Raw genomic sequence first — 144,179 nt, forward strand, 5'->3', positions numbered from 1 at the left:
GTTCTCCGCTTGACGCAGGGCTTTGTATATGGCCCTCAACTCCAGGACGTTGATGTGGAGACAAGTCTCCAGGCTTGACCAGAGATCTTGGAAATTTATTCCCAGTGCCACTGCTCCCCAGCCTCGGAGGCTTGCGTCCGTGGTTACCAGGACCCAGTCCTGAATGCCGAACCTGCAATCCTCTAGAAGGTGAGCACTGTTCAGCCACCACAGGAGAGATACCCTGGTTCTGGGAGACAGGGTGATCCTTTGATGCATTTGTAAATGGGACCCGGACCACTTGTCCAAGAGGTCCCATTAAAAAGTCCTCGCAAGGAATCTGCCGAAAGGGATGGCCTCGTATGAAGCCACCATCTTCCCCAGGACCCGCGTGCACTGATGCACTGAAACCTTCTTTGGTTTCAATAGGTTCCTGACCATGGTCATGAGTTCCTGAACCTTTTCGATCGGAAGAAAACCCTTTTTCTGGTCTGTGTCTAGGATCAGGCCCAGAAAGGTCAGACGCGTTGTAGGAACTAGCTGGGACTTCGGTATATTGAGAATCCAGCCGTGCAGCTGCAACGTCTTCATGGACAGAGACACGCTGTCCAGCAACTTCTCCCGAGATCTCGCCTTTATTAGGAGATCGTCCAAGTATGGGATAATTGTGACCCCCTGCCTGCGCAGGAGCACCATCATTTCCGCCATTACCTTGGTGAAAATCCTTAGGGCCGTGGAAAGCCCAAACGGCAACGTCTGAAATTGGTAGTGACAGTCCTGCACTGCAAATCTCTGGAACGCCTGATGGGGGGGGGGGGGGGGGGGGAATATTGGAACATGAAGGTATGCATCCTTTATGTCCAGGGACACCATCCAATCCCCCCCCTCCAGGCTGGCGATGACCGCCCGGAGTGATTCCATTTTGAACTTGAACCTTTTCAAGTACAAGTTCAGAGATTTCAGGTTTAAAATGGGCCTGACCGAACCGTCCGGTTTCGGGACCACAAACAGGGTTGAATAATATCCCTCTCCCTGCTGGAGATGAGGAACTGTGACAATCACCTGTTGAACATACAATTTTTGGATTGCTGTCAACACTGACTCCCTCTCTGACGGGGAAGTCGGCAGAGCCTATTTGAAAAACCGGCGAGGAGGCAAGTCTTCGAATTCTAGCCTGTATCCCTGAGCAACAATCTCTACTGCCCAGGGATCCACCTGCGATTGAACCCAGACGTGGCTGAATAACCGAAGACGAGCCCCCACCAGATCTGCCTCCCCCCGGGAAGCCCGAGCGTCATGCGGTGGACTTTGCAGACGCAGGGGAGGACTTCTGCTCTTGCGAACTAGCTGTGTGCAGCTTCTTTCCCCTGCCTTTTCCTCTGGTAACAAAGGACGATCCCCGCACCTTCTTGTTTTTATTGGAACGAAAGGACTGCATTTGATAATGAGGTGCCTTCTTAGTATGCTGCGGGGGGACATAAGGTAAGAAATTCGACTTACCAGCCGTAGCCGTAGAGACAAGGTCCGAGAGGCCGTCTCCAAACAACTCCTCCCCCTTGTACGGCAAGGACTCCATGTGCCGCTTAGAATCGGCATCTCCCGTCCACTGCCGGGTCCACAGGAGTCGCCTAGCAGAAATAGACATAGCATTTATTCTGGAGCTTAATAAACAAATGTCTCTCTGAGCATCTCTCATATACAAGGCAGCATCTCTGATATGCTCTATGGTCATTTGAATGGCATCTCTATCTAAGGTGTCAATCTCCACAGATAAGGAATCTGCCCATGCCACAACTGCACTACAAACCCAGGCCAACGCCATAGCCGGTCTAGCAATAGTACCGGAGTGAGTGTAAATGTGCTTCAAGGTAATTTCCTGCCTGCGATCGGCCGGTTCCTTGAGGGAAGCCGTATCCTGAGAAGGCAGTGCCACCTTTTTGGACAAGCGTGTCAGCGCCTTGTCCACTTTTGGTGAAGATTCCCAGCGTATCCTATCAGTTTGTGGAAAAGGATACGCCATAAGAATCCTTTTGGGAACTTGTGGTCTCCTATCTGGAGAGTCCCAAGCCTTTTCGCACAATTCACTTAATTCAAATGATGATGGAAAAGTGACTTCAGGCATTTTCTCTTTATACATGTGTACCCTCGTGTCAGGGAGAGGGGGTTACTCAGTAATATGCAAAACCTCTTTAATGGCCATAATCATGTACCGAATACCTTTTGCCACCTTCGGCTGTAATTTTGCATCTTCATAGTCGACACTAGAGTCAGAAACTGTGTCGGTATCTGTGTCATCGATCTGGGATACGGTGCGCTTCTGAGACCCCGACGGGCCTGGCGCCACAGGGACAGGCATGGACTGGGTACCTGACTGATCCCTAGCTTCTGCCTTGTCTAACCTTTTATGCAATAGATTGACATTTGCATTAAAGACATTCAGCATATCCACCCATTCCGGTGTCGGCGTTGCTGACGGCGACCTGATATTCAAACACTCCCCCTCCACATTAAGCGAGCCTTCCTCGTCAAACATGTCGACACACGCATACCGACACACTTCACACACACAGGGAACCCCTTTTCTGAAGACAGTAGCCCTGTCAAGGCCCTTTGGAGAGACAGAGTGAGAGTATGCCAGCACACACCCCAGCGCAACAACTGACCAACACAAAATGTTTTTCCCCAGCAGCGCTGTGTAATATGTAAACCGCCAATTATGTGCCCCCCCCTCTCTTTTAAGCACCCTTTCACCGTGTGTAAGCAGGGGAGAGTCCGGGGAGCTTCCTCTCAGCAGTGCTGTGGAGAGAAAATGGCGCTGGTGAGTGCTGAGGGAGAAGCTCCGCCCCCTCGGTGGCGGGCTTCTGTCCTGCTCAAACTTAGTAAAATATGGCGGGGGCTCTTTTATATACATGTACAGAGCCCACCTGTACATGGATATAGTCTTTTTGCCATGCAGAGGTTTATATTGCTGCCCAGGGCGCCCCTCCCTGCGCCCTGCACCCTTACAGTAACCGGAGTGTGTGAGATGTATGGGAGCAATGACGCACAGCTGCAGTGCTGTGCGTTACCTCAGTGAAGCTGAAGGCTTCTGCCGCCTGAGACGTCTTCTGACTTCTGTACTTCTGGCTCTGTGAGGAGAACGGCGGCACGGCTCCGGGGGTGGACGCCCAGTAAGAACCTGCGTTCACCCCCTCTGGAGCTAATGGTGTCCAGTAGCCAAGGAAGCAGAGCCTGTCTTTGACAAGAAGGTCTGCTCCTCTCTACTCAGTCCCTCGATGCAGGGAGCCTGTTGCCAGCAGTGCTCCCTGTGAAAAAGTAGTAAAAACTGTAGAGATGAGCGGGTTCGGTTTCTTTGAATCCGAACCCGCACGAACTTCACTTTTTTTTTCACGGGTCCGAGCGACTCGGATCTTCCCGCCTTGCTCGGTTAACCCGAGCGCGCCCGAACGTCATCATGACGCTGTCGGATTCTCGCGAGACTCGGATTCTATATAAGGAGCCGCGCGTCGCCGCCATTTTCACACGTGCATTGAGATTGATAGGGAGAGGACGTGGCTGGCGTCCTCTCCATTAGAATAGATTAGAAGAGAGAGAGAGAGAGAGAGATTGTGCAGACAGAGTTTACCACAGTGACCAGTGCAGTTGTTGTTAAGTTAACTTTTATTTAATATATCCGTTCTCTGCTATATCCGTTCTCTGCCTGAAAAAAACGATACACAGCAGTCACACAGTGTGACTCAGTCTGTGTGCACTCAGCTCAGCCCAGTGTGCTGCACATCAATGTATAAAAGCTTATAATAATTGTGGGGGAGACTGGGGAGCACTGCAGGTTGTTATAGCAGGAGCCAGGAGTACATAATATTATATTAATTTAAAATTAAACAGTGCACACTTTTGCTGCAGGAGTGCCACTGCCAGTGTGACTAGTGGTGACCAGTGCCTGACCACCAGTATAGTAGTATATTGTTGTATACTATCTCTTTATCAACCAGTCTATATTAGCAGCAGACACAGTACAGTGCGGTAGTTCACGGCTGTGGCTACCTCTGTGTCGGCAGTCGGCACTCGGCAGGCAGTCCGTCCATCCATAATTGTATAATTATATACCACCTAACCGTGGTATTTTTTTTTCTTTCTTTATACCGTCGTCATAGTCATACTAGTTGTTACGAGTATACTACTATCTCTTTATCAACCAGTGTACAGTGCGGTAGTTCACGGCTGTGGCTACCTCTGTGTCGGCAGTCGGCAGGCAGTCCGTCCATCCATAATTGTATTATTATAATATATACCACCTAACCGTGGTTTTTTTTTCATTCTTTATACCGTCATAGTGTCATACTAGTTGTTACGAGTATACTACTATCTCTTTATCAACCAGTGTACAGTGCGGTAGTTCACGGCTGTGGCTACCTCTGTGTCGGCAGTCGGCAGGCAGTCCGTCCATCCATAATTGTATTATAATATATACCACCTAACCGTGGTTTTTTTTTCATTCTTTATACCGTCATAGTGTCATACTAGTTGTTACGAGTATACTACTATCTCTTTATCAACCAGTGTACAGTGCGGTAGTTCACGGCTGTGGCTACCTCTGTGTCGGCAGTCGGCAGGCAGTCCGTCCATCCATAATTGTATTATAATATATACCACCTAACCGTGTTTTTTTTTTCATTCTTTATACCGTCATAGTCAGTCATACTAGTTGTTACGAGTATACTACTATCTCTTTATCAACCAGTGTACAGTGCGGTAGTTCACGGCTGTGGCTACCTCTGTGTCGGCAGTCGGCAGGCAGTCCGTCCATCCATAATTGTATTATAATATATACCACCTAACCGTGGTTTTTTTTTCATTCTTTATACCGTCATAGTCAGTCATACTAGTTGTTACGAGTATACTACTATCTCTTTATCAACCAGTGTACAGTGCGGTAGTTCACGGCTGTGGCTACCTCTGTGTCGGAACTCGGCAGGCAGTCCGTCCATCCATAATTGTATTATTATAATATATACCACCTAACCGTGGTTTTTTTTTCATTCTTTATACCGTCATAGTCAGTCATACTAGTTGTTACGAGTATACTACTATCTCTTTATCAACCAGTGTACAGTGCGGTAGTTCACGGCTGTGGCTACCTCTGTGTCGGCAGTCGGCAGGCAGTCCGTCCATCCATAATTGTATTATAATATATACCACCTAACCGTGGTTTTTTTTTCATTCTTTATACCGTCATAGTCAGTCATACTAGTTGTTACGAGTATACTACTATCTCTTTATCAACCAGTGTACAGTGCGGTAGTTCACGGCTGTGGCTACCTCTGTGTCGGAACTCGGCAGGCAGTCCGTCCATCCATAATTGTATTACAATATATACCACCTAACCGTGGTTTTTTTTTTTCATTCTTTATACCGTCATAGTCAGTCATACTAGTTGTTACGAGTATACTACTATCTCTTTATCAACCAGTGTACAGTGCGGTAGTTCACGGCTGTGGCTACCTCTGTGTCGGCAGTCGGCAGGCAGTCCGTCCATCCATAATTGTATTATAATATATACCACCTAACCGTGGTTTTTTTTTCATTCTTTATACCGTCATAGTCAGTCATACTAGTTGTTACGAGTATACTACTATCTCTTTATCAACCAGTGTACAGTGCGGTAGTTCACGGCTGTGGCTACCTCTGTGTCGGAACTCGGCAGGCAGTCCGTCCATCCATAATTGTATTACAATATATACCACCTAACCGTGGATTTTTTTTCATTCTTTATACCGTCATAGTCAGTCATACTAGTTGTTACGAGTATACTACTATCTCTTTATCAACCAGTGTACAGTGCGGTAGTTCACGGCTGTGGCTACCTCTGTGTCGGCACTCGGCAGGCAGTCCGTCCATCCATAATTGTATTACAATATATACCACCTAACCGTGGTTTTTTTATACCACCTAACCGTGGCAGTCCGTCCATAATTGTATACTAGTATCCAATCCATCCATCTCCATTGTTTACCTGAGGTGCCTTTTAGTTCTGCCTATAAAATATGGAGAACAAAAAAGTTGAGGTTCCAAAATTAGGGAAAGATCAAGATCCACTTCCACCTCGTGCTGAAGCTGCTGCCACTAGTCATGGCCGAGACAATGAAATGCCAGCAACGTCGTCTGCCAAGGCCGATGCCCAATGTCATAGTACAGAGCATGTCAAATCCAAAACACCAAATATCAGAAAAAAAAGGACTCCAAAACCTAAAATAAAATTGTCGGAGGAGAAGCGTAAACTTGCCAATATGCCATTTACCACACGGAGTGGCAAGGAACGGCTGAGGCCCTGGCCTATGTTCATTAGAGATGAGCGCCGGAAATTTTTCGGGTTTTGTGTTTTGGTTTTGGGTTCGGTTCCGCGGCCGTGTTTTGGGTTCGACCGCGTTTTGGCAAAACCTCACCGAATTTTTTTTGTCGGATTCGGGTGTGTTTTGGATTCGGGTGTTTTTTTAAAAAAACCCTAAAAAACAGCTTAAATCATAGAATTTGGGGGTAATTTTGATCCCAAAGTATTATTAACCTCAAAAAACATAATTTACACTCATTTTCAGCCTATTCTGAACACATCACACCTCACAATATTATTTTTAGTCCTAAAATTTGCACCGAGGTCGCTGTGTGAGTAAGATAAGCGACCCTAGTGGCCGACACAAACACCGGGCCCATCTAGGAGTGGCACTGCAGTGTCACGCAGGATGGCCCTTCCAAAAAACCCTCCCCAAACAGCACATGACGCAAAGAAAAAAAGAGGCGCAATGAGGTAGCTGACTGTGTGAGTAAGATTAGCGACCCTAGTGGCCGACACAAACACCGGGCACATCTAGGAGTGGCACTGCAGTGTCACGCAGGATGTCCCTTCCAAAAAACCCTCCCCAAACAGCACATGACGCAAAGAAAAAAAGAGGCGCAATGAGGTAGCTGTGTGAGTAAGATTAGCGACCCTAGTGGCCGACACAAACACCGGGCCCATCTAGGAGTGGCACTGCAGTGTCACGCAGGATGTCCCTTCCAAAAAACCCTCCCCAATCAGCACATGATGCAAAGAAAAAGAAAAGAAAAAAGAGGTGCAAGATGGAATTATCCTTGGGCCCTCCCACCCACCCTTATGTTGTATAAACAAAACAGGACATGCACACTTTAACCAACCCATCATTTCAGTGACAGGGTCTGCCACACGACTGTGACTGATATGACGGGTTGGTTTGGACCCCCCCCAAAAAAGAAGCAATTAATCTCTCCTTGCACAAACTGGCTCTACAGAGGCAAGATGTCCACCTCATCTTCACCCTCCGATATATCACCGTGTACATCCCCCTCCTCACAGATTATCAATTCGTCCCCACTGGAATCCACCATCTCAGCTCCCTGTGTACTTTGTGGAGGCAATTGCTGCTGGTCAATGTCTCCGCGGAGGAATTGATTATAATTCATTTTAATGAACATCATCTTCTCCACATTTTCTGGATGTAACCTCGTACGCCGATTGCTGACAAGGTGAGCGGCGGCACTAAACACTCTTTCGGAGTACACACTTGTGGGAGGGCAACTTAGGTAGAATAAAGCCAGTTTGTGCAAGGGCCTCCAAATTGCCTCTTTTTCCTGCCAGTATAAGTACGGACTGTGTGACGTGCCTACTTGGATGCGGTCACTCATATAATCCTCCACCATTCTATCAATGTTGAGAGAATCATATGCAGTGACAGTAGACGACATGTCCGTAATCGTTGTCAGGTCCTTCAGTCCGGACCAGATGTCAGCATCAGCAGTCGCTCCAGACTGCCCTGCATCACCGCCAGCGGGTGGGCTCGGAATTCTGAGCCTTTTCCTCGCACCCCCAGTTGCGGGAGAATGTGAAGGAGGAGATGTTGACAGGTCGCGTTCCGCTTGACTTGACAATTTTGTCACCAGCAGGTCTTTCAACCCCAGCAGACCTGTGTCTGCCGGAAAGAGAGATCCAAGGTAGGCTTTAAATCTAGGATCGAGCACGGTGGCCAAAATGTAGTGCTCTGATTTCAACAGATTGACCACCCGTGAATCCTTGTTAAGCGAATTAAGGGCTGCATCCACAAGTCCCACATGCCTAGCGGAATCGCTCCGTGTTAGCTCCTTCTTCAATGCCTCCAGCTTCTTCTGCAAAAGCCTGATGAGGGGAATGACCTGACTCAGGCTGGCAGTGTCTGAACTGACTTCACGTGTGGCAAGTTCAAAGGGCATCAGAACCTTGCACAACGTTGAAATCATTCTCCACTGCACTTGAGACAGGTGCATTCCATCTCCTATATCGTGCTCAATTGTATAGGCTTGAATGGCCTTTTGCTGCTCCTCCAACCTCTGAAGCATATAGAGGGTTGAATTCCACCTCGTTACCACTTCTTGCTTCAGATGATGGCAGGGCAGGTTCAGTAGTTTTTGGTGGTGCTCCAGTCTTCTGTACGTGGTGCCTGTACGCCGAAAGTGTCCCGCAATTTTTCTGGCCACCGACAGCATCTCTTGCACGCCCCTGTCGTTTTTTAAAAAATTCTGCACCACCAAATTCAAGGTATGTGCAAAACATGGGACGTGCTGGAATTTGCCCATATTTAATGCACACACAATATTGCTGGCGTTGTCCGATGCCACAAATCCACAGGAGAGTCCAATTAGGGTAAGCCATTCCGCGATGATCTTCCTCAGTTGCCGTAAGAGGTTTTCAGCTGTGTGCGTATTCTGGAAAGCGGTGATACAAAGCGTAGCCTGCCTAGGAAAGAGTTGGCGTTTGCGAGATGCTGCTACTGGTGCCGCCGCTGCTGTTCTTGCGGCGGGAGTCCATACATCTACCCAGTGGGCTGTCACAGTCATATAGTCCTGACCCTGCCCTGCTCCACTTGTCCACATGTCCGTGGTTAAGTGGACATTGGGTACAACTGCATTTTTTAGGAGACTGGTGAGTCTTTTTCTGACGTCCGTGTACATTCTCGGTATCGCCTGCCTAGAGAAGTGGAACCTAGATGGTATTTGGTAACGGGGGCACACTGCCTCAATAAATTGTCTAGTTCCCTGTGAACTAACGGCGGATACCGGACGCACGTCTAACACCAACATAGTTGTCAAGGACTCAGTTATCCGCTTTGCAGTAGGATGACTGCTGTGATATTTCATCTTCCTCGCAAAGGACTGTTGAACAGTCAATTGCTTACTGGAAGTAGTACAAGTGGGCTTACGACTTCCCCTCTGGGATGACCATCGACTCCCAGCGGCAACAACAGCAGCGCCAGCAGCAGTAGGCGTTACACGCAAGGATGCATCGGAGGAATCCCAGGCAGGAGAGGACTCGTCAGACTTGCCAGTGACATGGCCTGCAGGACTATTGGCATTCCTGGGGAAGGAGGAAATTGACACTGAGGGAGTTGGTGGGGTGGTTTGCGTGAGCTTGGTTACAAGAGGAAGGGATTTACTGGTCAGTGGACTGCTTCCGCTGTCACCCAAAGTTTTTGAACTTGTCACTGACTTATTATGAATGCGCTGCAGGTGACGTATAAGGGAGGATGTTCCGAGGTGGTTAACGTCCTTACCCCTACTTATTACAGCTTGACAAAGGGAACACACGGCTTGACACCTGTTGTCCGCATTTCTGGTGAAATACCTCCACACCGAAGAGCTGATTTTTTTGGTATTTTCACCTGGCATGTCAACGGCCATATTCCTCCCACGGACAACAGGTGTCTCCCCGGGTGCCTGACTTAAACAAACCACCTCACCATCAGAATCCTCCTGGTCAATTTCCTCCCCAGCGCCAGCAACACCCATATCCTCCTCATCCTGGTGTACTTCAACACTGACATCTTCAATCTGACTATCAGGAACTGGACTGCGGGTGCTCCTTCCAGCACTTGCAGGGGGCATGCAAATAGTGGAAGGCGCATGCTCTTCACGTCCAGTGTTGGGAAGGTCAGGCATCGCAAACGACACAATTGGACTCTCCTTGTGGATTTGGGATTTCAAAGAACGCACAGTTCTTTGCGGTGCTTTTGCCAGCTTGAGTCTTTTCAGTTTTCTAGCGAGAGGCTGAGTGCTTCCATCCTCATGTGAAGCTGAACCACTAGCCATGAACATAGGCCAGGGCCTCAGCCGTTCCTTGCCACTCCGTGTGGTAAATGGCATATTGGCAAGTTTACGCTTCTCCTCCGACAATTTTATTTTAGGTTTTGGAGTCCTTTTTTTTCTGATATTTGGTGTTTTGGATTTGACATGCTCTGTACTATGACATTGGGCATCGGCCTTGGCAGACGACGTTGCTGGCATTTCATCGTCTCGGCCATGACTAGTGGCAGCAGCTTCAGCACGAGGTGGAAGTGGATCTTGTTCTTTCCCTAATTTTGGAACCTCAACTTTTTTGTTCTCCATATTTTATAGGCAGAACTAAAAGGCACCTCAGGTAAACAATGGAGATGGATGGATTGGATACTAGTATACAATTATGGACGGACTGCCACGGTTAGGTGGTATAAAAAAACCACGGTTAGGTGGTATATATTATAATAATAATACAATTATGGATGGACGGACTGCCTGCCGACTGCCGACACAGAGGTAGCCACAGCCGTGAACTACCGCACTGTACACTGGTTGATAAAGAGATAGTAGTATACTCGTAACAACTAGTATGACACTATGACGACGGTATAAAGAATGAAAAAAAAACCACGGTTAGGTGGTATATATTATAATAATAATACAATTATGGATGGACGGACTGCCTGCCGACTGCCGACACAGAGGTAGCCACAGCCGTGAACTACCGCACTGTACACTGGTTGATAAAGAGATAGTAGTATACTCGTAACAACTAGTATGACACTATGACGACGGTATAAAGAATGAAAAAAAAACCACGGTTAGGTGGTATATATTATAATAATAATACAATTATGGATGGACGGACTGCCTGCCGACTGCCGACACAGAGGTAGCCACAGCCGTGAACTACCGCACTGTACACTGGTTGATAAAGAGATAGTAGTATACTCGTAACAACTAGTATGACACTATGACGACGGTATAAAGAATGCAAAAAAAACCACAGTTAGGTGGTATATATTATAATAATAATACAATTATGGATGGACGGACTGCCTGCCGACTGCCGACACAGAGGTAGCCACAGCCGTGAACTACCGCACTGTACACTGGTTGATAAAGAGATAGTAGTATACTCGTAACAACTAGTATGACACTATGACGGTATAAAGAATGAAAAAAAAACCACGGTTAGGTGGTATATATTATAATAATAATACAATTATGGATGGACGGACTGCCTGCCGACTGCCGACACAGAGGTAGCCACAGCCGTGAACTACCGCACTGTACACTGGTTGATAAAGAGATAGTAGTATACTCGTAACAATTAGGATGACACTATGACGGTATAAAGAATGAAAAAAAAACCACGGTTAGGTGGTAGGTATATAATAATAAATAATACAATTCTGGTCGGACGGACTGCCTGCCGTGTGCCGACACAGAGGTAGCCACAGCCGTGAACTACCGCACTGTACACTGGTTGATAAAGAGATAGTAGTATACTCGTAACAATTAGGATGACACTATGACGGTATAAAGAATGAAAAAAAAACCACGGTTAGGTGGTAGGTATATAATAATAAATAATACAATTCTGGTCGGACGGACTGCCTGCCGTGTGCCGACACAGAGGTAGCCACAGCCGTGAACTACCGCACTGTACACTGGTTGATAAAGAGATAGTAGTATACTCGTAACAATTAGGATGACACTATGACGGTATAAAGAATGAAAAAAAAACCACGGTTAGGTGGTAGGTATATAATAATAAATAATACAATTCTGGTCGGACGGACTGCCTGCCGTGTGCCGACACAGAGGTAGCCACAGCCGTGAACTACCGCACTGTACACTGGTTGATAAAGAGATAGTAGTATACTCGTAACAATTAGGATGACACTATGACGGTATAAAGAATGAAAAAAAAACCACGGTTAGGTGGTAGGTATATAATAATAAATAATACAATTCTGGTCGGACGGACTGCCTGCCGTGTGCCGACACAGAGGTAGCCACAGCCGTGAACTACCGCACTGTACACTGGTTGATAAAGAGATAGTAGTATACTCGTAACAATTAGGATGACACTATGACGGTATAAAGAATGAAAAAAAAACCACGGTTAGGTGGTAGGTATATAATAATAAATAATACAATTCTGGTCGGACGGACTGCCTGCCGTGTGCCGACACAGAGGTAGCCACAGCCGTGAACTACCGCACTGTACTGTGTCTGCTGCTAATATAGACTGGTTGATATTTAAAGAGATATTAGTAGTATACAACAATACTATACTGGTGGTCAGGCACTGGTCACCACTCCTGCAGCAAAAGTGTGCACTGTTAATTAATATAATTGTACTCCTGGCTCCTGCTAACAACCTGCAGTGCTCCCCAGTCTCCCCCACAATTAATTATAAGCTTTTAATTTATACATTGATGACTGTGCAGCACACTGGGCTGAGCTGAGTGCACACAGACTGAGTCACACTGTGTGACTGACTGTGCTGTGTATCGTTTTTTTTTTCAGGCAGAGAACGGATATAGCAGAGAGAAGTGAACGGATATATTATATTAAATAAAAGTTAACTAGCAACTGCACTGGTCACTGACTGTGGTAAACTAACTCTGTCTGCGACTCTGCACAATCTCTCTCTATCTAATCTATCTATCTCTATTCTAATGGAGAGGACGCCAGACACGTCCTCTCCCTATCAATCTCAATGCACGAGTGAAAATGGCGGCGACGCGCGGCTCCTTATATAGAATCCGAGTCTCGCGATAGAATCCGAGCCTCGCGAGAATCCGACAGCGTCATGATGACGTTCGGGCGCGCTCGGGTTAACCGAGCAAGGCGGGAAGATCCGAGTCGCTCGGACCCGTGGAAAAAAAAGTGAAGTTCGTGCGGGTTCGGATTCAAAGAAACCGAACCCGCTCATCTCTAATGTTCATGGCTAGTGGTTCAGCTTCACATGAGGATGGAAGCACTCAGCCTCTCGCTAGAAAACTGAAAAGACTCAAGCTGGCAAAAGCACCGCAAAGAACTGTGCGTTCTTTGAAATCCCAAATCCACAAGGAGAGTCCAATTGTGTCGGTTGCGATGCCTGACCTTCCCAACACTGGACGTGAAGAGCATGCGCCTTCCACTATTTGCATGCCCCCTGCAAGTGCTGGAAGGAGCACCCGCAGTCCAGTTCCTGATAGTCAGATTGAAGATGTCAGTGTTGAAGTACACCAGGATGAGGAGGATATGGGTGTTGCTGGCGCTGGGGAGGAAATTGACCAGAAGGATTCTGATGGTGAGGTGGTTTGTTTAAGTCAGGCACCCGGGGAGACACCTGTTGTCCGTGGGAGGAATATGGCCGTTGACATGCCAGGTGAAAATACCAAAAAAATCAGCTCTTCGGTGTGGAGGTATTTCACCAGAAATGCGGACAACAGGTGTCAAGCCGTGTGTTCCCTTTGTCAAGCTGTAATAAGTAGGGGTAAGGACGTTAACCACCTCGGAACATCCTCCCTTATACGTCACCTGCAGCGCATTCATAATAAGTCAGTGACAAGTTCAAAAACTTTGGGTGACAGCGGAAGCAGTCCACTGACCAGTAAATCCCTTCCTCTTGTAACCAAGCTCACGCAAACCACCCCACCAACTCCCTCAGTGTCAATTTCCTCCTTCCCCAGGAATGCCAATAGTCCTGCAGGCCATGTCACTGGCAAGTCTGACGAGTCCTCTCCTGCCTGGGATTCCTCCGATGCATCCTTGCGTGTAACGCCTACTGCTGCTGGCGCTGCTGTTGTTGCCGCTGGGAGTCGATGGTCATCCCAGAGGGGAAGTCGTAAGCCCACTTGTACTACTTCCAGTAAGCAATTGACTGTTCAACAGTCCTTTGCGAGGAAGATGAAATATCACAGCAGTCATCCTACTGCAAAGCGGATAACTGAGTCCTTGACAACTATGTTGGTGTTAGACGTGCGTCCGGTATCCGCCGTTAGTTCACAGGGAACTAGACAATTTATTGAGGCAGTGTGCCCTCGTTACCAAATACCATCTAGGTTCCACTTCTCTAGGCAGGCGATACCGAGAATGTACACGGACGTCAGAAAAAGACTCACCAGTGTCCTAAAAAATGCAGTTGTACCCAATGTCCACTTAACCACGGACATGTGGACAAGTGGAGCAGGGCAGGGTCAGGACTATATGACTGTGACAGCCCACTGGGTAGATGTATGGACTCCCGCCGCAAGAACAGCAGCGGCGGCACCAGTAGCAGCATCTCGCAAACGCCAACTCTTTCCTAGGCAGGCTACGCTTTGTATCACCGCTTTCCAGAATACGCACACAGCTGAAAACCTCTTACGGCAACTGAGGAAGATCATCGCGGAATGGCTTACCCCAATTGGACTCTCCTGTGGATTTGTGGCATCGGACAACGCCAGCAATATTGTGTGTGCATTAAATATGGGCAAATTCCAGCACGTCCCATGTTTTGCACATACCTTGAATTTGGTGGTGCAGAATTTTTTAAAAAACGACAGGGGCGTGCAAGAGATGCTGTCGGTGGCCAGAAAAATTGCGGGACACTTTCGGCGTACAGGCACCACGTACAGAAGACTGGAGCACCACCAAAAACTACTGAACCTGCCCTGCCATCATCTGAAGCAAGAAGTGGTAACGAGGTGGAATTCAACCCTCTATATGCTTCAGAGGTTGGAGGAGCAGCAAAAGGCCATTCAAGCCTATACAATTGAGCACGATATAGGAGATGGAATGCACCTGTCTCAAGTGCAGTGGAGAATGATTTCAACGTTGTGCAAGGTTCTGATGCCCTTTGAACTTGCCACACGTGAAGTCAGTTCAGACACTGCCAGCCTGAGTCAGGTCATTCCCCTCATCAGGCTTTTGCAGAAGAAGCTGGAGGCATTGAAGAAGGAGCTAACACGGAGCGATTCCGCTAGGCATGTGGGACTTGTGGATGCAGCCCTTAATTCGCTTAACAAGGATTCACGGGTGGTCAATCTGTTGAAATCAGAGCACTACATTTTGGCCACCGTGCTCGATCCTAGATTTAAAGCCTACCTTGGATCTCTCTTTCCGGCAGACACAGGTCTGCTGGGGTTGAAAGACCTGCTGGTGACAAAATTGTCAAGTCAAGCGGAACGCGACCTGTCAACATCTCCTCCTTCACATTCTCCCGCAACTGGGGGTGCGAGGAAAAGGCTCAGAATTCCGAGCCCACCCGCTGGCGGTGATGCAGGGCAGTCTGGAGCGACTGCTGATGCTGACATCTGGTCCGGACTGAAGGACCTGACAACGATTACGGACATGTCGTCTACTGTCACTGCATATGATTCTCTCAACATTGATAGAATGGTGGAGGATTATATGAGTGACCGCATCCAAGTAGGCACGTCACACAGTCCGTACTTATACTGGCAGGAAAAAGAGGCAATTTGGAGGCCCTTGCACAAACTGGCTTTATTCTACCAAAGTTGCCCTCCCACAAGTGTGTACTCCGAAAGAGTGTTTAGTGCCGCCGCTCACCTTGTCAGCAATCGGCGTACGAGGTTACATCCAGAAAATGTGGAGAAGATGATGTTCATTAAAATGAATTATAATCAATTCCTCCGCGGAGACATTGACCAGCAGCAATTGCCTCCACAAAGTACACAGGGAGCTGAGATGGTGGATTCCAGTGGGGACGAATTGATAATCTGTGAGGAGGGGGATGTACACGGTGATATATCGGAGGGTGAAGATGAGGTGGACATCTTGCCTCTGTAGAGCCAGTTTGTGCAAGGAGAGATTAATTGCTTCTTTTTTGGGGGGGGTCCAAACCAACCCGTCATATCAGTCACAGTCGTGTGGCAGACCCTGTCACTGAAATGATGGGTTGGTTAAAGTGTGCATGTCCTGTTTTGTTTATACAACATAAGGGTGGGTGGGAGGGCCCAAGGATAATTCCATCTTGCACCTCTTTTTTCTTTTCTTTTTCTTTGCATCATGTGCTGATTGGGGAGGGTTTTTTGGAAGGGACATCCTGCGTGACACTGCAGTGCCACTCCTAGATGGGCCCGGTGTTTGTGTCGGCCACTAGGGTCGCTAATCTTACTCACACAGCTACCTCATTGCGCCTCTTTTTTTCTTTGCGTCATGTGCTGTTTGGGGAGGGTTTTTTGGAAGGGACATCCTGCGTGACACTGCAGTGCCACTCCTAGATGTGCCCGGTGTTTGTGTCGGCCACTAGGGTCGCTAATCTTACTCACACAGTCAGCTACCTCATTGCGCCTCTTTTTTTCTTTGCGTCATGTGCTGTTTGGGGAGGGTTTTTTGGAAGGGCCATCCTGCGTGACACTGCAGTGCCACTCCTAGAGGGGCCCGGTGTTTGTGTCGGCCACTAGGGTCGCTAATCTTACTCACACAGCTACCTCATTGCGCCTCTTTTTTTCTTTGCGTCATGTGCTGTTTGGGGAGGGTTTTTTGGAAGGGACATCCTGCGTGACACTGCAGTGCCACTCCTAGATGGGCCCGGTGTTTGTGTCGGCCACTAGGGTCGCTTATCTTACTCACACAGCGACCTCGGTGCAAATTTTAGGACTAAAAATAATATTGTGAGGTGTGAGGTATTCAGAATAGACTGAAAATGAGTGTAAATTATGGTTTTTGAGGTTAATAATACTTTGGGATCAAAATGACCCCCAAATTCTATGATTTAAGCTGTTTTTTAGTGTTTTTGGAAAAAAACACCCGAATCCAAAACACACCCGAATCCGACAAAAATAATTCGGTGAGGTTTTGCCAAAACGCGTTCGAACCCAAAACACGGCCGCGGAACCGAACCCAAAACCAAAACACAAAACCCGAAAAATTTCAGGCGCTCATCTCTAGAAAAAGTAGAAAGAAAAATCCAAACAAAAATACTTTCAGGCAGAGAACTCTGGAGAGCTCTCTGCAGTGCACCCATCTTGCTCTGGGCACAGTGTAAAACTGAGGTCTGAAGGAGGGGCATAGATGGAGGAGCCAGTGCACACCCAGAATCCAAAGCTTTCTTAAAGTGCCCTATCTCCTGCGGAGCCCGTCTATTCCCCATGGTCCTTACGGAGTCCCAGCATCCTCAAGGACGTTAGAGAAAATTATTTTTATAGTAGACAGATAGGCGGTATGTATCAGGCAGGCACCCAGTATGTATTATGTAACATAGCTCAGCTAATATGATATACGGGGGTTGGGTTTGTGTGACCAGCTATGGCTGGCGGGGAGGGGGGGGGGGGCAGCGCAATGAAGCCCCTTGCAGGCTCACTGCGCTCGCCACAGGTTCTATTCCCACTCTATGGGTGTCGCGGACACCCACAAGTGGGAATAGTCCCTGTTGGTCAACATGCCGACCGGCGTGCTATTTTCAGCTTTCGGAATCCCTGCATCGGTATTGTGAAAGGCGGCCGGTCACATAACCGCATCCCGATATATGCTGCTTCACTTGTTTTAATTTTTAATAACAGCACCAAGAACAGAATATGGGGGATATTCAATTGTTTGAAAAGTCAGTTGGGTCTGAAAAATCAGACACCCAACTGACTTTTCAAACATTTGAATTCCCCCCTATGTGCGTACATATCTGAATCAGACCCTTAAAAACGACATGCATACCATCATCTCATCCCCTTGATAACAACTTGAAATTTAGCCCAAGTGAGTAAGAATAAGAATGGTGTCTGTAACACTTTATTTTCAGCAACCATTTGAGTCAGTCAACTGAAATAACCCAATTATTGCTGGGATGGTGGCTTTATGACCATTGTTAAAAACCCATTTGTCAACAGGTGCTAACAGCACAGGTGTTTATCATTTATACATAGAGATGAGCGGGCTCGGTTCCTCGGAATCCGAACCCCCCCGAACTTCAGCCTTTTTACACGGGTCCGAGGCAGACTCGGATCTTCCCGCCTTGCTCGGCTAACCCGAGCGCGCCCGAACGTCATCATCCCGCTGTCGGATTCTTGCGAGGCTCGTATTCTATCGCGAGACTCGGATTCTATATAAGGAGCCGCGCGTCGCCGCCATTTTCACACGTGCATTGAGATTGATAGGGAGAGAACGTGGCTGGCGTCCTCTCCGTTAGTAGATAGAGACACTTGAGTTGATTACTTAGTAATTTTGGGGAGCATTAGGAGTACTCAGAGTGCAGAGTTTTGCTGATAGTTAGTTACTAGTGACTGACCACTTTATTATTTAATATAATCCGTTCTCTGCCTGAAAAAAAATGATACACAGTCACATACCATATCTGTGCTAGTGTGCTCAGCCTCAGTGTGCTGCATGATAATATCATCTATGTATATCTGACTGTGCTGAGTGCTCACTGCTCACACAGCTGAATTGTGGGGGAGACTGGGGTGCAGTTATAGCAGGAGTACAGTGCACACTTTTGCTGCCAGTGTGACTGACCAGTGACCACCAGTATATTGTCTGCCTGAAAAAGTTAAACACTCCTGTGGTGTTTTTTTTTTAATTCTATAAACGCATTCTGCTGACAGTGTCCAGCAGGTCCGTCATTCATTATATTATATAAATATTTACCCGCAGTAGTGTTATATTTTTTTTGTTCATCTCTATCATCTTTATCATCTCTATATTAGCAGACGCAGTACGGTAGTCCACGGCTGTGGCTACCTCTGTGTCGTCAGTGCTCGTCCATAATTGTATACCTACCTGTGGTGGGGTTTTTTTTTCTATCTTCTTCATACTAGTAGTTTAGGAGTCTGCTGACAGTGTCCAGCAGGTCCGTCATTATATTATATATACCTGCAGTAGTGATATATATATATTTTTTATATCATTATCATCTCTATACTAGCAGACGCAGTACGGTAGTCCACGGCTGTGGCTACCTCTGTGTCGTCAGTGCTCGTCCATAATTGTATACCTACCTAAGGTGGGGTTTTTTTTTCTATCTTCTTCATACTAGTAGTTTAGGAGTCTGCTGACAGTGTCCAGCAGGTCCGTCATTATATTATATATACCTGCAGTAGTGATATATATATATTTTTTATATCATTATCATCTCTATACTAGCAGACGCAGTACGGTAGTCCACGGCTGTGGCTACCTCTGTGTCGTCAGTGCTCGTCTATAATTGTATACCTACCTGTGGTGGGGTTTTTTTTTCTATCTTCTTCATACTAGTAGTTTAGGAGTCTGCTGACAGTGTCCAGCAGGTCCGTCATTATATTATATATACCTGCAGTAGTGATATATATATTTCTCTAACGTCCTAGTGGATGCTGGGGACTCCGAAAGGACCATGGGGAATAGCGGCTCCGCAGGAGACTGGGCACAAAAGTAAAAAGCTTTAGGACTACCTGGTGTGCACTGGCTCCTCCCCCTATGACCCTCCTCCAAGCCTCAGTTAAGATTTTGTGCCCGAACGAGAAGGGTGCAATCTAGGTGGCTCTCCTGAGCTGCTTAGAGTAAAAGTTTAAATAGGTTTTTTTATTTTCAGTGAGACCTGCTGGCAACAGGCTCACTGCATCGAGGGACTAAGGGGAGAAGAAGCGAACTCACCTGCGTGCAGAGTGGATTGGGCTTCTTAGGCTACTGGACATTAGCTCCAGAGGGACGATCACAGGCCCAGCCATGGATGGGTCCCGGAGCCGCGCCGCCGTCCCCCTTACAGAGCCAGAAGACTGAAGAGGTCCGGAAAATCGGCGGCAGAAGACGTCCTGTCTTCACTAAGGTAGCGCACAGCACCGCAGCTGTGCGCCATTGCTCTCAGCACACTTCACACTCCGGTCACTGAGGGTGCAGGGCGCTGGGGGGGGGCGCCCTGAGACGCAATAAAAACACCTTTTTGGCAAAAAATACATCACATATAGCTCCTGGGCTATATGGATGTATTTAACCCCTGCCTATTTTTACATAAAAAAGCGGGAGAAAGGCCGCCGAAAAAGGGGCAGAGCCTATCTCCTCAGCACACTGGCGCCATTTTTTCCTCACAGCTCCGTTGGAGGAAGGCTCCCTGACTCTCCCCTGCAGTCCTGCACTACAGAAACAGGGTAAAACAAGAGAGGGGGGGGCACTAAATTGGCATATAAATATATACAGCAGCTATATTAGGGAAAAACACTTATATAAGGTTATCCCTGTATATATATAGCGCTCTGGTGTGTGCTGGCAAACTCTCCCTCTGTCTCCCCAAAGGGCTAGTGGGGTCCTGTCCTCTATCAGAGCATTCCCTGTGTGTGTGCTGTGTGTCGGTACGTTGTGTCGACATGTATGAGGAGGAAAATGGTGTGGAGGCGGAGCAATTGCCTGTGTTAGTGATGTCACCCCCTAGGGAGTCGACACCTGACTGGATGGTCTTATGGAAAGAATTACGTGATAGTGTCAGCACTTTACAAAAGACTGTTGACGACATGAGACAGCCGGCAAATCAGTTAATACCTGTACAGGCGTCTCAAACACCGTCAGGGGCTCTAAAGCGCCCGTTACCTCAGGTCGATACAGACACAGACACGGACACTGACTCCAGTGTCGACGGTGAGAAAACAAACGTATTTTCCAGTAGGGCCACACGTTACATGATCACGGCAATGAAGGAGGTTTTGAACATTTCTGATACTACAAGTACCACAAAAAAGGGTATTATGTGGGGTGTAAAAAAACTACCCGTAGTTTTTCCCGAATCAGATGAATTAAATGAGATGTGTGATGAAGCGTGGGTTTCCCCCGATAAAAAACTGCTAATTTCTAAAAAGTTATTGGCATTATACCCTTTCCCGCCAGAGGTTAGGGCGCGTTGGGAAACACCCCCTAGCGTAGATAAGGCGCTCACACGCTTATCAAAACAAGTGGCGTTACCATCCCCTGATACGGCCGCCCTCAAGGAACCAGCTGATAGAAAGCTGGAAAATATCCTTAAAAGTATATACACACATACTGGTATTATACTGCGACCAGCAATCGCCTCAGCCTGGATGTGCAGTGCTGGGGTGGCTTGGTCGGATTCCCTGACTGAAAATATTGATACCCTGGACAGGGACAATATATTATTGACTATAGAGCATTTAAAGGATGCATTTCTATATATGCGAGATGCACAGAGGGATATTTGCACTCTGGCATCAAGAGTAAGTGCGATGTCCATTTCTGCCAGAAGAGGATTATGGACGCGACAGTGGTCAGGGGATGCGGATTCCAAACGGCATATGGAAGTATTGCCGTATAAAGGGGAGGAGTTATTTGGGGTCGGTCTATCGGACCTGGTGGCCACTGCAACGGCTGGAAAATCCACCTTTTTACCCCAAGTCACCTCGCAGCAGAAAAAGATACCGTCTTTTCAGGCTCAGTCCTTTCGTCCCCATAAGGGCAAGCGGGCAAAAGGCCACTCATATCTGCCCCGGTGCAGAGGAAGGGGAAAAAGACTGCAGCAAACAGCCTCTTCCCACGAACAGAAGCCCTCCCCCGCTTCTGCCAAGTCCTCAGCATGACGCTGGGGCCTTACAAGCGGACTCAGGCACGGTGGGGGCCTGTCTCAAGAATTTCAGCGCGCAGTGGGCTCACTCGCAAGTGGACCCCTGGATCCTGCAGGTAGTATCTCAGGGGTACAAATTGGAATTCGAGACGTCTCCCCCTCGCCGGTTCCTGAAGTCTGCTTTACCAACGTCTCCCCCCGACAGGGAGGCGGTATTGGAAGCCATTCACAAGCTGTATTCCCAGCAGGTGATAATCAAGGTACCCCTCCTACAACAGGGAAAGGGGTATTATTCCACGCTGTTTGTGGTACCGAAGCCGGACGGCTCGGTGAGACCCATTTTAAATCTGAAATCCTTGAACACTTACATAAAAAGGTTCAAGTTCAAGATGGAGTCACTCAGAGCAGTGATAGCGAACCTGGAAGAAGGGGACTATATGGTGTCTCTGGACATCAAGGATGCTTACCTCCATGTCCCAATTTGCCCTTCTCACCAAGGGTACCTCAGGTTTGTGGTACAGAACTGTCACTATCAGTTTCAGACGCTGCCGTTTGGATTGTCCACGGCACCCCGGGTCTTTACCAAGGTAATGGCCGAAATGATGATTCTTCTTCGAAGAAAAGGCGTCTTAATTATCCCTTACTTGGACGATCTCCTGATAAGGGCAAGGTCCAGAGAACAGTTAGAGGTCGGAGTAGCACTATCTCAAGTAGTACTACGACAGCACGGATGGATTCTAAATATTCCAAAATCGCAGCTGATTCCGACGACACGTCTGCTGTTCCTAGGGATGATTCTGGACACAGTACAGAAAAAGGTGTTTCTCCCGGAGGAGAAGGCCAAGGAGTTATCCGACCTAGTCAGGAACCTTCTGAGACCAGGCCAAGTGTCAGTACATCAATGCACAAGGGTGCTGGGAAAGATGGTGGCTTCTTACGAAGCGATTCCATTCGGCAGATTCCACGCAAGAACTTTTCAGTGGGATCTGCTGGACAAATGGTCCGGATCGCATCTTCAAATGCATCAGCGGATAACCCTGTCTCCAAGGACAAGGGTGTCTCTCCTGTGGTGGTTACAGAGTGCTCATCTCCTAGAGGGCCGCAGATTCGGCATTCAGGATTGGGTCCTGGTGACCACGGATGCCAGCCTGAGAGGCTGGGGAGCAGTCACACAGGGAAGAAATTTCCAGGGCTTGTGGTCAAGCATGGAAACGTCACTTCACATAAATATCCTGGAACTAAGGGCCATTTACAATGCCCTAAGTCAGGCAAGACCTCTGCTTCAGGGTCAGCCGGTGTTGATCCAGTCGGACAACATCATGGCAGTCGCCCACGTAAACAGACAGGGCGGCACAAGAAGCAGGAGGGCAATGATGGAAGTGGCAAGGATTCTTCGCTGGGCGGAGAATCATGTGATAGCACTGTCAGCAGTGTTCATTCCGGGAGTGGACAACTGGGAAGCAGACTTCCTCAGCAGACACGATCTTCACCCGGGGGAGTGGGGACTTCACCCAGAAGTCTTCCACATGATTGTGAACCGTTGGGAAAAACCAAAGGTGGACATGATGGCGTCCCGCCTCAACAAAAAACTGGACAGATATTGCGCCAGGTCAAGGGACCCTCAGGCAATAGCTGTGGACGCTCTGGTAACACCGTGGGTGTACCAGTCAGTGTATGTGTTCCCTCCTCTTCCTCTCATACCAAAAGTACTGAGAATCATAAGAAGGAGAGGAGTAAAGAAGCAGGGACCATGTCTGTTCCAAGACTTACCGCGGCTGCGTTTGACGGCATGGCGGTTAAACGCCGGATCCTGAAGGAAAAAGGCATTCCGGATGAAGTCATCCCTACCCTGATCAAAGCCAGGAAGGATGTAACCGTACAACATTATCACCGTATTTGGCGTAAATATGTTGCGTGGTGCGAGGCCAGGAAGGCCCCTACAGAGTAATTTCAACTGGGTCGTTTCCTGCATTTCCTGCAAACAGGACTGTCTATGGGCCTCAAATTGGGGTCCATTAAGGTTCAAATTTCGGCCCTGTCTATATTCTTCCAAAAAGAACTGGCTTCTGTTCCTGAAGTTCAGACGTTTGTCAAGGGAGTACTGCATATACAGCCTCCTTTTGTGCCTCCAGTGGCACCTTGGGATCTCAATGTAGTTTTGGGATTCCTAAAATCACATTGGTTTGAACCACTCACCACTGTGGACTTAAAATATCTCACATGGAAAGTGGTAATGCTGTTAGCCCTGGCTTCAGCCAGGCGTGTCTCAGAATTGGCGGCTTTATCCTATAAAAGCCCTTACCTAATTTTTCATACGGACAGGGCAGAATTGAGGACTCGTCCTCAATTTCTCCCTAAGGTGGTTTCAGCTTTTCACTTAAACCAGCCTATTGTGGTGCCTGCGGCTACTAGGGACTTGGAGGATTCCAAGTTGCTGGACGTAGTCAGGGCCCTGAAAATATATGTTTCCAGGACGGCTGGAGTCAGAAAATCTGATTCGCTGTTTATCCTGTATGCACCCAACAAGCTGGGTGCTCCTGCTTCTAAGCAGACGATTGCTCGTTGGATTTGTAGTACAATTCAGCTTGCACATTCTGTGGCAGGCCTGCCACAGCCAAAATCTGTAAAAGCCCATTCCACACGGAAAGTGGGCTCATCTTGGGCGGCTGCCCGAGGGGTCTCGGCTTTACAACTTTGCCGAGCAGCTACTTGGTCAGGGGCAAACACGTTTGCTAAATTCTACAAATTTGATACCCTGGCTGAGGAGGACCTGGAGTTCTCTCATTCGGTGCTGCAGAGTCATCCGCACTCTCCCGCCCGTTTGGGAGCTTTGGTATAATCTCCATGGTCCTTTCGGAGTCCCCAGCATCCACTAGGACGTTAGAGAAAATAAGAATTTACTTACCGATAATTCTATTTCTCATAGTCCGTAGTGGATGCTGGGCGCCCATCCCAAGTGCGGATTGTCTGCATTACTTGTACATAGTTATTGTTACAAAAATCGGGTTATTGTTGTTGTGAGCCATCTTTTCAGAGGCTCCTTCTGTTATCATGCTGTTAACTGGGTTCAGATCACAAGTTGTACGGTGTGATTGGTGTGGCTGGTATGAGTCTTACCCGGGATTCAAAATCCTTCCTTATTGTGTACGCTCGTCCGGGCACAGTATCCTAACTGAGGCTTGGAGGAGGGTCATAGGGGGAGGAGCCAGTGCACACCAGGTAGTCCTAAAGCTTTTTACTTTTTTGCCCAGTCTCCTGCGGAGCCGCTTTTCCCCATGGTCCTTTCGGAGTCCCCAGCATCCACTACGGACTATGAGAAATAGAATTATCGGTAAGTAAATTCTTATTATTTTTTATATCATTATCATCTCTATACTAGCAGACGCAGTACGGTAGTCCACGGCTGTAGCTACCTCTGTGTCGTCAGTCACTCGTCATCCATAAGTATACTAGTATCCATCCATCTCCGTTGTTTACCCGAGGTGCCTTTTAGTTGTGCCTATTAAAATATGGAGAACAAAAATGTTGAGGTTCCAAAAATAGGGAAAGATCAAGATCCACTTCCACCTCGTGCTGAAGCTGCTGCCACTAGTCATGGCCGAGACGATGAAATTCCATCAACGTCGTCTGCCAAGGCCGATGCCCAATGTCATAGTACAGAGCATGTAAAATCCAAAACACAAAATATCAGTAAAAAAAGGACTCAAAAATCTAAAATAAAATCGTCGGAGGAGAAGTGTAAACTTGCCAATATGCCATTTACCACACGGAGTGGCAAGGAACGGCTGAGGCCCTGGCCTATGTTCATGGCTAGTGGTTCAGCTTCACATGAGGATGGAAGCACTCAGCCTCTCGCTAGAAAAATGAAAAGACTTAAGCTGGCAAAAGCACAGCAAAGAACTGTGCGTTCTTCGAAATCACAAATCCACAAGGAGAGTCCAATTGTGTCGGTTGCGATGCCTGACCTTCCCAACACTGGACGTGAAGAGCATGCGCCTTCCACCATTTGCACGTCCCCTGCAAGTGCTGGAAGGAGCACCCGCAGTCCAGTTCCTGATAGTCAGATTGAAGATGTCAGTGTTGAAGTACACCAGGATGAGGAGGATATGGGTGTTGCTGGCGCTGGGGAGGAAATTGACAAGGAGGATTCTGATGGTGAGGTGGTTTGTTTAAGTCAGGCACCCGGGGAGACACCTGTTGTCCGTGGGAGGAATATGGCCATTGACATGCCTGGTGAAAATACCAAAAAAATCAGCTCTTCGGTGTGGAAGTATTTCAACAGAAATGCGGACAACAGGTGTCAAGCCGTGTGTTGCCTTTGTCAAGCTGTAATAAGTAGGGGTAAGGACGTTAACCACCTCGGAACATCCTCCCTTATACGTCACCTGCAGCGCATTCATCATAAGTCAGTGACAAGTTCAAAAACTTTGGGCGACAGCGGAAGCAGTCCACTGACCAGTAAATCCCTTCCTCTTGTAACCAAGCTCACGCAAACCACCCCACCAACTCCCTCAGTGTCAATTTCCTCCTTCCCCAGGAATGCCAATAGTCCTGCAGGCCATGTCACTGGCAATTCTGACGAGTCCTCTCCTGCCTGGGATTCCTCTGATGCATCCTTGCGTGTAACGCCTACTGCTGCTGGCGCTGCTGTTGTTGCTGCTGGGAGTCGATGGTCATCCCAGAGGGGAAGTCGTAAGACCACTTTTACTACTTCCACCAAGCAATTGACTGTCCAACAGTCCTTTGCGAGGAAGATGAAATATCACAGCAGTCATCCTGCTGCAAAGCGTATAACTGAGGCCTTGGCATCCTGGGCGGTGAGAAACGTGGTTCCGGTATCCATCATTACTGCAGAGCCAACTATAGACTTGATTGAGGTACTGTGTCCCCGGTACCAAATACCATCTAGGTTCCATTTCTCTAGGCAGGCGATACCGAAAATGTACACAGACCTCAGAAAAAGACTCACCAGTGTCCTAAAAAATGCAGTTGTACCCAATGTCCACTTAACCACGGACATGTGGACAAGTGGAGCAGGGCAGACTCAGGACTATATGACTGTGACAGCCCACTGGGTAGATGTATTGACTCCCGCCGCAAGAACAGCAGCGGCGGCACCAGTAGCAGCATCTCGCAAACGCCAACTCTTTCCTAGGCAGGCTACACTTTGTATCACCACTTTCCAGAATACGCACACAGCTAAAAACCTCTTAAGGCAACTGAGGAAGATCATCGCAGAATGGCTTACCCCAATTGGACTCTCCTGTGGATTTGTGGCATCGGACAATGCCAGCAATATTGTGTGTGCATTAAATATGGGCAAATTCCAGCACGTCCCATGTTTTGCACATACATTGAATTTGGTGGTGCAGAATTATTTAAAAAACGAGAGGGGCGTGCAAGAGATGCTGTCGGTGGCCAGAAGAATTGCGGGACACTTTCGGCGTACAGGCACCACGTACAGAAGACTGGAGCAACACCAAAAATGCCTGAACCTGCCCTGCCATCATCTGAAGCAAGAAGTGGTAATGAGGTGGAATTCAACCCTCTATATGCTTCAGAGGTTGGAGGAGCAGCAAAAGGCCATTCAAGCCTATACAACTGACCACGATATAGGAGGTGGAATGCACCTGTCTCAAGCGCAGTGGAGAATGATTTCAACATTGTGCAAGGTTCTGCAACCTTTTGAACTTGCCACACGTGAAGTCAGTTCAGACACTGCTAGCCTGAGTCAGGTCATTCCCCTCATCAGGCTTTTGCAGAAGAAGCTGGAGACATTGAAGGAGGAGCTAACACTGAGCGATTCCGCTAGGCATGTGGGACTTGTGGATGGAGCCCTTAATTCGCTTAACAAGGATTCACGGGTGGTCAATCTGTTGAAATCAGAGCACTACATTTTGGCCACCGTGCTCGATCCTAGATTTAAAACCTACGTTGTATCTCTCTTTCCGGCAGACACAAGTCTGCAGGGGTTCAAAGAACTGCTGGTGAGAAAATTGTCAAGTCAAGCGGAACGCGACCTGTCAACATCTCCTCCTTCACATTCTCCCGCAACTGGGGGTGCGAGGAAAAGGCTCAGAATTCCGAGCCCACCCGCTGGCGGTGATGCAGGGCAGTCTGGAGCGACTGCTGATGCTGACATCTGGTCCGGACTGAAGGACCTGACAACGATTACGGACATGTCGTCTACTGGCACTGCATATGATTCTCTCTCCATTGAAAGAATGGTGGAGGATTATATGAGTGACCGCATCCAAGTAGGCACGTCAGACAGTCCGTACGTATACTGGCAGGAAAAAGAGGCAATTTGGAGGCCCTTGCACAAACTGGCTTTATTCTACCTAAGTTGCCCTCCTTCAAGTGTGTACTCCGAAAGAGTGTTTAGTGCCACCGCTCACCTTGTCAGCAATCGGCGTACGAGGTTACTTCCAGAAAATGTGGAGAAGATGATGTTCATTAAAATGAATTATAATCAATTCCTCCATGGAGACATTCACCAGCAGCAATTGCCTCCACAAAGTACACAGGGAGCTGTGATGGTGGATTCCAGTGGGGACGAATTGATAATCTGTGAGGAGGGGGATGTACACAGTGATGAATCGGAGGATGATGATGAGGTGGACATCTTGCCTCTGTAGAGCCAGTTTGTGCAAGGAGAGATTAATTGCTTCTTATTTTGGTGGGGGTCCAAACCAACCCGTCATTTCAGTCACAGTCGTGTGGCAGACCCTGTCACTGAAATGATGGGTTGGTTAAAGTGTGCATGTCCTGTTTATACAACATAAGGGTGGGTGGGAAGGCCCAAGGACAATTCCATCTTGCACCTCTTTTTTCTTTCATTTTTCTTTGCGTCATGTGCTGTTTGGGGAGTGTTTTTTGTAAGGGCCATCCTGCGTGACACTGCAGTGCCACTCCTAGATGGGCCAGGTGTTTGTGTCGGCCACTAGGGTCGCTGAGCTTAGTCACACAGCTACCTCATTGCGCTTCTTTTTTTCTTTGCGTCATGTGCTGTTTGGGGAGTGTTTTTTGGAAGGGCCATCCTGCGTGACACTGCAGTGCCACTCCTAGATGGGCCAGGTGTTTGTGTCGGCCACTTGGGTCGCTGAGCTTAGTCATCCAGCGACCTCGGTGCAAATTTTAGGACTAAAAATAATATTGTGAGGTGTAAGGTGTTCAGAATAGACTGAAAATGAGTGGAAATTATGGTTATTGAGGTTAATAATACTTTGGGATCAAAATGACCCCCAAATTCTATGATTTAAGCTGTTTTTTAGGGTTTTTTGAAAAAAACACCCGAATCCAAAACACACCCGAATCCGACAAAAAAAATTCGGTGAGGTTTCGCCAAAACGCGTTCGAACCCAAAACACGGCCACTGAACCGAACCCAAAACCAAAACACAAAACCCGAAAAATTTCCGGTGCACATCTCTATTTATACATAGTAATCCCATCTGCTTCAACATGGACTATTCCATTTCCCATTAGTACAAATGCGTCTTTTTGTGTCCTGAAACTTTAATCACTGATGGCCTTGGACCTAAAGCTGTATTTGGAGGAGAAGTGATGAACTTTGCATGATGACTTCTTGCTACTGTAACTATATTGCTGGTTTACACTTTGCTGTGACTGACCTATGGGAAGAAATTACACATAAAATACTATATGAGTGTTAAGTTAATTCAAGTTTCCATAGAGTTGAGGCTTCCAACACAGATCATTCTGTTTTATGGGAGTTTTACAACCGCTCAAAAATATAAAATGATTTGTTGACCTTTGTGCTTTAATGCCCGTTTGTTCCGGATTGCATTATGGTTTTTGGGAGTGCCAGAAATCTTCTTCTCTGAATGTATGTTGGAACTCCGTAACTGAGGACCCAGAGGTATTCAGGAGAAAGAATTTTTGTTGGCTTGTGATAAAGAAAATACTTGTTCAAATAGCTTTCATCGTGCCAGATGGCTTCAATGTGGTTTTCCTTGTCCGTCATCATAGCGTTATGGCAGAAGTTGGTCAGCTTATAGACTTCTTCCACCGTACCACCAAAATATCCTCCTGCATAGTAAAAGTCTCCCTCATCTCTAGTAGAGATGAGCGGGTTCGGTTTCTCTGAATCCGAATCCGCCCGAACTTCATGTTTTTTTTCACGGGTCCGAGCGACTCGGGTCTTCCCGCCTTGCTCGGTTAACCCGAGCGCGCCCGAACGTCATCATGACGCTGTCGGATTCTCGCGAGGCTCGGATTCTATCGCGAGACTCGGATTCTATATAAGGAGCCGCGCGTCGCCGCCATTTTCACACGTGCATTGAGATTGATAGGGAGAGGACGTGGCTGGCGTCCTCTCCATTTAGATTATAAAAGAGAGAGATTTACTGGAGCTTAGGACTAGGAGGAGTACTGTAGAAGTGTAGAGAGTGCAGAGAGTTTACTAGTGAGTGACCACCAGACAGTGCAGTTTATTTAATATATCCGTTCTCTGCCTGAAAAAAGCGATACACACAGTGACTCAGTCACATACCATATCTGTGTGCACTGCTCAGGCTCAGCCCAGTGTGCTGCATCATCTATATATATTATATATCTGTCTGACTGCTCAGCTCACACAGCTTATAATTGTGGGGGAGACTGGGGAGCACTGCAGTGCCAGTTATAGGTTGTAGCAGGAGCCAGGAGTACATAATATTATATAGTGAGTGACCACCAGACAGTGCAGTTTATTTAATATATCCGTTCTCTGCCTGAAAAAAGCGATACACACAGTGACTCAGTCACATACCATATCTGTGTGCACTGCTCAGGCTCAGCCCAGTGTGCTGCATCATCTATATATATTATATATCTGTCTGACTGCTCAGCTCACACAGCTTATAATTGTGGGGGAGACTGGGGAGCACTGCAGTGCCAGTTATAGGTTATAGCAGGAGCCAGGAGTACATAATATTATATAGTGAGTGACCACCAGACAGTGCAGTTTATTTAATATATCCGTTCTCTGCCTGAAAAAAGCGATACACACAGTGACTCAGTCACATACCATATCTGTGTGCACTGCTCAGGCTCAGCCCAGTGTGCTTCATCATCTATATATATTATATATCTGTCTGACTGCTCAGCTCACACAGCTTATAATTGTGGGGGAGACTGGGGAGCACTGCAGTGCCAGTTATAGGTTATAGCAGGAGCCAGGAGTACATAATATTATATTAAAATTAAACAGTGCACACTTTTGCTGCAGGAGTGCCACTGCCAGTGTGACTGACCAGTGACCTGACCACACTGACCACCAGTATAGTTAGTAGTATACTTATATTGTGATTGCCTGAAAAAGTTAAACACTCGTCGTGTGACTTCACTTGTGTGTTGTTGTTTTTTTTATTCTATAAAAATAAAACTCATTCTGCTGACAGACAGTGTCCAGCAGGTCCGTCATTATATAATATATAATATATACCTGTCCGGCTGCAGTAGTGATATATATATATTTTTTATATCATTTATCATCCAGTCGCAGCAGACACAGTACGGTAGTTCACGGCTGTGGCTACCTCTGTGTCTGCACTCGGCAGGCAGTCCGTCCATAATTGTATACCACCTAACCGTGGTTTTTTTTTCTTTCTTCCTTATACATACATAGTTACATAGACATCTCTTTATCAACCAGTCTATATTAGCAGCAGACACAGTACAGTACGGTAGTTCACGGCTGTGGCTACCTCTGTGTCTGCACTCGGCAGGCAGTCCGTCCATAATTGTATACCACCTAACCGTGGTTTTTTTTTCTTTCTTCTTTATACATACATAGTTACATAGACATCTCTTTATCAACCAGTCTATATTAGCAGCAGACACAGTACAGTACGGTAGTTCACGGCTGTGGCTACCTCTGTGTCTGCACTCGGCAGGCAGTCCATAATTGTATACTAGTATCCATCTCCATTGTTTACCTGAGGTGCCTTTTAGTTGTGCCTATTAAAATATGGAGAACAAAAATGTTGAGGTTCCAAAATTAGGGAAAGATCAAGATCCACTTCCACCTCGTGCTGAAGCTGCTGCCACTAGTCATGGCCGAGACGATGAAATGCCAGCAACGTCGTCTGCCAAGGCCGATGCCCAATGTCATAGTACAGAGCATGTCAAATCCAAAACACCAAATATCAGTAAAAAAAGGACTCCAAAACCTAAAATAAAATTGTCGGAGGAGAAGCGTAAACTTGCCAATATGCCATTTACCACACGGAGTGGCAAGGAACGGCTGAGGCCCTGGCCTATGTTCATGGCTAGTGGTTCAGCTTCACATGAGGATGGAAGCACTCAGCCTCTCGCTAGAAAACTGAAAAGACTCAAGCTGGCAAAAGCACCGCAAAGAACTGTGCGTTCTTCGAAATCCCAAATCCACAAGGAGAGTCCAATTGTGTCGGTTGCGATGCCTGACCTTCCCAACACTGGACGTGAAGAGCATGCGCCTTCCACCATTTGCACACCCCCTGCAAGTGCTGGAAGGAGCACCCGCAGTCCAGTTCCTGATAGTCAGATTGAAGATGAAGATGTTGAAGTACACCAGGATGAGGAGGATATGGGTGTTGCTGGCGCTGGGGAGGAAATTGACCAGGAGGATTCTGATGGTGAGGTGGTTTGTTTAAGTCAGGCACCCGGGGAGACACCTGTTGTCCGTGGGAGGAATATGGCCGTTGACATGCCTGGTGAAAATACCAAAAAAATCAGCTCTTCAGTGTGGAGGTATTTCAACAGAAAAGCGGACAACAGGTGTCAAGCCGTGTGTTGCCTTTGTCAAGCTGTAATAAGTAGGGGTAAGGACGTTAACCACCTCGGAACATCCTCCCTTATACGTCACCTGCAGCGCATTCATAATAAGTCAGTGACAAGTTCAAAAACTTTGGGCGACAGCGGAAGCAGTCCACTGACCAGTAAATCCCTTCCTCTTGTAACCAAGCTCACGCAAACCACCCCACCAACTCCCTCAGTGTCAATTTCCTCCTTCCCCAGGAATGCCAATAGTCCTGCAGGCCATGTCACTGGCAATTCTGCCGAGTCCTCTCCTGCCTGGGATTCCTCCAATGCATCCTTGCGTGTAACGCCTACTGCTGCTGGCGCTGCTGTTGTTGCTGCTGGGAGTCGATGGTCATCCCAGAGGGGAAGTCGTAAGCCCACTTGTACTACTTCCAGTAAGCAATTGACTGTCCAACAGTCCTTTGCGAGGAAGATGAAATATCACAGCAGTCATCCTGCTGCAAAGCGGATAACTGAGGCCTTGACAACTATGTTGGTGTTAGACGTGCGTCCGGTATCCGCCGTTAGTTCACAGGGAACTAGACAATTTATTGAGGCAGTGTGCCCCCGTTACCAAATACCATCTAGGTTACACTTCTGTAGGCAGGCGATACCGAGAATGTACACGGACGTCAGAAAAAGACTCACCAGTGTCCTAAAAAATGCAGTTGTACCCAATGTCCACTTAACCACGGACATGTGGACAAGTGGAGCAGGGCAGACTCAGGACTATATGACTGTGACAGCCCACTGGGTAGATGTATGGACTCCCGCCGCAAGAACAGCAGCGGCGGCACCAGTAGCAGCATCTCGCAAACGCCAACTCTTTCCTAGGCAGGCTACGCTTTGTATCACCGCTTTCCAGAATACGCACACAGCTGAAAACCTCTTACGGCAACTGAGGAAGATCATCGCGGAATGGCTTACCCCAATTGGACTCTCCTGTGGATTTGTGGCATCGGACAACGCCAGCAATATTGTGTGTGCATTAAATATGGGCAAATTCCAGCACGTCCCATGTTTTGCACATACCTTGAATTTGGTGGTGCAGAATTTTTTAAAAAACGACAGGGGCGTGCAAGAGATGCTGTCGGTGGCCAGAAGAATTGCGGGACACTTTCGGCGTACAGGCACCACGTACAGAAGACTGGAGCACCACCAAAAACTACTGAACCTGCCCTGCCATCATCTGAAGCAAGAAGTGGTAACGAGGTGGAATTCAACCCTCTATATGCTTCAGAGGTTGGAGGAGCAGCAAAAGGCCATTCAAGCCTATACAATTGAGCACGATATAGTAGGTGGAATGCACCTGTCTCAAGCGCAGTGGAGAATGATTTCAACGTTGTGCAAGGTTCTGATGCCCTTTGAACTTGCCACACGTGAAGTCAGTTCAGACACTGCCAGCCTGAGTCAGGTCATTCCCCTCATCAGGCTTTTGCAGAAGAAGCTGGAGACATTGAAGGAGGAGCTAACACGGAGCGATTCCGCTAGGCATGTGGGACTTGTGGATGGAGCCCTTAATTCGCTTAACAAGGATTCACGGGTGGTCAATCTGTTGAAATCAGAGCACTACATTTTGGCCACCGTGCTCGATCCTAGATTTAAAGCCTACCTTGGATCTCTCTTTCCGGCAGACACAAGTCTGCTGGGGTTGAAAGACCTGCTGGTGACAAAATTGTCAAGTCAAGCGGAACGCGACCTGTCAACATCTCCTCCTTCACATTCTCCCGCAACTGGGGGTGCGAGGAAAAGGCTCAGAATTCCGAGCCCACCCGCTGGCGGTGATGCAGGGCAGTCTGGAGCGACTGCTGATGCTGACATCTGGTCCGGACTGAAGGACCTGACAACGATTACGGACATGTCGTCTACTGTCACTGCATATGATTCTCTCAACATTGATAGAATGGTGGAGGATTATATGAGTGACCGCATCCAAGTAGGCACGTCACACAGTCCGTACTTATACTGGCAGGAAAAAGAGGCAATTTGGAGGCCCTTGCACAAACTGGCTTTATTCTACCTAAGTTGCCCTCCCACAAGTGTGTACTCCGAAAGAGTGTTTAGTGCCGCCGCTCACCTTGTCAGCAATCGGCGTACGAGGTTACATCCAGAAAATGTGGAGAAGATGATGTTCATTAAAATGAATTATAATCAATTCCTCCGCGGAGACATTGACCAGCAGCAATTGCCTCCACAAAGTACACAGGGAGCTGAGATGGTGGATTCCAGTGGGGACGAATTGATAATCTGTGAGGAGGGGGATGTACACGGTGATATATCGGAGGGTGATGATGAGGTGGACATCTTGCCTCTGTAGAGCCAGTTTGTGCAAGGAGAGATTAATTGCTTCTTTTTTGGGGGGGGTCCAAACCAACCCGTCATATCAGTCACAGTCGTGTGGCAGACCCTGTCACTGAAATGATGGGTTGGTTAAAGTGTGCATGTCCTGTTTTGTTTATACAACATAAGGGTGGGTGGGAGGGCCCAAGGACAATTCCATCTTGCACCTCTTTTTTCTTTTCTTTTTCTTTGCATCATGTGCTGATTGGGGAGGGTTTTTTGGAAGGGACATCCTGCGTGACACTGCAGTGCCACTCCTAAATGGGCCCGGTGTTTGTGTCTGCCACTAGGGTCGCTAATCTTACTCACACAGTCAGCTACCTCATTGCGCCTCTTTTTTTCTTTGCGTCATGTGCTGTTTGGGGAGGGTTTTTTGGAAGGGACATCCTGCGTGACACTGCAGTGCCACTCCTAGATGGGCCCGGTGTTTGTGTCGGCCACTAGGGTCGCTAATCTTACTCACACAGCTACCTCATTGCGCCTCTTTTTTTCTTTGCGTCATGTGCTGTTTGGGGAGGGTTTTTTGGAAGGGCCATCCTGCGTGACACTGCAGTGCCACTCCTAGATGGGCCCGGTGTTTGTGTCGGCCACTAGGGTCGCTAATCTTACTCACACAGCTACCTCATTGCGCCTCTTTTTTTCTTTGCGTCATGTGCTGTTTGGGGAGGGTTTTTTGGAAGGGACATCCTGCGTGACACTGCAGTGCCACTCCTAGATGGGCCCGGTGTTTGTGTCGGCCACTAGGGTCGCTTATCTTACTCACACAGCGACCTCGGTGCAAATTTTAGGACTAAAAATAATATTGTGAGGTGTGAGGTATTCAGAATAGACTGAAAATGAGTGGAAATTATGGTTATTGAGGTTAATAATACTATGGGATCAAAATGACCCCCAAATTCTATGATTTAAGCTGTTTTTTAGGGTTTTTTGAAAAAAACACCCGAATCCAAAACACACCCGAATCCGACAAAAAAAATTCGGTGAGGTTTTGCCAAAACGCGTTCGAACCCAAAACACGGCCGCGGAACCGAACCCAAAACCAAAACACAAAACCCGAAAAATTTCAGGCGCTCATCTCTAATCTCTAGGAATGTAAGCTGTAGACTCTCGCCTGCGCTCATAGGTGAAGTGGTCACGAGATGCTCTGTAAAAGCCAGGATGTAATGTGCCAAACACATCACTTAAAATCTCCACCCCAACATGGTCGCTGAACTCCATGTTTACATCCACACACACCAAGTAGTCCACCTCGTTGATGAATCGTTGGCGGGCATAGTCTCATATCATCTCCATGCGCCTCATTGACACTTCCTGCCATCTCTTGCAGCTGGGCACTTCCAGGATGACCATGTCTCTGTCCTCACTGAGAGTGATAGCTGCAACGTCTTCATGGACAGAGACACGCTGTCCAGCAACTTCTCCCGAGATCTCGCCTTTATTAGGAGATCGTCCAAGTATGGGATAATTGTGACCCCCTGCCTGCGCAGGAGCACCATAATTTCCGCCATTACCTTGGTGAAAATCCTTGGGGCCGTGGAAAGCCCAAACGGCAACGTCTGAAATTGGTAGTGACAGTCCTGCACTGCAAATCTCAGGAACGCCTGATGGGGGGGGTGAATATTGGAACATGAAGGTATGCATCCTTTATGTCCAGGGACACCATCCAATCCCCCCCCTCCAGGCTGGCGATGACCGCCCGGAGTGATTCCATTTTGAACTTGAACCTTTTCAAGTACAAGTTCAGAGATTTCAGGTTTAAAATGGGCCTGACCGAACCGTCCAGTTTCGGGACCACAAACAGGGTTGAATAATATCCCTCTCCCTGCTGGAGATGAGGAACTGTGACAATCACCTGTTGAACATACAATTTTTGGATTGCTGTCAACACTGACTCCCTCTCTGATGGGGAAGTCGGCAGAGCCGATTTGAAAAACCGGCGAGGAGGCAAGTCTTCGAATTCTAGCCTGTATCCCTGAGCAACAATCTCTACTGCCCAGGGATCCACCTGCGATTGAACCCAGACGTGGCTGAATAACCGAAGACGAGCCCCCACCAGATCTGCCTCCCCCCGGGAAGCCCCAGCGTCATGCGGTGGACTTTGCAGATGCAGGGGAGGACTTCTGCTCTTGGGAACTAGCAGTGTGCAGCTTCTTTCCCCTGCCTTTTCCTCTGGTAACAAAGGACGATCCCCGCACCTTCTTGTTTTTATTGGAACGAAAGGACTGCATTTGATAATGAGGTGCCTTCTTAGTATACTGCGGGGGGACATAAGGTAAGAAATTCGACTTACCAGCTGTAGCCGTAGAGACAAGGTCCGAGAGGCCGTCTCCAAACAACTCCTCCCCCTTGTACGGCAAGGACTCCATGTGCCGCTTTGAATCGGCATCTCCCGTCCACTGCCGGGTCCACAGGAGTCGCCTAGCAGAAATAGACATAGCATTTATTCTGGAGCTTAATAAACAAATGTCTCCCTGAGCATCTCTCATATACAAGGCAGCATCTCTGATATGCTCTAAAGTCATTTGAATGGCATCCCTATCTAAGGTGTCAATCTCCGCAGATAAGGAAACTGCCCATGCCACAATGCACTACAAACCCAGGCCAACGCCATAGCCGGTCTAGCAATAGTACCGGAGTGAGTGTAAATGTGCTTCAAGGTAATTTCCTGCCTGCGGTCAGCAGGTTCCTTGAGGGAAGCTGTATCCTGAGAAGGCAGTGCCACCTTTTTGGACAAGCGTGTCAGCGCCTTGTCCACTTTTGGTGAAGATTCCCAGCGAATCCTATCAGTTTGTGGAAAAGGATACGCCATAGGAATCCTTTTGGGAACTTGTGGTCTCCTATCTGGAGATTCCCAAGCCTTTTCGCACAATTCACTTAATTCAAATGATGATGGAAAAGTGACTTCAGGCTTTTTCTCGTTATACATGTGTACCCTCGTGTCAGGGACAGTAATATGCAAAACCTCTTTAATGGCCATAATCATGTACCGAATATCTTTTGCCACCTTCGGTTGTAATTTTGCATCTTCATAGTCGACACTAGAGTCAGAATCTGTGTCGGTATCTGTGTCATCAATCTGGGATATGGTGCGCTTCTGAGACCCCGACGGGCCTGGCGCCACAGGGACAGGCATGGACTGGGTACCTGCCTGATCCATAGCTTCTGCCTTGTCTAACCTTTTATGCAATAGATTGACATTTGCATTAAAGACATTCAGCATATCCACCCATTCCGGTGTCGGCGTTGCCGACCTGATATTCAAACACTCCCCCTCCACATTAAGCGAGCCTTCCTCGTCAAACATGTCGACACACGCATACCGACACACTTCACACACACAGGGAACCCCTTTTCTGAAGACAGTAGCCCTGTCAAGGCCCTTTGGAGAGACAGAGTGAGAGTATGCCAGCACACACCCCAGCGCAACAACCCTGGAGACCAACACAAAATGTTTTTCCCCAGCAGCGCTGTGTAATATGTAAACCGCCAATTATGTGCCCCCCCCCCCCTCTCTTTTAAGCACCCTTTCACCGTGTGTAAGCAGGGGAGAGTCCGGGGAGCTTCCTCTCAGCAGTGCTGTGGAGAGAAAATGGCGCTGGTGAGTGCTGAGGGAGAAGCTCCGCCCCCTCGGTGGCGGGCTTCTGTCCTGCTCAAACTTAGTAAAATATGGCGGGGGCTCTTCTATATACATGTACAGAGCCCACCTGTACATGGATATAGTCTTTTTGCCATGCAGAGGTTTATATTGCTGCCCAGGGCGCCCCTCCCTGCGCCCTGCACCCTTACAGTAACCGGAGTGTGTGAGGTGTATGGGAGCAATGACGCACAGCTGCAGTGCTGTGCGTTACCTCAGTGAAGCTGAAGGCTTCTGCCGCCTGAGACGTCTTCTGACTTCTGTACTTCTGGCTCTGTGAGGAGAACGGCGGCGCGGCTCCGGGGGTGGACGCCCAGTAAGAACCTGCGTTCACCCCCTCTGGAGCTAATGGTGTCCAGTAGCCGAGGAAGCAGAGCCTATCTTAGACAAGAAGGTCTGCTCCTCTCTGCTCAGTCCCTCGATGCAGGGAGCCTGTTGCCAGCAGTGCTCCCTGTGAAAAAGTAGTAAAAAGTAGAAAGAAAAATCCAAACAAAAATGCTTTCAGGCAGAGAACTCTGGAGAGCTCTCTGCAGTGCACCCATCTTGCTCTGGGCACAGTGTAAAACTGAGGTCTGGAGGAGGGGCATAGAGGGAGGAGCCAGTGCACACCCAGAATCCAAAGCTTTCTTAAAGTGCCCTATCTCCTGCGGAGCCCGTCTATTCCCCATGGTCCTTACGGAGTCCCAGCATCCTCAAGGACGTTAGAGAAAATTATTTTTATAGTAGACATGATAGGCGGTATGTATCAGGCAGGCACCCAGTATGTATTATGTAACATAGCTCAGCTAATATGATATACGGGGGTTGGGTTTGTGTGACCAGCTATGGCTGGTGGGGGGGGCAGCGCAATGAAGCCCCTTGCAGGCTCACTGCGCTCGCCACAGGTTCTATTCCCACTCTATGGGTGTCGCGGACACCCACAAGTGGGAATAGTCCCTGTTGGTCAACATGCCGACCGGCGTGCTATTTTCAGCTTTCGGAATCCCTGCATCGGTATTGTGAAAGGCGGCCGGTCACATAACCGCATCCCGATATACGCTGCTTCACTTGTTTTAATTTTTAATAACAGCACCAAGAACAGAATATGGGGGATATTCAATTGTTTGAAAAGTCAGTTGGGTCTGAAAAATCAGACACCCAACTGACTTTTCAAACATTTGAATTCCCCCCTATGTGCGTACATATCTGAATCAGACCCTTAAAAACGACATGCATACCATCATGTCATCCCCTTGATAACAACTTGAAATTTAGCCCAAGTGAGTAAGAATAAGAATGGTGTCTGTAACACTTTATTTTCAGCAACCATTTGAGTCAGTTAACTGAAATAACCCATTTATTGCTGGGATGGTGGCTTTATGACCATTGTTAAAAACCCATTTGTCAACAGGTGCTAACAGCACAGGTGTTTATCATTTATACATAGTAATCCCATCTGCTTCAACATGGACTATTCCATTTCCCATTAGTACAAATGCGTCTTTATGTGTCCTGAAACTTTAATCACTGATGGCCTTGGACCTAAAGCTGTATTTGGAGGAGAAGTGATGAACTTTGCATGATGACTTCTTGCTACTGTAACTATATTGTTGGTTTACACTTTGCTGTGACTGACCTATGGGAAGAAATTACACATAAAATACTATATGAGTGTTAAGTTAATTCAAGTTTCCATAGAGTTGAGGCTTCCAACACAGATCATTCTGTTTTATGGGAGTTTTACAACCGCTCAAAAATATAAAATGATTTGTTGACTTTTGTGCTTTAATGCCCGTTTGTTCCGGATTGCATTATGGTTTTTGGGAAGAGCCAGAAATCTTCTTCTCTGAATGTATGTTGGAACTCCGTAACTGAGGACCCAGAGGTATTCAGGAGAGAGAATTTTTGTTGGCTTGTGATAAAGAAAATACTTGTTCAAATAGCTCTCATCGTGCCAGATGGCTTCAATGTGGTTTTCCTTGTCCGTCATCATAGCGTTATGGCAGAAGTTGGTCAGCTTATAGACCTCTTCCACCGTACCACCAAAATATCCCCCTGCATAGTAAAAGTCTCCCTCGTCTCTAGGAATGTAAGCTGTAGACTCTCGCCTGCGTTCATAGGTGAAGTGGTCACGAGATGCTCCATAGAAGCCAGGATGTAATGTGCCAAACACATCACTTAAAATCTCCACCCCAACATGGTCGCTGAACTCCATGTCTACATCCACACACACCAAGTAGTCCACCTCGTTGATGAATCGTTGGCGGGCATAGTCTCGTATCATCTCCATGCGCCTCATTGACACTTCCTGCCATCTCTTGTAGCTGGGCACTTCCAGGATGACCATGTCTCTGCCCTCACTTAGAGTGATATTGGAAATGTCACCGACACGGTCGGTAAACACGTAATAGCTGACATTATGTCCAACCATGAAGAACTTTTCAGCGGTTTCAACAAAAGTCTGAACAAAGACCGTATACCTGAAAGAAAAAATACTTTTTAATACTCAATAGTTTTTTCAATAATGTGGATAAACATGATGGCTGTAGAAACTGGTTCTATTAAATAAATAAAGCTACAGTAACACATACAGATGTAGTGCCAGACTTTACTGTTAAGCGAGAGAGTTGCGGGCCCATCCCGAGCGCTGTTTAGCTGAAAACATAGGAACTGTTACTATGGCAGTATTCAATCTCAGGTAATCAGCGGTTTTCCATTCATTTCTATGGAGTGACTGGGATTGACCCAGTCACATACGTCCTGGGTCTGTTGCACACTGGGGGTAATTCAGAGCTGATCACTAGGCTGCATTTTCGCACAGCGGACGATCAGGTCTAAACTGCGCATTCCCCGCCATGTGCAGGTGTGTCACACGGGTACAAAGCAGATCGCCGCTCAGCAATGGGTTTGTGCAAAGAATCCATTCACACGGGCGAACGCAAGGAGAGTGACAGGAAGAGGGCGTTTGTGGGCAGCAACTGACCATTTTCTGGGAGTGGTTGGAAAAACGCAGGCGTGTCCATGCATTTGCAGGGAGGGTTCCTGACGTCAATTCCGGTCCTGGACAAGCTGATTTGATCGCAGCGGCTGAGTAAGTCCTGGGCTGTGCAGAGACTTCACAAGATCTCTTTGTACAGCTCTGCTACACATGCGTTCGCACACTTGCACAGCTAAAATACACTCCCCCTGTAAGCGGCGACTATCTGATCGCAGCAGTGCACAAATCACCTGCTAGCGATCAGGTCTAAATTAGCACAAACAAAAATAAGACAGCGTTGATAGGAAATTTAGATGTAAATGATTTTTACTCTTAATAAGACATATTTATAAAAACAATCACACAATACACAAATAAACACTGGTCGGCATTATAGGACACTTAACATGTACAATTAAAATTACCAAAATCTGTGCATAAATGAATGAACAGTAAGCACTATTTTAGGAGGAGCATAATTTCTCTTCACCTCTCCCTCAATAGCTGCTTTCCCTTGTGGGTTCCCGTTTTTTGGGGACACCTGGAGAGACAGCCGTTCAGGAATAATGTCCTCCTCACAGTGAGTGAAACCATGCCGACTGGTGCAACGTATAATGGGGGCCTCTGACGCGTTTCTCTGCCTCCTCTAGGGGTCAGCGGCTTCCTCAGAGGTCATGGGACAGCAGTTTCACTGTTTGGTTTTGATATAATCACAGACAGCTCATTGAGGCTCAGCCTATCGCTGAATGAATGCACACTGAGCCTCAATGACTTGTCTGTGATTATGTATGTTACACATGCGCTGCAAGGATGAAGTATGAGGAGATGTCTACCTATGTGAGCCACACATGCGCTGTAAGAGATCCGAAAATGAGGCTTGGATAATAGTGGAAGTGAAAGCAGCAGATACCATTTTCAAGGATCTCCAGCACGGCAAAATACAGCTATATAAACCAAACAGGGAAACTGCTGTTCCATGACCTCTGAGGAAGCCACTGACGCCTAGAGGAGGTGGAGAAAAGCATCAGAGCCCCCATTACACGTTGCACCAGCTGGCATTGTTTCACTCACTGTGAGGAGGACATTATCCCTGAACGGCTGTTTCTCCAGCTGTACGAAATCGCACAGCAGTGATCAGGTCTGAATTAGGCCCATTTTTCCTATGTTTGGTCATTAATAATTTGGAGAAAGAGGGATGTGTGATTTTTTTATGTAATAAGAATTGCACCATGTGATATCAGTATCCTGTGGTTATTTTAATATTTTCTTTACAGATGGACTACAGGCAGTGCTGCAAGTATGGCGGTATGGGGTGGTACTGCGTACTGGTAAGAAATTTCCAGTCGGTATGCAGTACCGCTGGGCCGGCCGCCATGCTTGCAACCTGCTGCTGTGTCAGGGAAGGAGAGGAGAGCGCAGACAGTTCATTAGCAAATCAGAGCTCGTGGACCGGCAGCTAATCAGGAGCCGCGGCTGCCGGTGCGTGAGCTCTGATTTACTAATGAACCGGTGCATCAGTGAGAAGATACACACCGCCGCCGGAGACCAGAGTCTGACTGAGCAGCACTGAGGGACTGTGCTCGCGCTCTCCTCTCCTTAGCTGACACAGCAGCAGCGGAGGGAGGGAGGGAAGGGGGGTTCGCTATATTGACTGTGATTCTGGCACTTTAGGGCATATCTAGCATTGTGGGGCATATGTATAACTGGCACTGTGGGGCATATCTGGCACTGTGGGGCATATGTATATCTGGCACTGTGGGGCATATCTGGGACTGTGGGGCATATGTATATCTGGCACTGTGGGGAATATCTGGCACTGTGGGGCATATGTATATCTGGCACTGTGGGGCATATGTGTATCTGGCACTGGCGGAATATGTATAACTGCCACTGTGGGACATATGTATAACTGGCACTGTGAGGTATATCTGGCACTGTGGGGCATATCTGGCACTGTGGGGCATATGTATATCTGGCACTGGGGGCATATGTGTATCTGGCACTGAGGGCATATGTGTATTTGGCACTGTGAGGCATATGTATATCTGGCACTGTGAGGCATATGTGTTTCAAGCACATGGGGCATATGTGAACTGGCACTGTGGGGCATATTTATATCTGGCACTGTGGGGCATATGTGTATATGGCACTGTGGGGGCATATCTGGCACTGTAGGAGCATATCTGGCACTGTGGGGGCATATCTAGCACTGTAGGAGAATACAGTATCTGGCACTGTAGGATCATATCTGACACTGTGGGGGCATATGTGTAGCCTTATCTATCTGGCACTTATCTGGCACTTTAGGGCATATCTAGCATTGTGGGGCATATGTATAACTGGCACTGTGGGGCATATCTGGCACTGTGGGGCATATGTATATCAGGCACTGTGGGGCATATCTGGGACTGTGGGGCATATGTATATCTGGCACTGTGGGGCATATCTGGCACTGTGGGGCATATGTATATCTGGCACTGTGGGGCATATGTGTATCTGGCACTGGCGGAATATGTATAACTGCCACTGTGGGACATATGTATAACTGGCACTGTGAGGTATATCTGGCACTGTGGGGCATATCTGGCACTGTGGGGCATATGTATATCTGGCACTGGGGGCATATGTGTATCTGGCACTGAGGGCATATGTGTATTTGGCACTGTGAGGCATATGTATATCTGGCACTGTGAGGCATATGTGTTTCAAGCACATGGGGCATATGTGAACTGGCACTGTGGGGCATATTTATATCTGGCACTGTGGGGCATATGTGTATATGGCACTGTGGGGGCATATCTGGCACTGTAGGAGCATATCTGGCACTGTGGGGGCATATCTAGCACTGTAGGAGAATACAGTATCTGGCACTGTAGGATCATATCTGACACTGTGGGGGCATATGTGTAGCCTTATAGGCCCTACATACTTGGCGATGTGCAGCCGAGCTGCCCGACCGCCGATACGGGCGACGGGCGACCCGGCGGCGGGGGGGCTGTGACGGGGGAGTGAAGTTTCTTCACCCCCCGTCACCCGGCTCCATAGACTTGCAGGAAAATATGGACGATCTCGTCCATATTGGCCTGCATGCACAGCCGACATAGCACCAGCGATGAACGAGCGCGGGGCCGCGCATCATTCATCGCTGGTGCCTCCACACTGCACGATATGAACGTTATCTCGTTCATTAATGAACGAGATCGTTCATATCGTGCAGTGATATCGGCATGTGTGTAGGGCCCATTAGTCACGCGCACACAGTACCACTAAGAATTTTTTTCTACTTGCACCACTGACTACAGGTGGCTCTTAATGTCTTGGCATGCTGGGAATAATTGTTCCACAAGTGCCATCATGTCGGGGTCAGCTTGCAGGAACTTGTAGGCTGCTTGTAAAGACCGGCCCCGGCGTGAAAACCAAATGATGGGGATGCACTGCAGCCTGCACCACTGACGAGTGGACCTGCTGTTACCGAAGGTACAGTGCCTCCTGCAGGGTGGGAGAGAGGAAGGAGGTGCTCAGTGCCACTTTTACAGCGAAGCCTGTACTGGGTCGAGGGGGGGGGGTAGAATATGCCTGTCTCAATCCTTTCTTAACCCTCTCGCTCACACACTCACATGGGTGGGGGTGGGGGGTACTGTGTTGCCTGTTCTGGGTGGGGGGGGGGGTGAGTGCCTTTCTCAACCCTCTCTCTCACACACTTCTCCCATCTCCCCCTTCTCTCTCTGTCTCTCTCTCTTTCACTTCTCTCACTATGTCTCCCTCCTCTCTCTGTCTCCACCATATCTTACTGCCTTCCCCTTCATTTCTCTCTCTCTCTCTGTTTCTTCCCCTTCTCTCTCTCTCTGTCTCTCTCTCTCTCTCTCTGTCCCCCCTTCTTCTCTGTGTGTGTCTTCCACCCTTCTCTCTCTATTTCTCTCTGTCTCCCCCCTTCTCTCTGTGTATCTCCCACCCTTTTCTCTCTCTCTCTGTCTACCTTTCTCTCTCTGTCTCCCAAATTGGAAGGCCAATCCCGGGCCATTTTTTCAATCCCGGGTATCGGGATTGAAAAAGGTCAATCCTGGGATTCCCGGGATACCCGGGATTGGCTTTTTTACTGTATGGCCGTCCGTCTCCCACGCCCCACCCTGCCTCTCCCCACCCGCCCCACCCGCTCCGCACACAAACTGCAGGGGCGGTGGGTGGGAATCTTTATTCAGACTCTGTGGCATGTGACGGCCGGCTTTCCATTGGGCTCAGCGGCGGGTGACGGGCTGGTGACTGCGCAGCAAGACCTCAGAGTCAAAGGTCATGCTGCGCAGGGGAAGCCAGGAGGAGTGAGCTGGGCAGCGCTTAGAGTCCTGAGGATGCTCAACGCTGCCCGGCATTAAAGGGCCACCTGATCCCGCAATCCCCGGGAATGAATCCCAGTTGATTTCTGGCCTACTGTAAATCCCGGGATTACCGCCAATCCCGATCCCGGGATTGCCCACCCTACTCCCAACCTTCTATCTCTCTTTCTCTCTCTGTCTCCCCCCTTCTCTGTCTGTGTGTGTCTCCCACCCTTCTCTCTCTCTCTCTCACTCTCTTTCTCTCTGTCTCCCCCTCTTCTCTTTTTTTTCTCTGTCTCCTACCTTCTCTCTCCTGTGTCTCCCACCCTTTTCTCCTCTCTCTTTCTGTCTCCCTCTCTCTCCCTGTCCCCCTTCTCTCTGTGTGTGTCTCCCACCCTTCTCTTTCTTTCTTTCTTTCTTTTTCTCTCTCTCTCTCTCTCTCTCTCTCTCTCTCCGTGTCTCCCTTCTCTCTGTGTCTCCCCCATTCCTGCTCTCTCTGTCCCCCTTCTCTCTCTCTCTGTGTCCTCCTTCTCACTCTCTCTGCATCTCCCCCCTTCTCTCTCTCTCTCTCTCTCTCTCTCTGTCTCCTCCCTTCTCTGTCTCCCCCTCTCTCGCTCTCTCCCACTTCCCTTTCTGACTCCCCTTTCTCTCTCCTCTCTCTCTCCTCTCCCACCTGCACTTTCTCTCTGTCCCCCATCTCTCTCCGCTCCCTCTACCCCTGTCTCCCCCTTCTCTCTTTCTCTGTCGGCTTCTCTATCTCTATGTCTGTTTCCCCCTCCTCTCTTCTTTCTCACTCTGTCTCCCCCTTTCTTTCTCTCTACCTCTCTCTCTGTCTCCCCTTCTCTCTCTCTCTCTCCTTGTCACCACTCCTCTCTCTCTGTCTCCTCCCTTATCTTTCTGTCTGTCTCCATCTTTCCCTCTCCTCACTCTCCTCTCCCTCTCTCCCCCATCTCCCTCTCCCTCCCCCTCTCTCTCCCCTTCTCTCTCTCTCTCTCTCTCTTTGTCTCTCTCTCTGTCTCCCCCTTCCTTTCCCTAATGCAACATAGGGTTAGGCTGCTGAAGGGGAAGTTAGGGTTAGGCACTAGGGTGAAGGTTAGTGTTAGGCTGTGGGGAAAGGTTAGGGTTAGGCTGCATGAGTGGAGTGTTAGGGTTAGGCTGCGGGAGATTGAGGGAGAAGTTAAGGAGCAGGGTTAGTTTACTTACCAAGAAGTGTCAGGATTGTGACTGCCGGCATTCTCACTGTCAGGATCCTGCACCCAACCCATAGAGAGGCACATATATGCATAGGCACATACAGACATATAAGAACATACAGACATAGACACATATGGACATAGAGGAGCACATACAGACACAGACATACGCACATAAAGACATAGAGAAGCACTAGTCACACTCCTGTGTTTGCACACAATAGGCCCTTCAGCAATTTCAGCTCCAGGCCCATGTGGACCTTAATCTGACTGTGTTTCCCCCTGGTTAATGCCCCCTGGCTTGTTCAACCTGGTGCTGGATATTGGAAAATACCCAGGCTAAGAGGTCCAGGGCTGATCATTGAGGGTGGACCCCACATGTTTTTACGACAAAGCCTTCATAGATCAGAATGACAGCAGATTCATACTTCTAGTTGTCACAAAAAAAAACTATGGCTAGTAAATCCTGCAAAACACTGGCGATGTTCAAAGATTTGGTAAAACAATTCTTAGTAAATTTAGCACTACTGTATAACTTACTTTTTAATAGCAAACACAGTGAGGCCAATGCGGACATTTCTCTGATGGAACTGCGCATTCAGTATATCAATGTTATAGGTTCCATTCCATACAATCGGGGAAAACCAAGGTGTCATTGTCAAGACATCAGATCTCCTTAAAGTAACAACAACAGATATTATATTAGTTTATATGTGAATAGTTTAAAGTAGAAGTTGGCAGCCCTTTACTATCAGTGTGCATGCTAAGCTCAGTGTACAGTACCAGATCTTTCCAGGGCCGTAACTAGCTGTGGGCGAGCAGTGCGCCGTACACAGTGCAAATGCGCTGAGGGCACAGCCGCCTGCACCCGCTGAGATGGATGTTACCAGCAGTGCGTCCAGCTTCAGTAATGGCCTGCAAGGCGCAAGCATCAGGTGGCCGGGGATAGTGCTGTGTGGGTATACGGCTGTGTGTTTCCGGGGATAGTTATGACTTTTCCTGTGCTGGCCTGCAGGTCCTGGAGTCCCCTCTGACTGGTGCCCGGAGTGAGGTGATTTTTGTCCTGCTGGGCTCATTGTCGGGCTGATGTGCTCGGGGCTCCGGGGGAAGAGGCAGGGAGGAGAGAGTGGTCATGTGTGTATGGTGCCTGCAGCTCTGTGGTGCTATGTATGTATTTATGTATGTATGTATGTATGTATGTACAGAGTACTGTATATATGTGTATGTAAGTGCATTGTCTATGTATGTATGTATGTATAGTGTACTGTATATGTATGTGTGTATGTATGTACAGTGTATATGTACAGTGTATATGTGTATGTACAGTGTATATGTATGTGTGTACAGTGTATGTACAGTGTATATGTATGTGTGTTTAGTGTATATGTATGTGTGTTTAGTGTATATGTATGTATAGTGTATTTGTATGTATGTACAGTGTATTTGTATGTATGTACAGTGTATATGTATAGTGTATACGTATGTATAGTGTATATGTATATGTAGTGTATATGTATGTATGTATAGTGTATATGTATGTGTGTATAGTGTAAATGTGTATGTACAGTGTATATGTATGTGTGTACAGTATGTATATACAGTATGTACAGAGTATACGTATGTGTACAGTATATACGTACGTACGTACGTACGTACGTACGTACGTACGTACGTACGTACGTACGTACGTACGTACGTACGTACGTACGGTGTATACGTATGTGGGTACAGTATATATGTATGTATGTATGTACCTCTCCTCCCATTCTGTGACACCATTGAATTAAAGGGGTAATTCAGAGGTTATCGCAGCAGCAAATTTGTTAGCAGTTGGGCAAAACCATGCGCACTGCAGGGGGGGGGGGGGGTGTAACATGTGCAGAGAGAGTTAGATTTGGGTGGAGTGTGTTCAGACTGAAATCTAAATTGCAGTGTAAAAATAAAGCAGACAGTATTTACCCTGCACAGAAACAAAATAACCCACCCAAATCTAACTCTCTCTGCACATGTTATATCTGCCCCACCTGCAGTGCACATGGTTTTGCCCAACTGCTTACAAATTTGCTGCTGCGATAACCTCTGAATTACCCCTTTAATTCAATGGTGTCACAGAATGGGAGGAGAGGTGCCCCGCTTCAGAACAGGAGCCTGGCGGCAGATGACTCCGCTGCCTCCCAGAGTTATGCCTCTGTATGTATGTATAGTGTTTAGAGAAAGGGTTTTTGTGGGAACCACACCAATATTAAATCAACAAATGATATCCTCTGAAAAACTGGATTTGTATCACAGGATTACTTCTAAATATAGCAACCATGCACATAGGAATAAACTATCCTATTGCATGTACGTGTTGCTTTCAGTGGTGCTCCCTAGAGTCAGAAAATATCAGAAAAAAGGGCAAAAAAAGAAGAATTGGAAAGTAGACTCTTGTGTGGGAGCACTCTAATTCAGAGGTTTTAATATATTATGTTCATTACTGATAAAATCCTAATTTTATTAAGTTTCATTTAAAACTGAATTATCAGAGTCACTTATATATAAATCAATAACTTCGCAAAAATATATTAACAAATTATATATAATTAGTGGTATGAATACCACAATGGATAAGAAGCCGGAAATTAGTATCTATGGCCAGTTTAATTTATTACACAATTATATAATGTTCCTTAAAGAGTATATGACCATCATTTATTCTGCAGGTATCCAAATAGGAAATTTTTATTGCAGAGAATTAAATCATTGGTCATATGAATCCGAGTGCCTAATGGTATTATTACGAGTGATACCCAGTTAGGCGGCAACATTTCTTGCAGTACCTGGGTGTTCCAAGGTGGTCTCCCATCCAAGTACTAGCCCGGCCCTCCACTGCTTAGCTTCCAAGATCAGAAGAGATTGGGCATCTCCAGTGGGGTATGTCCGCAAATATTAAGCTTGCCTGTTTAATCACTCAGATTGTGTATACAGCAACCACTGAGTATCCACAATGACGCTAATTGAAAGCACATGTAACATCAATACCATGAACATAAGAAACTATATATTGAGTATGCTATAAATTGCAGGACCATATGTGCTGAGTAAATTATTCCTGGCACATAGAGGCAAGACATTTAAAGACATATAGAGACCACACTGGTGACTTAATTGTTTTTCTCTGGGTACAAGGAATATCTTGTTTTGATGGCATGTGGTATCTATGAGCTTTTTCCACATAATAGACCTCCATTTTACCCGCATTTCTTGTCTATGGTCTACGTGTTATATGCATACTCAATATATAGTTTCTTATGTTCATGGTATTGATGTTACATGTGCATTCAATTAACATCATTGTGGATACTCAGTGGTTGCTGTATACACAATCTGGGTGATTAAACAGGCAAGCTTAATATTTGTGGACATACCTCACTGGAGATGCCCAATCTCTTCTGATCTTGGAAGCTAAGCTGTGGAGGTCCAGGCTAGTACTTGGATGGGAGACCACCTTGGAACACCCAGGAACTGCAAGAAATTTTGCCGCCTAACTGGGTATCACTCGCAATAATACCATTAGGCACTCGGATTCATATGACCAATGATTTAATTCTCTGCGATACAAATTTCCTATTTGAATACCTGCAGAATAAATGATGGTCATATACTCTATAAGGAACATTTTATAATTGTGTGATAACAAATTAAACTGGCTATAGATACTAATTTCCGGCTTCTTATCCATTGTGGTATTCATACCACTAATTATATATAATTTGTTAATATATTTTCGCGAAGTTATTGATTTATATATAAGTGACTCCGATAATTCAGTTTTAAATGAAACTTAATAAAATTAGGATTTTATCAGTAATGAACATAATATATTAAAACCTCTGAATTAGAGTGCTCTCACACAAGAGTCTACTTTCCAATTCTTCTTTTTTTGCCCTTTTTTCTGTATGTATAGTGTGTATGTACAATGTATGTGTGTACAGTGTATATGTATGTATGTGCAATGTATATGTATGTGTGTATAGTGTGTATGTGTGTACAGTGTATATGTATGTGCGTATACAACTGTATAGTGTATATGTGTGTGTACAGTGTATATGTATGTGTGTGTATAGTATGTATGTGTGTATACGTACGTACGTACGTACGTACGTACGTACGTACGTACGTACAGTGTCTATGTATGTACAGTGTATATGTATGTATGTATGTATGTATGTATGTATGTATGTATGTACAGTGTGTATATATGTGTGTACAGCTGGGCCATAGTTGCCTACCCTCCCACCTTCTGCAGGAGACTCCCAGTTCACGGTGGAGTGTCCCGCTGCCCCAGGTTTTAATTAAAATCCCCTGAATTAAATTGCACCATCCTGAATCAGGATTGCACAAGTGTGAGCCGTATATGACAGAGTGGGTCCTGGATGAGAGGACTGGACCATAAGCTTTGACAGCAGAAGCAAACCCCCTCCACGAGTCTACTTGTTCCCCCACCCTCCTCCTGATCAGAAAACATCTGACAAGAGCCACCAAGGTAGGACCCACCTGCCCCCTTCTAGAACACTGCTGCCTGCCGTAATGTGTAAAATTGGGGCTCTACCTGGCATAATGAGTGGCAAGGGATCTACCTGGTGTAATTTGTGTCAGGGGCTCTACCTGGTATAATGTGTGTATGTGGTGCTACGGAGACCACTGTGCAGCGTAATATGAAGTGGTATTATTTTGTGCCCATGCCCCTTCGCCATGAAGCCATGCCCCTATATTTTTGTGGCACTGGCCCTATTTCAAATATAATGGGGGTGGGGGGGTGGACCAATGCTCTTCCTTCCACACATCACTAAAAAGTCTAGTTACGGCACTGGATCTATCTATCTATCTATCTATCTATCTATCTATCTATCTATATCGGTGGCAAATGAAGTATTTCTAGTGGGGGATTTCCAAATGCAACCTACAATCTCCCATGCCGCAGAACATTGGAGCAAGTGCGGGAGTCTGAGAGAGCAGTAGAAGAACCTAGTAATGACCCTGGACATTAATGTACACATTGGTTTATGTATGGAATACAGTATTAATAATTAACACTATAGATAGTCTATAGCAGTGGTTCTAAACCTCGGTCCTCAAGTACCCCCAATAGTTCATGTTTTCCAGATCACCTAGCTGGTGCACAGGTGTATTCATTACTCACTGACACATTATAAAAGACCCACAGGTGGAGCAAATTATTTCACTTGCAATCCTGTGAGGAGACCTGGAAAACATAAACTGTTGGGGGTAATTGAGGGCCGAGGTTGAGAACCACTGGTCTATAGTATAGGCTGTATCAAACATATTTAACTAAATGACTAACATAAAACTAAGTAAATAAAATAAGTGGTCAGAAAAAGGTTTAACATAGTATAATAAATAAATAAATAAAAACACAGAATAGAACTAGTACTGCAATTTCTAAGCACACATTCTCCCACTTCATGGTAAGGCTCCTGTCTCTTCTTCCTAGTAGCTACTCTCTGGTCCAGTTCACTGATTGAGGACTCAGATCCACACACATAGCAAACTTGCTAGGAATGGGTAGCAGCTCTGCACTGTCCCTTAAACTGTGGCAGCAGCTCTAGTAATCACATTATATACAGTACTATTGCTATTGTTGTCATAATTTGAGCCACTTGCCAAGAGGAGGGGGGTTTCCACGCAAGTAGAACTGCCGCCCAATCCCATACCTGCAGGTGGGTACACAGGGGACAACTGTATTGGGCCCCAAGGATCAGAGGGGCCCCAAGCACATGCTGATAAGTACTCGGCAGGGATGTGAGCCGTCTTGTCCAAATAGTGCAGTGAGCTGTAGGCGGTGTGGCCGCACCCTTAGAGTGACAGAAGCCTCTCACACAAATGACTGTGTGGAGCGAGTGTGTATCCGCTCTTCCGGGTTCTGCTCTGTTGCAGGCCGTTACGGGACATGCCAGCAGCTCCGTTGGCCTGGATTCCAGTGCCCTACATTAGCCTCTCCTGGCAGTGGCGTCATGAGGAGGGTGCGGGGGGTGCAGCCCGCACCCGGGTGTCACCCCTCAAAGGGGTGACACCGAATAGAGCCGTGCACCCACATCCCATTCCCATCCACACATGTTGGAGATGTGTAACTTTATCAGCAGGGGTGCGATCGTAACTTCAGTGCTTGGATCCAGTCCCCGAGAGGCTCAGAGCTGGAGACAACCCGGGAAGCTCCGCCTCCTGTCCGCACAGCTCAGTCTCATTGATGTTGGATTCCTGACGCTGGGGCTGGGCACTACACTGTCTATTCTCCTCCCACCGGGCCGCGCTGCACCGCCAGCGTGAGGCAGTGATCCCTGGCATCCACCTCACAAACACCAGGCAGCCAGATCCAAGCAGCAGCCAGAGTGGAGGGATTGCTCAGAAGGCTGCTGTGTATTAGTGCAGTGCTGCAGCCAGTGTGCGGGGCCAAGCTTTGACAGGAGCAGCAACCCTAGGTCAGTGCTCCCTGCCCAGTGTACCCCACCATTACAGCCCCTCATCCCAGTGTCTCCCAACCTGCCCAGTGTCCCCCACTATTACTGCCCCCATCCCAGTGTCTCCTACCCTGCCCAGTGTCCTCTACGAGTACTGCCCCCAATCCCAGTGTCTCCTACCCTGCCCAGTGTCCCCCCCCCTATTACTGACCCCCCATCCCAGTGTCTCCTACCCTGCCCAGTGTCCTCTACCAGTACTGCCCCCAATCCCAGTGTCTCCTACCCTGCCCAGTGTCCCCCCCCCTATTACTGACCCCCCATCCCAGTGTCTCCCACCCTGCCCAGTGTCCCCCACCAGTACTGCCCCCAATCCCAGTGTCTCCCACCCTGCCGGGTCAGTGTCTCATCCTTTCCCTCCCCAACCAGCCCACTGCACTCCTCTCATTGCTCCTGCACCTAGAAAGTCCCCTGCCAGTATAGTCACAGTGTCCCCTTCTCATGCACATTAGTGTCCCCCCTCCCACCCCATCTCACTTCCCCTCCTTCCCATAGAGCCTAGTTTCCCCCCTTACCCTTCCCAACCTGCCGACTGCCCGTCTTAACTGCTTACCTGCTAGAACCCCCAGCCAGTCCAATCACAGTGCCTCCCTCATTCAGCATAGTGTACCCCTGCCATCACCATTTCACTGCCCACCTTCCCATCCAGCCCAGTGTCCCCACATCGAACTGTCCACCCATCCAGCCCAGTGTCCCCACATCACACTGTTCACCCATCCAGCCCAGTGTCCCCACATCGCACTGTCCACCCATCCAGCCCAGTGTCCCCACATCACACTGTCCACCCATCCAGCCCAGTGTCCCCACATCACACTGTCCACCCATTCAGCTCAGTGTCTCCACATCACAATGTCCACCCATCCAGCCCAGTGTCCCCACATCGCACTGTCCAACCATCCAGCCCAGTGTCCCCACATTGCACTGCCTCTCCCCATCCAGCCCAGTGTCCCCACATCACACTGTTCACCCATCCAGCCCAGTGTCCCCACATCACACTGTCCACCCGTCCAGCCCAGTGTCCCGACATTGCACTGTCCACCCATCCAGCCCAGTGTCCCCACATCGCACTGCCTCTCCCCATCCAGCCCAGTGTCCCCACATCACACTGTCCACCCATCCAGCCCATTGTCCCCACATCACACTGTCCACCCATCCAGCCCAGTGTCCCCACATTGCACTGTCCAGCCATCCAGCCCAGTGTCCCCACATCACACTGTCCAGCCATCCAGCCCAGTGTCCCCACATCACACTGTCCACCCATCCAGCCCAGTGTCCCCACATCGCACTGCCTCTCCCCATCCAGCCCAGTGTCCCCACATCGCACTGTCCACCCATCCAGCCCAGTGTCCCCACATCGCACTGCCTCTCCCCATCCAGCCCAGTGTCCCCACATCACACTGTCCACCCATCCAGCCCAGTGTCCCCACACCGCACTGTCCACCCATCCAGCCCAGTGTCCCCACATCACACTGTCCACCCATTCAGCTCAGTGTCTCCACATCACAATGTCCACCCATCCAGCCCAGTGTCCCCACATTGCACTGCCTCTCCCCATCCAGCCCAGTGTCCCCACATCACACTGTTCACCCATCCAGCCCAGTGTCCCCACATCACACTGTCCACCCGTCCAGCCCAGTGTCCCGACATTGCACTGTCCACCCATCCAGCCCAGTGTCCCTACATCGCACTGCCTCTCCCCATCCAGCCCAGTGTCCCCACATCACACTGTCCACCCATCCAGCCCATTGTCCCCACATCACACTGTCCACCCATCCAGCCCAGTGTCCCCACATTGCACTGTCCAGCCATCCAGCCCAGTGTCCCCACATCACACTGTCCAGCCATCCAGCCCAGTGTCCCCACATCACACTGTCCACCCATCCAGCCCAGTGTCCCCACATCGCACTGCCTCTCCCCATCCAGCCCAGTGTCCCCACATCGCACTGTCCACCCATCCAGCCCAGTGTCCCCACATCGCACTGCCTCTCCCCATCCAGCCCAGTGTCCCCACATCACACTGTCCACCCATCCAGCCCAGTGTCCCCACATCGCACTGTCCACCCATCCAGCCCATTATCCACCTATATTGTATTGTATTGTATTCTCCCTGTCATATACAGTATATCAGTGTATGTATTGGGATTGGAGCTGATATGCCGGCGGTCAGGATCCCAGAAGTCATCATATCAACCCGAGATCCCGGCCACCAGAATGCCGGCAGGGGAGGGGGGACGAGTGCACTCACGGGCTTGGGGGCTCTCTGCGCTCGCCACAGGTTCTATTCCGCTCTATTCCCACTCTATGGGTGTCGTGGACACCCACAAGTAGGAATAGGCCCTATTATCCAGCATTCTGGCTGGTGGCATTGTCAGCGGTCGGGATTCCAGCATCGGTATCCTGACCGCCGGGATCCTGACCACTGGCATATCAACTGCATCCTTATGTATTGCTGTGTTGTGTGGGCCTTCTCCTCACTGCAGCCGCCCTCCTCTGCACCACCACTGCCCAGGGCCTTCTCTTCACCACCGCCGACTACAGCACCCTCCGCTGCTCAGTAGGTACTGTTACCCTGCTTCCCTATGTCGCTGCTGTCACTCTCCCTGTCCCTGCTGTCACTTTCCCTGTCCATATGTCCCTGCTGTCACTCTCATGGTCTCTATGTCACTGCTGTCACTCTCCCTGTCCCTGCTGTCACTTTCTCTGTCACTGTCCCTGAATTTTGGCTCATACTGTGTGGAATAATGTGAATTTTGGCTCATACTGTGTGGAATAATGTGAATTTTGGCTCATACTGTGTGGAATAAGGTGAATTTTGGCTCAAACTGTGTGGGGTAATGTGTATTTTGGCTCATACTGTGTGGGGTAATGTGAATTTTGGCTCATACTGTGTGGGGTAATGTGAATTTTGGCTCATACTGTGTGGGGTAATGTGAATTTTGGCTCAAACTGTGTGGGGTAATGTGATTTTGGCTCATACTGTGTGGAATAAGGTGAATTTTGGCTCAAACTGTGTGGGGTAATGTGAATTTTGGCTCATACTGTGTGGAATAATGTGAATTTTGGCTCATGCTGTGTGGGGTAATGTGAATTTTGGCTCATACTGTGTGGGGTAATGTGAATTTTGGCTCATACTGTGTGGAATAATGTGTATTTTGGCTCATACTGTGTGGCGTAATGTGTATTTTGGCTCATACTGTGTGGCGTAATGTGTATTTTGGCTCATACTGTGTGGCGTAATGTGTATTTTGGCTCATACTGTGTGGAATAATGTGAATTTTGGCTCATACTGTGTGGGGTAATGTGAATTTTGAATCATACTGTGTGGCATAATGTGTATTTTGGCTCATACTGTGTGGCATAATGTGTATTTTGGCTCATACTGTGTGGCGTAATGTGTATTTTGGCTCATACTGTGTGGCGTAATGTGTATTTTGGCTCATACTGTGTGGCGTAATGTGAATTTTGGCTCATACTGTGTGGAATAATGTGAATTTTGGCTCATACTGTGTGGGGTAATGTGAATTTTGAATCATACCGTGTGACATAATGTGAATTTTGGCTCATACTGTGTGGCATAATATGAATTGTGGATCATACTGTGTGGCATAATGTGAATTTTGGCTCATACTGTGTGGCATAATATGAATTTTGGCTCATACTGTGTGGAATAATGTGAATTTTGGCTCATACTGTGTGGCGTAATGTGTATTTTGGCTCATACTGTGTGGCGTAATGGGAATTTTGACTCATACTGTGTGGAGTAATGTGAATTTTGGCTCATACTGTGTGGCGTAATGTGTATTTTGGCTCATACTGTGTGGCGTAATGGGAATTTTGACTCATACTGTGTGGAGTAATGTGAATTTTGGCTCATACTGTGTGGCATAATGTGAATTTTGAATCATACTGTGTGGCATAATATGAATTGTGGATCATACTGTGTGGCATAATGTGAATTTTGGATCATACTGTGGGAATTTTGGCTCATTCAGTGTGGCATAATGTGTAAGGGGCACCAGTACCAGATAGTATAAGGGGTCCTACTATTGTGGTGCATAATATTTATAAGGGCTATATGATTTGGTACACTATACTTAAGGACATGCCACCTTTTGAGTGGCCACACCCTCTTTTCTGCATCGCGCAAGCCTTCGGCGCATGCATAATTACAACTTCTCCAAACCCCCACTTCAAAATTTCCACTTCGACCACTGTGTATATATATATATATATATATATATGGCAGTTAGAAGGGTGATAGTTGGCGCAAAAGACCTTCCTCTAAAAGTTCATACAGTTTATATTAGCTCTTAATTTGTCCAGAGCACTTCCCCTATGTTTTCCGGGGTGGCAGCCTATTCTCCAGACGACCCGCTGTTCAGACAGATCTTTAATAAATTATAAAAAACAAAATGAGAGAGGCGCCTCCTAGTGCAGTACAGACAGTATAATCAACCTCCACCAAGAACACCCTAAAGTAGGAGGTGTACCATATTAAGTGGTCTCATAACCACCTTCAAGCAGCATTTTTAGAAATCCAGATGTTCCCCGCTTCTGACAGTAGGCTCCTGGATGTAATGGTCACACAGGTGTCTATGGTTGTTACAGATGATAGTTCAGCATTGGAGCGGAGTCTATAGCGGAGCTGGGATGCAGACAGCTAACCATCCGGTGACTTTTCTTTCTCAAGGAGATCTCAGACTCTTCTCAAACTGTGAGGAGCTCTGCTACACATGATAAATTACAGTTCTATTATCTGTAGAAGTTTGGGGTTGGAAAGTGCATTTTTGCCTCTTATGCACGGAAGAGTCTGAGATCTCGGGTGTTTATGGCCATCATGTGCTGACTGCATCCTGCAAAACAGAACAAATTGTAGTGTACAACAGGAAGGACCTTACAAGAAACCTGCACCACGACCTTGAGAAAGGAAAGTCACCGGATGGTTAGCTGTCTGCATCCCAGCTCCGCTATAGACTCCGCTCCAATGCTGAACTATCATCTGTAACAACCATAGACACCTGTGTGACCATTACATCCAGGAGCCTACTGTCAGAAGCGGGGAACATCTGGATTTCTAAAAACGCTGCTTGAAGGTGGTTATGAGACCACTTAATACGGTACACCTCCTACTTTAGGGTGTTCTTGGTGGAGGTTGATTATACTGTCTGTACTGCACTAGGAGGCACCTCTCTCATTTTGTTTTTTAGAATATATATACATATATATATATATATATATATATATATATATAGATAGATATAGATATTAGTCCATAGAATAGGCGGCACTCGGAGACTGAGAATTAATGAATGCCAAAACCCCGCAGGGTGTGTTTATTGAAATAGTGATGTTTCGGGGAGAGTTTCCCCTTCTTCAGACTCTCCCCGAAATGTCACCATTTGAATAAACACACTCTGCTGTGTTTTGGCTTTCATTAATTTTCAGTCTCCGGGTACCGCCTATTCTATGGACTCTGCATATGTGGGATATCTCACCCGCTAGGAAGGCACTGGAGGCAGTAACAAATAGGTCCGGAGTGCCGGGGATTATTGTCTTTACACATAGATATATATATATATATATATACATACACACATATACGTACACACACACTATATATATATATATATATATATATACACACACACACACACACACACGTGCGTGGGGGGAGGGGAGTTTGTGGGGGCATGTCCAATGGTGTGTGGGCCCCACTGTGGATGTGGACTGGTGATGGTCTATGGTTATCTCATACTGTTACCCAGTAGCGGATCTTAGCATGGGCAAGCAGGACTTTTGCGCGGGGCGCCGCCTTCCGGAGGGCGCCGGCTCCATACGTAAGGCTCCGCACCAGGGCAAGATCCGCTGCTGCTGTGCTGCCCGCTGCCCCCCGCTGCCGCTGGCCGCTGTGAAGGGAAACTAGAGTTTCCCTTCGTGGAGAGGTCCTTTACTGTGCGGTGCGCGATGACGTCATCGCGCACCGCACATTAAAGGACCCCTCCACGAAGGGCTTCACAGCGGCCAGCGGCCAGCGGCAGCGGGGGGCACATTTCAGAGCGCTATAGTAGTCTGTACAGGGGCCGTAAATGACTACGCCCCCTGTACGAAGCCACGCCCTCCATTGCTGCCCGGGGCGTGCAAAGCCCCAGAATCGGCCCTGCTGTTACCCTGAGATGTGGGGACAGGTCTGGAAGGGGACAGGGTGAGCGGCCAGGTCTGGAAGGGGACAGGGTGAGCGGACAGGTCTGGTAGGGGATATGGTGAGGGTGCGGGGACAGGTCTGGTCAGGGACAGGGAGAGGGTGCGGGGAAAGGTCTGGTAGGGGACAGGGTGAGTGGACAGGTCTGGTAGGGGATAGGGTGAGAGGACAGGTCTTGTAGGGGATAGGGTGAGAGGATAGGTCTGGTAGGGGATATGGTGAGGGTGCGGGGACAGGTCTGGTCAGGGACAGGGAGAGGGTGCGGGGAAAGGTCTGGTAGGGGACAGGATGAACGGACAGGTCTGGTAGGGGATATGGTGAGAGGACAGGTCTGGTAGGGGATAGGGTGAGAGGACAGGTCTGGTAGGGGACAGGGTGAGCGGACAGGTCTGGTACGTGACAGGGTGAGAGGACAGGTCTGGTAGGGGATAGGGTGTGGGTGCGGGGACAGGTCTGGTAGGGGATAGGTTGAGGGTGCTGAGACAGATCTGGTCAGGGACAGGGTGCGCGGACAGGTCTGGTAGGGGATAGGGTCAGAGGACAGTTCTGGTAGAGGATATGGTGAGGGTGCGGGGACAGGTCTGGTCAGGGACAGGGATAGGGTGCGGGGAAAGGTCTGGTAGGGGACAGGGTGAGGGGACAGGTCTGGTAGGGGATAGGGTGAGAGTACGGGGACAGGTCTGGTAGGGGACAGGGAGAGGGTGCTGGGACAGGTCTGGTCAGGGACAGGGTGCGGGGACAGGTCTGGTAGGGGACAGGGTAAGAGGACAGGTCTGGTAGGGGATAGAGTGAGGGTGCTGGGACTGGTCTGGCAGGTGACAGGGTGAGAGGACTGGTCTGGTAGGGGATAGGGTGTGGGTGCGGGGACAGTTCTGGTAGGGGACATGGTGAGGGTGCTGGGACAGGTCTGGTCAGGGACAGGGTGAGGGTGCGGGGACAGGTCTGGTAGGTGACAGGGTGAGAGGACAGGTCTGGTAGGGGATAGGATGTGGGTGCGGGGACAGGTCTGGTAGGGGATAGGGTGTGGGTGCGGGGACAGGTCTGGTAGGGGACAGGGTGAGAGGACAGGTCTGGTAGGGGATAGGGTGTGGGTGCGGGGACAGGTCTGGTAGGTGACAGGGTGAGGGTGCTGGGACAGGTCTGGTCAGGGACAGGGTGCAGGGACAGGTCTGGTCAGGGACAGGGTGAGAGGACAGGTCTGTGCAGGGACAAAGTGACGGTGCTGGGACAGGTCTGGCAGGTGACAGGGTGAGAGGACTGGTCTGGTAGGGGATAGGGTGTGGGTGCGGGGACAGTTCTGGTAGGGGACATGGTGAGGGTGCTGGGACAGGTCTGGTCAGGGACAGGGTGAGGGTGCGGGGACAGGTCTGGTAGGTGACAGGGTGAGAGGACAGGTCTGGTAGGGGATAGGATGTGGGTGCGGGGACAGGTCTGGTAGGGGATAGGGTGTGGGTGCGGGGACAGGTCTGGTAGGGGACAGGGTGAGAGGACAGGTCTGGTAGGGGATAGGGTGTGGGTGCGGGGACAGGTCTGGTAGGTGACAGGGTGAGGGTGCTGGGACAGGTCTGGTCAGGGACAGGGTGCAGGGACAGGTCTGGTCAGGGACAGGGTGAGAGGACAGGTCTGTGCAGGGACAGGGTGACGGTGCTGGGACAGGTCTGGTCAGGGACAGGGTGAGGGTGCGGGGACAGGTCTGGTCAGGGCAGGGTGCGGGGATAGGTCTGGTAGGGGACAGGGTGAGGGTGCGGGGACAGGTCTGGACAGGGTGAGGGTGCTGGGACGGTTGATTCTATATCGGAGTGGGAGAAGGGACCTTCCGGCGTATCTAGGGGAGGAGACACGTCACCAGGGGGAGGAGCTATGGCCGAACAAGGTACCCGAAAAAAAGCACCCTCGCGGGCTCGCTTCGCTCGCCACGCTTCGGGCTCGGTGGCTCGCTCCGCTCGCCACCTGATTACTAAAGCTAATAGTTGGTGGCGTGGATAGTAGAGCAACTGTCCCGCTGGCCTAGCTCCTCCCCTTTGAGTCATGGCTCCTCCCCCTGACGGAAAAGGTCCCTTACGCCACTTCGATCTAGCATCAACCGTGCTGGGACAGGTCTGGTCAGGGACAGGGTGTGGGGACAGGTCTGGTAGGGTACAGGGTGAGGGTGCTGGGACAGGTCTGGCCGGGGACAGGGTGAGGATGCTGGAAGTGGGACAAGTCTGGTCAGGGACAGGGTGCGGGGACAGGTGTGGTAGGGGACAGGGTGAGGGTGCTGGGACAGGTCTGGCCGGGGACTGGGTGAGGGTGCTGGGACAGGTCTGGCCGGGGACAGGGTGAGGGTGCTGGGACAGGTCTGGCCGGGGACAGGGTGAGGATGCTGGAAGTGGGACAAGTCTGGGCAGGGACAGGGTGCGGGGACAGGTGTGGTAGGGGACAGGGTGAGGATGCTGGAAGTAGGACAAGTCTGGTCAGGGACAGGGTGTGGGGACAGGTCTGGTAGGGGACAGGGTGAGGGTGCTGGGACAGGTCTGGCCGGGGACAGGGTGAGGATGCTGGAAGTGGGACAAGTCTGGGCAGGGACAAGGTGCGGGGACAGGTGTGGTAGGGGACAGGGTGAGGATGCTGGAAGTAGGACAAGTCTGGTCAGGGACAGGGTGCGGGGACAGGTGTGGTAGGGGACAGGGTGAGGATGCTGGAAGTAGGACAAGTCTGGTCAGGGACAGGGTGCGGGGACAGGTGTGGTAGGGGACAGGGTGAGGATGCTGGAAGTAGGATAAAGTCTGGTCAGGGACAGGGTGCGGGGACAGGTGTGGTAGGGGACAGGGTGAGGATGCTGGAAGTAGGACAAGTCTGGTCAGGGACAGGGTGCGGGGACAGGTGTGGTAGGGGATAGGGTGAGGGTGCTGGGACAGGTCTGGTCAGGTCGAGGACAGGGAGAGGGTGCGGGTACAGATATGGTAGGGGCTCAAAGTGAGAGATCTGTGCAGGCAGGTCTGGGCACAGCCTCCCCCCCCTCTTCCATGTTGTCTTCTTATAGCAACCCTCACCCCCGAATATTCACCTCCCATTGCTAACCCCCCCTTCAGTATTCTCCACCACATCACAGTGGTACTTCACTGCACACTTCACACAGTGTTCTCCCCACAGGAAACAATAACATTACCTTCTAAAAGCCCCTAAGGCAGCGCCTGCAGTAGGTTCCCCCGGCAGCCTGGCCTGACATAACGCTGCAGAGGAAGAGGGGAGAAAAGGGAGGCGGAGCTGCTCGGCCACAATACAAAGCGGCCGGGTACGAGTGCCGTCCGCAGCCATGCACATGTGGCCACGGATGGCCATCTGTGACATATTTGCAGCCTGACCTCCTGCCCCCCCGCCCCTCGTCCATCCAAACACTATGATGCCTAGCCCGGCTCCAGCCCGGAGCAGAAAGCTGGAGGCGGGACTTGGACACCCTCAACCCTGGATGCACGGGGAGGAGCCTACTGCCGGTGCGGGGGAGGAGCCTACTGCTGCAAATTTAAAATCACGGGGGGGGGGGGGGAGGAGAGTGGGCGGACAAACGATGACGCGTGCATGGGTGTCCCTGAGTCCGCCGGGGGTCGCTGGCAGCTTGTGACAGGAAAACTTTGTTTCCTGTCACCACTGTCAGTCTCCTTGGGCCTATTTTCAATGGGGGGCCTGAAGCTGCAGCTCCATCCGCCCCATTGTTAATCCGGCTCTGTACGGAAGGAGGTCCATGGGGGTGACACCATGAGTTACCATACCGGGTGACATCAACCCTAGTGACGCCTCTGTCCTCTGGTAGGCTCTGCTGTGCAGTGTTCTGGTCTTGGGAGTGCAGCACAGGTGAGTCTCTCCCCGGGATGGGGTGGGGGAGCTGGGAAAGCAGCATGGGGGTAATTTTACTAAGATGGGAGATCTATTTAAGATGGGATGTTGCCCATAGCAACCAATCAGATTCTACTTCTCATTTATCTAGACCCTTCTAGAAGATAATACCTGGAATCTGATTGGTTTCTATGGGCAACTTCCCATCTTAAATAGAACTCCCATCTTAGTAAATTTACCCCATGGAGTCATCGGGGAGAGACAGACTGTGGGGTGTATGGGAGGAAGGAGAGAGGGAGACGCAGACTGTGCTGTGTAGGGTGGAGTAAGGACGCCGCCAGCTGCAGCAGTCACATCTACGAGTAGCGGGAGTATAGCTATCCATGCTAATGATCTCCGCTAACCTCCCATCCATATGTACTGTGCTCGGAGTGTCCTGTGCTCATAATAGCGATTGTATGTATGCACAGCACACCCGCTACTAAACGCTATGCCGCGACTTGTAGCTTGCAATGTGAATACATCACGGGCCAAGTTATAAAAGGACATATCTGTATTTCATTATATCTTATTCTGTCCTGCCAATGACAGGTTAATTAATAACGCTGGTTTCGACAAATAAACCTAAGGCATATTTTATCTTGTAATAAACCTAAGGCATATTTTATCTTGTAATAAACCTAAGGCATATTTTATCTTGTAATAAACCTAAGGCATATTTTATCTTGTAATAAACCTAAGGCATATTTTATCTTGTAATACATTTCAGTCAACACTGTACAGTTTGTAAAACATAGCAAACTTAAATAAGTCATTGGAAATACAAATATACAAAGCAAATATACCAACCAGCTCACAGTATTAAGAACCACTGCGACACAGGATACACAAGAAGATAAGGAGAGTGCCTGACTGGGCACGATATCTGTATAAGAGTCTGGCAATTTTGTGATGGGTTACAGAAGGTCAAATTGTTGCTAGGCAGATCAGAGTTTTGGGTGAGTGATAATTGGGTAGGGCCAGCCTATCGGTGAGTGTAGGGGAGGTGCTTAGTACATGTAAGGTAGAAACTTCCAGAGTGCTTCCTCTTGTCGTCTGGAAGCCCACCCACCCGCCCTATTGGCTCACTAATTTGGCCCTTTTCAATTTGGCTTACTATTATCTTTCTTTCAGACTTAGTGGGCGGGAAGGCGCTACTGGCCAGCGGTCACTTGTAGCATAAGTGGTGTTGTGGGGCACTTACCCCTTTTGAAGGACGGCGAGTGTGTCCTGCCCTTGTGGGGGGGCGAAGGGCGCCTCCTTGGGGAGCGTCCTCACTCTGCTATAGGAAGGGGTGGTGAGACCTTCGCAACACAGGTTATGCTGATATATATAGATGGGGCGTTTCAGTCGCACCCATGACAGTTGGGGCGTTTAGTCGCCGCCATTTTGTAAGATCGTGACTAGAGCTGGTTAGTGGTAGCGTTTTCCTGGCCACCCACTACGAGTGAGGTCATTCCAATTAATAAATTCAATGACCATTTAATCCAACGCAGTTGTGTCCGTGTCGTTATTTTTAGTTGATAAGCTAGCTTAAAGTGTATAGTTAATGTTAAGCACAATAATTGAATAGACGCCTTAGAATGTTATCACTAATACTGTTATTTAGAACTCTCAGTGAGATCCTTGACCCCGGCTAAGTGTGACGTGGATATGAGAGAGATTTAAATAGTCATTAGATCAACAAATCTGCAACTATATTATAATTGCTATAGATATGAATGGCCCCTCCTTTAATTGTATTTTCTAGATTACATAACACACAAATACTAGGTCTAGGGAATAGTACTGCACACAGACATAGTATACATGCCAGGTCTTACTAAAACCCCTTTCACACCAAACAAATAAGTCGGTATTGACCCGGTATATTGCTGGGTCAACGCGGATTGCTGTGTGGTGTGAAAGGGGTCAGTCCCGTATTCCTGGTTTGCCTGACCCGGTGTTTCAACCCGGGAATAAAGAAGGGCTATTCCTGGTTTATTACCGGGTCAGGTGCAGTGTGAACGGGTTGCTGGGTCGATGACCTGTTCACAGTATAGGCAGAGGTGGCGTGCAGATGATCTCATCTCCCAGCACTGACTCTGCACCCACCCCCAATGCCGCCACTGTCCCCACTGGCAACCTGACTCGGCATATTGCCGGGTCGTGAAGCCAGTCTGAAAGGGTCCAATGTCGGGTCGCACCAGAGAAGGACCCGTTTCCAATTTCCGGGTGTGACTCGGCATTGCGATGTGAAAGCGGTATGAGTGATTCTAAATACACTAAATACAATAAATCTCTTGGTGTTTTTATTTTTCTCCTATCCCCAGGACTGCCTCTCCTTTTCCCTCTGCAGCCTCTCCTGTCCACTGTGCCACCTCTTTTATCCACTGTGCATCTTCACCTATCCCCAGGACTGCTTCTCCTTTTCCCTCTGCAGCCTCTCCTGTCCACTGTGCCACCTCTTTTATCCACTGTGCATCTTCACCTATCCCCAGGACTGCCTCTCCTTTTCCCTCTGCAGCCTCTCCTATCCACTGTGCCACCTCTTTTATCCCCTGTGCATCTTCACCTATCCCCAGGACTGCCTCTCCTTTTCCCTCTGCAGCCTCTCCTGTCCACTGTGCCACCTCTTTTATCCCCTGTGCATCTTCACCTATCCCCGGGACTGCCTCTCCTTTTCCCTCTGCAGCCTCTCCTGTCCACTGTGCCACCTCTTTTATCCCCTGTGCATCTTCACCTATCCCCAGGACTGCTTCTCCTTTTCCCTCTGCAGCCTCTCCTGTCCACTGTGCCACCTCTTTTATCCACTGTGCATCTTCTCCTATCCCCAGGACTGCCTCTCCTTTTCCCTCTGCAGCCTCTCCTGTCCACTGTGCCACCTCTTTTATCCACTGTGCATCTTCACCTATCCCCAGGACTGCCTCTCCTTTTCCCTCTGCATCCTCTCCTGTCCACTGTGCCACCTCTTTTATCCCCTGTGCATCTTTACCTATCCCCAGGACTGCCTCTCCTTTTCCCTCTGCAGCCTCTCCTGTCCACTGTGCCACCTCTTTTATCCACTGTGCATCTTCACCTATCCCCAGGACTGCCTCTCCTTTTCCCTCTGCAGCCTCTCCTGTCCACTGTGCTACCTCTTTTATCCCCGTGCATCTTCACTTATCCCCAGGACTGCCTCTCCTTTTCCCTCTGCAGCCTCTCCTGTCCACTGTGCCACCTCTTTTATCCCCTGTGCATCTTCACCTATCCCCAGGACTGCCTCTCCTTTTCCCTCTGCAGCCTCTCCTGTCCACTGTGCCACCTCTTTTATCCACTGTGCATCTTCACCTATCCCCAGGACTGCCTCTCCTTTTCCCTCTGCAGCCTCTCCTGTCCACTGTGCCACCTCTTTTATCCCCTGTGCATCTTCACCTATCCCCAGGACTGCCTCTCCTTTTCCCTCTGCAGCCTCTCCTGTCCACTGTGCCACCTCTTTTATCCACTGTGCATCTTCACCTATCCCCAGGACTGCCTCTCCTTTTCCCTCTGCAGCCTCTCCTGTCCACTGTGCCACCTCTTTTATCCCCTGTGCATCTTCACCTTTCCCCAGGACTGCCTCTCCTTTTCCCTCTGCAGCCTCTCCTGTCCACTGTGCCACCTCTTTTATCCCCTGTGCATCTTCACCTATCCCCAGGGCTGCCTCTCCTTTTCCTTGGGCAGCCTCTCCTTTCCACCGTCTCACCTCTTCCGTGCACCCTCTCCTATCTCATGAGCTTCCTCTCCTTTCCCCTCTGCAGTCTTTCCTTTTCACAGTGCCACCAATCCTATCCCCTGGGCAGCCTCTCTTATCCCCTGGGCAGCCTCTCCTTCCCATGGGCAGCCTCTCCTTCCCATGGGCAGACTCTCCTTCCCATGGGCAGCCTCTCCTTTCCCTTGTGCATCCTTTCCTTTTTCCTGGGCTGCCTCTCATTTCCCCTCTACAGTCTCTCCCTTCCACCATGCCACCTCTTCTTTGCCCTGTGCATCCTCTCCTATCCCCTGAGCTGCCTCTGCTTTCCCCACTACAGCCTCTCCTTTCCACTGTGCCACCTCTTCTTTCCCCTGTGCCTCCTCTCCTTTCCCCTGGGCTGCCTCTGCTTTCCCCTCTGCTGCCTCTCCTTTACACCGTGTCATATCTTCTATCCCCTGTGCATCCTCTCCTTTCCCCTGGGCCGCCTCTGCTTTCCCCTCTACTGCCTCTCCTTTCCACCGCGCCACCTCTTCTTTCCCCTGTGCATCCTCTCCTTTCCCCTGGGCCGCCTCTGCTTTCCCCTCTACTGCCTCTCCTTTCCACCGCGCCACCTCTTCTTTCCCCTGTGCATCCTCTCCTTTCCCCTGGGCTGCCTCTGCTTTCCCCTCTGCTGCCTCTCCTTTCCACCGTGTCACCTCTTCTATCCCCTCTGCATCCTCTCCTTTCCCCTGGGCCGCCTCTGCTTTCCCCTCTACTGCCTCTCCTTTCCACCGTGCCACCTCTTCTTTCCCCTGTGCATCCTCTACTTTCCACTGGGCTGCCTCTGCCTTCCCCTCTACTGCCTCTCCTTTCCACCTTTCCACCATGCCACCTCTTCTTTTCCCTGTGTATCCTCTTCTTTCCCCTGAGCATCCTCTCCTTAACCCTGGGCAGTTTCTCCTATCCAGATGCCACCTCTTCTATCCCCTGTGCTCATCCTTTATAGTCATTTATGAGCGGTAGCTTGGCAGCAACCATGCAGATGCACAGAACTCTTCCTTCTAGTGGGATTGCCATGACTGTGTAAGCAGACTTCAGTAGTGTGTGATTAGAGGGGCGGTGCCTGTTTCAGATGGATCTTTTGCACCCAGCACCAATTTGCATCCAATGCTAATAATGGCATACCACATGCAGACTCAGGGATGTTCCGTATACATGGGGTGGATTCTAGTATTAAATAAACCAGATCGTGCTACGCTCAATCTCTTGTGTGGTTTGTGGGGTAATATGTGGCCCAGAAGTAGGCCCCTGGCAGGCTGATATACGTTGGAGCACAGTTTCACATTACCACTATTTTATCACTGAACATTGCCCAGTGATCTAAGGCCCTCATTCCGAGTTGTTCGCAGCAGTTCATCGCATTGCAATCGGCGAAAAGTTGCAGACTGCGCATGCGCAAAAGCTTCAATGCGCATGCGCAGAGCCAGTGTTACGACGCTTGTGCAAAAATACATATGGATTTTCAGAACGCACTACTCTAACGAAAACAGGGTGTGACGGAGGAGGGGCAGAGGCTTGGCTTCGCTATCTAACGAAATGGGCGTGAAAGTGGGCGGCTAGTGTGGGAGTATGCAAACGGCAGTAGGCGTGTTTTGTGCAGAAATGCGTAGCTGATGGTTATAAGTACACAAGAAATGTTCGCTAGCTGAACGCAGCCGAGGAGTAAGTCTGCAGCTACTCAGACTTTGCTAACTTCTGCAACAAGTGTGTTAAGGCATATTTAGCTGTTAATTGGCAATCTAATGCTGCTTTCACATCGCAAAACCTGCTTTTGAAACGGTTCTTTAAACGGTTCTTAAAACGGGTCTGAGCAGTTAAACCCCCTTCACATCGCATGTTGTAACCAGTATATTACCATTTCATTACCGTTTTGGTACCTTTCACACTGAACCCGTTTCACCCATAGAAAACAGTGGTTGTCATTATAAATGGACTTTTCTGGCCCACACATTATTAATAATTTGGAGAGTCGTACGATGGAACCCAGCAGCTTGAAGCATTTTAACCATGTTTTTATATATGAGTGCATCCTTCACTGTCCCAGTTATTTGTCTGCAGATTTCCTCATCCCCTCTGATTCTTAGCAGCTCCCTCACCTCTTCATCACTCCAAGTTGCCATTGTATAAAATATTTGCAGTAAGAAAACGCTTCTAAACCCACTCTCATGTGTCTGATGTGTTTTTCCTCCAGCTTCCTGCTTCTGCTTGGTGACATCACACATGGAGACAGCCTATCACCTTCTGTGGCTTGGAAATACCGTTTCTGAGCCTTTCACACTGCACAATGAAACGGTTCTGAACCGGGTAGGACCCTGCTTTTTAACCGTTTCAAAATACCAGTATTTTGAAAACGGTAAATTCAAGGTGGCCCTTTCACACCGCAGCCAGAACCATTTAGGAAGGCTGAAAAATCGGCAATTTACCGGGTTAAAGCTGCGGTGTGAAAGGGGTATAAGTCACCTGCTTAGCAAATAATTGGCAAACACTGCAGTTACAAATTACTCTTACCAGTAAATGTTTTTACACATACCAATTTACCATTAACCATGTCAAAATCTGACACACTGACAAATATTTTTCTGTTTTTTTTTTTTTTTTTAGTTTGCTGTTAAAAGTTTTTTTTTATAAAAAAAAATATAGATAATCTCTTTGAGCAAGTGTGAATAAAGCAACTTGCAAAGTACATCTGCTTAATACAAACATGCCATGTTTTCTAGATTGTAATTTTCATTTGGACATACTGAACAACATGAGACACATAATGCAGCCTACACTTAATGATACTTACTAACACACTCTTATGACTGTTTTGTAACATGTGACCATTTCAAATACTATGGCATGTTGCCCCTAGTAACCCAATTTGCTTTTTTAACTTAGTTAATTTTCTAGGCACAGTTACCTGTTGTGAAAACAAACAAAGTTGCAAATAAGAATATTAAATGTTTGTGCCCTTGGTCCACAAATGAAAATTTGCAATATAAAAGTGTACTGTACACATTTTTATAAAAAGCATAACCTTCAAATAAACACACACACATTTTTTTAATTATTTTTTTACTGAAGAAATTAAATTGAAACAATGGCCCTCATTCCGAGTTGTTCGCTCGTTAGCTGCTTTTAGCAGCATTGCACACGCTAAGCCGCCGCCCTCTGGGAGTGTATCTTAGCATAGCAGAATTGCGAACGAAAGATTAGCAGAATTGCGAATAGAAATTTCTTAGCAGTTTCTGAGTAGCTCGAGACTTACTCCTACACTGCGATCAGTTCAGTCCTTTTCGTTCCTGGTTTGACATCACAAATACACCCAGCGTTCGCCAGCCACTCCCCCGTTTCTCCAGACACTCCCGCGTTTTTCCCTGAAACGCCTGCGTTTTTCCGCACACTCCCATAAAACGGCCAGTTTCTGCCCAGAAACACCCACTTCCTGTCAATCACACTACGATCAGCAGAACGATGAAAAAACCTTGTTAGGCCGTGAGTAAAATACCAAACTTTTGTGCAAATTTACTTGGCGCAGGCGCACTGCGAACATTGCGCATGCACTGCTTGCGACTAATCGCTCCGTAGCGAAAAAAAATAATGAGCGAACAACTCGGAATGACCCCCAATAAGCCAACATGGCTAGAAAACAATAGCATGACAAATATGATTTTACAAATCTGCAGATTTCAAACATGTTAAAATATTTGCTTACATAGCAACAAACAGCTGCCAGTGGTGATTTTCACATCACAGAAGCCAGTACTGTGGTTCCCCCATCTACTGGCCAAAGAAAATAAATAAATATATATATATATATATATATATATATATATATATATATATATAAAATATGTTGTGAATCCCCAGCCACAGGATACTGTTGGTCAAACTGAGGTAGATTCTTGGCACAATACACAAACCCAAACAGACACAGCACGCTAGGAAGAGGAAGATGGATCAAGTGTACAGGAAAAAAGCTCACAGGCTATAAACCAAAAGAGAACACAACAACCCCCTTTCAGCATGATGGAGTTGTCCATTCTGGCCACACAAGCCAGAACAAATACATAAAGGCAACATGGAAAACATGGGTGCTAGGCAATGTTGACGCATCTGGAGAGACATTACTTTCTCTTCTTTCACCCCGCCTGACGTGGTTGGTCACTGCTAGGTCTGCGAAGTGACCTTCGAGGGCCCTGCCCAGTGGGATCTTCTTCCTGGGCAGGGGTAGGGGAGGGAGCAGGTGTACCAGGCTCCCTGCCACTGTGGGCAAGAAGGCCAGCGATGTCCTGTAGAGCTTGGACAACAGAGCTGGAGAGTTGTACCGAGGAGGTGAGTTCGGCTTGGCCCTGCCTGATCTCTGCCAGACCTTGGCAGAGTTGAGCCACACCTTGCCCAACACAGGTTGTGTGCTCAGTGAGCCGGACAGATATCTGGCTTACCTCCCGGATCATCTTGTCCTGAAATTGAGTCAGCCTCTCACCATGACTGGCAATTTCAGTCAGAACCACCGGGATAGCAGAGGGTTGGGTTGGGGGGGGGGGGGGGGGCAGTGTGTGTCTGGCCAGGTGGAATCTGCCGACCCACACTGGAGGACTCACTAGGTCCCCCCACCTCAGCCTCAGCCAGATACCCCTCCACTGACTCACTATGCTCACCCTCCTGTGCTGTGTTATGTAAAAAGAAAATATAAGAAGGAGAGACAAAAGGACAGAAAAAAAGTCACAAGTTTGAAAAAACACTAAAAAAAGTTAATTCTATATGTGTGTAAACTTACCTGGCAAGTCATGTAGGTTGACAATTTCAGGCAGGTCCGTGTCCATCCTTGACACCCCACTCGCCTCCTCGTAGCTCACACAGTCCATTGCCAGCTCCTCCAGGTCTGTATACTCCACATTGGCAGCGGGACCTCCCTCTGTTGCCCTCGAGGCATTCCACTCTGCAGACCTCTTGCCCTTCAGGCGGGACTTGAAGTCGGCCCAACTACATATGTGATTAGAATTAGGGGGAAGAGACATAAAAGTTATAAATACCTGTTTTGCTTACTTGCTGTACACATGTTATGTATTTGGTTGCTATAGGCAACATCACATATAGACAAGTTTAAAAAAAAATTGTGTGTCAATATTCACTTACCGTCTTCTAACTTCCTGTGGGGTGCGGACAATTGAGCCAACTTAATTTACGGAATCCGTAATGTCCCTCCAGATGCGATCTTTTGTCGCAGCACCCATGTTTTTGCTGCCTCTATGTTTTTTGTCCATGGCTTGTGTGACCAGAACTCGCAGCTCCCTCTTTGAAAATGCGAGCTGTCGCCTTCTCTTTGTGGTCGCAGCCTGTGAGGCTTCGTCCTGTACCTGCTCACCATCTTCCTCTTCACTTGCTGGTTGGCTTGTTTGGGTTTGTGTTATTAGTCCAGAATCTACCTCAGTTTCCCCAGTATCTGTGTCTGGCAGGGGACACACAGCATACCCCTGTGTGTGTTGGCCAGAAGATGGTGTTCCCCCAGTACTGGGTCCTGCTATTTCTCCATCACCACTGGCAGCTTTTAGCAACTGCTGCCGCAGCACCATCCTTCTGGCTGTTAAAGTGGACATCTGCTGCTGCACCAAACTTAACTCTGCAGCCATGTTCTGGAGTAGCCATGTTGCTGATGGCATGTGCACAGCTGTCTGGTGATTTATAGATGCGTGTGTTTGTAGTGCGGGATATCGCACAGGTGCTAATTACACAAATTTTTCCAGTATTTGCAGTACTGGCTATTTAAACGGCCTGCATGCTGCCTCTGTTTGTGGGTGTATGGCAGGGTGAGGATGTGTAGGCAAATTACTATTGTTTTGTGTAAGTTTTTTCGCTGTACATTGCAAACTACTGTGCGTTTGCTATATTGCTATTTTTTTTAATGTTATGTAGCGGACGCCGTACTTTTTTAAACCTTAAAAATGGGCAAAACATTTTTTGGGGAAAAAAACAAGAGTGTGTAGGGGGTGAACAATGCTGCTTTTTTTTGTAGAGCAGTTTATGTAATATAATCTTTGTTGTAGTTTTTTCTGTAGATATAATTATTATCTAATAGTTGCTTAACATGTATTTTGCAGTGTTAGCGTTGTAGGGGTTACAGTGTGTTTGTCCCAATTTTCAGAGTGTTTTTCTTTATGTTGTAGGTAGCTTATTCGTTTTTTAACATTTGTGGAGTGCCAAAGTAGGCCAGTTTTTCTGTTTCCCTGAAGTGAGTTCGCTCCTTTTTCTGAGCAGGTAAGTAGCCTGTCCAATGGTGGTGTGGTGTTGGAGGGGTTACAGTGTGTTTGGGCCTATTCTCAGAGTCTTTTTCTGTGTCCTGTAGGTTGCTCTTTATTTTTATTTGTATTTGGGGAGTGCCAAAGTAGGCCAGTGTTTCTTTCACCTGAAGTGATTTCTTTCATGTTTTTCTGAGCAGGTAAGTAGCCTGTCCAATGGTGGTGGGGTGTTGGAGGGATTACAGTGTGTTTGGGCATATTCTCAGAGTGATATTCTTTAACCTTTTTGGGGGGAAATTATTTTGTGTGCCAAAGTAGGCAGTTTGTTTTGTTCTTCCTTTGCTGAACTATTCTATTAGTTTGTAAGTTGCATGTTCTTGCCATTGCTTGCTTAATTTGATTGTTTTATTTTGTAGTAGTCCATACTTTGTAGGTTAATCATATAATGTTGAGTTTGTCAAACTAGTAGTTATTGAATATTTGTGCCTGTGTTTTTTTTTTTTTTTGGATACATGGAAAACAATGTTGTAGCTACATAGGTTAATGTTCTTTTATTTTAATTTATATTGTGTTTGTTCCTGTTTTTCACCATGAAGATATGGACTACGCTCCTGAAGTAAGTGTTTGAACTGCCATACCCAGAATTTTTTTTGCAGCAATGTGTGTTGTTAAATGATTGTGTGTTTTAATGTTTCATACCTTCATTTGAAGATGCAGATGGCCATATATGTGGCTGTGGAAGCCCTCCCACCCCAACCGGCTCCTCATCCTCCAAGGCAACGGAGGCGTGCAAGGCCACCAATTTACCGTACCCGTGTCACCCTTTTTGGGATGCCTGATGATGTGGTTTTGCGCAGATACAGGCTGCCACCTCATCTCATCCTAGACACTCTCTCCATAATAGAGAGTGATCTAGAACAAATAATTAGGTATCCTACAGCAATACCAGCATTGACACAATTCCTTGTTGTGTTACATTTTTTGCCCACAGGATCGTTCCAGCATGTTGTTGGTGATCTGGTTGGCATGTCGCAGGGCCAGTTCAGTAAGGTCCTGCGACGTGTCATCAATGCTTTCCTCACCAGAGTCATGCAGTTCATATCAATGCCTTTGGATGTTGGTGCCCTGGATGTGGTGAAGCGGCAATTTCAGGAAGGTGGTAGTCGCTTCCCACACGTTATTGGGGTTGTGCATGGGACACATGCTGCCATTGTTGCACCAAAACATAATGAAGAAATATATAGAAACAGGAAACTGTTTCATTCTCTGAATGTCATGGTTGTTTGTGGCCCATCCCTCCAGATCCTGTCCCTGAATGCTATGTTCCCCGGGAATTCCCATGACTCACATGTGATTCGGCAATCAGGGATCTGGCAAAGATTAAGAATGATGGAAGGCCAAGACATGTGGCTATTGGGTGAGGGTTTTTTTTTGGTGTTTTAAAACACTCATATTGTACAAATGTCCTAATTTTTTTTTTTTTTCCTCATAATCTAAAACAGGAGATCGTGGATATCCTTGCACCCCCTGGCTCATGACTCCTTACAGCAGACCCAGGCCAGGGCCACAGTCGGCATTTATTTCCATGCTTACTGCCATTAGACAGCTGGTGGAGCGCACGATTGGGGTTCTTAAAGGGCGGTTTAGTGTGCTCCAACGCACTGGTGGCGACATCATGTATTCGCCGGAGATGGCAAGTAAAATTGTGGTCCTGTGCGCTATACTACATAACATTGCTGTAAGGAGTTGCCGGAATTGCCGGATGAGGAGCCATAGTTTGGATGGGCCTTCCGTGGCGGGAGCGTAAGCCAGCGGGGTAATGCCGTAAGGGCTTGAATTGTACAGGAGTATTTCAGATAAGCTTATGTTATGATAGTAATACACTTTAAATGCTGCATATTTTTTTGAATCTGTGTTTACATTTAGGTTTTTTTTTATATATTTTTTGTTGGTTGCTTTGTTAAGTTGAAAGTGTGTTGCTATTGTTTTCTGAGTAGTTGTAAAGTGCCTGTGTACAGATTTGTTCTGTACTGTTTTCCTTATCATCTGTATTTAGATGTGCTATTTTTCAACAATAGGATTACTGTTCCATTCTGTTTGATTATATGCAGTTGTGGCCAAGCAAATTTTGTTTGTTTAAATTTGTTACATTTATAATGTGTAATTTTGTAAAAAAAAAAACTATTTCACACCACCCTTAACAATTATTTTGTTTTTTTTCTAACTAAATTTGTTTGGCTGTGTTTACCAACTAAATGCCACAACATCTGCCCAACAAAACTCTACTTTGCGAATTTGTGTAGCTGATTGGTCCAGCAAAATGTGGTGAGTTCAGTGTATCAAACTATCTCTGTCTGTAGCATTTTATCTTTTTCTATGTGTGTGTGTGTGTGTGTGTGTGTGTGTGTGTGTGTGTGTGTGTATTGTATATTGTAAAAAATGATTAGTGACCCCGTAAATATATATATATGTGTGTATATGTTCCCCACGGACCGGCACTCCCTCCTCCACTTGCTGGAATGGCTCCGGTGCCCTCCAAGAAGATCCACATAAACAGTAAAGAAGAGGCGGCACTCGGAGACTTTAAGGTGCAAACAATATATTCAGCAAATAAACCAACGTTTCGGGGTCAGATGCACCCCTTTGTCAAGGTGAATAAAAGTGTACAGTGGATGTACAGTCTACCATCCCTGTCCCCAAACATGCTAGAGGAGGAGACAGGGATGGTAGACTGTTGCAGTTGGAAACTCGGTGGATCTTTAAGTTGGGGACCACTAATCCAAATGGCCTCAACGAGAAATTGAGCTTTAACATCTTTTAATAACATTGCTGTTAGTACCTCTTTCTTTCGCTACTACAAGTTGTTTTTTACATTATTTTATCCTTAGTCTAGAGTCATCTCCACAAGTTGCTGTAGGCAATTTATAAACCTTATTGGAGGAGTAGTCACTGTGCGATCGAAGGTTCTCCTTCTGTGATTATTCATAGGTAGTCCCCTTGGGATATTAGTAGGGACGTAGTGGTCCAGACCCGCTACCCTTTCTGATCCCCCATGCTGATCTGTGACATCCCAGCCCCTTTAGTTTAGCAGCAGGGCCAGCAATGCAACTGTTGAGTATAGCTGGTCACAATTAGAATTTGTGGAGATCTCTCTTATGACTTGCTCCGTTAGTGGTGATAGGGTACTGTTTTATTTGTTCACTTATCACCCTTTTCTGCTTCTCTATTATCACATAGCGCCGCAGCCCGGCCGCTCTGTATGCCTGGTTACCATAACAACCAGACGCGACCACGTAAGATCCAACAACCGGAAGCCAGCAGAGAGGACGGACTGTATCCCTGGTTGCTACGGCGACCATATGCGACAGCGCTGACGTCAGACACAGGCAGCCGGAAATGGTGCGGGAGACAGCGTAGCCGGGCGGGCGTGATTCACGGAGGGATTTCTCTCTATTTAAGGTATGTTAACCACACTGTACACTTTTATTCACCTTGACAAAGGGGTGCTTCTGACCCCGAAACGTTGGTTTATTTGCTGAATATATTGTTTGCACCTTAAAGTCTCCGAGTGCCGCCTCTTCTTTACTGTTTATATATGTGTGTATATATATATTTTTTTTTCCATATATATATATATATATATATATATATATATATATATAAGTCCAAGGAGGAAACAGTTAACGGCACTCGTCGGGGCAAGAAATACAACACTCAGAGAGGAAGTTGGTTGCTGTGACGACCGGGTGCAGCAGCGGCCAGGAAGTGTGTCATGTAGGAGGTCTTCGGGCCGGGAGCCGTGCGGCGGGACGGTGAGACGGGGACCCTTTGCTACTTAAGGCGGGTGAGTTTAATGTTACCGCTGTGTATGATATGTCTTGATAAAGGGGCGCCAGCCCCGAAACATCGATTCAACTTCCTCTCTGAGTGTTGTATTTCTTGCCCCGACGAGTGCCGTTAACTGTTTCCTCCTTGGACTTCTATTGTGATTGTGGACTAGGGCACCGGGGCCCGTTGGTATATACCGTCTGAGTGCCGTCTGACAAGAGACTGTATATATATATATATATATATATATATATATATAAGAAATATGTATATATATTTCTAGGAAAAAACAAATATATATATATATATATATATATATATATATGGGATAGTGGTAGTACGGCGCCACAGGTGTTTGTGAATAGAGTAAATATTTAAGGTTAAAAAGTACCAGACTATAGACACTCCTTTAAAAATGTAAGGTGTCAGCTGACCCCTAAAAATTTTGCAGGGATAAGCTGCCTTGTATTTAGAGATAGGAAAAGGGGATAGGGGTGCTAGCGACCTACAGTGTCTGTTAAAACAATAAATATGAAGAATTTGGCAGGATACATTCTTATAAAAAGTAAAAAAATGTGTTTATTTATACAAAATATTGCTTAAAAAGGTGGGCTAAAACAATACAGGCATAGAGTGTTACTAAAACTGCATTAAATTATAACTAGAAAAGATACACAATAAAAAGCTAAAAGCAACAATCTAATAGGATAAGAATATGATGCTTATCTTAAAAATGGAGGATCAATTGAGGTACACCCAACGTGTTTCGTCCGTCAGACTTCATCAAGGGGTAGGAAGCTAGTGAGCAGAAACCCTATTTATAGCTGGTACAATTAATGATAAGTGATTGTGACATCACTTCCTGTTGGGGTTGCAGAATACTGAAATTACATTGAGTTTGGGTATAGACATATGTCAGGAGTAGAGAATATGGTCACAGATCTAAGGAGCTTAATATAATTCAAAAACGAGTGTTAAAACTAATGTTATTCTTAGAAACAGTCCATGGGCGCAGCCCCAACCCCTAATTCATTCCTCCCCTTCATCTGCATCCTCCCCCTCTCAAACCCCCTCCCCCTCTCTTTACCAAACTCCCTCTGAGCCCACCTCACCCTCCCTTTCCCAATCTCCATCTCAGCCCCCATCCCCCTCTCTGGCTCAACCCACCTCTCAGCCCCCCTCCCCCTCTCTGGCCCAAGCCCCCTCTCAGCCCCCCTCCCCCTCTCTGGACCAACCCACCTCTCAGCCCCCCACCCCCTCTCTGGGCCAAGCCCCCTCTCAGCCCCCCTCCCCCTCTCTGGACCAACCCACCTCTCAGCCCCCCACCCCCTCTCTGGGTCAAGCCCCCTCTCAGCCCCCCTCCCCTTCTCTGGACCAACCCACCTCTCAGCCCCCCACCCCCTCTCTGGACCAAGCCCCCTCCCAGCCCCCCTCTCCCTCTCTCGGCCAACCCACCTCTCAGCCCCCCGCCCCCTCTCTGGCCCAAGCCCCCTCTCAGCCCCCTCCCCCTCTCTGGACCAACCCACCTGTCAGCCCCACTCCCCCTCTCAGGACCAACCCACCTCTCAGCCCCCCTCCCCCTCTCTGGCCCAAACCACCTCTCAGCCCCCCTCCCCCTCTCTGGACCAACCCACCTCTCAGCCCCCCTCCCCCTCTCAATCAGACCCACCCTCTCTAAACACCTCACCCATCCATCCTCCTTCCCCAATCCAGCTTCCTTCCCCAATCCATCCTCCTTCCCCACCCACTGAATAAGCAGCAGAGGCCCCCGATGAGCTGGAGGGTGCTGGACATGTGGAAGAAGATAGTAAGTTTTTTAAATTACAAATGTATTTGTTAGCTAGTTTAACTTCAATTACAATTACATGCAGTGTTGTACTGGGGCCAATCTTGGGCCACGGAAAATTGCTTGTCTTCTTCATCATGGTATGGATGTTGCATTTACATTTGTGTGTGGATCATTAGATCGTCAGTGTCTAGGTCTACAATGTTTAGTATGTCCACTCTAGGTCAACAGTCATTAGGTTGACAGGGTTGCCGGACAACAGGGTTTATATGTGCTAGGTTGTCAGGTAAAAAGTTAAACCTGAGGGTATTTTGGTATGTTGTTGTCTTTTTTTACTTAGAGTTCCTGGACACCCCAATTTTTGCGCAGTCCCCTCGCATGCTTCATTTTGTGTGCCAGGCTTAGGACAAGGTGACTCGCTACACTACCGCTTACATCGTAAGCAATTTCCATTGCAATTGGAGTACACGTGGCGCGTGAAGTGTCAAAAAAACAACAACATTTGTCATGTATCCATAAATAACATGTTGAGCTTGTGACATGTAGAACTTGCACATGTCGACCTGGGATCCGGTCTGAAGATCGACAGTGTCTAGGTCGACAATGTTTAGGTCGACCACTATAGGTCGACAGTCACTAGGTCGACATGGATGGAAGGTCGACAGGGTTTTAGGTCGACATGTGCTAGGTCGACAGGTCTAAAGGTCGACATGAGTTTTTCAATTTTTTTTTCTTTTTTTGATTTTTTTCATACTTAACGATCCACGTGGACTACGATTGGAACGGTAAAGTGTGCCAAGCACTAATTTGGGATCCCGGTCACTCTACGAAGAAAACAACACAAAAAATAATAATCCTCATGTCGACCTTTAGACCTGTCGACCTAGCACATGTCGACCTAGAAACCCTGTCGACATCCCATCCATGTCGACCTAGTGACTGTCGACCTATAGTGGTCGACCTAAACATTGTCGACCTAGACACTGTCGATTTGATGAACCACACCCGTCGACCTACAGAGCCTGTCGACCATCCAAAGTGCACAAAAAATGACTGCCTAACAATAGTGTGTTCCAAAAACAAACTTAAAATATACAGTTTAACATGTAAGGGGTGTGGATCATTAGATCGACAGTGTGTGGGTCGACAATGTTTTGGACCACCAAAATGCAACAGTCAAGAGCACAGTCTGGAACCTGATACTTAGGCTGTTCACGCATGACATTAGGGCCACTGGTGCTTTTCCCTGTATCCCTGTGTGTCAGTCCAAGTCTGGGGACATGTGTTGTTAAAGTGTGACTTCAAAAATGTTGTTTGACAAAACATAACAACAAGACCTGTCTCACCTTATGTAGTAAGGCAGGCTTTCAGGGAGTGTGGGCATGCTAGTATATGTAGTCCTTCTGAAGATGTCGAGATGCAGTGTGCTGAGGCAGGGCCAACCCCAAAAAAGGCATGTTTGGGTCACTCCAGATGTGAATGAAACCCAGCATGGTGTGCTACACTTTGAACATGTTTTTTTATTTTTATACATTGCTGAGCATGCTTGTATGTGTTGCCCTGCTACTGTTTCATTAAAAAAACAACCATGATGTAGTTACTTTGCAATTAAAGTGTGCTTTGTGCCTTGCTTGTATAATATTTAATGTGAGTAAGTTCATACTTGCCTACCATCCCGGAATGGCCGGGAGGCTCCCGAAAAACGGGTGACCCTCCCGGCCCCCCGGAAGACCAGGCAAGTCTCTCGATTTCCGGGGGTCACCCCCTGCCTGCCGCCCACTTAGCGAGTAAAGTGGGCGGTCCGGGCAGGCGATGATGTGATTCTTGATGAATCGCGTCATCATAACCACGCCCCCTGCTGTATAATGCCGGTAATAGATTATTACACAGCGGGGGGGGGGGGGGGGTACCTTAAATGACGCGATCCAGAAGCCAAGCCCACTCCGCCTCTGGCCCACCCCGTTCCGCCTCTGGTCCGCCACCATTCCGCCCCTGGCCCGCCCCCCTGTCAAGTCACCTCACTGCCCGCCCCCCCCCCCCCCCCCCCTGCTGAGCCGACTGGCTGCTCTCTCCCGGAGAGAGCAGCCCAGAAGTCGGCAACTATGAGTAAGTTATTCATTTTTCTTTTTGCCATTCATTTCAGATGGTGCAGTTGGAGATCCCACAGCAATTACTGCTATTCTGGCCCACCTAAATGGCAATCTCAGGGCCTTGCTCTGTGATGTGGAGGAGCTCCAGAAGTTTTTTGGTTAGAAAATTGTTATTTTGTTTGAAAAACAATAAAAAAATAAAAAAAAATATTTTTTGTGAAAAAAAAAAAAAACTGTCTCAATTTAAGCTGGTGTTGTGTTTGTTAATGCAATAAAGGTACAGCAGATTGGCGGCCTGAAATTGGTAACCTTCACCATTTCACACATCTTACTTATAAGAATACTAATTTACATCAGTAAAAAAAGCACAGACTGATGTATGACAGTTAGGAGCTGATTGTTTTGGAAAACATCTAAACACATATATACACACACTACACCTCTGCACAAAAAGCAGTAATTTAACATTAGGCCAGGCATGGATAATGCTCAGTTTCAACATCTATAACAATTGTTTTTAAAACAAAATGTTAATGGCCAATTATTCCTACAAAGTGATCTTCAGGAAATCTTTGAACACTTAATTGGTCAAGACCATTATAAACATTACACTAATTAATTGAGGAAGGGTTGAAGAGTTAGAACTCAAAGGTGTTAAAAAAACACAAAAAAAAACACATTGCTGTGTGTTTTTTTTAGCAAAAGAACAGAGCATGTGCAATATTGCAAAGGTTGTGCACATGTACGATGAGGTGTGATGTTAACAATGCAGTTTGTAGAAATGCGTTAGGAGCGCATTTTTGCGATGTCATTTGGCATACGCCTACTTTTTGTATTGCTGCGCACGTGATTGCAAAATTACGTTGTGGGCGTATGTTCACAATTTTGCAGCGTGTTTGCAGTTTTGCGTTTGCCTTGTGCGAACGTAAAAATTAGTGAACAACTCGGAATGACCACCTAAGTTCCACGAACGGACCCCTCCGCACCAGCGGCCACAGGACGGTCAAACCCAGAGGTGAAGCACTAGTGCTGAGATACAGGAGACGACAAAGAATCAATCCAGTAATGGGGCAGAGCACACGGCAGCAGGAAGTTAGCAAGGTGAGTCTTTGTAAGTGGAGGGGGGGGGTGTATTTAGGCATGTATCAAAGGGCAAAGTGTGTATAGGCATGTAAGGTGGCAGGAGAAGGTTCTGCTAGTAATGTAAGCAACCAACCTGTTATTATTTTTCAATTACTTATTTCATAATTTATGTTTTTTTTCCATCCATAACCATGAAAACAAGCAGTGTTCCCGAAAGATCTATAGGCAACTGTACCTCTTGCCAATCCTGCCATCAATGCAGTCATTTGTTCATTACAGTAGTTGTCCAACCTGTAAGCAGGTATCTGCTCGATCTTGCCAATTTTATTATACTGCTCATTCTCTTTCTTTGCGCGTCAAGCTGCAGTCTGCTCCATGCAAAGCTCCCTAAGTAAAAAGCTCCGCCTCCCTCCCATGTATGTGCCAATTTCCAGTCACCTACATTCCAAGCTCCACCCCGTTGTGTGCCATGCTTCAGTCCCCTAAGTATTAAGAAGATCCACCTCAACCCATGTGTGTGCCAATTTCCAGTCCCCTACAGTCCAAGCTCCATGACGCTATGTGCCAAGCTTCAGTCCCTTAAGTGGAAAGCACTGCCCCCTATCCAGTGGCGTAGCTAGGGGTGCAGGGTGCAGTAGCTTGGAGGTGCGCAGGGCTGCGGGGGCACCCCGCTCCGCCACTGATTGAGGCTGTTTTGGGTAGAAGGACACGGAGGGCACAGTGCGCGCCTCTCCTGTGTGTCCCTCCTAGGTCTCCAGCGGCAGCAGCATGTCTGTTAAATGAAGTGCCCGTTCATGAGCTCTGATTGTCTCATGAACCGGTACTTCATTTGACAGACACGCCGCTGCTGCCGGAGACCCAGGAGGGACGCACAGTAGAGGCGTGCACTGTGCCCTCCATGTCCTCCTTCCCAAAACACACAGCCGCGGGGGAGCCCGGGGGGGGGGCAAGGTGGGTGTACCTGGCACTGGGGGAGCATATTTGGCACTGGGGGTGTGTATGTGTACCTGCCACTGGGGGGGGCATATTTGGCACTGGGGGTATATGTGTACCTGGCACTGGGGGGGCATATGGGGCACTGGTGGCATATGTGTACCTGGCACTGTGGGGGAATATATGGCACTAGGGGCGTATGTGGCACTGGGAGCACAGCCCTAGCAACAAGCATTACCCCCTAGTTACAAGCACAACACCCAGCTCATGAAATCCCTGGCAACAAGCATTACCCCCTAGCAACGAGCATGACACCCAGTGCATGAAAACCCTGGCAATAAATATTACCACCTGGCAACAAGCTTGAAACCCAGCACATGATACCTCTGGCAACAAGCATTACACCTATCGCATGAAACCCCTGGCAACGAGCATGACACCCAGAGCATGAAAACCCCTGGCACCGTGAATGGAACCAAGAGCATGAAACCCCTGGCAACGAGCAGGTAATTTAAAAGTGATTAGAAGCCTTACTGTAGGACTTAATGTGTAATGGGCATTGTGGTGTGTGGCATAATGTGTCACGGACATTGCGGTGTGTGTCATAATGTGTCACTGGCATTACGGTGTGTGGCATACTATATCACAGGCATTGTGGTATGTGGTGTAATGTCTCAGGGTCATTGCAGTGTGTAGCATAATGTATCACAGACATTGCAGTGTGTGGCATAATGTATCACGGACATTGCGGTGTGTGGCATAATGTATCACGGACATTGCAGTGTGTGGCATAATGTATCACGGACATTGCAGTGTGTGGCATAATGTGTCACAGGCATTGTATGTGCTATAATGTATCAGGGGCATTGCAATGTGTAGCATAATGTATAACGGGCATTGGGATGCGTGGCATAATGTGTCACAGGCATTATGGTGTGTGGCATAATGTGTCGGGGGCATTATGGTGCGTGCATATTGTGTCATGGGCATTATTGTATGTGGCATAATGTCTAAGGGCCATTGCAGTATGTGGCATAATGTATACTGGGCATTACTATAAGGAGGAAAAATGACAAATAATGTAAGGGGCATGAATCAGGATTATTATTTTTCCTGCGGTAGCCGTGCAGGGTGCAAAACTGGGGTATAAGGTAGTCTTTTCCTCCAATGCCACACCCCTTCATGCAAAGCCACGCCCGTTTCAGCAAGGCCGCGTCCCTTTTTTGTGGCGCGCGCAAATTCGTCACTGTACGAATGCCAATTATGGGGGGGGGGGGCGCCAGAGAATGTTTTGGCTTGGGGGAGAAAAATTTCTAGTCACGCACCTGCCCCTCATGTGTGTGCCTCCAGTCCCCTACATGCCAAGCTCAACTGGGCTCTGTGCCACGCTTCAGTCCCCTAAGCGAAAAGCTCCGCCACTCTCATGTGTGTGCCTAGCTCCATGCCCCTACATGCCAAGCTCCACCCTGGTGTGCAGAGCCAGCCTTAGGCATAGGCAAACTAGGCAAATGCCTAGGGCATTTGGTATGCTTAGGGGCACCAGCAGCTTCTGCTGATTAAAATGATATGCGGCATGCCTATATTGTATGTGTGACTGCGGCTGTATCTGCATATGAAATACTATATTGCAGTGTATTGCTGGTAATCACTGTAATGTAGCATTTCGTATGCAGATACAGCCACAGTTGCACACTGAATATAGGCATGCTGCATATCAATTTAATCAGCAGAAGCTGCTTGTGCATCCTAGCCACATAGTAATGCAAATAAGATGCATTTTCATAAACAAAAGGCATCCGACGTTAGCAGAGCTGCCAGCTGACTCATGCCAGGCATCTCCTGCAGAACTAGCGGCGATGCTAGGGGGCACCAGCCAAAATCTTGCCTAGGGCATCATATTGGATAAGGCCGGCTCTGCTGGTGTGTGCCAGCTTCAAGTGGCATTACCTCCTCCCTTTCTAACAGGAGGATCTATCTGAGGATGGAAGATTCATCATGTGGTGCAGAGGCTGTGCAACAAACTCCAGTCCCCTTTGTATCAAGTTCCATTTCACTCTGACAATGCAAAGTGCACATCAAGCTCCTGTCCCAGCCACGCCAAGCTAAGTGTACCAAGCTCCTGTGCCATCTCAATTCAACACTACATTAGCTGGCACCCCATCTATGCAGGCAGGATGTCACTGACAGTGCAACCAAACTCCAAGCATCCAAGGCTGCAGTCCGATCAGTCTATTGGTTGATACAGCGCTGCGTCTCGGATTTAGACTAAATAAGGCCAATTTATTTTACAGGTTGAGTATCCCTTATCCAAAATGCTTGGGACCAGAGGTATTTTGGATACGGGATTTTTCCGTATTTTTGAATAATTGCATACCATAATGAGATATCATGGCGATAGGACCCAAATCTAAGCACAGAATGCATTTATGTTACATATACACCTTATACACACATCCTGAACGTAATTTCTCTGACGTCCTAGTGGATGCTGGGAACTCCGTAAGGACCATGGGGAATAGCGGCTCCGCAGGAGACTGGGCACAAATAGAAAGCTTTAGTACTACCTGGTGTGCACTGGCTCCTCCCCCTATGACCCTCCTCCAAGCCTCAGTTAGATTTTTGTGCCCGAACGAGAAGGGTGCACACTAGGGGCTCTCCTGAGCTTCTTAGTGAAAGTTTTAGTTTAGGTTTTTTATTTTCAGTGAGACCTGCTGGCAACAGGCTCACTGCATCGAGGGACTAAGGGGAGAAGAAGCGAACTCACCTGCGTGCAGAGTGGATTGGGCTTCTTGGCTACTGGACACCATTAGCTCCAGAGGGACCGCTCACAGGCCCAGCCTTGGAGCTCGGTCCCAGAGCCGCGCCGCCGGCCCCCTTACAGAGCCAGAAGCAAGAAGAGTCCGGCAAATCGGCGGCAGAAGTAGTGGCGTAACTACTGCCCCCGCAGTCCTCGCGGTGGCTTGGGGGCGAGGGGCTGCGGGGGCGCCACTGATTACAGCAGACTGACATGCGGACGAGCGCCCGCATGTCAGTCTGCTTTCTCCTTCCCGCCGCCGCTTGTTGGAGGGACACGGACGGCACAGCGTGTGCCTCTACTGTGTCCCTCCTGCATCTACTCCGGCGGCCGCGGGTCTAATAGGGGGAAGTGCCGTCCGTGAGCTCTAATTGGCTCACGGACGGCACTCCCCCCTATTTGACCCGCGGCCGCCGGAGATGATGCAGCAGGAGGGACACAGGAGAGGCTGTACCCTCCGTGTCCCTCCAAAAAGCGGCGGCACTGGGGGGAATATCTGGCACTGGGGGGGGGGATGTCTGGCACTGGGGCATATATGGCACTGGGGGGGAGATGTCTGGCACTAGGGGGGATATCTGGCACTGGGGCATATATGGCACTGGGGGGGGGGGATATCTGGCACTGGGGGGGGGATGTCTGGCACTGGGGCATATATGGCACTGGGGGGGAGATGTCTGGCACTAGGGGGGATATCTGGCACTGGGGCATATATGGCACTGGGGGGGGGATATCTGGCACTGGGGGGGGATGTCTGGCACTGGGGGGGATATCTGGCACTGGGGGGGGTGTCTGGCACTGGGGCATATATGGCACTGGGGGGGGATGTCTGGCACTGGGGCATATATGGCACTGGGGGGGGGATGTCTGGCACTGGGGGGGATATCTGGCACTGGGGGGGGATGTCTGGCACTGGGGCATATATGGCACTGGGGGGGAGATGTCTGGCACTAGGGGGGATATCTGGCACTGGGGCATATATGGCACTGGGGGGGATATCTGGCACTGGGGGGGGGATGTCTGGCACTGGGGGGGATATCTGGCACTGGGGGGGGGATGTCTGGCACTGGGGCATATATGGCACTGGGGGGGAGATGTCTGGCACTAGGGGGGATATCTGGCACTGGGGCATATATGGCACTGGGGGGGGGATATCTGGCACTGGGGGGGGGTGTCTGGCACTAGGGGGGATATCTGGCACTGGGGCATATATGGCACTGGGGGGGGATATCTGGCACTGGGGGGGGGATGTCTGGCACTGGGGGGGATATCTGGCACTGGGGGGGGATGTCTGGCACTGGGGCATATATGGCACTGGGGGGGAGATGTCTGGCACTAGGGGGGATATCTGGCACTGGGGCATATATGGCACTGGGGGGGGGATATCTGGCACTGGGGGGGGGGTGTCTGGCACTAGGGGGGATATCTGGCACTGGGGCATATATGGCACTGGGGGGGGATATCTGGCACTGGGGGGGGGGATGTCTGGCACTGGGGGGGATATCTGGCACTGGGGGGGGGATGTCTGGCACTGGGGCATATATGGCACTGGGGGGGAGATGTCTGGCACTAGGGGGGATATCTGGCACTGGGGCATATATGGCACTGGGGGGGGGATATCTGGCACTGGGGGGGGGGTGTCTGGCACTGGGGGGGATATCTGGCACTGGGGGGGGATGTCTGGCACTGGGGCATATATGGCACTGGGGGGGGATGTCTGGCACTGGGGCATATATGGCACTGGGGGGGGGGATGTCTGGCACTGGGGGGGATATCTGGCACTGGGGGGGGGATGTCTGGCACTGGGGCATATATGGCACTGGGGGGGAGATGTCTGGCACTAGGGGGGATATCTGGCACTGGGGCATATATGGCACTGGGGGGGGATATCTGGCACTGGGGGGGGGGATGTCTGGCACTGGGGGGGATATCTGGCACTGGGGGGGGGATGTCTGGCACTGGGGCATATATGGCACTGGGGGGGGATGTCTGGCACTGGGGGGGATATCTGGCACTGGGGGGGGATGTCTGGCACTGGGGCATATATGGCACTGGGGGGGGGGATGTCTGGCACTGGGGGGGGATGTCTGGCACTAGGGGGGATATCTGGCACTGGGGGAATATCTGGCACTGGGGGGGAATATATGGCACTGGCGGCATATCTGGCACGGGGGGAATATCTGGCACTGGGGGCATATGTGGCACTGGGGGGGAATATCTGGCACTGGGGGCATATGTGGCACTGGGGGGGGGTATATGTGTACCTGGCACATGGGGGGGGCTATATTTGGCACCGGGGGCATGTGAGTACCTGGCACCGTGGGGGAATATCTGGCACTGGGGTCATATGTGGCACTGGGAGCACAGCCCTAGCAACAAGGACTACCTCCTAGCAACGAGCATGACACCCAGTGCATGAAACACCTGACAACGAGCATGACACCCAGTGCATGAAACACCTGGCAACGAGCATGACACCCAGTGCATGAAACCCCTGACAACGAGAAGGTAATTGAAAAGTAATTAGAAGCCTTACTGTAGGACTTAATGTGTAATGGGCATTACGGTGTGTGGCATAATGTATCACGGACATTGCGGTGTGTGTCATAATGTGTCACAGGCATTACGGTGTATGGTATACTATATCGCGGGCATTGTGATATGTGGTATAATGTCTCAGGGTCATTGCAGTGTGTGGCATAATGTATCACGGACATTGCGGTGTGTGTCATAATGTGTCAGGCATTACGGTGTGTGGTATACTATATCACGGGCATTGTGGTATGTGGTATAATGTCTCAGGGTCATTGCAGTGTGGCATAATACATAACGGGCATTGCGGTGTGTGGCATAGGGTATAACGGGCAGGGCATTGCGGTATGTGTCACAGGCATTACGGTGTATGGTATACTATATCACGGGCATTGTGGTATAATGTCTCAAGGTCATTGCGGTGTGTGTCATAATGTGTCACAGGCATTGTATGTGCTATAATGTATCAGGGGCATTGCAGTGTGTAGCATAATGTATAACGGGCATTGCGATTCCTGTCATAATGTGTCGGGGGCATTACGGTGTGTGGCATAATGTGTCACAGGCATTACGGTGTGTGGCATAATGTGTCTGGGGCATTACGGTGTGTGGCATAATGTGTCGGGGGCATTACAGTGTGTGCATATTGTGTCGTGCATTATTGTGTGCGGCATAATGTCTAAGGGCCATTGCAGTATGTGGCATAATGTATACTGGGCATTACTATAAGGAGGAAAAATGACAAATAATGTAAGGGGCATGAATCAGGATTATTTTTCTTTCCTGTGGTGGCTAACGTCTGGGCGTGCAGGTTGCAAAACTGGGGTATAAGGTAGTCTTTTCCTGCAATACCACGCCCCTTTATGAGAAACCACGCCCATTCCAACAAAACCACGCCCCTTTTTTGCAGCACGCGCCTTCGGCGCGCGCATATTTATCCCTTTCTTGCTCCCAATTATGCGGCGGGTGGGGGTGGGGGGGGGGGGGGGGGCGCCAAAGAATTTTTGGCTTGGGGGAGAAAAATTTCTAGTTACGCCACTGGGCAGAAGACATCCTGTCTTCCACAAGGTAGCGCACAGCACTGCAGCTGTGCGCCATTGCTTCTCAGCACACTTCACACTCCGGTCACTGAGGGTGCAGGGCGCTAGGGGGGGGCGCCCTGAGCAGCAATAGAAACACCTTGGCTGGCTAAAAATACATCACATATAGCTCCTGGGCTATATGGATGAATTTTAACCCCTGCCAGATTTTCACAAAAAGCGGGAGAAAGGCCGCCGAGAAGGGGGCGGAGCCTATCTCCTCAGCACACAGGCGCCATTTTCTCTCACAGCTCCGTTGGAGGGAAGCTCCCTGGCTCTCCCCTGCAGTTACTACACTACAGAAAGGGGTTAAAAAAGAGAGGGGGGCACTAATTAGGCGCAGTATAACAATACAGCAGCTATAAAGGGAAAAACACTTATATAAGGTTATCCCTGTATATATATATAGCGCTCTGGTGTGTGCTGGCATACTCTCCCTCTGTCTCCCCAAAGGGCTAGTGGGGTCCTGTCCTCTATCAGAGCATTCCCTGTGTGTGTGCTGTGTGTCGGTAGTGTCGACATGTTGGATACGTGGAGGCGGAGCGGAGGCCGATAAATGGGATGTCGCCCCCTGTGGGGCCGACACCAGAGTGGATGGATAGGTGGAAGATATTAACCGACAGTGTCAACTCCTTACATAAAAGGCTGGATGACGTAACAGCTGTGGGACAGCCGGCTGCTCAGTCCGCGCCTGCCCAGGCGTCTCAAAGGCCATCAGGGGCTCAAACAACGCACGTTACCTCAGATGGCAGACACAGATGTCGACACGGAGTCTGACTCCAGTGTCGACGAGGTTGAGACATATACACAATCCACTAGGAACATCCGTTACATGATTTCGGCAATTAAAAATGTGTTACGCATTTTCTGACATGAACCCAAGTACCACATAAAAAGGGTTTTATTTTTGGGGAGAAAAAGCAGCCAGTGTTTTGTTCCCCCATCAGATGAATGAATGAATGAAGTGTGTAAAGAAGCGTGGTTTCCCCCGATAAGAAACTGGTGATTTCTAAAAAGTTACTGATGGCGTACCCTTTCCCGCCAGAGGATAGGTCACGTTGGGAGATATCCCTTGGGGTGAATAAGGCGCTCACACGTTTTGTCAAAAGGTGGCACTGCCGTCTTAGGATACGGCCACCTTGAAGGAGCCTGCTGATAAAAAGCAGGAGGCGATCATGAAGTCTGTAATTACACACTCAGGTCATACACTGAAGCCTGCTATTACCTCAGCATAAATAGTGCTGCTGCAGCGTGGTCTGATACCCTGTCAGATAATATTAATACTCTAAGACAGGGATAATGTTTTGCTAACATTGAGCATATTTAAGACGTTGTCATATATATAAAGGATGCACAGAGGGATATTTGCCGGCTGGCATCCAGAATTAATGCAATGTCCATTCTGCCAGGAGGGTATTAGAAACCTGGCAGTGGACAGGTGATGCTGCATTTAAAAGGCACATGGAGATTCTGCCTTATAAGGGTGAGGAATTGTTTGGGGATGGTCTCTGGGACCTCGTATCCACAGCAACAGCTGGGAAGAAATTTTTTTACCTCAGGTTTCCTCACAAAAGCCTAAAGAAAGCACCGTATTTTCAGGTACAGTCCATTCGGCTTCAGAAAAGCAAGCGGGTCAAAGGCGCTTCCTTTCTACACAGAGACAAGGGAAGAAGGAAAAAGCTGCACCAGTCAGCCAGTTCCCAGGATCAAATCTCTTCCCTCGCATCCTCTGAGTCCACCGCATGACGCTGGAGCTCCACAGGTGGAGACAGGTGCGGTGGGGGCGCGTCTCGGGAACTGCAGGGACCAGTGGGCTTGCCACAGGTGGATCCCTAGGTTCTGCAAGTAGTATCACAGGGATACAGGCTGGAGTTTGAGACGACTCCCCCTCGCCGTTGCCTTCACATCAGCCTTGCCTGCTGCCCTCGGAAAGGTAGTACTGGCGGAAATTCACAAGCTGTACTTCCAGCAGGTGAAATCAAGATACCCCTCCTTCAACAAGGCCGGGGTTACTATTCCAAAATGTTGTGGTACCGAAACCAGACGGTTCGGTGAGACCCATTCTAAAATTGAAATCCTTGAACACTTATATACGAAGGTTCAAGTTCAAAATGGAATCGCTCAGGGCGATTATTGCAAGCCTGGAAAATTTCAGGGTATCACTGGACATCAAGGATACTTACCTGCATGTCCCTATTTACCCTCTTCACCAGGTGTACCTCAAAATTGTGGTACAGGATTGTCATTACCAATTCCAGACGTTGCCGTTGGTCTGTCCCCGGCACTGAGGGTATTTACCAAGGTAATGGCCGAAGTACTTATCCCGTACTTGGACGATCTCCTTATAAAGGCGAGGTCCAGGGAGCAGTTGTTCGTCGGAGTAGCACTATCTCGGGAAGTGCTACAACAGCACGGCTGGATTCTGAATATTCCAAAGTCGCAGCTGGTTCCTACGACGCGTCTACTGTTCCTGGATATGGTTCTGCACACAGAACAGGTTAAAATGGGTTTCTCCCGGAGGAGAAGTCCAAGGAGTTGGCGTCTCTAGACGGAGACCTCCTAATACAAATACAGGTATCGGTGCATCAATGCACGCGAGCCTTGGAAAAGATGGTAGCTTCTTACGAAGAATTTCCATTCGTCAATTCCCATGCAAGGGATCTGTTGGACAAGTGGTCCGGGTCGCATCCTCAGATGCATCGGCGGATAACCCTGTCTCCAAGGGCCAGGGTATCGCTGTGGTGGTGACTGCAGAGTGCTCATAGGCTGGGGGGCAGTCACACAGGGAAGAAAATTCCAAGGCCTATGGAAAAGTCAGGAGACTTCCCTACACATAAATGTTCTGGAACTATGGGCCATTTACAATGCCCTAAGTCAGGCTACACCCCTGCTTCAACACCGGCCGGTGCTGATCCAGTCAGACAACATCACGGCGGTCGCTCATGTAAACCGACAGGGCGGCACAAGAAGCAGGATGGCGATGACAGAAGCCACAAGGATTCGCCGATGGGCGGAAAATCATGTGTTAGCACTGTCAGCAGTGTTCATTCCTGGAGTGGACAACTGAGAAGCAGACTTTCTCAGCAGATATAACCTCCACCCGGGAGAGTGGGGACTTCATCCAGAAGTTTTCCAAATGATTGTACACCGTGGGGAAAGGCCACAGGTGGACAGGAGGGCGTCCCGCCTCAACAAAAAGCTACAAAGATATTGCGCCAGGTCAAGGGACCCTCAGGCGATAGCTGTGGACGCTCTGGTAACACCGTGGGTGTACCAGTCGGTGTATGTGTTCCCTTCTCTGCCTCTCATACCCAGGGTAATGAGAATAATAAGAAGGAGAGGAATAAGAACTATACTCATTGTTCCGGGGGGCCAAGAAGAGCTTGGTACCCAGAACTCCAAGAAATGATCTCAGAGGACCCATGGCCTCTGCAGCTCAGACAGGACCTGCTGCAGCAGGGGCCCTGTCTGTTCCAAGACTTACCGCGGCTGCATTTGACGGCATGGCGGTTGAACGCCGGATCCTGAAGGAAAAAGGCATTCCGGAGGAAGTTATCCCTACGCTATTTAAAGCTGGGAAAGAAGTGAACGCAAACCATTATCACCGCATATGGCGGAAATATGTTGCGTGCTGTGAGGCCAGTACGGCCCCAAAGGAGGAATTTCAGCTAGGTCAATTTCTGCACTTCCTACAAGTCAGAGGTGACTATGGGCCTAAAATTGGGTTCCATTAAGGTCCTGATTTCGGCTCTATCGAATTTCTTCCAAAATAGAACTGGCTTCACTGCCTGAAGTTCAGATTTTTGTTAAGGGAGTGCTGCATAGTCAGCCCCCGTTTGTGCCTCCAGTGGCACCGTGGGATCTCAACGTAGTGTTGGATTTCCTGAAGTCGCATTGAGTTGAGCCACTTAAATCCGTGGAGCTATAATACCTCACGTGGAAAGTGTTCATGCTGTGGGCCTTGGCGTCGGCCAGGCGTGTATCAGAATTGGCGGTTTTGTCAAAAGCTCTTATCTGTATTTTATATGGATAAGGCGGAATTGAGGACTCGTTCCCAATTCCTTCCTAAGGTGGTAGCAGTTTTTCATGTGAACCAACCTATTGTGGTACCTGCGGCTACTAGGGACTTGGAGGACTCCAAGTTGCTGGACGTAGTCAGGGCCCTGAAAATATACGTTTCCAGGACGACTGGAGTCAGAAAATCTGACTCGCTGTTTATCCTGTATGCACCCAACAAGCTGGGTGCTCCTGCTTCTAAGCAGACTATTGCTCGTTGGATTTGTAGTACAATTCAACTTGCACATTCCGTGGCAGGCCTGCCACAGCCAAAATCTGTAAAAGCCCATTCCACACGGAAAGTGGGCTCATCTTGGGCGGCCGCCCGAGGGGTCTCGGCTTTACAACTTTGCCGAGCAGCTACTTGGTCAGGGGCAAACACGTTTGCTAAATTCTACAAATTTGATACCCTGGCTGAGGAGGACCTGGAGTTCTCTCATTCGGTGCTACAGAGTCATCCGCACTCTCCCGCCCGTTTGGGAGCTTTGGTATAATCCCCATGATCCTTACGGAGTTCCCAGCATCCACTAGGACGTCAGAGAAAATAAGAATTTACTTACCGATAATTCTATTTCTCATAGTCCGTAGTGCAGGCTTTTTCAACCAGTGTGCCGTGGCACACTAGTGTGCCGCGACCAGTTGCAAGGTGTGCCGCGGAGCCAGAGCAGCTTCCTGCACCTTCAGAGTGAACTGTTGGCACAGGCTCTTCTTAGAGGATCAGTCGTGCTCCAACCGTGACCTATGCCTTGAAAACGGTGTGATATTATAGGTCACGGCCACCGCGTCTCACCACCCAGCCAGCCTGCATACACATCTTCCAGTTCCCGCCTGCATACACAGCTTTCCTTGCCAACCCACATCCACATCTGCCCACCCGCCCGCTGCTCAGTATTCACAGAACTTCACTATGAACAATCCCCTCCACTGAGGGACAGGGAGGAGGACAGCTGATAATATTTGTTATTTTATTTCTCCTGTGGGGAACAATAGGATTTCAATAGGATTTATGTGGGAAGAATAAGAATTTATGGATTTATGGGGGGAACAATGAATAATTCATGTGGGGAGCAATAGGATTTATGTGGGGAGAAATGTGATTGATTTATGTGTGGAGAGATAGGATTTATGTAGATTTATGTGGGGAGCAATGTGATTGTTTTTTCTGTGTAGGCCAATGTATGTGTAGATTTTTTTTTTACTGTGAGGGCCAATGTGTGTGTTTTGTTTTTTTCTGTGGGGAACTGATGGTGTGCCTTGGCAATTTTAAAATATTGTGCCACGAGTAAAAAAAGGTTGAAAATCACTGCCGTAGTGGATGCTGGGCGCCCATCCCAAGTGCGGATTGTCTGCAATACTTGTACATAGTTATTGTTAACTAAATCGGGTTATTGTTGTAGTGAGCCATCTTTTCTAGAGGCCCCTCTGTTTATCATACTGTTAACTGGGTTCAGATCACATGTTATACGGTGTGATTGGTGTGGCTGGTAGGAGTCTTACCCGGGATTCAAAATCCTTCCTTATTGTGTACGCTCGTCCGGGCACAGTATCCTAACTGAGGCTTGGAGGAGGGTCATAGGGAGAGGAGCCAGTGCACACCAGGTAGTACTAAAGCTTTCTATTTGTGCCCAGTCTCCTGCGGAGCCGCTATTCCCCATGGTCCTTACGGAGTTCCCAGCATCCACTACGGACTATGAGAAATAGAATTATCGGTAAGTAAATTCTTATTTTTAGACAATATTTTTTATAACTTTGTGCATTAAACAAAGTGTGTCTACATTCACACAATTCATTTATGTTTCATATACACCTTATACACACAGCCTGAAGGTCATGTAATACAACATTTTTAATAACTTTGTGTATTAAACAAAGTTTGTGTACATTGAGCCATCAAAAAACAAAGGTTTCACTATCTCACTCTCACTCAAAAAAGTCCGTATTTCGGAATATTCCATATTTCGGAATATTTGGATATGGGATTCTCAACCTGTATTAGTGGGTTTTCCAAATGCAGCCCTGCACTGCAAGGTTAGTAAATGGCACAAAGGGACACTTTAGGAAAGAAGGTTTCAATTAAAGTAGTTACAATTTGTATCTATTAGTCCTTTAACATTGAGATATATTCTGTACTACAGTAAACAGAAACACTTACATAGGCTTCAAGACATCCGGCTTTTCATACAGCATTCTGAAAAGATGGACAAAAAATTAAGAAGACATCTGAGGATCAATTATCATTTTGGGTAAGTTCAATTAAACATGCCTCTAACGAGTTCTTGTTTGGATGTTGATGTGTTAAAAATGTTGATACTGTGAAATGTCGACATTCACAATATTGAAAAATGCAAATAGTCTTAGACTGCAATTAGGATTACAGTTAGGTTGTAATTAGAGTTACAGTAGAGTTAGTTTAAGACCAAAATATCAGTGACCATCACATCACCTAAGCACTACAGACAGGCTATTACCTCACCAAAATCACTGTCAGACAGTGCCATCACCTCACCCAATCACTGTCAGACAGTGCCATCACCTCACCCAATCACTGTCAGACAGGCCATCACCTCACCCAATCGCTGTCAGACAGGCCATCACTTCACCCAATCACTGTCAGACAGGCCATCACCTCACCTAAGCACTGCCAGACAGGCCATCGCCTCACCCAATCACTGTCAGACGGGCCATCACTTCAACCAATCACTGTCAGAAAGGCCATCACCTCATCTAAGCACTGCCAGACAGGCCATCGCCTCACCCAATCACTGTCAGACAGGCCATCACCTCACCTAAGCACTGCCATACAGGCCATCGCCTCAACCAATCACTGTCAGACAGGCCATCACCTCACCCAATCACTGTCAGACAGGCCATCACCTCACCCAATCACTGTCAGACAGGCCATCACCTCACCCAATCACTGTCAGACAGGCCATGACCTCACCCAATCACTGTCAGACAGGTCATCACCTCACCAAAGCACTGTCAGACAGGCCATCATCTCACCTAAGCACTGTAGATAGGCTATTACCTCACCTAAGGGGATGACCAGCCTATCTTTCTGTGAATACCCTTCTGTACAGAAGCCTAGTTCGGCAATAGACCTCCTATTCAATCCACAAGACCTCTTCCACACCCCTTTATAAGCTGTTTAATTGATCTACTGTACCAAAATTAAGAAGAAAACAGCAACAGAAAGTCAAGCGTGACACTAAACTAGCAAATACTGATCAAATAGCCAGAACTGTACAATTAAATTAGAATATAATTATTCCTGATGATTGAACCAAGAGGATGATTTATCAACAGGCGAAAAGCCGACTGCCAGCAACAACTGATGTGGTTTTTTCAGAGCCGGCCCAAGACAAATGCCTAGGGCATTTGGTATGCCTAGGGGCATCAGCAGCTTCTGCTGATTAAAATGATATGCAGCATGCCTATATTCTGTGTGTAGCATTTCATATGCTAATACGGGATCAGTACGTAATCCCGCTGGACGGGATCCCGGCGGTCGAAATACCGACACCGGAATCCCGACCGCACAGTCCCGACAGGGGTGGCTAGCGGAATGCAGCCCCTTGCGGGCTCGCTTCGCTCGCTACGCTCGGCACACTCTTATATTCTCCCTCTATGGGTGTCGTGGACACCCACGGAGGGAGAATATGTCGGGATTGTGGCAGTCGGGATTCCGGCGTCGGTATTTCGACCGCCGGGATCCCATCCAGCGGGATGTTGACCGCCTCCCGCTGATACAGCCACAGTCTCACACAGTATATAGGTATGCTGCATATTATTTTAATCAGCAGAAGCTGCTTGTGCATCTTAGCCACATAGCAATGCAAATAAGATGTATTTTCATCAAAAAAAGGTCCCCGACATTAGCATTGAGGCAAGATTTATGAGGACACATTTGTATCCAAGCAGTAGCAGAGGTCACAGTGTTAGCGGCCGTGTGAGTGCTGTGTGTGAGTGGGTTGGTTGTGCAGTAGTGTTCGGCATATGTGTAAGGGACATTATGTGTGTCATGTGTAAAATTGCATTATTAATGTTCAGCATATGTGTAAGGGGCACTATGTGTGTCATTACATGTATAAGGGCTGACAATGCTAAATTCTTTTGTCGTATAAACAACCTTTTATACTTAAGAGGTACCGTAAGGGTACGCTAGTTGCGAAAAGATCGCTCAGCCGTAGGCGAGACGCTCAAGCGTCACGTTCGCTCACGGCCCAGAGATCACAGGACAACACGTTATTGGCTATGACTAGAGTAATGATTCGCTATGGCGTAGCGGACGCTCGAGACCACGAGGAGATCACCAGCGGCGCAGACGCTCACAACGCTATACCTTTATCGTATAAACCTTATCAATGAAATACACAGAATACCTTAATGTGAATACAGGGTGTAAGTGCAACCTTGTGTAACCTAACTAACTACAAAGCTGCTTGAGCGTCACCGACGCTCAAGTGAACACTTAATACTATAGAAAATACACAGATACTGGTTTAGGGTCCAAAGCCTATTAACTGTATTATATCTAATATACTTGTAAAAGGGGATAACAGTACAAATGATACACTACAATATAACAGATACTTCCTAACCAAAATACAATACTATCTAATACAATTCAATACTAGTCTAGGGGAGATATGAGGGAAAAGAGAAAGGAGAGAGAGAGAGATGGAGAGAGAGATGAGAGAAATTGGCTCACAGTAAGGCAATGATTACGGAGAGAAACTTACGCACAAAGGGTATGATCGCATGCGCCTCGATATCCAGCTCCCGATTATCAGCAGAAAACCGTTGATGAGAGTGAAGTTGGATATGGTCGGCCTGCCTATTTATGCCCCACACACAATGCAATCTCATAGTCCCTACAATCCCATTGTCCATTGGATGAAGGAATTCGGCCCCGTATCATAACAAAAGGTCATAGGTTGATTCATACAGGTGGGCTGTGACGATTTCCAACAGCTCAGGTGGGTGGGAAACTGGGTTTCCCGCCGCATACCTGAGTATGAGTAAATAATAGAAATGGACATAAACTTCTTATGTCCATAACTATTCGCACGAGCGATTAATACGCTCCAAACCAACACCGGAATATTGCTAATTAAATACTCTTCCGATGGGTACCAAACACTGCTGTATGACTCTTGTTAGACCCTTCGTATGACACAAAGAGGGATTCCTCCGTTCAGGGACGTTCTATATTAACCAAACTTTCAGGAACCATTAAAGGGATCATGATCTATAAACTACATTAATTATGAAAATGTGTAACGAATGAGTCGCACGCTACGACTACATAAACTCTACCGTAAATACGCATACCGTGCGCCCGCGGGTGCACGCTATTGCGGGTATGCGCCTTCACGGGAGAGCGTACGCATGCGCAGCGCGGACCAGTGTGCGGTGCAAATATGGCAACGTGTATAGAGATATTTTTCTGACTTTGACAGTCCACCCTTTGGCAGTCAATAATAACTGCCACCTTCTAAAACATTTCAAAAGGAGAAAAATATATGTCAGGGGTTAATTCATTTCCATGGTTGGGTAGGGGAGGAGAGAGGAGTAGGTGTGAAGAGGGTGTGACCTAGTGAGATAGTAGAAGCATGTGTGTATGAGTCCATGTTTGGGGGGGGGTCATGTATCATCGTGCCGTACGTGTTGCAAATCAAGCTTCGAGGTACTGCGAAGTATACATTTGAATTCCTTCTTATCCTGTGATACAGGTCTGTGGATGGGCTGTCAAACTTTACCGAGCTCTTTTCGGATTTTTGAACAAAATGGGGAGCACATTTTAGTTGATGATACATGAATGGGGGAATATGTGGTTGCTGATATCTGTGCCTGTATTCCCTATCGTCTATGTGTGTCGTTACCTGAGGGTTGTAGAGATGAAGATAAAGAACACTTACGAAAAATGCAATGATATTCTATGTCAGGGAAATGTACATCTGTTGTTGAAGTTGTGTTCGGTATCTGTTGAGAGTCGTCTTCTTTGCGCTGTTTTGCTCCTTAGGCATGAGCAACAAGCTTTGTCAGTGCCATCAGATTTACAAAAAATGTTGGGCTAGCGTGAGTTTAAAAATACTAGGGAAACTGGGGATCCATGGCAAAGTTCATCAAGTGTCCATTTCTCAAGAGATCAAAACTCTTTCTTTGGTCCATCCGTTGTCTGTATAGCGTCTCGTCAACTTCCTCGTCCAAGGGGGTCTTGTTATCTTGGAGAAAAGCAGAAAAACAGGTGAAAGAAACGGACCGTATAATCGCATTTTCATCACGTCCTGGTTTCTATCATTGGGTCATAAATCAAATCCAGGTTAATTACGGTTTCCTCACTCCTCAAGCTCATCACTTTTGTACTTTGTTTGCACCTCATTAAAGCCTGCCCGCATCTAAATATCAATCCAAACGATATAACGACACCCAAGATGCATAGTAGAAACTTTCCAACATCCATTATGACTCCTTGAGCCCAGTCTCCTAAACCGGAGAACCAATTTCGCGGGTTCAACCATGACACCCAACCAGTCAGCTCATTACCTACAGCAGCAAGGGTGAGATTGTGTTTTCGACGAAATTCCCACTTTAATTGCAGAATATCATCCATCTTTTGGTCTATGACCTCTACCGGATCCTCGGTGCTATTTGTGATATACGTGCAACACTTTATGCCGTACTGTGTTGCCAATGTAACACAATATCCGCCTGTTACTGCTGTAAGATAATTAAGAACCATCCTATGCTGAACTAGTTCTGTTTTGTAGGCTTGAAGTTCTCTTCCAGTGTATCTAAACGTGTCATCATACATTTCAGTGATATTATCTAACAAATTGGCGAGTGCGGAAATGTATCTATAATTCATCACTCCTCGAGCGGTGCGAGTGAAATCTAACGCTACCAGAACCTGAATCCCGGTGGATTCATGGATAAGATCAGAGGCCGGATGCTCTAACCTTTCTGACAGTTGTCTTTTAACTCGGTGCTCGTAATGAGTGTGAGTATAAGGAGCTTGGGCACCACGGTGTATGTCCTTCATTTTGTCATGTGTAACAGTCATCACTTCAGGCAATACTTTTCCAATATAACACAATCCTTCAGAGTTTGGGGCAAGCCACTTGTACGCCTTTCTCCCGCATATGAAATATGCGTCATCGGGGAGAACATATGGGACGGAGAAGGACATGACCATGTTACAAACCTTCCAGGTGAAATCTCCTGACCCTAATTCTTCCATCTGTTTAATGCATGTATCAGTTTGTACGATATGTGCACAGTATCCTGGTGATACCTCTCCAACTCTAGTAATCCTATTTCCTAAGGTATATCGATACCGGAAAGATTTTCCTCTACTGGCTATGTGGCGTACAAGCTCTGTATCTGTAGGCATTCTATCTGCTCTATGCGAAAAGGTCATGGTAAGGTTGCTCCATGACACTTCCCAATTTCCCGGCTTACGGGGATTGGAGATATTAAAACATAAGAGGGACCTATCCACATGGTATTGGTGGAGCTTCAAACTAGGAGGGCTGGAGATGTTAAACCTCCGGTCCACCGGTCTCCCACCACTTAGCTCAAGTACCTCCCCTAACGTTAAAGGAAATGGTACTAGCCCTGATTTGCTATGACCCTGAGGTACTTGAGAGCATACCCAACAATCTGTTTGGTTTAATACATTACCCACTAAGGAGTGATAGTCACTCAATGGATGCCGGTCCATATGGATATTAAAACTGGATTGGCATTTCTTTATGCATCCATCTTCAATCAAATTGTCACAAAGCCTACAGATACAGTTTTCTTCAGCTAACAATCCATCACAATTTCTTCTATCGGATCGTTTTCTGATACTCGCCTTTGCTTGTTGGTTTGGTTGATCTTGGAAAACTACGCCTCCATCATCATAATCGGAACCCATTCCAGAACCTCTCTCGACCTCTATGGTACTCTCGCCGGAACAGACTGCTCTGGTCAACATCATGGTTAACATCAAAATCCGGATCACAGTCTCTTGGGGCAAGTCCATCTCTGAGGAGGAAATGGAGAGAAATGAGAAGGGGGAAAAAGAAGTTTCAAGGAAGAGGGGATAGGAAGTGGAGAAAAACAACAAAAGGGAGAGGGGAGTCGACAACTGCTTTCGGTCTTCAAGGTTCAGGTGCCGCCTCAGTCCTCCTGGAACAGACACTCCAGCGATACAACCTCTACCGTCTGTTCCTTATCACGGGACTTCTCTGGATCAGCAACCTTCTTGCAGTGGGATGAATGGACCCAAGTCTCTCTCTCAGCAACCTTCAATGCTGTGGTGCTAGTCAATAAGACCTGGTATGGTCCTTCCCATCTATCAATAAGACAACCTGAGCGTAGAAAATTTCGTATCATTACATAATCCCCAGGTTCAATGTCATGACAATTACTACCTGGTAAATCAGGAATCACCAACTTCAGATTATCATTTTGATTCCTCAACTGTTTACTCATGTTAATCAAGTATTTTACAGTTACTTCATTGTTACATTTCAAATCATCCTGAGGGTTAATCATGACATGCGGTTGTCGACCAAACAGAATTTCAAAAGGAGACAGATTAAGAGGGGACCTGGGAGTGGTTCTGATGCTATACAAAACAATGGGTAAAGCTTCTGGCCACGTCAATCCTGTCTCTGCCATTACTTTACTCAATTTATTTTTAATAGTGCTGTTCACTCTTTCGACCTTCGCGCTCGCCTGTGGACGGTACGGAGTGTGCAGCTTGCTATCAATACCCATCAACTTACACATTCCTTGAAAGACATCACCTGTAAAATGGGTACCCCTATCACTTTCGATTATCCTAGGGATACCGTATCTACATACAAATTCCTGTACAATTTTCTTAGCTGTAAACATAGCGGTATTTGTAGCTGCTGGAAATGCTTCGACCCAATTCGAGAAAACATCTATACAGACAAGTACATATTTCAAATTTCGACATGGGGGTAACTGAATGAAGTCAATTTGTATTACCTGGAACGGGCCGCCGGCAGGTGGGATATGGGATGGTTCTGTAGGTATTGCCTTTCCAATATTCTTTCTCAGACAGGTAAGGCATGACATTGCTCTTTTACTCGCATGAGAGGAGAATCCTGGGGCGCACCAGTATGCTCTTACCAATTTGCACATCCCCTCCCTGCCTAAATGAGTCAGCCCGTGAGCTGCTTCAGCCAGACATGGAAGGTATGCCCTGGGGGCCACTGGTTTACCATGTCCATCCGTCCAGAGCCCTGAGGACTCCTGGCCATATCCCTTTGCCTTCCAGACTGCTCTTTCCTGTGTGGAACACAAATTCTGCATCTCACACAACTTCTGTGTGTTGATGGTATTAAATACCATCAGTTGTGTGGTGTCTGTCTGTATGGGGGTAGCAGCTGCAAGCTTTGCGGCTTCGTCTGCTCGGCTGTTACCAAGGGATACTGGGTCTTGGCTATATGTATGTGCTTTACATTTGATAACAGCCACTCTGTCGGGTTCCTGTATCGCTGTTAGAAGCCTTTTTATATGGGCTGCATGCGCTATCGGTGTACCAGCTGCCGTCATGAAATTTCTGAGGCGCCATAGGGCTCCGAAATCATGTACTACCCCGAAGGCGTATCTAGAATCGGTGTAGATATTGGCTGACTTACCCTTAGCCAATTCACATGCTCTGGTTAGGGCGACCAGTTCAGCAACTTGGGCTGAGTGAGGTGGGCCTAGCGGTTCCGCTTCTATGGTGTCTTGGTCATCTACGACTGCGTATCCAGTACACAAGTCTCCCGAGTCTGACTGTCTATGACAACTACCGTCAGTGTAGAACGTGAGTTCTGCATCTTCCAGTGGATTGTCACTGATGTCAGGCCTTGCGGTAAAATTTTGGGTCAAATATTCCATACAATCATGTGTATCTTCCTTTGCATTAAATCCTCCTTCCCCATCACTCTCACCTTCCACCCTTTGTGTCTGACCAGGCACACCTGGGAGAAATGTTGCAGGGTTTAATGCGCTGCATCTCCTTATGGTGATGTTTACTGGGGCCATTAATGCCAATTCCCATCTTGTAAACCTTGCAGATGAGACGTGTCTGGTTTGGGCAGAGTTCAATAAGGCAGATACCGCATGCGGTGTATGGATTGTGAGGTTGTGGCCTAGCACGACATCTTCGCTTTTTGTCACTAGCAATGCTATCGCCGCAACGCTACGCAAGCATGTGGGGAGGGATCGCGCTACTGTGTCTAGCTGAGCGCTGTAGTATGCGACTGGCCTGCTGGCGTCACCGTGTTTTTGGGTTAGTACACCTGCTGCGCACCCAGTACTTTCTGTTCCGTATAGTTCAAAAGGTTTCCCATAATCTGGCATACCTAGTGCTGGCGCCTGCGTTAGGCACTGTTTAAGTCTCTCAAATGCTGTTTCGGATTCGTCTGTATGCAAAATCCGATCAGGTTTGTTTGAAGAGACCATTTCCTGCAAAGGTAACGCCAATATGGAAAACCCTGGGATCCAATTACGGCAATACCCACACATTCCTAAAAACGTCCTGATCTGTTGCTGGGTTTGTGGCAGTGTCATGTCTCTAATGGCTTGGATTCTATCAGCGGTCAGGTGTCTCAGTCCTTGTGTTAGACAGTGTCCCAAATATTTTACCTTAGTTTGGCATAATTGTAACTTGTCTTTGGAAACCTTATGTCCTGTGTCTGAAAGATGAAACAGGAGCTGTTTCGTATCCTTCAGAGATGCTTCCAGCGAATCTGAACACAGCAGTAAATCATCCACATACTGTATCAACACTGATCCACTCTCCGGTTGGAAAGACTGTAAACAATCATGCAAAGCCTGAGAAAATATACTTGGACTATCTATGAAGCCTTGGGGTAACCGAGTCCACGTGTATTGGACTCCTCTGTATGTGAATGCAAATAGATATTGGCTGTCAGGGTGCAGAGGTACCGAAAAGAATGCGGAGCAGAGGTCAATAACAGTGAAAAATTTGGCAGTGGGAGGAATTTGCATTAGGATGACAGCTGGATTAGGCACTACGGGGAACTGACTCTCCACTATTTTGTTAATCCCCCTTAGATCCTGCACTAGCCTGTAACCCCTCCCCCCACTCTTTTTAACAGGGAAGATGGGACTATTTGCTGTGCTGGACGTTCTTACTAGAATGTCCTGTTGTAGCAAGCGCTCTATTACTGGGAAAACTCCTAACTCCACCTCTGGCTTCAGAGGATACTGTGGGATTTTTGGAGCTATCCTACCATCTTTTACTTGTACAACTACTGGAGTTACGTTTGCCATTAATCCAGTGTCCTGTCCATCTTTTGTCCAAAGTGACTCTGGTATCTGAGATGTCATCTCTTCTACTTGGGATGGATTCCTATTTGTCATAATGGTATGTGACATTAGTTTTGATGGGGAGTCTAACATGTCTCGCACTTCCTGAGCGTGATTCTCAGGAATGTCCAAGAATACACCTTCAGGAGTACAATAAATGACGCACCCCATTTTACATAGTAGGTCTCTACCCAGGAGATTGGTTGGTGCAGATGCAGCCAGCAAAAAGGAATGCTTGGTATGCAAAGGCCCTATTGTAATCTCGGCTGGTTTGCTAACAGGGTAGTGCTGGACTACTCCTGTTACTCCCATGGCTGGAACTGTCCTACCAGTGGTTCTCATGCCCACTGTCGAATTTATCACTGACTTGGCCGCCCCTGTGTCTACAAGAAAGTTTAAAGTTTTACCAGCTACATTGATTGCAATCTCTGGTTCACTTCCAAGACTGGCAATCAATTTAACTGGCTGCAGATTACAGGTATGGCCACACCCCTATTGGGTATGCTGACCTCCCTGAATCCCGCTGGCAGCAACTACTTGTGAGGGAGTTAGTTGGGAACTATCAGAGGCATGCCAGTCTCTGTTCGGGGGATATCTTTTTGTTTCCCCTGTATGTGGCTCAAAACTCCGCCTCTGTGGACCCTGCTCCCAATGTCGTGTGTCATGTCGTTGTCTAGGGGGTTGAAAAGATCTTTGTACACTCTTTGTTCTACAGTCTCGTGCATAGTGTCCCTGTCTGTTACAAGAAAAACATGTTATTACACTTGCCTTACCCACAGGATTCGGTGGTACATACGCAGGCTGCCTTGTGGTCAGCGCCTGTATACTTACTGACATCAACTTATCACTTTGCGACTCCCTGTGCCTAGTGATGTTTCTGTCGTGATCAATAGCAGCCTCTCTCAATGTGGACACCGACAGACCTCGCCAACATGGTTGCGTGGTCTGGACCCTAGTCTTTAATGTTTCCTTTAAACCATCCATCAGTACGGATACTGCTACTTCTCGGTGGTTTGGGTTGGTCTTAATGTCTTCTATACCAGTGTACTTTGCCATTTCTAATAGTGCCCGGTGAAAATATTCTACTGCCGTTTCGGACTCTTTTTGTCTAATGGAGAATATCTTGTTCCATTTAACAACGGCTGGGAAATACTCCTTTAGCTGTAAATTTATCCTTTTTACATTATCCTTGTTGTACACGTCTGTAAGCGGTACATCTTTATCCAATGCACAGTCAACTAAGAATTGAGTTGCGTCGACATTGGAAGGTAAACAAGCTCTTAGCAGTACCTGCCAATCCTTGTTGTTGGGTTCTACCGTGTTACCTAGATCCCTGATGTATTTTTGGCTAGCAACTAAGTCTTTCCTGGGGTCAGGAAATTCGGACACTATTGTTCTTAATTCCATTCGGGAAAATGGAGTGTACATGGCAATGTTCCTTATGGGAGTGGCTCCAGACACATCTGTTTTTCCATTGGGAACTGCTATTACCCTTACAGGAGCAATTCTAACAGCCTCATTCTGCGTTGATTCTACAACTTGTGGTACAATTGTTTCAGTGTAGTGCATGGTGCCGTACTTACCCGTTGACACGACCTCACCTATCCCTCCGCCAGGGGCTTTCGCTAATCTCGTGGGTGTTGCTGTGCCTACTGTGGTCTCTGCTATGGTGGCCGCAAGAGAGAGAGCTGAAATTGTTGCTGAATCGTCTTCTTGATCACACTCCTGAGGAAAGTTCAAAACAGGGTACAACTTGCACGGGTTAATAATTGCATGAGTTACTTGGTTACCATCATTTACATTTACAGGGTTACTAAGTGTTTGTGTTTTACAACCCAGTGCGTTTCTCTCCGCAATCAACTTCTCTCCTGCTATATATGGTGGTGGCGGGGCTGTGGCTATCAGTTTCCTTACTGCCCCAGATCCCGCCGCCAGAGCCAAACCTCTCTGTATCTCACCTTCCTGGTGCCATAACTGTAAATAATCATGATGCTGAATTCGTCTCTTTGTTGATTTTATGAGACATATCCTCCTCCTTAAATTTTGTAACACTTCTGGACTGAAGCTACCTATTCTTGGGAATTTGTCCCTGTCTTGTACAGTCATTCTCTCCCATTCATCACATAAAGATTCTGTGTGACTTCCGTATTTTTCACACATGATGTATCTTGCCGACCCGACTGGCCGGTTCTCTGAATCAACCCGAACCGAGGTTGATCGCCCCCTACCTGAACAATTGGCCCCCATAATCTGCAGGTGTTGCTTACTACTCCTTAGATCTTTAAATCAAGGTCTTCAGCGAACCCTTACAGCAAACCAAATTATTCACAATAGGCCGGCGGTGGCGGTTTACCGAGTACCCCACTCACTCGCCCACCTCGACCAATACGACCTGATCACACCGACGTGGTGCTGGCGTACTCGATACAGGGCCCTACCAAAAGAACCTTCGGTTTACTGGAACATATGAGGGTTACCCGCAGGACACTTACTCTTTCCAGTAAAGGTGGGGTTGTTAGATAGTTCCTGAGTGACCAGCGAACTTCCCTTAAAAATAAAAAATTACACAAATCACGTCAGAATGTACAAATAGCGTTTGTGACCACTTTACTCTAATGGTATTAGGTCAGATTACTAACTACTGCACACAATTACGTGCGGTACAATCGTTCAGTACATAAGCACTACCTGTTATGTACTGAGAGATCAATGGAATCGATGTTTCCGGCCGCGATTCCTTCAGCAAGAGCTTATGGCCTATATGGGTTCTGCACCAACCCCCGGGGTTGTGCCTCTTGTATGTTTATATAGCGGACCTACTTGTACCTTATGACCTCCTGGTCTTGTTACCTTGTGACCTCCTGGTCTTGTTACCTTGTAGTCCGCTATACTCTACTTGCTCAAATATTATTCAACCAAGGATGCCTCCTTAGCCACCGTATATGTCACTTACACGTGTGTCCTACCAGATTTCTATTGGTTCAACCTCTAAGTTGTATAACTTGTATACAAAAACACACTCACTCAACACATGTACACTTTTGCTTCCACTCCTATTTCTGCGCAGAAATTTTTTCTTCAGCCCAGCGGTGTTACCAATTAGGAGCAGGATCTGTTAAACTAAATTTCAGTTTTTTCCAAAAATAGATTTGCGTTATTTACCGCGTCGCGTTATCTACCGCTGTGCGTTACTTATCGCCTTTGCGCTAACTATCGCTTTGCGCTAATTCACCTTTTTCGTGACTTTGAGCTACGTGGGCGTAACCGGACGCTACGTTGCGTAATGTACGCTGCGTGCGTCTGCCTTTGGATTGCGTACGCAAGTCTTTTGTTAGGGACACGTGTACGCAAAACAAAGATCCACCGTAACACAATTTCTACTTTTATCAATGTAAATGATCCCTGATCATCTACCGCACACCACACTGACTGCCTTGTCTCCCAGACAAGCCGTGTGTTGGTCTATACTTTAACTATTACCTCTACTATGAAATAACAGCAAATCTCTTTTAGCACTTTCTATCAACTATAAAAATTGGCAAACAGGAATAGTGATATACGAAATTTGAAAAAGAAATGCAGATATATGTATGCGTGCGTGTATACGCAAGACAGAAGAGAAATAAAAGTTTTAAAAGACACAAGCGTTTTGTTCTTACTTCCGGTTCCCGGATTCCTTCAGCACTCTTTATCTAAGCGAAGCAGACACTTATCCCGTCAGCACTGGGAGACAACCTCCCACCCTTTGCTGGGGGATAATGTCTGCTGATCTACCTAGTGCAGATATGAGAAGGATAGGACGAGTCCCCAATTGACAATGCTAAATTCTTTTGTCGTATAAACAACCTTTTATACTTAAGAGGTACCGTAAGGGTACGCTAGTTGCGAAAAGATCGCTCAGCCGTAGGCGAGACGCTCAAGCGTCACGTTCGCTCACGGCCCAGAGATCACAGGACAACACGTTATTGGCTATGACTAGAGTAATGATTCGCTATGGCGTAGCGGACGCTCGAGACCACGAGGAGATCACCAGCGGCGCAGACGCTCACAACGCTATACCTTTATCGTATAAACCTTATCAATGAAATACACAGAATACCTTAATGTGAATACAGGGTGTAAGTGCAACCTTGTGTAACCTAACTAACTACAAAGCTGCTTGAGCGTCACCGACGCTCAAGTGAACACTTAATACTATAGAAAATACACAGATACTGGTTTAGGGTCCAAAGCCTATTAACTGTATTATATCTAATATACTTGTAAAAGGGGATAACAGTACAAATGATACACTACAATATAACAGATACTTCCTAACCAAAATACAATACTATCTAATACAATTCAATACTAGTCTAGGGGAGATATGAGGGAAAAGAGAAAGGAGAGAGAGAGAGATGGAGAGAGAGATGAGAGAAATTGGCTCACAGTAAGGCAATGATTACGGAGAGAAACTTACGCACAAAGGGTATGATCGCATGCGCCTCGATATCCAGCTCCCGATTATCAGCAGAAAACCGTTGATGAGAGTGAAGTTGGATATGGTCGGCCTGCCTATTTATGCCCCACACACAATGCAATCTCATAGTCCCTACAATCCCATTGTCCATTGGATGAAGGAATTCGGCCCCGTATCATAACAAAAGGTCATAGGTTGATTCATACAGGTGGGCTGTGACGATTTCCAACAGCTCAGGTGGGTGGGAAACTGGGTTTCCCGCCGCATACCTGAGTATGAGTAAATAATAGAAATGGACATAAACTTCTTATGTCCATAACTATTCGCACGAGCGATTAATACGCTCCAAACCAACACCGGAATATTGCTAATTAAATACTCTTCCGATGGGTACCAAACACTGCTGTATGACTCTTGTTAGACCCTTCGTATGACACAAAGAGGGATTCCTCCGTTCAGGGACGTTCTATATTAACCAAACTTTCAGGAACCATTAAAGGGATCATGATCTATAAACTACATTAATTATGAAAATGTGTAACGAATGAGTCGCACGCTATGACTACATAAACTCTACCGTAAATACGCATACCGTGCGCCCGCGGGTGCACGCTATTGCGGGTATGCGCCTTCACGGGAGAGCGTACGCATGCGCAGCGCGGACCAGTGTGCGGTGCAAATATGGCAACGTGTATAGAGATATTTTTCTGACTTTGACAGGGCATTAATGTGCAGCATATGTGTAAGGGACATTATGTGTGTCATTATGTGTATAAGGGCATTAATAATGTGCGGCATATGTGTAAGGGACATTATGTGTGTCATTATGTGTTTTAGGGCATTAATATTGTGCAGCATATGTGTAAGGGACATTATGTGTGTCATTATGTGTATAAGGGCATTAATAATGTGTGGCATATGTGTAAGGGACATTATGTGTGTCATTATGTGTTTTAGGGCATTAATATTGTGCAGCATATGTGTAAGGGACATTATGTGTGTCATTATGTGTGTAAGGGCATTAATAATGTGCAGCATATGTGTAAGGGACATTATGTGTGTTATTACGTGTATAAGGACATTAATAATGTGCGGCATATGTGTAAGGGACATTATGTGTGTCATTATATGTATAAGGGCCTTAATAATGTGCGGCATATGTGTAAGGGACATTATGTGTATAAGGGCATTAATAAATGTCATAATGTGTAAGGTGCATTATGTTTATAAGGACATTAATAATGTGTGTCATATGTGCAAGGGGCATAACTGTGTGGTATTATGTGTATAAATGCATTACTAATATGTGGCATTATGGTGGTCATTCTGAGTTGATCGCTAGCTGCTTTCGTTCACAGCGCAGCAATTAGATTAAAAAGCGGAACTTCTGCGCATGCGTATGGTGCACAGTGCGCACGTGCGACGTACTTTCACAAAAGCCGATGCAGTTTCACACAAGGTCTAGCGACGCTTTTCAGTCGCACTGCTGGCCGCAGAGTGATTGACAGGAAGTGGGTGTTTCTGGGTGGTAACTGACCGTTTTAGGGGAGTGTGTGTAAAAACACAGGCTTGTCAGATAAAAACGCAGGAGTGGCTGGGGAAACGTAGGCGTGGCTGTCCGAACGCAGGGCGTGTTTGTGACGTCAAAACAGGAACTAAACAGTCTCAAGTGATCACTAGCTAGGAGTAAGTCTCGAGCTACTCAGAAACTGCACAATCTTTTTTTGTAGCAGCACTGCAAACCTTTCATATGCACTTCTGCTAAGCTAAGATACACTCCCAGAGGGCGGCGGTTTAGCACTTGCACTGCTGCTAAATCAGCTAGCGAGCGAACAACTCGGAATGAGGGCCTATGTGTATAAGGTGCTTTAATGTGTGGCGTAATGTATAGAAAGGGCACTACTGTTTGGTCTAATGTGAATAAAGAGCAATATGATGTAGTATAATGTGAATAAGGAGCAATTTAGTGTAGTGTAATGTGAATAAGCGGCACTACTGTGAGGAATAACGTATATAAGGTATAGTGGTACTACTGTGTGATGTAACGTGAATTAGGGACACTATCGCATGATAAAATGTGAATAAAGTTGCACTACTGTGTGGCGTAATTTGAATTGGGGGTACTATTGTTGGGCCATGCCCCTTGCCAGCAAAAACACACCGCTATTTGGGCTGTGCGCTGAATGTGCACACTGTTCCTATTTAAAATATAGGGGGTAGGAAAACTTAAAATAAGGACTGCTATGGGCGAGGGCTGATGGTGCTGAGAAAGGGTTGCACTGTCGGAGGCGGAACGATTGGTGGTGCTAGGGGGCACCAGCCAAAATCTTGCCTAGGGCATCATATTGGTTAGGGCCGGCTCTGTTTTTTTAATGTTTTGCCAATGATCGTGTTATGAGCCACCGCTGTGACTCATTTCTGTTTGTGTTCTGACTGTCATCTAGCAACCTGGAAGCCAGCTGCTACGTATGTAGCACACCTGTTTGAAATGCTTTTGTTACCTGACTCCTCCTGTGATTGGTCTCTTTCCCTTTCATTAGGGATTCTGCCCTGTTCCTGGAGCTGGTGATATTACTAAGTTTCTGTACCTAGTGAGCCTGCCACGCGGTTGCTGCATGCTGTGCAGTTCCCAGTTCTTGTAACCCTGGTGTGTCTGTCTGAACCCCACATTTGTTCCTGAGTCCTGGTTCCTAGCCACTCCTAGAACCCGTGCCTTATTGGATCCTGTGTCTGTTTCTGCTCCATGTCAACATCCAGCCATAGCCCTCCAGTTATTCTCATGCATGGTGCTGTAACTCCTGCCAAGACTTTGTGAGTTTATCCTGCCACCTCAGGTCTCGTGAACATCCAGTCTGTGTGTCCTTGGTTGTCAGTAGCAAACTTTATTCACTCCAGCTGTGCCTGTATTCACAGTCCTGCAGCAATTTCTGGATATCTGTATCAGTACTCAAAGCTACAACTCTGCCTCTGTGTGTTATTACAGCCTAGTCACTATTCATCAAGCAAGTCTCTCTACTCAAGCTGACAGAACTTTGCTTTTAATCAACTCACACACTCTCACCTGGTTACTCCCAGCAGTTATCACCTCGTTCATTCAATTCCCATTGTTCAGTTACCAGCGCATATTCAATCCTGTGGCTTCCAGTTATCGTACCTTCTCAAGCCTGTCTGCAGTAACCATTTCAGTATCCTGCTAACCTGACCTGCAGTTAACCCATGCTTTGCTATCTGGTTTAATCAAGGCATACCTCCCAACATGACCCTCTCCAGGAGGGACACAATGCTCTGCTCCTGGACTTTCCTCTTAATTTATGATTGCTATCACCTGTGTTGAACAGGTTAGTGGATAAAAAAGGTGTTTTACCACAGGTGAGGGCAATCATAAATTAAGGGGGAAGTCCAGAAGCAGAGCATTGTGTCCCTCATGGAGAGGGTCATGTTGGGAGGTATGATCAAGGCTTGCTGTCTTCACTTGCATCAGCCTTGCCAGTATCACCTAGCCAAAGTTTACAATTAACCCCAGCCCTGCCACGTCATCTTGCCTCCAGTCTGTCTTCAATCAACCCTTGCCTTGCCAGTTGCTATACTCTAGGTAAATTAATCTAGTGGATCTCTGCCAATCCCGAACTTGGCTCAGGCATATCATAACAGATAGAGGTTTTTTATTATTTACCACATACTGGACCCATTTCAGACCTGTTCGCTGCTGTGCGTTTTCGAAGAGAGGGCGATTATCAATTAACTGCACATGCATATGCACCGCATCGCCCAACAGTGACAAGCGTGCAAAAATTTTGATCGCACAGTCATTCGCAAGAGGATTGACAAGAAGAGGTCATTTGTGGGTGGTAACTAGCCCTTTTCTGGGAGTGTCAGGAAAAACGTAGGCGTTCATCGCTGGTCCCCCGTCGGCTGTACATGCAGGCCAATATGGACGATCTCATCCATATTTGCCTGCACTTCAATGCAGCCGGGTGACGGGGGGAGTGAAGAAACTTCACTCCCCCCGTCACTGCCCCCCCGCTGCCGGGTCGCTCGTCGGCCGTATCCGCCGTCGGGCAGCTCGGCGGCGGGTCGGCCAGTGTGTAGGGCCCTTAAGTCCTTGGCTGCTCACAGACTGCACACAGTGGAAAAATCATTAGATGGTGAGTGAGTTGCAAACGGATTTGTAGATATCCGCAGACTGAGGGATTTTTAGCTGCTCGGTGTACACATAGGATCGCACACCTGCACGGCGAATTTACACTCCTCTTGGTCGGTGACTATCTGATCGCAGGACAACAAAATTAGCAGCACGTTGATCAGGTCTGAATTAGGCCCACTATGTCAAAGGTTTGCCACAATAATACTACTATTGCCAGCAATGGCCATTGCCAGAAGCATGATTCAGCGGCAAACGCTGGCAATGGATTCCTTATGCACTTACACAAGGAAGTCTGTGTAACAAGCTGCAATTTTTGAAAATAGTTTTTTAATTTTTCAAAATTATTTGCAATCATATTTTTTCTGTGCTTTATGGGGGTCATTATGAGTTGATCGTAGCTGTGCTAAATTTAGCACAGCTACGATCATTCACACTGACATGCAAAGAGACACCCAGCACAGGGCTAGTCCGCCCCTCATGTCAGTGCCGGCCCCCCACAGAAGTGCAAAAGCATTGCACAGCGGTGATGCCTTTGCACTTCAAGAGTAGTTCCCGGCCAGTGCAGCCAAGGCGTGCTGGCCAGGAGCTACTCATCGCTGCCCGGCCCGCAGCGGCTGCGTGTGACGTTACGCAGCCGCTGTGGCCCCTCCCCCCAACGCAGGCGTGGCCGGACTGCTCCCACAAAACGGCGGACAAACGCCGCCGTCCGCCGCCTCCCGCCCAGCATTCACAGCCCTGCTACGGCCTTCGGCCATCTGGCATGCGCTGGCGCACTACGGCGCATGCGCCGTAGGGACCCGTTCGCTCGGCTGCAACAAAAAGCAGCGAGCGAACGGGTCAGAATGACCCCCTTAGTTTCACTGAGCCTGCGGAAGATGGCAAGCTGATCTACTGTACCCATACACGTATCTGCAGCACCTGGCCTGGTCAAGCGGTGACATACTGTAACTCTCTGTGCCACTATAGTCGCAGCAGGGGCCTGATTCACTTGTGGTTGGAGGATGCATTGCTGCTGCTAACGGGGAAGCAGCAACGATGCACAGATATGATCATTATTATTATTATTATCCTTTATTTATATGGCGCCACAAGGGTTCCGCAGCGCCCAATTACAGAGTACATATGCACATAATCAAAACAGGAAAACAGCGACTTACAGTTGAAGACAATATCGGACAGGTACAGGGGAACTAAGCATAACTACACCAGTGAATGACAGAGATAAGTTCCAGGTGGCCAAAAACTGCAGGATTTGGGCCAGTTGAGGATTATTAAAGTAAGAAAAGTATAAGCACATGAGGGAAGAGGGCCCTGCTCGTGAGAGCTTACATTCTAAGGGGAGGGGTAGACAGACAGGGGTGACACAGATAATGCGCATCTCGTATAAGTAGACGCTTCCTACATGCATGGACGCAGAATCGGATCCGGATCACTTGTGACACCCGGCTGGATGGCACCGAGAGGTCACGCAGGCCGGCCACCGCAGTTCCGTCCAAGAGGCCAGGAAATCTCTGTTGGTGACCAGAGGCGACATGACTCCATTTTGTGAAATGGCTGCCGTCGCCACCCCCTTCCTGCCCCCAAACTGCCGCAGACTGTCAATCTCTTGACGTTTTGCAGCTGTAGTGCCCCGATGATGCAGGACCCTTACTGAATATGCGCAGTACTGGTCCGGCACATATGCAAAGTACCAAACATCAGTATTTTGTGACCAATGCACCACTTACGTCGGGACTTGAATCAAGCCCCAGGTAAGTATAGCTAAGCCCCCCAGGCAATATCTTCCTGATGCAGCTTCAGCATAAGGGAATTTTGTGTTTAAATGCTGCAATAAAGTAAATCAATCAATTAATAAGTAAATTATAAATAGACTTTGTCCTAAGTAAGGGCATTTATTCTCTATAAAGCCGGGTCTATCAGTAAAGAGCTTTTACCTTTGAATGGATATATCTTCTAACAGATCCAGTTTTGAGACGTTGGTGGGATTACTGGTGGTGGGCCTGTATGGAGAAAAGGAAGATTCACATCTGGAATTATTCATGTAATAAAAGTCCTGTTGATTATTTCATACCCTCCAACATGACCCGCCCCACTAGGTACAAAATGCTCTGTTTCTGGACTTTCCTCTTAATTTATGATTGCCATCACTTGTGAATAAACAGCTTTATTATCATTTAACTAGTTCAACACAGGTGATGGAAATCATAAATTAAGAGGGAAGTCCAGAAACAGAGCATTTTGTACCTAGTGGGGCGGGTCATGTTGGAGGGTCTGTTATTTCTGCCATTTGATCCCCAAATGCCATCACTCTCCCACCTAATCCACTACTTCCTGTCATCCACACTGAGTGGGAAGCTGTGCTGGGCCCAGTTTACTGGGTGGGGCGTGGTCAATGCTGGGAGGTGTGGCCAGTCCCTCTCCTTAGAAAACATTAAAAATATCTGCCTTTGTGTGCAGCCGTGCAAGCTGCAGGGGGGTGGGGGGTGGGGCGGAGCTAATGTGAGAGAACCGATTGGCACATCACAAAGAGACATACTTGCCTACTCTCCCGCATTCTGCAGGAGACACCTGAATTCACGGGTAGACCCCACGCTGCCCAGGGAAGAGTGGGCACCCCTCCCGTACTCTCCCCGAATGGGGAGATAAATATAGAGAAACCGCAGCCTCGGTGGAGGGTGCGGGGCCTAAAGATGCAATTATATGCTAATCACGTCATTTTAGCTCCACCTGGGGCAGAGGAGTATTTACCACAAAGCAACCAAGGCGGCTGCTTAGGACCTTGTGGGCAGGGCCTGATCAAGCTGCAGCCTGGAGCGCTGGGTCCTGCGGGGGGCGCAGCAGGTGCGGACGTCACGCACTGTACCCAGAGCAGCTGCAGCCATTGAGTACAGCGGCCCTGCCCAGGAGAGGAACGGCCGCGGCCCGAACCAGAGTCGTGGACCCTGGTTTTCCCCAGCCAGCGGGGGAGGCCATCTGAAGAATTCTACAGGTCTGTGTCCATTTACAATACATCACCTGCCTGGATGTCTGCAGGAGAGGAGACAGCATCATGTGTGCAAGAGGGAGCTCGGTGTGAGGGGAGCAGTGTGATACCCTCCAACATTTTACATATAAAAATCGGTACAAACTAGGAAAGGGGCATGACCATGGGTAAAAGGGGTGTGGCCACACCCCTTTTCCTATACTTTCAATGGAAAAATGGAGAGTCAAAAATCGGTACAGACCATAGAAAAAAGGTACAGTTGGAGGGTATGCAGTGTGCGCAGTATAAGGGGACAGGCAGTTGTTTTTTTTGCTTTTTTTTTTTAACCCTGTGGAGGCCAACAGAAAAGTGCCCATCAGTCCTGCTGTCTCTGTGTCCTGTCCCCTCCCCGCACCATGGTGCCATGTGACAGAAGGTCATAGAATGATTCTCTCTCATCTTTATGCTTCACTTCACATGTGGTTTCATAGAGACTTCAAACTCAAATAGTCTCCGATAACTTATTCATGACATGTATTATATAATATGCAAATCAGAAGACAACAACAATAACACACTTACTGTGGGGGACAGAGAAGTACAAACCCGGAGCGCCATCCGTCACTTTTCATGCTGTACCTGAAACAACAAATAACATAAATCACGACCATAACAAATCACATAAATCAGCAAGCAAAATTTGTTTTTAAATGGTGCAATAATTTGTCCCTTTCATTAGATTCCTGTTGTCATCATTACAAAGGCACCTGGTTCTGCTTCCAGCAACTAACAAAAAATGCTCAAGATAAAGGACATCCAGGGCCATATTAAGGTCTGTGGGAGCCCCTGGGCAATAAACTTGTGGGGTCCTCTATCAATAAAATTATGAAAGTGATTTTAGATATATATATATATATATATATATATATATATATCCTATATAATAGTTGGGATACTAACAATAGTGACTGGCTGCTGTGCGAGTCTCCGGGAGAGCCACTTGCAAAGGGAGGACAGCCGCTTATCTACTTCCAGGAGGAGAAGCAGGAGAAGCATTACCCGCACCTCCCCCACTCGCAGTACCTCCGGCCCCCATCTACGGCACCCCCATGCCCCCCTTCACCACCCACGATGGCTCCAAACCCCCTCCCCAACCCGCAGCACCACCGCACCATCCCCTCCCCACCCGTGGCACCCTCGCAACTGCCCCTCCCCCACCCGTATCTCCCCTGGACCCCATCTGCATCTCCCCCACACCCGCTACTCCCCCAACCACAGCACCTACTGGGTGATTCATCAGGCCTTGTGTGCGCTGTTCACGCCCTTTGTCCGTGCAATATTTAACCACACACACAATTATGATTGGAGGTAATACTCCATATAATAAAAATATTGCACGCCACAAGGGTGTGCAAGGGTTAAGGGGGCGTAGTCCCTTATGACGGTGTGAAAAGTGCCTATAGGGCGCGATGAATCACCTAGTATATATATATATATATATATATATATATATGCACAAACACACACAGTAGCTATAGGCATCAATCTGGACCAAATGAGACACGTCAGACGGGGTGGGGGAGAGCAACAGTATGCCTTTCTCCTGAAGGGCAGGTAGGGGGAAGGGGCAGTAGGCAGAAGTTTTGCCTAGGGTGCCGAGAGACCTTGCACCGGCCCTGGCAACAAGTGATCCCCTGAATAGATGTCATGCGCATGCGCACAGTATCTATTTAGTGCTGGGAGGTGAGCCAAGGGCTGCCAAACTGCTTGGGGAGCGCTGGGAATGCCCTTAACATGCTAAATACAAGGTCGTGTCATGAGACCACACCTACTCAGTCAAGGACACACACCCTCCCACCCAAGGCCACACTTATCATATAATACAGTAAATATATATACATATGTAAACACACACACACACACACACACACACACACACAAAAAGCCTCAATTTTCCAACATACTTAAAGGCAAGGTTGGGTATTCTACTGCCTACACACCAGCGGAGGCATGCTGACGCCGGTCTCCTGAGCACCAGTCACGCATACCCAACCCCAGTGTACTACTTTTTACCTGCTTTAGATTTTAGATAGCTGCTTCCAATACAATATCTCCCCTGTGTACAGACGTAAATTCGAATCAGCATCAGTCCAATATCAGCACCTGAGCACTGTCAGCCACAGGCAAAAGGATTGTGTTTTCCATGGATGGTTAGCTTCATGTGAGACTGACTATCAGTACACTACAGACAATGTCAGCACCAAAACATTAATATGCAGCAACCACATTATGCCACATTTGGTGTCCGGGAGTGATTGGGAAATCACCTTGTCCTGCAACTGTTTTCCCACACCCACCAGTAGCGTGACATGAACTCACCAGTAGAATGACATGAACTCACCAGTAGAGTGACAAGAACTTACCAGTAGAGTGACGAGAATTTACCAGTACAGTGTCATGAACTCACCAGTAGAGTGACAAGAACTTACCAGTAGAGTGACATGAACTCACCAGTAGAGTGACAAGAACTTACCAGTAGAATGACCTGAACTCACCAGTAGAGTGACAAGAACTTACCAGCAGAGAGTAAAGTGACGAGAACTTACCAGTAGAGTGACGAGAACTTACCAGTAGAATGACCTGAACTCACCAGTAGAGTGACAAGAACTTACCAGCAGAGAGTAAAGTGACGAGAACTTACCAGTAGAGTGACATGAACTCACCAGTAGAGTGACAAGAACTTACCAGTAGAGTGACATGAACTCACCAGTAGAGTGACAAGAACTTACCAGTAGAGTGACGAGAACTTACCAGTAGAATGACCTGAACTCACCAGTAGAGTGACAAGAACTTAAAAGCAGAGAGTAAAGTGACGAGAACTTACCTGTAGAGTGACATGAACTCACCAGTAGAGTGACATGAACTCACCAGTAGAGTGACAAGAACTTACCAGTAGAGTGACATGAACTCACCAGTAGAGTGACAAGAACTTACCAGTAGAGTGACGAGAACTTACCAGTAGAATAACCTGAACTTACCAGTAGAGTGACAAGAACTTACCAGTAGAGTGACATGAACTCACCAGTAGAGTGACAAGAACTTACCAGTAGAGTGACGAGAACTTACCAGTAGAATAACCTGAACTTACCAGTAGAGTGACAAGAACTTACCAGTAGAGTGACATGAACTCACCAGTAGAGTGACAAGAACTTACCAGCAGAGATAAAGTGACAAGAACTTACCAGTAGAGTGACATGAACTCACCAGTAGAGTGACAAGAACTTACCAGTAGAGTGACATGAACTCACCAGTAGCGTGACATGAACTCACCAGTAGTGTGACAAGACCTTACCAGTAGAGTGACATGAACTCACCAGTAGAGTGACATGAACTCACCAGTAGCGTGACATGAACTCACCAGTAGTGTGACAAGACCTTACCAGTAGAGTGACATGAACTCACCAGTAGAGTGACATGAACTCACCAGTAGAGTAACATGAACTCAACAGTAGAGTGACATGAACTCACCAGTAGAGTAACATGAACTCACCAGTAGAGTGACATGAACTCACCAGTAGAGTGACATGAACTCACCAGTAGAGTGACATGAACTCACCAGGAGAATGACAACAGCATGAAAACTGTGATATAGATCGGGACACAAATCCATTTCTTTTCACAGCCAGTTTTGTCTGGAAGAAAACAGAAATATCTGTCAGATCTGTATATATACATAGGGAGAGATACATGTATACAGTATACAGTAAGTAGCATTATCGTAGGAACTCAGTACAAGGAACACACTCTGCTCATTTCCAGGAACTTCTAGGTGCAGTGCTGGTAATGCTGGGTCCCACATGAGCAGTAGAGGAACCCAAATGGACACGGACGTGGTAAATCACTGCTCACTGCTACTGCCCAGTATGCCAATCATTAACAACAGAAAAAAATGACTTTTCTACGCAGGGACAGGAGATCTGAATGGAGCACGTCCCTGTGTTGAAGTGACCACATCATCAGTCTCTGCACTCCTCTATCACATACCTCCAGCGGAACAGTTCCGCTATTCGGACACTGTCTCACCCGCAGGCACATTATCCCATGGGTGGGGGGACAGTTGGGGAATCCTTTGATCACCCGCTGCTCTGCCCTGCAAAACAGCGAGTGATCTCTAAATAGATGCTGTACGCAAGACAGCACTGAACACGCCCCCAAAATGCCGAAAACGGGTCCGTGCAGCTAGGACACGCACACTCGACTGAGGCCACGCCCCTCACACAAGAGGCCACACCCAATTTGCGGTCGAGTGCACGCGAGGGTCCCAATACTCTGCTGAGAAAAGTTGGGAGGTATGCTATCAGGATTCCTGAGTGCTACTACGTGATCAGTGAAGTAGTGATGTTACTTACAATGGAGAAATTATTACTATATATATATATATATATATATATAGATCTATCTATCTATCTATCTATCTATCTATCTATCTATCTATCTATCTATCTATCTATATATATATATATATATATATATACACTGCTCAAAAAAATAAAGGGAACACTAAATGAACACATCCTAGATCTGAATAAATGAAATATTCTTATTAAATACTTTGTTCTTTACATAGTTGAATGTGTTGACAACAAAATCACACAAAAATTATCAATGGAAATCAAATTTATTAACCCATGGAGGTCTGGATTTGGAGTCACCCTCAAAATTAAAGTGGAAAAACACACGACAGGCTGATCCAACTTTGATGTAATGTTCTTAAAACAAGTCAAAATAAGGCTCAGTAGTGTGTGTGGCCTCCACGTGCCTGAATGACCTCCCTACAATGCCTGGGCATGCTCCTGATGAGGTGGCGGATGGTCTCCTGAGGGATCTCCTCCCAGACCTGGACTAAAGCATCCGCCAACTCCTGGACAGTCTGTGGTGCAATGTAGCGTTGGTGGATGGAGCGAGACATGATGTCCCAGATGTGCTCAATTGGATTCAGGTCTGGGGAACAGGCGGGCCAGTCCATAGCATCAATGCCTTCGCCTTGCAGGAACTGCTGACACACTCCAGCCACATGAGGTCTAGCATTGTCTTGCATTAGGAGGAAGCCAGGGCCAACCGCATCAGGATATGGTCTCACAAGGGGTCTGAGGATCTCATCTCGGTACCTAATGGAAGTCAGGCTACCTTTGGCGAGCACATGTAGGGCTGTTCGGCCCCCCCAAAGAAATGCCACCCCACACCATTACTGACCCACTGCCAAATGGTCATGCTGGAGGATGTTGCAGGCAGCAGAACATTATCCTTGGCGTCTCCAGACTCTGTCACGTCTGTCACATGTGCTCAGTGAGAACCTGCTTTAATCTGTGAAGAGCACAGGTCGCCAGTGGCGAATTTGCCAATCTTGGTGTTCTCTGGTAAATGCCAAACGTCCTGCACGGTGTTGGGCTGTAAGCACAACCCCCACCTGTGGACGTCGGGCCCTCATACCACCCTCATGGAGTCTGTTTCTGATCGTTTGAGTAGACACATGCACATTTGTGGCTTGCTGGAGGTCATTTTGCAGGGCTCTGGCAGTGCTCCTCCTGTTCCTCCTTGCACAAAGGTGGAGGTAGCCGTCCTGCTGCTGGGTTGTTGCCCTCCTACGGCCTCCTCCACATCTCCTGATGTACTGGCCTGTCTCCTGGTAGCTCCTCCATGCTCTGGACACTACGCTGACAGACACAGCAAACCTTCTTGCCACAGCTCACATTGATGTGCCATCCTGGATGAGCTGCACTACCTGAGCCACTTGTGTGGGTTGTAGGGAGGTCATACAGGCACTTGGAGGCCACACACACTACTGAGCCTCATTTTGACTTGTTTTAAGGACATTACATCAAAGTTGGATCAGCCTGTCGTGTGTTTTTCCACTTTAATTTTGAGGGTGACTCCAAATCCAGACCTCCATGGGTTAATAAATTTGATTTCCATTGATAATTTTTGTGTGATTTTGTTGTCAGCACATTCAACTATGTAAAGAACAAAGTATTTAATAAGAATATTTCATTTATTCAGATCTAGGATGTGTTATTTTAGTGTTCCCTTTATTTTTTTGAGCAGTGTTTATATATATATATATGCAGTATTAGTGTAATTGGCGCCTTGGGGTTGTTATGACACCCTTATCACAACAAATTTGATTTGGGTTATCAAATTAGGAAGTGTCCGCTAACCTAAGTTCCGGATTGCGTTACAATTAACCACTAGTACTGAAATCAGTGTGAGCCAGCCCAGCCTCAGTGTGAACCGGCCTGGCTGAGAGGGATATGGGACCGGCCCATGGGAATCTGTCATGGTGTCTTGGTGGGCCAATCTGCCCCTGGGTCTTACTATAATAATGTGAAAAGGGTGTGACTGCATTTGTAGTACCACAGGTAGGCACTACATGCTGTGCCTTTACTTTAAAATAAGAAGCGTTGCTCACATAAATAAATTCTTATTGCCATCATAACTTAAATAGTATGGCTGCCATAAAACTTTTATACATTTATATCGCCCAATATAAAATAAAATATTGTCTTGCCAATAAAATAATAAAGTAATATTGTACAATAATGATGCAATATATTTATGGGGGTCATTCTGAGTTGATCGCTAGCTGCCGTTGTTCGCTGCATAGCGATCATTGAAAAAAACGGCTAATCTGTGCTTGCGTATGCACCGCAATGCGCACGCGCGTCGTACGGGTACAAAGTCCTTTGTGGTTTTGCACTGGTTCTAGCGACGATTCCAATCGCACAGCCGAACGCAAGGATATTGACAGAAACAGGGCGTTTCTGGGTGTCAACTTACCGTTTTCTGGGAGTGCTTGGAAAAAACGCAGGCATGGCCGGGCGTTTGCTGGGCGGGTATCTGACGTCATTACCATGTCACTCATCGCAGCAATCATCGCACAGGATAAGTAACTACAGGGCTGGTCTTGTTTTGCAGAAAATGTGTTTGCAGGCGCTCTGCTGCACAGGCGTTCGCACTCCTGCAACGTGAAAATACACTTCCCCGTGGATGCGAGTTTGCGTTTGCACGGCTGCTAAAAACTGCTAGCACGCAATCAACTCGGAATGACCCCCTATACTGTATGCAGTTTTTTTTAAATATATCAAAATTTGTTTGCTTAACTGCGCACTGAGTCCCTTTTTGTTCGGATAAGCTGCCGCACTTAAAGGTGACCAACCTCCAAATAGAAACAAAAAATACAAATTTGTGCTGCGCTCAATCCTGGTGATTGTAATGTGCTTGCTTACCCCTCAATTTGTTATCACTAATTGTCTGTATGGTTTTAGGTACAGTATAACCTACACAGGAAGGTGATATATGAGACAATAGCTTTTATAGTTGACCAGTGTCATTTATAAAGTATAGTATATACCAGATCGTGGATGAAATAATTATGTGGCAACTGTATTTTTTAAAGTGCTAAGCTCCGTTTATTTAGGCAATTTAGTCCAGTATTGTCCATATCATTTCTCAATGTCACCCTTTCTTAATGCGGCGTCCCGCATGCAAGTTTCACCAGATTCTACTTGGTACAGTCTTTTGAGTACTCAATTGCTTCTGCAGTAATACTGTAAAAAGTACGGTGTGGAGCACTCAATGTTCATTCATATGGTACACAGACACAGTGGTTTCCTCCGGACTGGCTTCCTCCTCTCACCCTGGCTGTCCGTGGTGCGTCCTGCTTCGGACGTTCCCCGTGCGTCAGTCGGTTCGATTGAGCAGCCTGTCTGAGGCAAGGGAGTCCGGGGGGCGCTCTACGGAGCTGCTCACCAGGCTAACCCCGCCTCATACGGACACCCGTAAATCTCGATGATAAAAGAAAAGTATCCATAGCACAAAAGAAACTGTTTACCTACTAGAGATGAGCGGGTTCGGTTCTCTGCGAACCGAACCCTACCGAACATCATGTCCCGAGCCCGGATCTGAGTCCGACTCGGGTTTTCCCGCCTGACTCGGAAACCAGAACGAGGCAAAATGTCATCATCGCGCTGTCGGATTCTCGCGGGGGTTTTCCATATAAGGAGCCATGCGTCGCCGCCATTTTCAGTCCTGGAGAGTGTAGCGAGAGGACGTGTCTCTCTCCTCAGTGTCTGTCAGTGTCTGTCTGTGTGGGAAAATGGTGTGGCGACCTGCTCTGTCTTATGTGTGTCATTCCAGTGCTGTGTTGTGCTGCATCAGTCCAGTGGTGGTGTCTTGTGTTGCATCAGTCCAGTCACAGTGGTGGTGTCCTCTGCTGCCATATGTCCAGTGCTGCTGTATAAGTCCAGTCCATTGCATTGCTGTGTTGTCCTGCATAAGTCCAGTGTTGGTGTCCCTCTGCTGCTGTGTAAGTCCAGTGATACTGCCGTATAAGTCCAGTGATACTGCCGTATAAGTCCAGTGATACTGCCGTATAAATCCAGTCCAGTGGTACTGCCGTATAAGTCCAGTGATACTGCCGTATATGTCCAGTGATACTGCCATATAAATCCAGTCCAGTGATACTGTCGTATAAGTCCAGTGATACTGCCATACATGTCCAGTGGTACTGCCGTATAAGTCCAGTGATACTGCCGTATATGTCCAGTGGTACTGCCGTATAAATCCAGTGGTACTGCCATATAAATCCAGTCCAGTGATACTGTCGTATAAGTACAGTGATACTGCCGTATATGTCCAGTGGTACTGCCGTATAAGTCCAGTGATACTGCTGTATAAATCCAGTCCAGTAGTACTGCCTTATAAGTCCATTGGTACTTCCGTGTAAATCCAGTCTAGTGGTAATGCCATATAAGTCTAGTGGTACTGCCATATAATTCCAGTGATACTGCCGTATAAGTCCAGTGGTACTGCCGTAAAAATCCAGTGGTACCTCCATATAAAGCCAGTCCAGTAGTACTGCCGTATAAGTCCAGTGGTACTGCCGTATAAATCCAGTCCAGTGGTACTGCCTTTCATTTCCATTGATACTTCTATATATGTCCAGTGGTACTGCTGTATAAATCCAGTCCAGTGGTACTGCCGTATAAGTCTAGTGGTACTGCTGTATATGTCCAGTGGTACTGCCATATAAATCCAGTGGTATTGCTGTATAAATCCAGTCCAGTGGTACTGTCGTATAAGTCTAGTGGTACTGCCATATAATTCCAGTGATACTGCCGTATATGTCCAGTGGTACTGCCGTATAAATCCAGTGGTACTGCCATATAAATCCAGTCCAGTGGCACTGCCATATAAATCTAGTGGTACTGCCATATAATTCCAGTGATACTGCCGTGTATGTCAAGTGGTACTGCCGTATAAGTCCAGTGGTACTGCCATATAATTCCAGTGATACTGCCGTATATGTCCAGTGGTACTGCTGTTTAAATCCATTGGTACAGATGTATAAATCCAGTCCAGTGGTACTGCCGTATAAATCCAGTGGTACTACTGTATAAATCCAGTCCAGTGGTACTGCTGTATAAATCCAGTCCAGTGGTACTGCCATATAAATCCAGTCCAGCGGTACTGCCTTATGAATTCAGTCCAGTGGTACTGCCATATAAATCTAGTCCAGTGGTACTGCCATATAAGTCCAGTCCAGTGGTACTGCCATATAAGTTCAGTGGTGCTGTCCTGTGCTGTATATTATTTACTCCAAATAAAGGGGTTATTAATATTTAATCCAAATATTTTTTACAGGGTTTGCCCTGTGTGGTGTAGAAGTATGCTCTCCTTTGCTGCATTTTGTTATATAATTCCAGAAAAATAATGGAGAACAAAAATTTGGAGGATAAAATAGGGAAAGATCGAGAACCACTTCCACCTACTACTGCTGCTGCCGCTGCTGTTGTTGCTGCTGGGAGTCGATCGTCATCCTAGAGGTGAAGTCGGAAGACCACTTGTACTACTTCAACTAAGCAAATGACTGTCCAACAGTCCTTTGCGAGGAAGATGAAATATGACAGCAGTCATCCTGCTGCAAAGCAGATAACTAAGGCCATGACAGCTATTAGGTGTTAGACGTGACGTGCATCTGGTATCCACCATTAGTGCAGTGGGACTGCAATGCCAAACCTAGATGGGCCAGGTGTTTGTGCCGCACACTTGTGTCACTTAGCTTAGTCATAAAGCCACCTCATTGCACCTTTTTTACTTCTTTGCATGATGTGCTGTTTGGGGACTAGTTTGGAAAAGTGCCATCCTGTCTGACACTGCAGTGCCACTCCTAGATGGGCCAGGTGTTTGTGCCGCACACTTGTGTCACTTAGCTTAGTCATCCAGCGACCTCGTTGCAACTTTTAGGCCTAAAAACAATATTGTGAGGTGTGAGGTGTTCAGAATAGACTGGAAATGAGTGGAAATGAATGTTATTGAGGTTAATAATACCGTAGGATCAAATTTACCCCCAAATTCTGTGATTTTAGCTGTTTTTATAATTTCCCCCCAAAAAAATCATCCAGATCCAAAACCAAAACCCGAAAGGGTGGTTTTTGCAAAACCAATCCAGATCCAAAACATGAGCATGGAACCAGAACCAAAACCAAAACACAAAACACGAAAAGTGCCCGCCGCACATCTCTATTACCTACTGTAATAAACTTTGTTCTCAGGAGTGTTTTAGTTTTATTTCTCTTTCTTGTTTAAAGTACATTTATATGCGTGCAATTATGTATTTATGTAACACAAGAACATTTTTGTATGTTCTTTGAACAGGTGTACAGAAACAGTTTGTATTTTAGCAACAGTCTGTGTCATACACTACTACTGTTACAATATATATAGTGTGGAATTCAATTAATTGTGGTAATTTACTGCCAACTAATAGAAGCAGTGGGAGCTATTGAATTAGCCCCCATAGCCAGCTTGTTTTTGGGTGCCGTGGCTGTTTTAACACACAGTTCCAAGAATTTACCCTTGATTCTATCTTTTAAGACCCATTAACAGTTAATTTAATATGAGAGAAAAGGGGGCTCTAATTGAATAGCTCCGGGCATTAAAGCCCAAAGCTACAACTAGTTTATGGGGGGGATTGAATTAGCCCCAAAAATGTACATGGTGCGAAAAAACACCATGTACATTTATGGGGCTAATTCAATCCCCCCCTTAAACTAGTTTGTCACCGTAGAATCATAATGTTGTCATCCCCGCAGTGGGAGCTGGGGCACCCCAATACACGTGCAACAACTGCAATTGGGTCATCACACCAACCTGTGAGATTAAGAAGCAGCATTACAGAAAATGAGAACATGCTGAACCCATTTTCTGGGTGTGCTGAAGCCAGTGAATCCGTTTGCCCACAATTGAATTCCCCCATAAGTTCTTTTCACATTACACTCTTCATTTCCAACTAGTGAAAATTATTTACATGCTTGTTTCACCACCTAACAAATCATATTTAATAAACTCAAGAAAGCAAATGTGTTTATAAAAATCTTAAGGCATCCAGAACAGAAATCTACTCCCCCGATGATGTGTGGTAAGTTTTACACCAGAAGCAGTAAATGGTGGAATTACTCAGATAGGTCCCTTGCTTCTGTGTTATATCTTTCAATGGGTAAATAGGATTCCCACATCACTGAGAATTTGCACAAACGCGTTTCACTATCATAGTTTTCAAGGCAGTGGAGGAAGTCAATCATTTCTAAAACATTCATAACCCTTTCTTCCAGTAGATTTTTAGATTTACTATCAGTCATAGAACACTGTTTGGTAAATTGGTCAATTGCAGATGAACTGACTCAAAGATATCAAAGTCATTTCTCTTATAGTTTATCATATAAAAATAACTGTTTACTTATATACTATAGCCATACCAACATATTCTTTTGACTTTCCCTTTATTTCCTGTACTCTCATTGGTGCTATCTGGCTGAAAGCAGAAACATAATAACCTTAACCACCCATAATGGTACTAGAGCTCTCATAAACCATTCACTGTCCGAGGACACATGGTTAACAGTAGAATCTGGAAACCAATTAGCCTTGGGTGTGTGGGTTCTAACTATCTTTCTTTTTTTAAATGACAGCATGAAATTGATGAATTTTACATTGGAAGAATACAATACACACACATCGTTATGAGACCAAATTATTTATTGGATAAACTGAAAGAAATTCGATATATTATATGAATTCTTTTTCAACAGTTTGTATACATTATATGAATCTGTCTTAAATACATTTTGCATATAGAGCCTGGATTATTGATTATTGATTGGGCAATACGGGTGGTGTAATGGTTAGCATTACTGCCTCACAGCACTGAGGTCATGGGCTTAATCCCCTACCATGGCCCAAGCAGTGTGGAGTTTGTATATTCTCCCCATATTTGCGTGGGTTTCCTCTGGGTACTCCGGTTTCCTCCCGCAATCCAAAAATATACTGGTAGGTTAATTGGATCACAACAAAATTAACCCTAGTGTGAATGTGTGTGCGTGTACATGTGGTAGGGAATATGGGCCCTCATTCCGAGTTGATCGGTCGCAAGGCGAATTTAGCAGAGTTACACACGCTAAGCCTACGCCTACTGGGAGTGTATCTTAGCATCCTAAAATTGCGACCGATGTATTCGCATTATTGCGATCACAAACTACTTAGCAGTTTTAGAGTAGCTCCACACTTACTCTGCCTGTGCGATCAGTTCAGTGCTTGTCGTTCCTGGATTGACGTCAGAAACACACCCAGCGTTCGCTCAGACACTCCCCCGTTTCTCCGGCCACTCCTGCGTTTTTTCCGGAAACGGTAGCGTTTTCATCCACACGCCCCTAAAACGCCGTGTTTCCGCCCAGTAACACCCATTTCCTGTCAATCACACTACGATCGCCGGAGCGAAGAAAATGCCGTGAGTAAAAATCCTATCTTCATAGCAAAGTTACTTGGCGCAGTCGCAGTGCGACTATTGCGCATGCGCACTAAGCGAAATTTCACTGCGATGCGATGAAAAATAACGAGCGATCAACTCGGAATGAGGGCCATAGATAGTAAGCTCCACTGGGGAAGGGACTGATGTGAATGGCCAAATATTCTCTGTACAGCGCTGCAGAATATGTGCGCGCTATATAAATAACTTGTAATAAATAAATAAATTATTATCGGAAGATTTACTTTTCAGGTTTAAGATGCAATTCAAATGTTATGATTCATGATATTGGATTAAGGACATCGAATCACAAGGTCATTTGTCAGTATTTTACTATTTAAAATGTACAGTGTCATATCATGCATTTGACGTGGATGATCAGACAGTTTTTTATTAACCCTTGGGCACTGATTTACCCTGTATACTGTATGTGTGTGTCCTTTTAAGACTTCATGTTTTAGACTAACCATTAAAGGGTAAGTTTTAACATGTCTGTTGAAAGAAACATGCTGCTTTCACATCGCAAACCCTGCTTTTGAAACGGTTCTTAAAACGGGTCTGAGCAGTTAAACCCCCTTCACATCGCATGTTGTAACTGGTATATTACCGTTTCATTACCGTTTTGGTACCTTTCACACTGAACCCGTTTCTCCCATATAAAACAGTGGTTGTCATTTTAAATGGACTTTTCTGGCCAGACATTATTAATTATTAATTAATAATTAATAATGTGGCTAGTTGTACGATGGAACCCAGCAGCTTCAAGCATCTTTACCATGTTTATGTAGATTACTGCATCCTTCACTGTCCCAGTGATTTGTCTAGCAATTTCTTCATCCCCTCTCATCCTAAGCAGCTCCCTAACCTCCTCATCACTCCAATTTGCCATTTTAAACTGTATTCTGTATAAAAAAAAATGCTTCTTCACTCTCATGTGTTTCCTCCAGTTTATTTCCTGCTTCTGCCTGGTGACATCACACATGGAGACAGCCTATCACCTTCTGTGGTTTGTAAATACCGTTTCAGAGCCTTTCACATTGCACAATGAAACGGGTCTGAACCGTGCAGGACCCTGCTTTTTAACCGTTTTAAAATACCAGTAATCTGTAACCAGTAAATTCAAAGTGGCCCTTTCACACCACAGCTAGAACCGTTTTGGAAGGCTTAAAAATCTGCAATTTACCGGGTTATAGCTGCGGTGTGAAAGGGGTATAAGAGTGCCCCCACCAAAGAGTCTACTTTTTTCTTTTCTTTTTTTGTACTGACTCTAGGGGAACTGTTTCTGTACACCTGTTCAAAGAACATACAAAAATGTTCTTGTGTTATGTAAATACATAATTGCACGCATACAAATGTACTTTAAACAAGGAAGAGAAATAAAACTAAAACACTCCTGAGAACAAAGTTTATTACAGTAGGTAATAGAGATGTGCGGCAGCCACTTTCGTGTTTTGGTTTTGGTTCTGGATCCCTGCTTGTGTTTTGGATCTGAAATGATTTTGCCAAAACCACCCTTTTGTGTTTTGGTTTTGGATCTGGATGATTTTTGAAAAAAAACCCCATAAAAACAGCTAAAATTTGGAGGTAATTTTGCTCCTACGGTATTATTAACCTCAATAACAATAATTTCCACTCATTTCCAGTCTATTCTGAACACCTCACACCTCACAATATTGTTTTTAGGCCAAAAGGTTGCACCGAGGTCGCTGAATGACTAAGCTAAGTGACACAAGTGGACAACACAAACACCTGGCCCATCTAGTCATGGCACTGCAGTGTCAGACAGGAAGGCAAATATAAAAAAAAGGCCCCAAACAGCACATCATGCAAAGAAGAAAAAGAATTGCAATGAGGTAGTTGTATGACTAAGCTAAGCGACACAAACAATTGGCCCATCTAGGCGTGGCACTGCAGTGGCAGACAGGAGGGAAAATATAAAAAAAGGCCCCAAACAGCACATCATGCAAAGAAGAAAAAGAATTGCAATGAGGTAATTGTATGACTAAGCCAAAAAACACAACCACCTGGCCCATCTAGGTGTGTCACGCAGTGGCTGAATGTCGAGAGTGGACCGCAATTGTTCGGTATACTGACAGCATCTCCAGCACGCTCCAGTCACTTTAAAAAAAAATCTGCAATTGGTGGTGTTATACGGCAGTACCCCAGGACTAATACAGCAGTACCCCTGGACTCATATGGTAGTGTAACACAGGATGGCTCTTTTCAAAAACTAGGCCCCAAACAGCACCTCATGCAAAGATGTCAAAGAGGTGCAATGAGGTGGCTGTATGACTAAGCCAAGCGACACAAACAATTCCAACTGGAATTATACGTCCAAATCACTGGAATTATACGTACAAATCACTGGAATTAATTGGCAAGATCACTGTAATTATATGTCCAAATCACTGAAATTAATTGGCAAGATCACTGTAATTAATAATTATACATCCAAATCACTGGAATTAATTGGTAACCTCACTGTAATTATATGTCCAAATCACTGGAATTAATTGGCAAGATCACTGGAATTATACATCCAAATCACTGGAATTAATTTGCAAGATCACTGTAATTAATAATTATACTTCCAAATCACTGGATTTAATTGGCAACATCACTGTAATTATATGTCCAAATCAGTGGAATTAATTGGCAAGATCACTGGAATTATACGTCCAAATCACTGTAATTAATTGGCAAGATCACTGTAATTAATAATTATACGTCCAAATCACTGGAATTAATTAGCAAAATCACTGTAATTATACGTCCAAATCAGTGGAATTAAATGGCCAAATCTTGCTATCGCCTTCCTGGTGAAGTGGAATCTAGATGGGATTTGATACTGAGGACACAATACCTCCATCAATTGTCTAAATCCCACTGCACTAATGGCGGATACCGGACGCACATCTAACACCAACATAAGTGTCAAGGCCTCAGTTATGAGGGCTTCCATCGTCATGTGAAGCTGAACCACTAGTCATGAACATAGGCCAGGGCCTCAGCCGTTCCTTGCCACTCCGTTTCGTAAATGGCCTATTGGCAAGTTTACATTTCTACTCAGACCATTTAAATTTCTTTTTTGGGGTCTTTTTACTGAACTTTGGATTTTTGTATTTTACATGCCCTCTACTATCAAAATGGGCATTGGCCTTGGCAGACGATGGTGAGGGCATTTCATCATCTATGTCATGGCTAGTGGCAGCAGCTTCAGCATTAGGAGGAAGTGGTTCTTGATCTTTCCCTATTTTATCCTCCAAATGTTTGTTCTCCATTATTTTTCTGGAGTTATAGAACACAATATGCGGCACAAGAGAGCATACCCCTACACCTCACAGGGCAAACACTAAAAATTATTTGGATTAAATATTAATAACTCCTTTATTTGGAGTAAATAATATACAGCACAGGACAGCACCACTGATCTTATATGGCAGCACTACTGGACTGGATTTATACGGAATTATATGGATTTATATGGAATTATAAGGCAGGATAACTGGAACTATACGGCAGTATCATGGGAATTATATGGCAGTATCACAGGAATTATACGCCAGTATTCTGAGAATGATATGACAATATCACAGGAATTATACATCAGTATCATGGGAATTATACGCCAGTATTCCGAGAATTATATGGCAATATCACAGGAATTATACGGCAATGTCACAGGAATTATACGCCAGTATCATGGGAATTATATGGCAGTATCATAGGATTTATATGCCAGTATCACGGGAATTATATGGCAGTATCACAGGAATTTTACGCCAGTATCACGGGAATTATATGGCAGTATCACAGGAATTATACGGCAATGTCACAGGTATTATACGCCAGTATCACAGGAATTATATGACAGTATCACAGGGATTATATGGCAGTATCACAGGAATTATACGCCAGTATTCCGAGAATTATATGGCAATATCACAGGAATTATATGGCAATGCCACAGGAATTATACGCCAGTATCGCAGGAATTATACTCCAGTATCACGGGAATTATATGGCAGTATCACAGGAATTATACGCCAGTATTCCGAGAATTATACAGCAATATCACGGGAATTATACGCCAGTATCATGGGAATTATACGGCAGTAACACTGGATATATGGCAGCAGAGGACACCAACACTGTGAACGGTCACTGGACTGATGCTGCACAAGACATTTCCCCTGGTCTAATGCAGAACAACACAGCACCACTGAAAGGGACTTATACAGCTACACTGGATATATGGCAGCAGAGGACACCACCACTGTGACTGGTCACTGGACTGATGCTGCACAAGACACTACCCCTGCTCTGGTGCAAGACAACACAGCAAAAATGCAAGGGATTTATACAGCAGCCAGCAGCACTGGGGACATATAGCAGCAGAGGACACCAACACTGTGACTGGCTGGACTGATGCAGTACAATACACTGACTACACTGGACTGGACTGAGCAGCACAACACAGCACTAGACTCGCCACCCCACTTTCCCGCCCCACACAGACACTGAGGACGGAGACACGTCCTCTCACTTCACTCTTCGAGACTGGACTAAAAGTGGGCGCGAAGCGCGGCTCCTTATATGGAATCCAAATCCCGCGAGAATCCGACAGCTGGATGATGACATTTTGCCTCGCTCATGTTTCCGAGTCAGGCGGGAAAACCCGAGTCTGGCTCGGAACCGGACTCGAATGGTGAAATTCGACACGGTTTGGTTCTCTGAGAACCGAACACGCTCGTCACTAATTTTAATATACGATCTGGTTAGGATATAGAGCAGCACTACATTCGGTGCTACAAAACCGGTGCACTAGCCAACACCTTTTTTTTTTACTTATATACGGTAAATTGACAAATATCTCCTTACTATTCACCTTCATAATATTAAGCACTAACAACACAGTAAATAACTCAAGTGTAAAAAATAAAATATACAATATGTTAAAAGAATTTATAACATTTTATGACTACATTAAAATGCACTATAAGGGAAGGGTGTGGTAAATGAGACCACCACACATAATTACAAAAACATTTGCATAGAGTTTTAATGCTTGTTATTGACACACACAGAGTTATTGCTAAGGACTCCTCCTTTTGAAACCCAGGAATAATTTTCCAAACTCAATAATTTAAAAAAACCACCCTTTATAGATAAACAATTTGATCTAAATAAATATTATGGGGCATATTCAACTGTGAGTGAATGATTTTTTTATTTTTTTATTTATTATTATTATTATTATTATGATTATTTTATTAATTATATTGTACTTTATCTCTCTCCAAGGTTTAACACATCTCCCCCAGGGCTTTGTAAGACAGGAAGAAGTCTGTGTGTGGATTTCCATGGTCCCTCTTCCACCATGAAAGAATGCATGTGCATTAGATAAAGAATACAGTATTCTCCACATGTGCCCTATTTCAGGCACAGCCTTTACAAATACGGGGCCAGTGCACCACACACCCTGCACCCCTTATAGAATTCAGGGGCATGCAGTCAGGGGAGGCAGTGCCTCCCCTGTCATTAATGATTACAATAATATAAAGAAGATACTTATGACACATATTCTGTGTCATAAGTATTTTCTTTATATTCTAATAATTTTAATGCAGTAAATAAGTTTGGGTGGCACTGATAGCAGTGCCACCCTTTGACAATTAGAACGAGGATAAAGCGGGGGGCAGGGCCAAGCAGTGGGCTGTAAAAGCCCATTAAATAAAGTGGAGAATGCGGCACTTATACATGTGCCTCGTTGAGCACACATCAAAGTACGCCCCTGTCAGCAAGGCAGATGTGATTGGACAGGGGAATCCAGTGCTGGATCTGCTGTCCAATCACCCTTATGCGACGGGGGAAAGCAGCGGTGGGACCCGGAGCATTTCAGAGTCACACACCAGGATCACATTACAGTGATGTCCATCATCTCCCCTCTCCTCCTCATGCCCCTGACTCGCCTGGTGGTGGGGGGAGCGGAGCCTTATAATAACAGCTGCAGCCTGGTGATCTCCTTCTGTTACCACGCCGCAGTTGACACCAGGGAGGGGGCAGAGCCAAGTGCATCTAATCCGGCAGTGGCCAGCGCTCTTATCCTTCATCCTCTTCCTCCGTCCTCCCAGCCGGCAGCAGCACAAGCACCTGCACTTCTCTGGAACAGGGTAGGGGGCTCTGTCCAGGATACCTGGTGAGAGCGGGGACAGCTGGGCTGGGTGGGAAGTGACTTGTGCTGCTGGGGATGTAGTGCAGAAGTGGTGCCTCCTCAGCCATTGACATTTGCGCACATCACTGATAGAAATATATCACTCCACAGAGCCTAAAACTGAAGCTTCTGGCAGACTTTGGGATGGATGCAGACACAGACACTTGAGCATCTTCAGATGAGACTGCATCTACTCATGTGGCTGGTTTACTAACAATTTGAAAATTAAAAACTTGATTTTCTTAAAATCGAGCCCACTTGAACTTCTGGAACCTGAGGGAATCCAAGCCATGGCTCGGGTTTTCCCACCAGGCTCAGATTCCAAATTAAGGCAAAATGTAATCGTCCCGGCATCGGATATCTCATGTATCGGATTCGATATAAGACGTGGTGATTCGGGAGCCATTTCAAACAGGACGGCTGGAAAACTGTGTGCTGGTGGTCTGTGGTGGTAAATTGGTGACTGCTGAGCTGACCTATCTGTCCACTCCAGTCCCCTCATGCTCCTTAGTGTTAATATTGGCCGAGCTAGATACAGTAAATGATAAACAGTTAGCAAATCATTGATTTATATTTTTTTATAGTGCAGAAACTTGGAAGTTAAGTCTATTGTCACAATGGTGCTGTGTAACCCTAAGTGTCACACTGGTGCTGAGCATTAACCCTTGGTGCAGCTGCACACTCAAAATCTTTCACAATGTTTAAAAAGGGATAGAGGTATCACATTAAAAACCGACACATTAGTGCCCCACAAAATAGAACCCTATGGCTGAAGAACAAACTGTGTGTCCACAAGTCCCTGAGGGGATTCTAGGGGTGTCCATGTTAGCTACAGTATGTGTGAGTTTGTACTGGAGGAGAAGCTACCTTCCACCATTTCTGCACCATCTGCAAATGTGGGGATGAGTAGTACAAGTAAAGATGGTAATGATTATGGCTTAATAGAAATTGAGGATGCAAGTGTGGAAATGGAACAGTATGAGGAGGATATTTGTGCACTATATGATTCTAATGAGGATGAAAAGGATGAGGATGTTGATGTTGTTATTTGTGTAAGTCAGCCACCAGTGGCAGTAGTTCTATCCCATGATAAAAAGGAAAGCCATTGTGATGCGGGGCATAAGACAAAAAAATCCACTTCTTGGGTGTTAGCTTATTTTTACCCAAATCCTGAAAATGTTTGTGGGCATCTTCTCCATTCATGAGGCCAAAGTTAGTAGCGGTAGGGACATTAACCATCTAGTTACATCCTTCATGTTACATCATTTCCTTTCAGTTCATTACAGTTATTTGACACAATTATAATATTTTTGGAAATAACACTCTTATCATCAACCTTCTCATTAGTGATCAGAGGTAAATCTTCCAAAAAAATGTATGGGTTCCCAAACAAACCAAGCACTTCAGCCACAAAAGTGTCAGTTCCTGTCACTGAAGTGCTTGGTTTGTTAAACTGTGCATGTACTTTTTAATATCCAACATATGGGTAGATGAGAGAGCTCAAAGACAATTCTTTCTTGCACCATTTTTCTTTTCTGCACCGCTGTGTGCAATGTTTCATAGATGTACTATAAAATAGGATTTTAATACCTACCAGTAAATCCTTTTCTCTTAGTTCGTAGAGGATGCTGGGGTCACTTCAAGAACCATGGGGTATAGACGGGATCCGCAAGAGACGTGGGCACTTTAAGACTTTCAAATGGTGTGACCTGGCTCCTCCCTCTATGCCCCTCCTCCAGACTCCAGTTTAAGGAACTGTGCCCAGGGAGATGGACATTTCGAGGAAAGGATTTATTGTTAAATCACGGTGAGCATCTTACCAGCTCACACCTCAAGCATGCCGCGGAAAGTGGCATTCAACAAAACACCAGCCAACGGCATGATGAGTTTTCAGCAATACGCTGACAAAAAAGTAACACAACCTGTGTGTAACCACAACCAATAACTGCATATACAGTACGCACTGGGACGGGTGCCCAGCATCCTCTACAGACTAAGAGAAAAGGATTTACTGGTAGATATTAAAATCCTATTTTCTCATATGTCCTAGAGGATGCTGGGATCACTTCAAGAACCATGGGGTTATACCAAAGCTCTAGAATGGGCGGGAGAGTGCGGACGACTCTGCAGTACCGAATGACCAAACGTGAGGTCAACCTCGGCCAAGACACTAAAAGTGTAAAACTTAGCCCAATTGTTTGCTAAATAGCTGTTCGGCAAAGCTGCAATGCCCAGACTTCCCGGGCAGCCGCCCCGGACGAGCCCACCGTTCTAGTAGAATGGGCCTTCACCCATTTCGGTAACGGCAATCCTGCCGTAAGATGAACATGCTGAATCGTACCACAGATCCAGCACGCAACGGTCTGCTTGGAAGCAGGACATTCAATCTTGCTGGGAGCAAACAGGACAAACAGAGTCTGTGTTCCTAAACGGAGCCGTCCTGGCGACATAAATTTTCAAAACTCTGACCACATGCAGAGACTTCGATTCAACGAAGGCGTCCAAAACCACCGGCACCACAAAAGGTTGGTACATGTGGAAAGAAGAAACCACCTTTGGTAGAAAACATTGAGTAGTTTCCAACTCTGCTCTATCTTCATGGAAGATCAAATAAGGTCTCTTGTGAGACCAGACTGCTAACTCAGACACTCGCCTTGCGTATGCCAAGGCCAATCTGACGACCACTTTACAAGTGAGAAATTTCACTCCGCCTTACGTAAAGGTTCCAACCAATGTGATTGAAGGAACTGCAACACCCCATTAAGATCCCCTGGTGCCACAGGGGGCACAAAAGGAGGTTGGATGTGCAACTCTCCCTTCACGACAGTCTGAACTTGTGAAAGGGAGTCAAATTGATTCTGAAAGAAAACCGATAAGGCCGATTTTAATTATTGAAAACTCTGCCGTAGGAGTCTTCTTGGATTTACACCAAGAAACTTATTTTCTCCAAAACCGGTAGTAATGTTTAGACGTTACCCCTTTTCTAATCTACAGAAGTGTGGGAACTACTTCCGTGGGAATACCCTTACGGACTAAGATCTGGTGTTCAACTGCCATGTCGTCAAACGTAGCTGTGGTAAGTCCTAATACACACATGGCCCCTGCCGCAACAGGTCATCATGCAAAGGAAAAAGGCCAGGGATCTCCTATGAGCAATTCCTGAGATCTGGATACCAAACTTTCCTTGGCCAGTCTGGGACCATGAGGCTCGCTCGAATTACCTTTTTATGAACCCAGAACTTTTGGAACTAGAGAAACCGTAAGAGAATACATATACTGACTGAAAACACCCACAGTGTCACCAGTGCCTTCACTGTTCCTGTTTGAGGATCCCTTGACCTGGAACTCTGAATCTTCTTGTTGAGACGAGATGCCATCATTCCTACTTGAGGAAATCCAAACGACATGTCACCCCTTCGAAGGCTACTCGGAGGAGGTCTCCCCTCTCCTGGATGGAGATCGTCTGCTGAGGAAGTCTGCTTCCCAGTCATCCATTCCTGGAACGAACATCGCTGACAACGCGTTTGTATGTTTTTCCGCCCAGCGGAAAATCCTTGTGGCTTCTGCCATTGCTGTTCTGATTTTTCGTTGTATAAAATCGTTGTAAACGGACCTTAGCTCTAGACGTTTATGTGGTGACAAGTTTCCTAACTTGACCATCTTCCTTGGAAATTTTCCCCCTGAGTGACTGCCCCCCCCACCCACACCTCGGAGGCTTGCATCCGTGGTCACTAGGATCCAGTCCTGGATACCGAACCTGCGCCCCTCTATGAGGTGAGAACTGCGCAGCCACCACAGGAGTGAGATTTTGGTCTTGGAAGACAGGATTATCCACCAGTGTATGTGTAGGTGGGAACCGGACCACTTGTCCAACAGGTCCCTCTGGAACACCCTGGCATGGAATCTGCCAAATTGAGTGGCCTCGTAGGGCGCAACCATCTTTTCCAGCAACCGAATGTATTGATGAAATGACACTCTTGCTGGTCTCGGAATTTTTTGACCAGACTCTGGATCTCCAGAGCTTTTTCCATTGGAAGAAAAAAAACTCTTTGTAGTTCTGTGTCTAGTATTATTCCCAAAACAGACAACCGCGTCGATGGGACCAACAGTGATTCTGACAAGTTCAGGAGCTAACCCTGTTTCAGGGAGAGTGCAATGTTTTGCACCCACTGGTTCCTAGAACTCGCCGCTCTCAGGGGACCGTCCCAGTACGGGATAACTGTGACTCCTTACTAGCGACGGAGAATCATCATTACCACCATCACCCTTGGAGCCGTGGACAGACCAACGGCATGTTGAAATTGGTAATGACACCCCTGAATTGCAAACCTCAGGCAAGCCTAATGCGGAGGTTCTTTATGTCTACTGAGACCATGGAAAAAACTCCTTTTTCCAAACTGGAGATCACTGCCTTGAGAGATTCCATCTTGGATTTGAATTTCTTTAAGTAGAAAATGAGAGATTTCAGATTTAGGATTGGTCTGACCGAGCCGTCTGGTTTTGGGACCACTAAGAGGCTTGAATAAAAACCTTCTCCCTGTTGTGACGGGGGAAAAACAGGTCAATGACCTGATCCCGATACAACCTTTGTCTTGTGTCGCATACTACCTCCCCGTCCAGAGGAGAATCGGCAATTTTAAAAATCGGTGAGGGAAAACGTCTGGAAACTCCAGTATGTACCCTTGGTACACTATTCGTAACACCCACGGGTCCAGGTCCGTTCCAGGACTGACTGAAAAGTTTTTAGACGTGGCCCCCCCGGTGTGGACTCCCGCAAGAGAGTCCCAGCGTCATGCGGTAGATGTGGCAGAACAGAGGATGATGTTTGCTCCTGTGATCTTGAAGAGGTTCCGGACCTCTTCCCTTTTCTCCTTCCTCTAGCTACAAAGAAAGGGGAATCAGTATCTATTGGGCCAAAATGACTGCATCTGACAATGATGCGTCATCATCCGCTGAGAGGGAGCAAAGGGCAAGAAGGTAGACTTACCAGCGGCAGCTGTCGAGATCAAATTAACTAGGCCGTCACCAAACCAGGCTTCACCTTCATAGGGTCAAGACCCTAATTCCGCATCAGCATTGCATTGGTGAATCCTAACCGAGACCACCATGGAATTGGCCTGAGAACCCAATAGTCCTATATCCCTTGCAGTTGCACGAAAGTACGCTGCAGTATTTGATATGACCCAACGTAAGGAGTATCCCATCTCTCTCCAGGGTATCTACATCGGATGACCAGGCACCCAACCATTTTTGAATACTACTACTCCCCCATGCGCATGTAACGGCAGGTCTAACTAACGTATGCGTGAACACATAACTAGAAAATAATGTATTTTCCTGCATATGATCCGCTGGATTTGTGACAGGGGGTGACTCCCACTTTATTCTGTCCGCGGCGGGAAAAGAATAAACAATCAGAAAACTCATTAGGATTTGAAACCATCTTGTCAGGGCTGACTTTCACACACAGACTTTCACACACAGAGCTCTCTGCACATGAGTAGGAGTAATGATACCTCAGCTTTCATTATAACTCTATATATATATATACACAATTATATATATATATATCAGTGACGTGCGGTGAGGTCAGGGCCTGGGGAGGCACTGCAGCTAAACACCCCCCCCCACACCGAAAAAAAAAAAAGTGCAGTCCCCCCACACCACTAAAACCAGCACCAGGCAGAACCAGCCAGGGGGGATAATGCAATAGCAGGGGAGACACTCAGTGTGGGGTCCCCCTGCCATGCCATTAAACAACCCCCAAACCAGTCAGCCCAGGGCTGGAATTCCTCGGAAAGTGGGGCCCCCAAAAAATCAAAATGGGGTCCCCCCTCCCGAGCAACAACCAGCACTGGGCTGATAGCCCAGTGCTATGCCCCGCACCCCTGGTGGCGGTGGGTGCGGGGTTCATTGTATGCTAATACTGTTCTTTACAGATGGCCTACAGATCACAGCAAGCCTGCCCCAGCATGCTGGCACTTGGAGAACCACAAGTGCCAGCATGCCCGAACATAAAGGGCCCGCTGGCACCTGTAGTCCACCTGCAAAGAATAGTAATATTGTTCTTTACAGGTGGCCTACAGGTCCCAGCAAGCCTGCCCCAGCATGCTGGCACTTGGAGAACCACAAGTGCCAGCATGCCCGGACATAAAGGGCCCGCTGGCACCTGTAGTCCACCTGTAAAGAAAATATAAAAAAAAAAACACGACACATTCTTTAAAAAATCCTTTATTAAACTGGGTCTTCACCTGGGGGCGGTGGCCTTTAAGCTCTTTTGCATGGCCGCCGCCTTCCCAGGGCTTCCGGCGTCTTCACCTGGGGGGGGCGCCACCTCCCCAGGGCTTCTGCGGTCTTCCTCCGGCGTCTTCACCTGGTGGGCGGCGGCTGCTAAGCTCTTTTGCATAGCCGCCGCCCATCCAGGACTTCCACGGCGTCTTCAGTCTGTAGGAGCTCTTCTCCGCTCCTCCTCCGCCGTCGGACTGACAGCCGCTGCCTCGCGCTGACTTATATCCCGCACCTCCGCCGCCCGCACCTCCGCTGGTACCGACGCACACACAGTGATTGACAGCGGATCCAGTGACGGATCCGCTGGCCAATCACTGTGGCTTCACTCACAGGGACGTGCTTTCATAGGTTGAAAGCACGTCCCTGTAGGAAAGCGGCACCACTAATGGTGCCGCTTTCCCATGTTATTTCAATGGGCTTTTCCAGCTCATTGCTAGGCCCCGCCTGCGCCCGTCCCCCGCTCCCCATACCTTTCCCAATCACTACGGGAGGCACCACGATCGGTGCCTCCCAAACTGATTTTAACAGATATAATGATAGGTAAAATAATAAAGAAGATACTTATGTGTCATAAGTATCTTCTTTGTATTAGTTTACTCATTAATGACAGGGGAGGCACTGCCTCCCCTGCCTCCCCTGACTGCACGTCCCTGATAGATATATATATATATATATATATATATATGTATATATATACATATATATACATATATATAGTTTCCAAGCAGTCCACACTCTGGCCTTTTGAGTATATGCTGGGGTGACTTCCATATAATGATAGATAACTCTGACCCATCAATTCCAATGTAAATCCACAACAGAGGAGCACTCATCAGTCTTCAAAGCAGTTTTTTCTTTATTTTCAGCAAATCTTTCATGATTTGCTGAAAATAAAGAAAAAACTGCTTTGAAGACTGGTGAGTGCTCCTCTGTTGTGGATTTATATATATATATATATATATATACAGAACAATAACCAATTGCGCTTGGTATAACTTTAAAACACTCAGATTTTAGTATTTCCAGTAGCTGTTCTTCCACGGTGTGGATTCTTACAACTGGTATCACCTGCAAGTATACCCTCACACCAGAGAACACACCCGAACAAAAAGACGGCCAGAATGGCCTAAATTAGATATGATACCAATTTGTTTTTATTAAAAAACCATATAGAATTCCATAAATTCATATGAACATTTTTTTTTACAAATGAAAGGTTCCATACATTCATATAAACATTCTTAAAAGAAATACATCCAGATACAGTCAATAGGTTTTCTGTTCAAGCCTTTAAAGAACACCCTCACCCTTATAGGTGTATATTCTGTAGGGTGTACTGATGAACTAGATAAGAGACGGTAACTGATTCGACCCAACGCGTTTCGTCAGAACGACTTCATCAGGGGTTTCTGTATGGTATCACAAAAAAAGGAACAAAGGCCTTCATGGATATAAAACATTCATAGCCCATATATATAGGACCAACTTTTAATAGAGATGGATAATTCACCCAGAATGGTTGTAGGATGGTAAAACCAAGCATAAACGCATACGCCTTTAAGGGTATTCAGCTAGTTAATGAACCTGACTGCAGACTCTTTTCACTTTGTATGCAGGGTCTGTTAAATGTGAACCTGCAGCCACCAGGAAAGAGACACAAGTAACAGCCAAATCCAAAAAAACCCCAAAAAACAGCAGAACAGCGAGTGTGGTACCTCAGACGCCATCACTGAGGTCTTCTTTTCTCCTTCTACTCACCTGTCTTCTGACTTCTGGCTCTGTAAGTGGGGAGACGGCGGGCTCTGGGAATGAACCCCTAGGCGTACCTAGTGTTCCAAACTAGAGAATTTTTCGGGTTTTGTATTTTGGTTTTGGATTCGGTTCCACGGCCGTGTTTTGGATTCAGACGTGTTTTGGCAAAACCTCCCTGAAATTTTTTTGCCGGATTCCGGTGTGTTTTGGATTCGGGTGTTTAAAAAAAAAAAAAAAAAAAAAAAACCTCAAAAACAGCTTAAATCGTAGAATTTGGGGGTAATTTTGATCCTATAGTATTATTAACCTCAATAACCACAATTTCCACTCATTTCCAGTGTATTCTGAACACCTCACACCTCACAATATTATTTTTAGTCCTAAAATTTGCACCGAGGTCGCTGGATGACTAAGCTAAGCGACCCAAGAGTGCAGCACAAACACCTGGCCCATCTAGGAGTGGCACTGCAGTGTCAGACAGGATGGCACTTAAAAAAAATTGTCCCTAAACAGCACATGATGCAAAGAAAAGAGAACAAGAGGTGCACTGTGGTCGCTGCACGGCTAAGCTAAGCGACACAAACACCTCAATATCACAGGAATTATTTGTTCTAATAAATGGTATTATTGGTCCAAATCACTGGAAGAAAATGACAAAATCACTGGAATTATTCATTCTAATCAATGGTATTA

At 47.2% G+C, this 144,179-nt stretch overlaps 1 protein-coding gene and 3 pseudogenes across 1 annotated transcript; 1 reads left to right on the forward strand and 3 right to left on the reverse strand.

Moving 5' to 3' along the window:
* Positions 1-29,067: 29,067 nt before the first annotated feature.
* On the reverse strand, positions 29,068-36,024 carry LOC134949739 (histo-blood group ABO system transferase-like; annotated as a pseudogene).
* A 3,623-nt stretch (positions 36,025-39,647) lies between these two features.
* LOC134947458 (histo-blood group ABO system transferase-like) lies at positions 39,648-120,061 on the reverse strand. Its single transcript, XM_063935546.1, has 6 exons — positions 119,990-120,061; positions 116,956-117,012; positions 115,346-115,411; positions 95,615-95,650; positions 47,308-47,442; positions 39,648-40,767 (listed from the first exon to the last, which is right to left on the reverse strand). Exons 1-6 carry the CDS (start codon positions 120,007-120,009, stop codon positions 40,038-40,040), a joined length of 1,044 nt encoding a protein of 347 aa, XP_063791616.1. The 5' UTR covers positions 120,010-120,061; the 3' UTR covers positions 39,648-40,037.
* LOC134950221 (5S ribosomal RNA) lies at positions 49,575-49,694 on the reverse strand (annotated as a pseudogene).
* Positions 50,161-50,280, forward strand: LOC134952506 (5S ribosomal RNA; annotated as a pseudogene).
* Positions 120,062-144,179: the final 24,118 nt, after the last annotated feature.

The sequence above is a fragment of the Pseudophryne corroboree genome, chromosome 8 (assembly GCF_028390025.1).
Source record: "Pseudophryne corroboree isolate aPseCor3 chromosome 8, aPseCor3.hap2, whole genome shotgun sequence".
NCBI classification, from domain to species: domain Eukaryota; kingdom Metazoa; phylum Chordata; class Amphibia; order Anura; family Myobatrachidae; genus Pseudophryne; species Pseudophryne corroboree.

Excerpts from the sequence above, each read along its gene's own strand:
- LOC134947458 (XM_063935546.1), bottom strand. The coding sequence starts at position 120,009 with ATGCTGTTGTCATTCTCCTG. Across the intron at positions 95,651-115,345 it reads GAAGATATATCCATTCAAAG|AATGCTGTATGAAAAGCCGG; the intron begins GTAAAAGCTCTT and ends CCATCTTTTCAG. Across the intron at positions 40,768-47,307 it reads ACTGTGTTTGCTATTAAAAA|GTATACGGTCTTTGTTCAGA; the intron begins GTAAGTTATACA and ends TTTTTCTTTCAG.